The sequence below is a fragment of the Pituophis catenifer genome, unplaced genomic scaffold (assembly GCF_029215685.1).
Source record: "Pituophis catenifer annectens isolate HBS135680 unplaced genomic scaffold, rPitCat1.0.hap2 SCAF_2, whole genome shotgun sequence".
NCBI classification, from domain to species: Eukaryota; Metazoa; Chordata; class Lepidosauria; order Squamata; family Colubridae; genus Pituophis; species Pituophis catenifer.
In genome coordinates this window covers 177,471,791-177,591,604 of record NW_027256882.1, presented here as the reverse complement: position 1 = coordinate 177,591,604, position 119,814 = coordinate 177,471,791, and the positions used below count along the sequence as shown (strand labels likewise).

Below are 119,814 nucleotides of genomic sequence, written 5' to 3'. Positions count from 1 at the left end.
GAGCCTGTTGAATGAGATTGGCTTGGGTCATCCATTGAGCTAAAGTTTTTTCTCCCCTTATTCCAACACCATCCAAGGGCAGCCTCAAGGTGTATAAAATCTGTTAGGCTTGGTTGCCTTAAAAAGGTTATAGTTAGGTCTCCTTGGGATCTTGGCCAAAAGCTGATATTAGGGAAAGATGCTTAATGATTTTATAAGGAAAGAGAATGTGACAGCTTTTTGTTTGGACTTAGTTTTGGAAGCACAGCAAAATACATTGGAAAATCTCATTCAGAATGAAAAATAAACTAGAGTTATGATTGTGGTGACCTAGGGTCCTTAGGGTCTTGGATGAAAGCTGATGTTAGCAATAGATTCTTAATGGTATTATAAGGAGAGAGAATGTGACAGCATTTGGTTCTGATTTGTTTTTGGAGCATTACAGTACATTACATGGGAAAATCCCATTCACAATGAAAATTAAAGTAGGATTAGGGATGGGATTAGCGTTAGGTGTCCTTGGGGTCTGGCCTGAAAACTGATGTTAGGGATATATTTTAAGTGTCATTATAATAAAAGAAAATGTGACAGCTTTTCATTGGGATTTCTTTTTTAAGCACAGTAAATTACATGGGAAAATTTCATTCACAATGACAATAAAAATAGGGGTAGGGTTGGAGTTAGGGTTAGGGTTATATCTCCTTGGGGTCTGGCCAAAAACTGATGTTAGGGATAGATTCTTAGTGGTATTATAAGGAAAGAAAATGTGATAGCTTTTTGTTCAGACTTCTTTTTGCAGCATAGTATATTACATAGAAAAATCTCATTCAGAATGAAAAATAAACTAGGATTTGGGTTAAATTAAGTCTCCTTCGGGTCTTACCTGAAAATTGATGTTAGGGATAGATTCTTAATGGTATTATATGGAAAGAGAACATGATAGCTTTTCTTTCAAACTTCTTTTTGGAGCATAGTACATTACATGAAAATCATATTCACAATGAAAATTAAAATAGGATTAGGGTTGGGATTAGGGTTAAAGTTAAGTCTCCTTGGGGTCTGGGCTGAAACCTGATTTTAGGGATAGATTCCTAATGGTATTATAAGGAAAGAGAATGTGAAGTCTTTTCATTCAGACTACAATTTCAAGCACAGTAAATTACATGGGAAAATCCGATCCACAATGAAAATTAAAGTAGGATTAGGGTTAGCCTTAGGGTTGGGTTAAGGTTAGGATTAGGTCTCCTTGGGGTCTGGCCTGAAAACTGATGTTAGGAATAGATTCTTAGTGGTATTATAAAAAAAGAGACTATGACAGCTTTTCGTTTGGATTTCTTTTTTAAGTACAGTAAATTACATGGGAAAATCCCATTCATAATGACAATAAAAATAGGATTAGGGTTGGAGCTAGGGTTAGGTATCATTGGAGTCTGGCATGAAAACTGATGATAGGTATAGCAATAGCATTTAGACTTATATGCCACTTTACAGTGCTTTACAGTCCTCTCTAAGCAGTTTACAGAGTCAGCATATTGCCCGCAACAATCTGGCTCCTCATTTTACCCACCTCGGAAGGATGGAAGACCGAGTCAACCTTGAGCCTGGTGAGATTTGATCTGCCAAACTGCTGACAGCCAGTGACCAGCAGAAGTAGCTTGCAGTACTGCACTCTAACCACTGTGCCACCGCGGCTCTTATAAAGAAAGAAAATGTGACAGCTTTTCGTTCTGACTTCGTTTTAGAACAAAGTACATTATATGGAAAAATCCTACTCACAATGAAAATTAAAGTAGGATTAAGATTAGAGTTAGGTCTCCTTGGGGTCTTGCCTGAAAACTGATTTTAGGCATGGATTCTTAATGGTATTATATGGAAAGACAATGTGACGGCTTTTCGTTTGGACTTCTTTTTGGAGCACAGTAAATTACATGGGAAAAACCCATTCACAATGAAAATGGTATTATAATGGTATTATAAAGAAAGAGAATGTGATATCTTTATGATCGGATCTTGTTTGTGGAAGACTGTATATTACAAGGGAAAATCCCTTTCAAATTAAAATTAACCTACGTTTAGGGTTGGGATTGGGGTTAGAGTTAGGGTTAGGTCTCCTTGGGGTCTGAGCCAAAAACTGATGTTAGGGATAGATGCTTAGTGGAATTATAAGGAAAGAGAATGTGACAGGTTTTCATTCAGACTTCTTTTGGAAACACAGCAACGTACATGGAAAAATCTCATTGAGAATGAAAATTAAACAAAGGTTATGGTTGGGGTTAAGGTTAGGTCTCCTTGGGGTCTCGCCTGAAAACTGATGTTAGGTATGGATTCTTAGTGATATTATAGAATGTGACATCTTTTCATTCAGACTTCTTTTTTGGAGCTAGAGGCTAAAACATTGCAGAAATTGGGTATGTCTAGTCTAGTGAAAAGAAGGAGTAGGGGTGACAAGATAGCAGTGTTCCAATATTTGAGGGGCTGCCACAGAGAAGAGGGGGGTCAGCCTTTTTTCAAAACCACCAGAAGGCAAGACAAGAAACAAAGAATGGAGACTAATCAAAGAGAGAAATAACCTGGAACTAAGGAGATATTTCCTAACATTGAGAATATTTAACCAGTGGAATGACTTGCCTTCAGAAGTTGTGGGTGCTCCATCACTGGAGGTTTTTAAGAAGACTGGACAGCCATTTGGGTCTTCTGCTTGAGCTGGGAGGTTGTACTAGAAGGCCTCCAAGGTCCCTTCCAACTCTGTTATTTTATGTTCTGTGTTCTCCCTCCCCACAGAGGGGAAGCAAGTGACTGGTAGTGCCTGGGAACAGGTACCATAGAGGCAGTATTGGCAGTGGGGATGGTAAATTTCATGCTGTCATATTTTTCAGTCAGTTCAAGAATGGATAAAGAGCTTGCAACCAAGCAAGGAGGGAAGGTCATTTTAAAGGTCATTGCACACTAAAACAAAAACTTACAGACACTGAGTGATCTTGAAAATGTTACTGGTTTTTCATATAACATACCTCACAAGAGATACTTCCAGGCAGTCACCTTGTCTCTTTCATAGATTTGTATAGGAGGTCCAGGCAAAGATGTGTTCCATTGGTCAACTGCCTATCTCAATCCTTTTTTTTTAAATGGCAAAGAATCGATAAAATGAGAAAGCAGAGGAACAACAGCAGGATAAACTATTGTCCTCCCTGAAGAAGACAAGTGATGTGTTTGGAAAAAAAAGTTGAAAAAAGTTGGGGGGAAAACCCAGTTGTTTCCTATTTGCAAATTACTCAATCGGTAAAAAAATCAAGTAGACAAAGTCCTCAAATCTGCTAAATCTGACTTCAAAATAAAGGTGAACCAGATCTGATTATGTTTCTCTTATTAGGTTAAGCATTTTAGTGTTGCTATTTCCTCCTTGATCAATCACTTCGCTAAGAAAGAGACCAATTGCTTACAAATGTCTTCACCCAATATGCTAAGCAACTTGGTTTTCACAGCCCATTGTTTGGTTTAAATACATGCTGGATGGACCAAGTTAGTTCTGGTAGCTGCATTCTCATAATAGTCTAAATTTGCCTATGTTACAGTTTGTGGTTGTGACTTCTTGTGTCAAACTAGCCCCAAAGTCATAAAAATAACTACACATTAAACTGCAAAAAAAAAGTGGGGGAGGGAACTGCCTTTGTTTACCCATAGTGCTTAATCCAATTAAAAATTGAGTAATTTTATTTGCTACAACATGCTAATAGTAAAATAATAGTAGTTTGCATGGCTGTACCTCCCTTAACCACATTATAGTTTAGGGTTCTGTGTGAAGCAGAAAATGGACAAGCCAGCGACCCACAAAGCAGCCAATCCCACTGTGGTCTCACCTGTGCAGGAATCCTGTTATGTTTTTAAAGAGAACAGGGCAATAGGTGAAATGGAAATTGTCATTTCAACTAAGCCTTCCTTTCCATTTTATGTACTTTATATCTCTCCTTTCTATTTAGCTATGTGTTCAAAGGTAGGTTCAAAATGCAGCACACAAAATCATTAAAATAAATTAAAGTCAGTGTTAACAATGAAAGTCATGATGAAATCAGTGCCTTGACTGTTGTTTTAAACACAGATTGGAAGCTACATGCAATCCTTTGGGCACAGATGGGATAGCCTCTGATCACCCAAGCAACTTCAGAAGAGCCTCTCTGCTGGAACTTACCGTAATTGGAGCTATCAGTTCTGGGTTCTAAAAGATCAAATGGCCACAAGAGGACAGTAAAGATTTACTGTAGTCTCTAGGCTCAATCACTTGGCTGCCCTCTAGTGGTCATCCATATCCTTGCAGTAGTATCTGGTATTCTATTTTAACATACAGGCAGATTCATAATGGGAAAGGCATTTCCTTAGTTAAGTCCTAAGTATATCAAAAGCTTAAAAATTAATATTATCACTCTAATTTGTATTTGGAAAGCAAATGGTCACCCCACCAGGGCAGACCTTATAGTGCAAGTGTGACATGATATTTGTGTCTTACACTGGCTAGGTGTCCAGCTATTCATTTCACACCCTTGTAGCATTCTTTGTTGGAGCTGTTTATCAAGATGGGATGTTTGACAAGAATGCCATAATTGTGGAAATGTGCTCCTTGTTACAAGTACTGTTATTCTGTCCTGTCAACATCTCTTTAAAGTAGATCAAGCTACAAGGATAGCATTTTAAAAATAATTGAATAGTTGAACATAGTAATCTATGCTCCATTATCACTGTTTAAAAATAATTATAAGCTACAAGTGTTGGGAATGGTTAGGAGCTCCAAATTGTTCAATAAGCATTGCTAATAGTAAAAACAAGTTACAGCACACACCTGGTTTCTTACTTTATATACTATGTATTACATATGCACAACTATTATCATTTTAAAAGCTGTGGAAGCAAAGCAAACATCACAACAGGATAGAGAATTGAGCAAAACACTACAATTATTTGAAACATTATGATCCATGCTGGCAGTTCCAGCAACTAATTCTGAAGAAAATCCAAGTAAAATTGGAATATTATTTCCTGGAACCCAACCACTTCTTTTTAGTTTGTACCCTCCTCCAGTCATTCATTCATTCATTCATTCATTCATTCATTCATTCATTCATTCATTCATTGCCTCTCTTAAAAAGAAGTAGAAATTGAAAGCACATGGTAGTGCCCTCAAAAGCTCTGGTACATAAGAGGGCGAGCCTCCAACATTGCACTTCCTTGTTGAATAAAAGACACATTCATCTGCCTGCCAGCAGCCAATAGAGCTTAACTCATCTGGGCTATTTCTTGACCTGTATCAACAAAGAGCAGTTCCCCAATCCATGCCACACTCTGTCCTGAAGATCTGACATGCTGTATGAAAGTTGTTCCCTAGTTTCTCTGCTGCACTGCAACACAACAAACAGAAAGCTTTGGCAACATATTTAATTTTAGCAGCCAATTTTCATTAGGGAATAAGAATGTGAACTCATGTGCTCAGTAAATGGGGCTTTTTTTTTTGTGATGTGGGTTCTACATAGCAGCAATTGACATCTGCAGCTGGAGGTACATGATTTCCACACCAGCAACATTAAAACTGCAAATCTGCATTGCCTTGCTAAGCTCATTCTCAGGAGGCAAGCATTTCCAAGGGGAATGCTGTAAAATTTATTTTCCCTTAGTTGAGAGTCCACTTAGCTATCTGGTGTATTTGTAAAAGCTGCCACATTTGTAGATGCTTATGCAGAGCATGTGAGAGGCAAATGAACTTAAAAATGAAGGCAAATCTATGGACTTTTGAGGATGGATTCCAGTGTGAGTCCAAAAGCTCAGAAGACGAAACTTTTGGTCCCGATGACAGACCCAAATTGGATCCTGCAAATGAGTTTCCTTGCAGCAGGGGGCATATCCATGAAGGTGTGCATCAGATTTTCTGATGAAGCCGTTGCATTATATGATGCTTCACCAGTGGCCAACTCAAATCTCTCTCTGCAGTCAAACTTGTCCTGGTCCCTTTTTTGCCTCTACACTCCTACTACTTACAGGATATAACTCTTCCATACTCCAACCAATATTCTATTTCAACATCTGAAAAGAAATTCCCAGTTTTTGAGGGCACTGATATGGTATTGTTCAACACAACACAACACAAATCATTTGCAGGAGACATAGGCCCCCTCTCATTGAGACCAGGTATTTTGGCATGAAATAAATGCTTTCCAACCTATGCCAGCAGAAAATCTCCATATTCTGGACCATCCATTTCTGTTTCCCTCCTCATCACTCTAGGGAAGAGAGTAGCATGCTACAAAGAACCTAGCCATTGTATTTTGTAAATGTTAATTGTGTTCGAGGATCGTGCCCAATAACTCCATAGTCAGGTTCTTATTAAATCAATTGCTTTTTATTAATTATGCATCTTATCGTTACAGGTACAAGTCTGGAACTGAAGCAGGACCGCATGGCTGACCCTTAAGTACCCCCGGGGCATGGCTAAGGTAAGGAGGGGTTATTGGGCTAGGGTGGACCTTGGGGGCTGGCTTGTCCAGCCCCCCTGCTTCTAGCTCTGGATCAGAGGTAAGGCATTTATTCATGACAAAACCCCCTCTAAATGCCTGGCCGAGATATTTCTGTATGGTGTGTACCTGAGGTGTCCTTTTCAGGAGGAAAGCCTTAGATATTTCCATGGCAGCTTTATTGTCCTCGTGCATGATGATGGGGTAGTTTGGCTCGGCCCATATGTCAGCGAGCAGGTCATCAAACCAGACCAGGTTGTTGGCGGCTTTGGACAAGCAGATATATTCGGCCTCCGTGGTGGATGTGGCTACCAAGTCTTGCTTGCCTGTATACCAATGAACTGGGCTGTTGTTTAGAAAGAATATGTAACCCGAAGTGCTCCTTCTGCACTTTACGTCCCCAGCCCAGTCAGCGTCAGCATAGCACGTGAGTGTGGGTGTTGTGGTGTTCTCGGGCTCTAATGACAGGCAAGCCTCGGGAGTTTGCTTTAGATACCTTAATACCCTTTTGATGGCCTCCCAGTGGTACACAGTGGGCTTACCCACATGTCTTGACAGCAAGTTAACTGGCAGAGCGATGTCTGGCCTGGTCCAGTTTGCAATGTATAGTAGGGAGCCTATGGTGGATCTGTATAATGTGTTGTCTTTGAACGCCTCAGCCTCATTATACATGTCCTTCAAGAAATCTGGTTGCATTGGCGTTTCACACCCCTTGGCGCTTGTCATGTTGCATTTATGTATTAGTTCCAAAATTTTATCCTTCTGTGACAGTTGAAAACCCTTGCTTGTTTTCGTGATCTGCACCCCCAAGTATTTGTCTACCTTGCCCAATACTTTTAGTGTAAAATGTTTTCCCAGCTCATTGGCGAAGTTATTACATTTGCTGGCTTGATCACCGATATACAATATATCGTCTACGTATATAACATATTCGAGGGAGTTGTCTGACTTCTTGGTGAAGAAGCAGTTGTCGGCTGAAGTGGCTGAGAACCCCATGGATTTCAATGTTTTGGATAGGCACTCGTACCAACGTTTCCCTGATTGTTTGAGTCCATACAAGCTTCGGTTTAAAATCCAGGTTTCTCCCTTTTTGGTGCTTTGGCTGGGTGGCGCTCTCACGTATATCTCTTTGTCGAGCTCAGCGTGCAGGTAAGCGGTTTGCACGTCGAATTGGTGCACTTCTAACCCTAGCAGTGATGCGATTACAAGTGCACACTTCACGCTCTCGGCCCTGACTGTGGGGGAGTACGTTTCCGTGTAGTCATCAGGGTATTTCTGGGCGAACCCCTGTGCCACCAGCCTTGCTTTGTAGAGCGCTTTGTTTCCCTCTAGTGTTTTAACCTTGTAGACCCACCTAGTGCCTATGGTTGTCTTTCCTGTTGGGACTTTAGAGGGAGTGTATACATTTAGTTCCCTCAGGCTGTCCATTTCCCTTTCCATGGCTTGTTCCCATTTCTCTCTCTCCTCATCCGGTAACCCCAGTACGTCCTCATATGTGTTGGGGGTTAGTTGGTTAGTGTGTAGGGATAGTATGTAGTCCCCTAACCTTTCTGGCTTTTTGCCCCTGTTTGCCCTGACTGGTCTGTCAGGAGGTGTCTCTGTGTCATGCATGTACCTAGCTTCTCTCTCGGTGAGTGAGTCCACTTTGATGTGCGGGTGGTTTTCCTTCCATCCCTTCACTGGTATTTCCTGTCCCTTGGGTTTGTTCTTTCCCTGTTCAGTGCCCCTTCCTGCTTGGTGTTTTATTTCCCTTTGATCATCCCCTGGTCCATCCTTGTTAAGGGACACCTCGTTGAGGTGTATTTTGGACCAGTTAGCGTTTTCGTGAAAAACAGCTGTTCGTGATATTACGAAATTGTTGTTGTTGTCTATGAACCTGTATCCCTTCGTCCCCGGTTCATAGCCCATGAACCTCAGCCTCCTGGATACCCTGTCCCCCTTACGCCTGAGTTGCTTGGGGATGTGCACATCTGCTGTGACCCCGAATATGTGTAAGTGTGACACCTGTGGTTTCCTTTGGTACATTAATTCGTATGGAGTTTTATTCAGTACGCTGGACCATAGTCTATTTAGGGTATAATTCGAATAAATGAGTGCTTCGGACCAGAAATGCTGCCCTAGGCCGGCATCATCCAGCGCGCACCTCATCATGGTCTGTAGCGTTCCGTTTTTTCGTTCTGCCACGCCATTTTGAAAGGCGGAAAACGGAGAAGTCGTGTAATGGACCATCCCGCGTGCTTTTAGCCATCGCGAGAAGTCGCTTGATAAGAATTCAGACCCCCGGTCTGTCATTATTTGCCTGATTTTGGTGTTGTGCTGTGTCTCCACCCTCGCATAGAATTCCTTAAATTTTTGGAATACCTCATTTTTGTGTTTTAGGGTGTACACGAAGCCATAGCGGCTGAAGTCATCCACTATGGTCAGGAAGTACCTTTTCCTGTACTTGATGGAGGGCCTTAGTGGCCCCACTAGGTCCATATGTACAAGTTGAAAGATCGAATTAGTTGTGCGTACTGACTTCTTGGGTCTTGGTTTGGTTTTTAATTTGGAGCCCTTACAAATAGAACACTCGAGATAGTTCTCACAATCCTTTATTTTTATACCTTCAGAGCATTCCAACATTTTCTGCACTACCGGAAAACTAATGTGTCCTAGTTTTCTGTGTAATAGGTGGGCACAGTTGTCATGCATCGGTTTTCCTATCGCTGGTTTCTCCTTCCTGGGTGCCCCCTGTTCACTGGGTTCATCAGTGGTGTGTGTGTGCTTAACCCCCTCTACTTCCTTACTTGCGTTGTCTGTGCTATTGGGTCTAACCCCTCGGTGATTGTTTACTTCTGGCTGTTTGTCCTTGGTTGGGTGGAAGAATGGTAGTTCCCCACTGACTACTACTTTCCCTATCCTTTTACCCCCTCTGGTTACCTGTGCCTTTCCTTCTTTGAAAGTCACCTCTACATTGTTATCCTTGCTCAGTTTTAGGGTGGCAAGGATATTATATGGTATATTTGGCACTAGGAGTACTCCCTGTACCACACCTATTCCTGGCACGTATGCGTTACCTTTGCCTGTTACTTGTACGTTATTCTGGTTAGCCACTTTCACTACGAAGCTTTCTCCTGTAAAGGAGGTTAGTAGATTGCGGTCATGTGTGGTGTGGTTTGTGGCTCCTGAGTCCAGTAGCCATGTGCCTTCCTCCTTGTCTTGGCCTATGTGTCGTACTTGATCCCCTATGCCATACAGTGATCCAGTGTGGCTCTCCCTGGAACTGTCCCTGTGGTCTCTCCTGTCCCTAGGGCTAGGGGAATCCCTACGCCTGTGTCTGACCTCTGGTGAGCGTCCGCTAGTATGTCTTGCCCTTTGCTCTGGCCTATCTCTTCTATGTATCCTGTCTCCTGTATTTTTAGGACAGTCCCTTTTGTAATGGTTTCTTGACCCACATATATAACACTCTGTGTTGCTGTGACTCCTGCCCTGTGGCTCAACCTTTCTGCTGGGTCTCTGCTCCCTGCGGCTTAGGGAGCGGTCCTTTCTGATGCAATCCTCTGATATTAGTTTGCTTGTTAGTAAGTCCAGTGAGAGCCTCCCTGTCCCTAGGTTGTCTATCTGCGTAATGAAGGTGTCCCAACTGGGGTCTAGGGAATTTACTATGATACTTATCATGGTCCTCTCGCTTATGACCTCCCCCCTTTGTGTCAGCTGGGCCCTAGTATTATTTAGGGATAGTAAATGCTCGCTCATGGGTGTCCCTGCCTTGAGTTTGGTGGCATAAAATTCCCTGGACAGCCTGGTGGTGCTGGCAACGCTTTGGCAGTAAAACAATTTGTGCATTCTCTGTATTATTTCTAACGCAGTCAGGTGGTGGCTAATACTGGGGTAAATGCTGGGGGTAATGCTGGCAATGACAATACAGTAAGCTTTGTGATGGATGCAATCTAATTCAAAAGTCCAGGGTTTTTCTGGGGGGGTCTGTAACCATGGATAATAGGTCTTCCTTAAGCAGGGTGGCCTGGAGCTGTTGATTCCAGTCCAGGAAATTCTCCCCATCTAGCCTCAGTTTGGGAAAGTCACTGGGCAAAGTCCCTGAATTGTAAGTTAAATTACTCACATTATGTCGCTGTCCATGGTTTCTCACGTAAGGATACTCGCAATAAGGCAGAGGAACGACTGTGGCAAGTCTGAACTGACTTGTCTCTATGTGTCTGCGTCGGTGTAGCTCTATGTCCTGTTCCGTTTCTCTTACAGGGGCGTGCTGCGCATGCGTGAGGTTCATTTCTCCCCAGTCGTCGTGGAGTGAGGAGCTCGTCCATGCTGCTCCCGGGTGAAGGCCCCAATCTTCCGGATGGGCCTTCAGTTCCTCTCCGGTTGGCCTTGTCTGCTCGGGATCGTCGCGGATCGTCGCTTGGAGTCTCGGGAAGCGGTGAGGATCGCCGGTGGACGCTGGGAGTCCCGTTGGGGCCGCGAATGGTCCCGGGTGGCCCGGTCTCGTGCGGATGCCGCCTGTGGGTGTCGGGCCGAGCCCCCTGCCCGCCGATGGACGTCCCCTGCCTGCGGATGGCCTCGCGGTCCACGGATCTGGTCCCAGTCGTCGGTCCGGTGAGTAGTCCCATCACCCTTGGTGTCCCATTTTTGTGGGTAGGTTCTTTAGGGGCTCTGGGTGGCCCTGGGTCCACGCGATGGTGGCTGCCTTCCCAGGGTGGGCGTCGGTGCCGGCCCTCGTCGCGCTGGGGTCCCTTTTGCTTTTCGGCCTGGCACCGGGGTGTATGGTCGGTATTTTCACCTTGTCCCCTAGGGCCGCGGCGATTAGTTCGATGGCTTTATTGACCTCAGGCTCGGTAGGCGAGTCTGTGGGTTTGGGTTTTGAGCTTTTGTGTTTTTTGTAGTATTTTTGGTCGGTAGTTTTTGAGTAGGCCCCAATTCCCGCCATGGGATTTAAATCTCGGGAGTCTATTGGTGGATGGTCGGCCATCTTTGATGACGCCGTCTCCCAAGATGGCCACCGTGAAAAGGGCGCGAAGTCTCCTTCGGCCTTTGCGGTAGGTTTTTGGTGGGGGAAATCTTCCCTTACCGGGTCTCCTTCGCTGTAATCGGATTCGTCCTCATCTTCCTCACTCGCTGCTTCGCAGCCTTTGATCAGGCTTCGGAGTTCCGCGATGAGGTCGTTGTTGCTTTGCGACGAATCTATCAGCTCGAGGAGTTTTCCTTTTAGGTCGTGCATCTCTTCCTTTGAGGTTTCGTGTTTCGTCCACCCCTCGTTGCTCCTGGCCGGGGTGGATGGGTGGTGGAGTAGGCCGCTCGTCTCGGGTGCCTCTCCTTGCGTGGTTTCGGGTTGGGCAGGTCGTTCTGCCATCTTCTTGGTGAATGCTCTGGTATTCACCCTGTCTGTTGTGGTTCCTTGCATGCTGTGGAGTATCAGGATTGGGCTATCCAACCATCCTCTGCTACCATATTGTTAATTGTGTTCGAGGATCGTGCCCAATAACTCCATAGTCAGGTTCTTATTAAATCAATTGCTTTTTATTAATTATGCATTTTATCGTTACAGGTACAAGTCTGGAACTGAAGCAGGACCGCATGGCTGACCCTTAAGTACCCCCGGGGCGTGGCTAAGGTAAGGAGGGGTTATTGGGCTAGGGTGGACCTTGGGGGCTGGCTTGTCCAGCCCCCCTGCTTCTAGCTCTGGATCAGAGGCAAGGCATTTATTCATGACAGTAAACCACAATGGATGGCAAGCATCTTGGATGAACCCGATCCTTGTGGATTATTTCACAAATCATAGTTAAGGCCAACAACCACTTCATATGAATTTAGCCATTCCCCGGGAACAAGATATAAAAACAAGATCTTGACTCTGAAAGCTTCCTGTGAAATCCGTGGGGTTTTAATCAGCCAGCTTCTGCTTGCACTGGGCCTTCAGAAAGTTGCCAAGGATTTAACCAGCCCATCATTTTTTTTTTCTCTCCGGTTCTTCTTAGATGAACATTCAAATGCATCCAAACACGTCTCCATTTCTTCATCTTACCATTAGTATTCTTGTGGCTTTTAAGCCTAGCCAATACAGGCAATAGAAATGAAATGGAAATATAAGGCAGCCGAAGGGAGAACCTGCAAAACCACAACTTCAGTGCTGTTGTTTAAAGACTTCGCAGGTAGAAATCAGCTAGCTGTGAGTTAGCTTTTGCCCTTGTGTTATGATTGAAAAAGAAAGCTTAAAAAAACCAGATGGTAATTAAAATTGAAGCTTTTACTTTACATGTATATTGAAAGGATGGTTTTCATTGTTCAGTGATTGTTTTTTTTGTAAGTCATTAAAATTTCATAGTGATAAAGTCAGCTGAAAGTTTTAAATTAAGCAGGCAATAAAAAAAAGGAAATGTCACATACATTGAATCTATTTACTTAATTAATACCATATCTGAGCACCAAGGTTGGAAAGCTAAACCACCAACTTTGCAATCTTCAAACTTGCCTTGTGAATATGCAGCAGGGGAGAAAATCAGTGGTGGGTTGCTCCCGGTTCTGTCCGGTTCGCAAGAACCGGTAGTAAAAGAGATGGGAGGCACTGCCCACCCGCCCAGACATCATAATGGATGATGTGCGCATGCGCAGAAGCAAGCATGTGCGAGCCAAGCATGCGCTCCCATTGTGAACTGGTAGTAAAGGTAAATAGAACCCACCCCTGGAGAGAATACATTGCAGTAAGCCATAATTTGATTTATTTTCTTATAGTTTAGGGTACTACAGAACCCAACAATTTATGGCTTATAAACCATGGTTTATAGCAAAAATATGCAATGTTTTCTAGGCTTGAAAGCCATGCAAAGCCTGACATGTTAGGAAAGCATTTTTAAAAGGTAGTTCCTGTGACTATATTAAAAAAAAAAAACTAAAGCTGAATTTTTTTCTTTTAATTTACAGTTCATTAAAATGAGCAGGGTCCAGGTGTATCAAGCCAGGGAAAGAAGCTCCCTAGAAAGTACAGGAGCCAAAAGGCAAAAGGTGTTAACTTTTAGGGTGCCCAGAATTACCCTAAGTGGTTCTATTAATTGCTTAGAATAGGCACACATAACAAAGAAAAACAACTTTAGAGTATCATGTGTTATAAAAGAAATTGACTGCCCAGTTTGAAAGATTCCAAGACTAGTCTACAGTACCACTTAAGTAAGGAAAAAAGAACCAGTGTGATAGCATTTTATCATTTGATCTGGAAGAGAGGAGCATAAATTATCCTGTAAAGGGAGCTGCTTAAATCAATTACACTGCAATGAAACTCTTGGGAAAGTTCTAATCACCCATACATTTAGGGTAGGATTTTACAGGTTGATCACAGTGTGTGATTCCCAAACATGCTTTCTGCTTTACAATCATTATTTATGATAACCATAAATAATCATTATCTAACACACATATTTTCTGATAACTACTGATAGTCTGTGCAAGAGATGTTAATAACTTGTTCCCAGTCATGCCAGAATCAACCTCTCTCCCAAGAATGGAATTTAGACTCAGGAGGATTTTTTAATATTAGCCTTTTTGGTGTAACCATATCTTCTGGAGAATCATAAAACATCCAGGCCAGGGGTGAAATCCAGCAGGTTCTGACAGGTTCTGGTGAACCGGTAGTGGAAATTTTGAGTAGTTCGGAGAACCGGCAAATACCACCTCTGGCTGGCCTCAGAGTGCGGTGGGAATGGAGATTTTGCAATATCCTTCCCCCAGGAGCGGGGTGGGAATGGAGATTTTGCAGTATCCTTCCCCTGCCATGCCCACCAAGCCACACCACGCCCACCAAGCCACACCCACATAACCGGTAGTAAAAAAATTGGATTTCACCACTGATCCAGGCTGAAACATTTTTATTAGTCAAGTGATTGTAAGGCTGCTTCCAAACTAAAGATTTTACTGTAGAGCAGGGCTGTTAAACTCCCGGCTCATGGGCCGGATGCGTCATGCGCTGGCCACGCCCACGCCCAGTTCAGCAAAGGGGGAAAAAGTCCCAATATGTCAGTTTGACACTCCTGCTGTAGAGGTTTCAAGTCAAAGGAGCTTTATCTAATCTAATTTCTCTATTTATGTTTGTGTGAGAGGAATGAAAGAAAGCACAGAAGGAATTGACGTCATCTGTACCTCTTGTCAAATGCTGCATAACAAATGTCTAGCAAAAGTCCCTTCTACTCTCATCCTAAGGTCTGTGTTCTGAAGAACATTGCTGTCCTTTCCCCTTGCTCCAGTCTCTTCTTGAGAAGGGATGGTCCTAAAGTGAATCCCTCCATCTTTATTGAATTGTTTTGGTAGCAGGTGGATACAGAACTGCTGACCCACTCATTAAAAAGAGTGGAAAATTTGGGCTGCCAAGCTCCAACCCTCAGGTCAGGGAAGTGATGAGAGGGTCAAGCATAGACAGACCCAGAGAGAGAGAGAATGTGTGCAGTTCTCCTCTGTCAGAGCATCAGGAATGAGCAACATGTAAACATTTACAGTTCTTGATTGCAAGGCCAAAATTCAGGTTCCTGTCCCAGGAGGCTGCCTGGGTTCTGGGGAGGGAAGACAGAGTATCTAGTGTGGGAAGAATTGGTGATGGGAGGGGATAAAGCAGACCTTCAGTTTTGCAATATGTAATTGGTCAGCTCAACAGAAACCAATACTGTAAGGAAGTGAGCAGGAGAAGGCCCTGCCTTAAGATACCCAAAGATACCCTGTCTCTTAAAGGAAAGCCCTAGCCTGAATCTTCAAGAAGCTTTCATTGTCAGTCCATCTTTGGGAAAAATTGATACTAAAGAAATAATTGTGAAAAATTGAATGATTGAATGACTGTGCTTAAAGTAAGGGGTTTCAATAGATTAAAAAATTGTGATAGGTGAAGATAAGGAGGCGAGGGTGGATGGTAATATTGATTATATATTCTATAAAAGATATAGTTAAAAGGGGGAAAGTAGAATATTGGCAGAAATTGGAGTATATATATAGTAAATATGAAGAAAATAAGCTGTATGAATTTTGACTCGGTCAATACTCTATTCAGAAAATATGTATTTTATGTTTGTGTGTCTGAAAAAAATAAAAAAAAAACTTTAAAAAAAGAAGCAGCTTTCATTGTCAAAAGACACAATATATCTGATGTAAACAGACTGATTATATTAGGACCTCAGCTCAAAAAGGAGATAGCCATTTCTAGATGCAAAACAGCTGGCTTTTTTATTGCTGAAGAAGGGATTCTTTTGACATAACTGATAGAAACTCAGTAGATGACTTTCCTCAGCTGTTAATGCCTCAAGAGAGAAGGAAGGAGAAGAGGGAGAAAGAAGATAGGATTATGGGGCTTGGGGCAAATGTATCTCTTCAGCTGCATGTTCTGCATTCTGTATTGCTTTATCTGCATATCATGCATTTTCATATCCATCACTGATTTTCTGATTTTTGTGATTTGTTGCTTTGCAATGGGATATCTGTACTGTTTATTTCACTTAAGTTTTCTTGCAAAAAAAATCATATCCCTTGCATATGAGTGATGGGGGATAATTGGGATGGCATATTCCCAGATTTCTACATATTTTGTCCATTTACCTCAGTCTCTCTTACCTGTTCATACTTATCTTCCCTGCTTATTCCCCCAATCAAAACAGTTGCTGATTTCATCAACATGAAAACATGCTATCAGTTATCTTTGTAAATGAACATCTCCTTTTTAGAATACAGAATGATGAAATTTTTTAAAAAATATTTTAAATCAGCATTTTTCTATTTCTTAAGTGCTCAAAAATGAGCTATTCCAAAGGTGCTTTTCAAATGGCAACTGTACTTTCCTGGGTTTTTTTTTCCTTTTTCTTGAAAACATTTCACTTCTCATCCAAGAAGCTTCTTCAGTTCTTTCAGAGTAGTGGTCCAGATATTACCAGATGAATTCAGAGGTGGATATTCTCTTTGTGTCTTTTTTTTTTAAAAAAGTTTTCAGTCTCTAAGGATCACTGAGTCTGTGACTAATGACAATGGCAATGTCTTTATTTCTCTGTTCTTCTAAGAATCAAGTTGTAGAATAAAATAGAATATAATTTTTTATTGGCCAAGTGTGTCCACAAGGAATTTGTCTTGTGTACAAGAAGAGCTAGCTTATGCTGAGTTCTTCATTCCAGGCAAGTCACCCAGATTTCTCCATATAGCCACAGCCATCATTCTATTCCCTTTCAGCGTGAGCAGTATTATGTAATACAGAAAAAAGAGTAGTCAGCAAAGGCAGAAATCTAACTAAATCTAATTCACACCAACACTATTTACTATATTCCTCCACATGTGGCTAGCTTCTATCACATTCACATATTTATTCCTGTAACCGCTTCTGGTTTTCTTTTTTAGGATGTCAATAAATCTCTCTCTCCCCCCTCCTTCTCTCTTATTGTATTTTAAACTATCTGCAGCCAATATATAAGCTCCTAGGGAATCAGTTAAATTGTTCCTCTTTGGAAGTTTTACTTCTAAGCCTGCAACCCATTGAAAGAGTGTTCCGTAATCCTTCTGATATGAATGAGATTTCATAACTTTTCCAGATCAAAGAAATGAAATAGGTTTTCTGTTAAAGCAGGATCACTGGCTTTCTCCCACTCTAATTTTTTCCCTAAGAGTATTCTGACTAGGATAAAGTTAGTCTGCAGTTCTCAGTGTGTACAGCAAATAACAAAAATGCAAGATGATCTACATATATACCCATTATGCTATTCCCATTCAGATAAACAATATTATACAAAGGACAGAAAGAGGGTTAGAAATAGTACTCCAAAAAAATTAAAATGAAGAATTAAATTGAAACTAAATAATTAAATTAAAATTGAAGACATTAAAATGAAGAGCAGCTCTTGCCAAATCTAGGATATGTTAACAAAAGCCACTGTACAGTAGTTCTCTTTACTACCCATATCCTAGTTATAGCAATTGTTAATTCTCAAAGAACTGCTGAAAGAATTTTGTTTTCACAGCTTTCCAAAAGGATAGGTGCCAATTGAACTGGGTGGGGAAGGGGGCAGGATAGGCTGTTGCATAAAAAAGGGCAGCCATAGAATAACATTGTCTCCAAGACCCTAGCCCTCTTGTCCTATCCCATGTGGATGGGAGACAATGAACATCCTGACCCAGAATGAGTGTAGAGGATGGGTAGGTTCCATATTGAAGAGATGCTTCTAAAGGTTGCTGGAACCAAGCTAATGGAGGGTGTTATAAAACCAACACCTTGAATTGTATCTGAAGACTAACATAATCCAATATAATGTGCACTACACAGGTTATTGTGGTTGTAGTTGGCAATTGCTATTTCCACATTGCTTTCAAAGGCATCTCTACATAAAGCCTTTTGGAAGGAGGAGGAGGAGTGCCAAACTTCTCCCCATATGCTGTGTATCATGTCATCTGTTTCAATGACCTCACTGTCTTTAGGAAGAGGGCCTCTACATTCCCTGTAGGGGTTTTACTAGACATTCTGTTTCTGTGCTTATTGCTCATCAAGTTACAATTCTCATTAAAAAAATGTCTCCTGCAATAGTCCAAAATAGGATGAATGGTGGTTAAGTGTTCCAAAGAGATCATTTAATTCTTCTCATCCACAAATTATTTTCTCTTCTGTGTATTCCTGAGTTATGACAGAAGCTATAACGTCTTTCATATGAACACTGTGGTCTACTGGGGATTTGGGAAGAGTTAGGGTTAGGGCCAAAATTCTATAAAAACCTTCCCACCAAATTCTGAATTTGGTAGTACCTGCTAGATCAGGGGTGTCAAACTCAATTTCACTGAGGGCTGCATCAGGGTTGTGTTTGACCTTGGGGGGGGGCGGGGGAGGCATGGCCATGGGGGTGTGGCCAGCTTGACGACACTCATGTCAGGGGCGCTTGTACTGGCCCAAGCACTCTGCCAGCGAAAACGGGCTCCCGAGCTCCATTTTCATCTGCGACAGCCTCCTGCAACCCTCTGCCAGCAAAAATGGAGCTCGCGAAGGCCATCTGCGGCCTTCCCAAACTCTGTTTTTGCTGACAGAGACACCGTGGACCGGTGCTTTGCTGTTTCCAGGGCAGCCCCACAAGCCAGATCTAAGCACCCCGTGGGAGGGATCCAGCCCCCGGGCCTTGAGTTTGACACCCCTGTGCTAGAGTAACCTGATGCAAAGGAGATTGGAGCAGATAAAAATACTGTGCCATGATTGCTCACCTATCAGGTTTTCATTAGCCTCAATCAGTGCGGACAAGGCAAAAGTTTATGGGAATTGCAATCTAAGATGACTTGAGGTGGCCATGTCACTTTCACTTACTTCATTCTCTTTTTAATCTGTTCCTGAACTAGAGGACAATCCAATTTCCATGCCTTTGTGTACTTCTTTCTCATCACAAGGTTGTATATTATTGTTACACAGAGATATTTCTGCAAGGACAACTTGTCATGCAGAGCTGCCAGAATCATCTCTTTTTTGAGGAAACTAATAAGAGATGGGCATGTTATTGCAAACAAATGAAAACCAGGTTAGTCTAGTGGTTAAGGCATCAGGGTAGAAATCAGAAGACTGTGAATTCTAACCCTACCTTAGCCATGAAAGCCAGTTGGGTGACTTTGGACCAGTCATTCTCTCAGCCCACATGTGCCCTCAGCCCATTTCAGGGGTGAAATGCTCCCGGATTGGACCGGATCACCTGGTCCGGTAGCAATCTTGGCCGGCGATCTGATAGCAATGGCGGAGCAAAGCTCCACCCACCCACCGGATGTCATTACTTCCTGTGTTTTTTACCTTCTGTGCATGCACAGAAGGTTTTGCACATGCAATGAAGGTCTGTGTGTGCACGTGACGCGTGTAGCGCTTGCGCTTCTGAACCGGTAAGGAAGGTAAGTAGATTTCACCCCTGGCCCACTTGGTTGATCTGAAAAAGCAGATCCTGCATTTGTGGGAAACCACTAGGAAAGCAAGTGAATGCAAGCAATGATCACTTAATAATTACCAGTCTTTGTTTATTAATTAATTTAATTTGTTTGCCACCCATCTCACTAAGAATTTTAATTCTCATACACCCATTTTAAGCTAGAGTTAGAAGAATATAAGCAATGATAGTTTAGGGTGTTGCCATGATTGCTTTGAAGAAGAAATATGAACAACTGCATCTAGCCAGTATAAATAACAACTAGTTATTAAAATGCAAGAAAAGGCTTCTTTAGACACAGGATCACAGGAAAGTTCCACTGCCTGAGAAAATAAACTCAGGGCAACGCACTGCTAGCAGGAAACATTCCTAGCTTTGTGTGGAATGGACTAAACCTCAGTCAGTAAAATTCCAAAGATAATCATATGCCCTGTAATTAACTACATCTAAGTGTGTCTGTATAATTTTACATTCCATACTGATAATGGTTCATGGTCCATGAGTCCGATGGTCAATGAACTTTTTCATAGCATTGGAGGCCAATTTTTTTAAAATCTTCATTGCTTCGGATAGCCAGAGCCTGTGAAAAATATCAGGCTTCTGGAGATTTTGTCAGCCATTCAAAGTTGTCTAGAATAGATTCCACAAGAGGACTAGAACTCCACTTTATGAGATAGGGTTCATTAACAGAATCTTGCAAATCCAATTTTCTTCTTCTTGCTTGTTGCAATATTTTCAGGATCAGACTCAATAAAGATAATAAGAATTAGAGATTTAAATATATTTCTCTTTAATAATAATAGGCATTCTATATTCGCTGAATATTCAAGATAGAAGCAAAGAAAATGGTGAGGGTGGCTCCTTATATATACAAGGGGTGGAGCCAGGAATGGGAGTGGTAAATTATGAATACATTAAAATCCAAAGAATAAGTTAACCCCTGATGTCCCATATATACATTATTTACACAATAGAGAATAAGGCATTTACATCTGACAAATCCCCCTCTAAATGCCGGTTCGCTATACAACACCAATTGCATTCAGATTCAGGACAATATAATACATACAATTTAGAAGTTAAATATTTGTGCTGTTTAGAAGGTAAAGGCTTCGTTAATATGTCAGCTAATTGTTCAGAAGTATCACAATGTATTGCTTTGATGAATCCATCTTGAGATAATTGTCTCACGTGCTTAAATTTTATATCAATATGCCTGGACCTTTGTCCAATGGCATCGGATCTGGATATTTCAATGGCTGCTTTATTATCTTCATGCACAACAAAAGGTAATGCAGGTTTTTTTCCAAACATCTGAGATCAAGTCATTGAACCATACAAGGTTATTTGCAGCTTTGGATAAACAAACATATTCCGCTTCTGTGGTTGAAGTGGCTACCAGTTCTTGTTTACCAGTGTACCAGTAAACTGGACAATCATTCAATAGAAAAATATAACCAGAAGTACTCTTTCTGCATGATGTATCACCAGCCCAATCTGCATCCGCATAACAGGTAATTTTTGGTTCTTTGTCATTATTAGGTTCTAATACTAAACAAAAATCTAATGTACTTTTCAAATATCTTAGAATTCTTTTGACAGCTTCCCAATGATACATGGTTGGTTTGCTAACATATCTTGACAATAAATTGAGAGGTAATGCAATATCTGGTCTGGTCCAATTAGATATATAAAGGAGTGAGCCTATAACTGATCTGTAAAATGTATTATCTTTAAATTCAGGGGAAGACTCATCAGTGTTTCTAAGGAAATCAGTTTGCATAGGAGTGTCACAGGTTTTGGCATTGTTTAAATTACATTTGTTTAGAAGTTCAATGATCTTATCTTTCTGAGTAAGTTTGAATCCCCTTCTAGTTTTGTTAATTTGTACACCAAGGTATTTATTCACTTTACCTAGAGATTTCAACGAGAAATGTTCGTTTAACTTATTTACAAAGATTTCTCTGCTCTCTTTGTGTTTTCCTATATATAAAATATCATCCACATAAATTAATACAAATTCAATGTGATCATCACTCTTTTTTACAAAGAAACAGTTATCAGCAGTGGTAGCGTTGAAATCCATGGTCTTTAGTACTTTTACCAAGCAATCGTACCATCTCTTGCCAGATTGCTTTAATCCGTATAGACTCTTGTTTAATAACCAAATTTCATTCTTATTAGTGTATTGACTATGTGGTGCTCTTACATATATTTCCTTATCTAGTTTTGCGTGTAAATACGCAGTCTGTATGTCATATTGAAATACGTCCAGATTGAGTGCAGATGCTACTACTAGAGCTGTTTTAACACTCTCTGTCCTCACCGTGGGGGAGTATGTGTCAGTATAATCTTCTGGATATTTTTGTGCATAACCTTGTGCAACTAGTCTAGCCTTGTATAAAGTATTGCCTCCTTCTAGGTTCTTAATTTTATAAATCCACCTGGTACCTATAATTGTTTTATCCTTAGGTGCGATCGCAGGAGTGAATACATTTAATCCTTGCAAACTTTCCATCTCTTTTTTCATAGCTAGTTCCCATTTTTCTCTTTCTTCACGAGGGAGTTTTAATACTTCCTCATATGTATTAGGTGTTATTTGTTCTCCATTCATATGCATTATGTAATCTTTGTATTTACTTGGTATTTGATTTCTATTGTTTCTAATAGCTCTTTCAGGTTTGCTATGGTTGTCGTGCAAATATCTAGCTTCCTTTTTTGTTAATGTGTCTGTCTTTATTTTATGCTGACTATTTGTCCAAGTTTTGGTTTTGTTCTTATTTTTGTTAATGTTTTGATTTTCTATTGTCCCTTCCTCGCAAGATATCGCATCTTTGCATTTATTTGGAAATATTTCATTAAGGTGCAGTTTAGACCAATTGGCCTGCTCATGGAACACAGCTGTTCTGGAGACTATAAATTTGTTATTATTATCAATGAATCTGTACCCTTTGGTTCCAGTTTCATATCCCATAAATCTTAATCTTCTGGATACGTTTTCTCCCTTTCTCCTCAACTGCTTAGGTATGTGCACATCTGCAGTGACTCCAAATATGTGCATGTGTGCTAATTTAGGTTTCCTATTGTACATCACCTCATACGGTGTCTTATTCACAATACTGGACCAGGTTCTATTTTGAGTGTAATTTGAATAATGTAGGGCTTCTGACCAGAATTGTTTGCCTAAACCAGCATCCTCTAATGTGCATCTAATCATGGTTTGTAGTGTGGAATTCTTTCTCTCTGCAATCCCGTTTTGAAACGCAGAAAATGGATTGGACGTGAAATGTAGCATTCCCCTATCCTTTAACCATTGGGAGAATTCTTTAGACATGAATTCACATCCCCTATCTGTCATAATTTGTTTTATTCTGATATTATGTTGTGTTTCTATGCGTTTGTAGAATTCCTTAAATTTCTGAAAGGTTTCATCCTTGTGCTTTAATGTGTAAACAAAACCATAGCGACTATAATCATCCACTATTGTTAGAAAGTAACGTTTTCTATAGGTAATTGATGGAGTTAATGGACCAACTAAATCCATATGTACTAAGTCAAAAATATTGTTAGTTGATCTGTTAGATTTTTTTGGTCTGGGACTGGTTTTTAGTTTGGTGGATTTACATACTGAGCATTCCAAATAATTTTCACAATTTTTTATTTTGACACCTTCTGCGTGTTCAGTCATTTTTTGAACTACAGGAAAGCTTGCATGTCCTAACTTCCTATGTAAGATGTGAGCACACTCATCATGAATTGGTTTACCTATTTTTGGTTTCTTCTCATTGTGTGTATTTTTGTGATCATGAGGTATTATACATTCATCATTGTCACTGTTACTAACATTTTCATCATCTGCTTCAATACAATCTTCCATATTTGAATCAATGTTATGTAACCATCTTTCTTTTGTTATCAGATAGGGTAGACCTCCTTTTATCATCACAGTGCCTATATTTGTTTTGTCCTTCTCTAAAGTTGCTTTCCCCTTTGAGAAAACTATATTGATGTCAGAATCTCTGCTTAGTTTTATAGCACTTAGTATGTTATGAGGTATTTCTGGGATTAATAATACCCCCTCTATTTTACCTAAACCAGGCAAGGTCACATTTCCTCTGCCTAATACTTGAACCTTTTCTTGATTAGCTACCTTTATCACAAACTTATCTTCTGTAAATGAAGATAATATACTTTTGTTGTTAGTGGTGTGATTGGTTGCACCAGAATCAATAAGCCAATTATTGTTCTCATTTTGTTGTGTTTTGGTGCTTTCTTGTTTGTTTAGTCCATTTAGTGACCCAGATTTTCTCTCTTTTGAATTTTCTCTACCCCCTCTACTTTCTCTGTAATTTGGTGGGCTTCTATATTTGTGTCTATCTGTGGAAGACTGTCTATAATTGTATTTGCTCCTATATTCTGGTCTATGTCTCTCCCTTGAGACTTTGGGACAGTCTCTTCTACTGTGTTCCCTGGACCCACAATTGTGGCATCTAAAGGCTTCATTATATTTTTCTTGGAAAGCTACTTTCCTAAAAGATTTGTGTTCTGTTTGATTACTGGAACGATTTTTTCTTGAATTGTCTTCTGCTATCAATTTGTTAGATAGACTTTCTATGGTTAAATATCCTAAATTAATAGTATCTAAGTGTGACATAAAGCTATCCCATGATGGATCAAGTGAATTGATAATAACACTTTTCATTGTTTGATCTGAAATCACTTCCCCCCTCAATTGCAGCTCAGCTCTTATTTTGTTTAGAGATATCAAATGCTCACTTATAGAAACCCCTGGTTTCACTCTAGAAGAAAAGAAATCCTTAGACATTCTTGTAGTTGTAGCTACGCTATCGCTGTGAAATAGATTAAACATGCATTGAATTATTTCTGACACAGTTAGGTTTGATTTGATGCTATGATACATTGCAGGAGATACGCTAGATATTATTATGAAAAATGCTCTATGATGTAAACAATCTATTTTTAAAGTCCAAGGTCTTCTTGGAGGACTAGTTATAAAGAATAGTAAATTTTCTTTCATAAAGACAACCTGAAGCTGTTGATACCACTCTTGTAAATTAATGCCATCAATTCTAAGTTTTGGGAAGTCACTGGGTAAGTTCCCCACATTATTTTGTCCATTACTTACAACCTGAGGCAGTCCGTGGTCTCGCAAGTGCAGGAAATTACAGAACGGCATGGGGATGCTCGCAACGAGTCTGCGTGGTTCTCTGGCCAGTTCAAGTCTTTCGGGGCCGTCTACGTAGCTTTGCACATGCGCGTTGCTCATTTCTTCCTTGGCGTCGTCGTGGAAGGTTCTCTCCATTTCAGCTCTCTCGTTCCGCTCCTCTTCAGATGAGTCGGTCTCTGGTTCGGTTTTAGGGGTTCTGGTGGTGGCGACAGCTCTTCTCTTTTTTTCGTGTGCGTTGGCACTTGATCCGGTCTGCGGTGTAGGACGGAATCGGCATGGCTCTCTGGGCTCAGGTGTCGTCGCCTTCGAAGTCAGGATGGGAGCGTGCAGGTCTCGAGTTGTCGGTTTGATCTCTTGCTTCTTCGTTGGTGCCTTGGAAATTTTCAATCTTGGCCCAAAAGCAGCAAAAAGCGTTTTCATTGCTGACTTTACTTGAGACTTTGTTAAATCGTCTTCACTTTCTGATTCTGGTTCTTCTGAAGAGTTTGAGTCTTCTTTTTCACTTTCGTCGTCTGATAGCGTTTTTCGCGCCAGAAATTTTGAACTGAGCGTTTTGATTGGCTCTGCTTCACTCTCTTTTGAAGTTCGTTGAAACCAAGATGGCTGCCATTCAAAATTTCGCGCGGGATCACATCTTTTCTTTTTTACAACGACTTTCTCAGTATTCATTTCACTCACAGTTTTTTGATCTTTGGGTTTTTCTTTAACGACGTTTTTCTCTCTCGCTGCTCCGTTGTTCTTCAGCATTTCTTGGAGGTTCGCGATGAGGCTTTCATCGTTCTTCTGGCTTTTTAGTATCTTCAATATCTCTGACCTGAGTTCGTTATTTTCTATTTCGATTTCTTCCTGGTCATTATTTTCATTTATCAGTTCTTCTTCTTCAGTGGTGTATTCTTCGGATTCTCTCGAAATCGCGTTAGTGGATTCGTTGATCATCTCTTGTTCAGTTTCTATTTCCTTGCTGTAGGCCCTGGTGTTGGGCCTATCTTTCTTAGACATTTTTAATTATTTATTGAGTCAATTAACCATCCTCTGCTACCAGCTTGTTGCAATATTTTCAGGATCAGACTCAATAAAGATAATAAGAATTAGAGATTTAAATATATTTCTCTTTAATAATAATAGGCATTCTATATTCGCTGAATATTCAAGATAGAAGCAAAGAAAATGGTGAGGGTGGCTCCTTATATATACAAGGGGTGGAGCCAGGAATGGGAGTGGTAAATTATGAATACATTAAAATCCAAAGAATAAGTTAACCCCTGATGTCCCATATATACATTATTTACACAATAGAGAATAAGGCATTTACATCTGACATTCCTCTTCCTCTTATGCACCAGTGAGCCAGGGAGGAGTCAACCCGAGTCTTTTTCTAGTATTACTTCTTTCCAAGAACTCAAGGAAAGATTCTCCCCTTTTCATCTTTCTGATGGCTTCGGAACATTTCCTCAAAGCCATCTCCATGGATCTCTATATGAAGCAAGATTTGTGGCAATGGTGAAAACCAGGGGTGGGTTCTACTTACCTTTACTATCGGTTTGCAGTGGGGCCACACGCATGCTCTTCTGTGCAAGCGCAGAAGCTCCTGCGCATGCACAGAAGCGTTTTGATGATGTTGGGGTGGGTGGGCGGAGCCTCCCGCCGATTTTACTATCGGTTCTATAGAACCGGTGCGAACCGGGGGCAACCCACTACTGGCGAAAACAAACATTTTGTTGCCTGAAATGAAAAACAAAATAAAACACCAGATAGCACTTAATCTAAGAAACATGGGCCACTAGGATGGGTTTTTCCAATTTGGTGCTCTTCAAATGTATTGGATGTTATTCCTTTCCTGTTTTTCATAACATCTGAGAATGATGGAAGTTGATGTCTAAAGGGCCTTAACGTTGATCTAGAACATTCAGTTGTGAAATTCCATTGAGATATATTAGAACAAGAGAAAGAACAATAAACAGGAAGGAACTAGTTATCAATAAGTGATAGAAGAAATGTATTATTTCCCTTTAGCAGCAAAAAAAGAAAGAGGCGGAATTGGAATCTTCAAGATACTAAAAATAAAAACTTGTTCGACCTAGTGGCTGAATTATGTGATGACACTATCCATATAGAATAGAATAGAATAGAATTCTTTATTGGCCAAGTGTGATTGGACACACGAGGAATTGTATGCTCTTGGTGTACATAAAAGAAAAGATACATTCATCAAGAATCATAAGGTACAACACTTAATGATAGTCATAGGGAAACAGTCAATATAAATCTTAAGGATATCAACAACAAGGTTACAGTCATACAGTCATAAGTGGGAGGAGATGGGTGATAGGAGTGATGAGAAGATTAATAGTAATCCAGACTTAGTAACTAGTTTGACAGTGTTGTGGGAATTACTTGTTTAGCAGAGTGATGGCATTCGGGAAAAAACTGTTCTTGTGTCTAGTTGTTCTGGTGTGCAGTGCTCTATAATGTCGTTTTGAGAGTAGGAGTTGAAACAGTTTATGTCCAGGATGTGAGGGGTCTGTAAATATTTTCACAGCCCTCTTTTTGACTCGTGTAGTATACAGGTCCTCAATGGAAGGCAGGTTGGTAGCATTTTTTTTTCTGCAGTTCTAATTATCCTCTGAAGTCGGTGTCTGTCTTGTTGGGTTGCAGAGCCAAACCAGACAGTTATAGAGGTGCAGATGACAGACTCAATAATTCTTCTGTAGAACTGTATCAGCAGCTCCTTGGGCAGTTTAAACTTTCTGAGTTGGCGCATAAAGAACATTCTTTGTTGTGCTTTTTTGATGACGTTTTTGATGTTGGATGTCCATTTTAGGTCTTGAGATATGGTAGAACCTAGAAATTTGAAGGTCTCTACTGTTGATACTGTGTTGTCTAGTATTATAAGAGGTGGTAGTATGGGAGGGTTTCTCCTAAAGTCCACCACCATTTCTACAGTTTTGAGTGTGTTCAGTTCCAGATTGTTCTGGTCGTACCACGAGGCTAGTTGTCTGTATGTGTCGTCTTTCATTTAAAGTAACAGCATTACCATTGAAACTATTCATCCAAGTAATCGGTCATTTTAAAATCTCAAAGGCCTCCAAAAATCAAAATAAAAGCACCTGAAGAGTAGCGTCATAGTAGATTTGCCCAGGTTAAAAGTTTGTCCTAGACTAGAGGCCATTCACTAGCTTTGGTACATGTAATGGAATATGCCTAGCTTTGTTTCTATGTTAGACAGATTGTTTCCTTTTTTATTTTAGATAAGATGATTGAACAAGATGTTCATGGCAATTTTGACTCCATAGTAACAGTTATAACTATTGCAACGATAGAAATAAACAGGAGACAGGACACACAACTGGAACAATTGCACAACATAATAGTAAACATACGACTGAGAGCAGAAAGAGGTTTTGGAGGAAAAATATTTAAGTTTTGGGGAAGAAGTAGTTTTGGCATGTTTTAGACCTTTGGTGCAAATTGTTTAGCATTTTTGCATAAAGCAAATTCTTGGATAAAAATTATAAATTGCATAAATAACAAATTCACATAAAGCAAAGGAAAACCTGTAGATTTCCACACTAAAATCAATGTTCAGTATTCTGTGTTAAAGTCATAGCAACCCAGGCCGACAGACTGAGTTATTGGGAATTACCACTCTTTGAGATATCCTTTGCCAGGACTGAATGTGGTAATTTGGTTTATCCCATTGCCAGCAAAAACACAGTGAGAGGGGCCAGTTCCTGGACAGCGTAAGTTTAGCGAGGATCTGGAAAAATTATTCTATAAGTTCAGTTGTTCAGAGCTGGATTCTTCATCACTCAGTGCTATCTATCATACCAGTGTAGCCAAGCCTCCTGACTTTTCTGCAAAAAGGTTTTTGTCATGGTTTAAAATAAGCATAAGTGATTGATTCTCTCCCTGGGACATGTATGGGGAAAATATTAATGGCAGCTTCAGCAAACAATAAATCCTAAAGTACGTCTTCTAGTGTAAAATAAATGCCAATTTGTATTGTATAAATACTATCAAGAAAATAAATATGCTTTAAACTGAAATCCAAAAGGTGAGAGACAAAGGACCACACATTACTTCCTTGTCAGCATGAGACACTTTCAGCCCCTCTTCAACAGCAGCATCGCATCTTATTTTCCCGTTTTCTTTTTTCATATTCTTTCCAATGCAGTTCTAATAAAGACAAAAAGAAAAATGGCCACTTCCCTTTACCCAGAGATGGAAGTACTTGCATTCCAACACAATGGAACCTTTATGTTCATTGGTGAAAAGAATTGGTTTCAAAGTAGGAGCAGATCTGGAGAGAGCGAGAGAGAGAGCATCTCAGAGCTATTTACACTGGAGATTTTCCCACTGTACGTCTCTGTAAAGAGACATCCACACCATTTGTGGTCAGAGAGACATCTGAAATTTTAAGGAAATTTTATTTGTTAGTTTGCCAGAAAGTGCTTCCATTCACAAATGAGCTATTTACAAAACGCACCTTTCCCAGCATCGAACTAATGAGGCTAAAAGCCAAATAAATTGATAAAGGCCACAGATCAGGGCAGAGGTGGCTTCGCTCCTTCCAAAAACTGCTTTTTTAAAAACTGTAAATCTATGTTCCCAACAGCACCATCCTTAGACCAGAACTTATTAGTGGAGTCCAAAAATAATTTGTAATAGTGCAGAATCTGTCTAGCTCAAGGTTAAAATGTTTGGATACTGGTTTCCCAGAGCTGCAAGAAGAAAACCAAGCTCACGTATAACTTCAAGACCCCAGTATAATTTGGCCAAGAAATTATGCTCAAGTGAGGAATAAAGTCTGAGGTTCAAAATGAATTAACAGATTTGCCCCTACAAAACTGAACCGTGTCCATTTTTGGCAGAGGCTTAGAGGAACACCCCACATCTTCATGTCCTTGATGGAAAGCATAAGGTCTTACAATGAAGCTCATCCATCTCTTTCTTTGCCTTCATCTTGTCCAGATGGTTTTCTACTTCCTAGTCTAATCTACAGCTCTACTATTCCCTGGTAGTTTCCCATGCAAATGTTATTAAAGCCCGAGATTGCTTAACTTCCAAGCCCCAAATAAGATCAAAACCAGGATCTGTCAACCCCAAGATGCTTCCCAGTTAAAACACAACCAAATTAAAAATGAATAGGAGGGAAGGAAACCTAATGAATGCCAAAGGGAGTTGCTGTGGGCACATACTGGTTCCCACGAGAACGGCAGTGCTAAAGACTTGCTTCATTTTTTCCATGGAAATAAATCTGGACATTTAGAGAATGCAAGATTTAAGGTAGGGATTTACAAGAAAACTGGTGGGAGAAAATTTGGATGCTTCATTCCTAGCAGATCCACGTTAGGCAGAAATGAACTCTGATAGACTCGCTTCCTTGCTTACAAAGAAAAGACTGCAAAAATATATCAACTGATTGGAAGAACTCTTGAGGGTGTTTAAATGCAAACGAACGGTAAATGGAAGACATCTCTCAGGGGATCACCCACAATGGAGAATGTAAGTCCAATTTACCTTCCCAAATCGTCTGTTTAATGTTTCCATCAGAAATTGTTTCCGATAAAGATTGAAACAGAGCAAATTTTACCTGATATGTATGGTATATTCTGACCTTAGATGAATTTACCTGAGCATGATTTTTAGTTTCCCTTGTTGCCTTCTTTCCTTCTCTCTGACATCTGTGTTCTAGATGATGTGCTATTCATCTCCCAAATAGAATAGATGCCTAGGTGTACACAAACATATATTTACTTACCATTTGAGTCTTCAACTTACCATTAATTCAGCGGCCAGTTGGAGTTATAAAGGCATCATGTGGTGGTTATGACCCTCCTTTGAAATTCCCTGCCTGGACCGGCACTTCTTGCACACTTTGCTTTATGACCGCATCACATAACAATGGAAAGTCTGGTCACAATCACTGTTGTAAGTTAAGAAATACCGTATACTTCACCTGGTAGCTAAAGACCCAGTGGCTATATTTATACAACGTGCTCATTTGGTTAGTTATGTGAGAGAGTGAAAAAGTTGTGAAAACCCAGCCCATTTGCCTGCACCACAATTCAGAATATCATGTTAATGCAGAAAAAGGGTTAATTCGACAAACTATCTGGAGAGCAACAAGGGGAAGGGAACACACTCCATGCCTTTAATTCTTATTATAAACAGTTCTATGACTGCCTTAAGAGGAAGCTGGAAATCATATCCTGATGGTCTGCAGTGTGCAGCACAAAGAATTTAACACTTTTTCCTGGCGCTGGCAGGACGCATGATGTGAGAGACAGACGGGGTCTGCTGAGAGGTTGAAGTCTAGGATTAGGGGGTTCTTCTCATTGCTTCAGCGAAGGACGTGGGTTCACGCAACGAAAGAGCTGGTTATTGTTTTGGACACGGAGGTCAACAGCATGCAGGTAAGACAGTGGGACATTGAACAAATAGACTGAGAAGACAAGTTACACAGAAGTCCTTCTCCAGCAGTTTCAAAAAAACTGCCAATTCTCATCTATATATAGAACAAGGTTATTAATGTGGGTTATTTTTTTTTTATTCCTTTTGCCTTTTGGTTTGGAGAAGCTTTGTGTACAAGGAGCAGTGTGTCTATGCAGGAAATAATCTATTCTGTTTATAAATATTGTGTGGGGGTGTGCATAACTGTTTAATCTTCACAACAAAATGGAATTGAGTAACATGAAACCAATTAGTAGGAAATTAGCTTTCCATATCCAAACAATGCGGACATAGACTCAACTCTTGAAAGTGTCCTTGGTTGCACTTCCTTCCATACCATTGCTCGTATGGTGTTGCCTCGTGTCGCGTTAGTGGCAGATTTGTGATAGCGTTGCTTGCTTCTCCCCAGTCCTACATCCTACAGGCTCAATTCTCTGTTCAGAAGTAGGAATTCAAATGATAGTAAAATATTGAACCGATACCAACATTTCTACCTGAACCAGAGGTAGAGTCTGGTTAAGAAGTACAGACTGAGTTAACTTCTGGGTTAACTTCTGGGTTAAGAAGTACAGACTGAGAAACCATCTTTCAGGAAAGGTCAAAGGGGAGAGAGCCAGGAATCTGACCTTCTCAATGACAGACCCCTCACTAGGGAATTCGACTTACTCATCTATTCTAATTGCATATTGATAAAGTTATGTTGCTCTTTCTGGAAGAGCTCAAGACATTTTCTTCAGGGATTTGGGGCTGAAGATGCAAGTTAAATGGATGCAGCCAATCCAAGGAGGACTATTGTGTGGTTTAGACGCCAATACAATGGGTTTTATTTTGATGATTTGAATCTTTGTTTTATATGGTTTACATGTTTTTATTTTACCTAGAGATACCTAGATACCTAAGAAGAGGCAGGATATAAGTTATTGCAGTGGTTCTCAACTTGCGGTCTACAGACCCCTGGGGGGCCATGATGTCATCACAGGGGGTGTGTGAAGGCTTGAAGAAATGTTATGATTTAAATCTTGAGTTAAGTCTTTGGGGTCCATGATTATGGTCCATGGCCACAAAAGATATTTAAAGGGGGTACGTGGTGAAGAAAAGATTGAGAACCACTAAGTTATTGGACAGCAAAAAAATATATGGGATTGCTACAGTGGTGGAATCCAATTTTTTTTACTACCGGTTCTGTGGGCGTGGCTTGTTGGGTGTGGTATGGCTTGTTGGGCGTGGCAGGGCAAGAATACTGCAAAATCCCCATTCCCATCCCACTCCAGGGGAAGGACACTGCAAAATCCCCATTCCCACCCCACTCCTGGGAGAAGGATATTGCAAAATCTCCATTCCCACCCCACTCTGTGGCCAGCCAGAGGTGGCATTTGCCGGTTCCCCAAAATACTCAAAATTTCTGTTACCGGTTCTCCAGAACCTATCAAAACCTGCTGGATTTCACCCCTGGATTGCTAGAATTGAAAACAACTTGCTCATGCAATAATTAAATAAAGTAATTTTCCCCTGGGTAGCAATTCTGGGTCTGTTTAGAGTTTGGTCAGTTCATTTTATAAATATGTGAAAGAGACTATCTCATATGGATAATGGAAGGCAGATATACATAATAAATTATTATTATTATCTGTTCATAACAATGTGAAGTCACAGCTGCCAATTCTTTAGCTAATATTCATCAAATTCTTTCCAAGAACCTAAGATGTTGTAATGCATCAGCATAGTATCTGTGTAAAATCTAAGAGTATAATCTTTTGTAATTGATAGATGGAAATTTTGTCAATGTGCAAAGTAAAGGTAGTCCTCAACTTATGACCACAATTGAGGCCAAAATGTATGTTGCTAAGTGAGTTTTCCCCCCTTTTATGACTTTTCTTGTCACATTTGTTAGATGAATCACTACAGTTGTTAAATTAGTAACATGGTTGTTAAGTGAATCTGGTCTCCCTATTGACTTTGCTCATCAGAAAGGGGCAAAAGTTGATCACTTGATGCCAGGACACTGCAACCGTCATAAATATGAGTCAATTTCCAACTGTCTGAATTTTGATCACATGATCATGGGGATGCTGCAACAGTCATAAGTGTGAAAAATGGTCATAAATTACTTTTTTCAGTGCTGTGGTAACTTTGAATGGTCACTAAGTGAACTGTTGTAAGTAGAGGACTATCTGTATTATGGTTCATTGCAGAAATCAGATGTTCAGACTGTATTCGGCATTTTGATCCACCTATTGAGTCCTTTCCAAGGACCTGGGATAGGCAGATATTGATGTTTGATGGTGTTAAGGGTCTTGTCACAGGATGTAAGCTGTTCCAAGTACCCTCACTTGCCATTGACTGAGGGTGATTTTGTCAACGCGGATGGTGTTCAAGTGGTGCTCCAATTGTTTTGGGATTGGACCCCAGGCGCCTGTTACTATTGATACAATAATTTTATTTGCAGGTCTCGAGATGCCATAGGCAAGGGGGATGGGAAACCAATGAAGCAGCATGGCAGCAAAGACAGGAACACATTCCAGACATATCTCTCTCAAGGCTGTCTCCCAGGGTTACCAACAGCAGCCAGAAGGGAGTGATCTCCTGCAAAATTGCTCCATTGGGGAATGTGATTGATGACATACCCTGGGGGGAGGAGGGAAACAGGTTCATGATTGGGGCCGTAAATTACAGGGGTCAGAATTGGCTTCACCTGGAACGTGCTGACATGAAGCTCTTAATACATAACTGGATTTCTTTTGAAGCTTGGCTCGAGGCTCATGATTTAATTATACATACACACATACATCCCAAAGTTCAACCCAACAAATATTCTCTTCTATCAATTCAAATTTATTATAGCCCTAAAGCCAGATTAATGCAATTTTATTTACATTCCTCAGAAATAAATACAACTGTACTTAGTAATTATTTCTCTCAATTAAGTATATTTAGGACTGCATCCTTGCTTGATCTATGAGTGAAAAAAGGTGAGAGTTGAGACTATAATGTTTTGATTTCCAGCCTTGCTATGCTCTTCTTTAAGTTCCACGTTAAAGCTGCCTTTAATACATCACATAGTACATACTTAATGCTGTGCTTTTTTTGTGGATTTTGTTAAAGTCATAGATGTACCATACAGTGTATCGAAACAAGTATCTATTACATTTCGATTCTCAGATTTTATGTTCTCCATTCAAATTGAGGTTAGGAATTTGGAAACATGGAGGCAGCTGGTTCAGAAGCTCATGCCAAAGGCAGAAGAAAAGATTGTCTAGAGTAGAATTTCTTAAACTTTCTTCTCTCAGGACTCCTTCCCATTTTTAAAAATTATGGAAGACCCCAAAAGAGCTTTTGATTGTATGGCTTACGTTTATTGATATTTATCATATTAAAAGTTAAAATTCACACATTCACTACCACTAGTGTTTCTCACATTCGCTTGATGTGATTTTAATGTTTATTATTTTTCAATATAGACTGGCAAATAATTTTGATTTCTCAGACCTCTGAGAGGTCATGAGGACCCCCAGAGATCCTACGACCACATTTCAAGAAAAACTGCTTGATTAAAAAGATGATTAAATGCATCTTTAATGTATACATTATCTAATGTATAAGATAATGTTTTCATGCAAATACTATCAAATGAATGACAATTGATTATCGGGATTAGAGACGAGGTGTATTGGGGAAGGGCTGGAATTCGATGCTTTTGCTGCAATCTTGAAAGAGGAGGAAAAAAATCCTTCTCTGATATTTAATGGAAGAATATTGGTCAATGGCACCAATAGAGCAAGTTTCCTCTAAGCAAATACAGGTAGTCCTCAATTTACGATCACAATTGAGCAAAATACAAGACAGTTAACAGTAACAGAGTTGGAAGGAACCTTGGAGGTCATCTAGTCCAACCCCCATGCAAACCTATACTAGGGATTCGAATTGCCGACTTTTCTGATCGACAAGCTCAGCGTCTTAGCCACTGAGACACCTAGTTGCTAAGGGAGTTTTTTCTCATTTTTTTTGCCACAGTTGTTAAGTGAATCATGCAGTTGTTAAGTGAATCATGCAGTTGTTAAGTGAATCTGGCTTCCCACATTCACTTTGCTTGCCGGGAACCAGCTAGAAAAGTAACAAATGGTGATCATATGACCTCAGGACAATGCAACTGTCATAAAAACATGCCAGTTGCCAAATACTCGAACTTAGATCATGTGACCAAGGGGAGGCTACAATGGTAGTAAGTATGAAAAACATCATAAGTCACTTATGTGACTTATTGTAACTTCGAACAGTCACTTAATCAATGGTTGTAAGTCAAGGACTTTTCCTCAAGGCCACATGAGAAAGGTGTGTTAAAATTCTGTTTCAGACGTAAACTAAATAGTGATCAGTTCCTTCTCAACTGATGCTTTAAAAAGCTGAAGGTAAAATACACTGAATGCAAATACATATTTTTTGCTCTTACTGAGCAGTGTGTGGCTAATTAAATGTGGCTTAGAAAGCAAGTGCATCGGATTACATCTGAAACTGGCTTGTATCTGATCTCTTGCAAGGCATATCTTGGGAAAAAATGGAATGAATTGCTTGCAATGAAATTATTTTGGCAAATGGGAGATTCCCACTGGTCCTTATGTGTCAATAACTAGTAGCTCTCATAGCTAGGCTTGCAAAGACTTTACATTCTTTTAGTCTTTTATGTTCAAACTATATTTTTAATACCTACAAGGACTTCCTGAGTTTTGCAAGAATCTCATGTCCCTTTAATCTATTCAGACTTACTTCTGAGTAACTTTATGCAGTATCTGGCTGACAGAGATTGCAAGACGGTGTAATGATTTTCAGTCCTTTCTTAACCGACTTGTCTGAAATTAGTCATATTGGCTGGTTCCAACTCTCCCACTGCTAACAATAAATACCCACAGCTATTTTAATCTCTTCTTCTGCTCTTGAAAGCCAGCATGAGAAGAGGGACAGGGAGAAGGAGTGGGGGGTTAAAGAAGCTGTGATAAAATCCAGATGGAACTGCCCAAGAGGCCTGGGAGTGGACGCTCTGTTTACACAGGAACTAGAAGCCTCATCTGTCCAGGGTTTATCTCTTGCTCTCCTTCCCTCTCAAATCCCATTGCAATGTTAATCCAAATCTAAACTGGTTATTTGCCAATTGTGAAGTTTGTAAGATGGGAACACCCTTCAGAGTTTCTGTCTTGGTTGCTTCTCACTTACAGAAGAGAGATGTCTGAGAATTTGAGCCATCTCACGTGTGAGACTTATATCAGGTTTTTTTTTCAGTTGGCTCCAAATATTGACATGCAAAGTAGAGTTTTCTCCTCTCATGAGTTATGATAACGAAAAAACGCAAGGGAAGGCCCAATGCAAGTTTTGTATCATTTGTGTAAACAGGCGGCTTTATTGTGCATTCTTTGCTGCTAAGGCCTTATTGGGTTTGAACTGAAGCTGTTTGTCCTCTGCTTTGTAGGTCTTCTGAGAGGAGGACTTGTTTCCAATCCACCCTGCTGGTGGCTTTTGCCTCTTTTCCCATAAGTATGGAGCCTCGATCCTCAGTGTTGGTGCTGCTGTTACTGAGCCTGGCCAGGCCAATTCTCTCAGGTCCTGAACCAATCACTGGACCAAGATGTACCTACACCTTCATCTTGCCCCAGCAGAAGTTCACGGGAGCAGTGTGCTGGAGCAGCGTACGTCCTCCCCCTGAACCTCCAGGTCCCAACCGTAGTGAAGTGGAAGAGCTCCATGTCCAGCTGAGCCGGCAGCAGGCCCAAATGAATGAACTACGGCGACTGGTGGAGGTGGACGGAGCCATGGTGAGCGAGGTCAAGGCATTACGCAAGGAAAGCCGTAATGTCAATGCTCGGGTGACCCAGCTCTATACTCAGCTGCTTCATGAAATCCTTCAGCGACGAGAACGGCCAGTGCAGACCTCTCAGCTGGAATGGCGTGTAGCCAATGCTTCTGCTGAGGCTGCACGGGTGGCAGCCAGTTATCGTCAACTGGAGGGGAAGTACAATGCTTTGGCTGTCCTTGTCAACAATCAGAGTGCCCTCATCAGTCGCCTAGAGAGAGAGTGCCAGCAAGGAAGAGCGGGCAGGGAAGTGCCCCCACAGGTACTGGCCAGAGGGAACTGGGACCCAGGAACCAGAGAGAGGACAAGAGGGTAGGCAGGGTAGAAAGAAGCATCGTTTCAGGATTATGAGGATAATAGTAGCTGATTTTTTTTTAATTTGAAACTGGAATTTTCTAAAATCATACTTTCTCCATGGAAAATTAGCATAAAATTGCATCATTTCAGTTCTGATGTCAGCAAATTTCATCAGGGTTTAACAACATGTTTATTTTAACCTTGATCAAAAAATCAACTTTATATTCCTTCCTTTTAATTTAACAATCTTGAACTTTAGTCCCGTTACATAATGTTGTAAGACTTGAATCTTATTTGTTTCTTTCTTTCTTTCTTTGTTTATTCATTTATTTATTTATCTCTTTTCAGAAAACTTCTTCATAGCTTTAATAAGCTTCTTTTGTAAAACCAATATAGGAAAATTATCTAGGTTACTCTCTTGGTTTGTTATTTCTTTACCCCTTTTAATTATTAAGACATCAGCTGGTTTCTTTTGTATGTCCAATATAACAACTTTTTCTAAGTCATTAATGTAACATGTCATTTTAAAATGGACTTTCAAATCAGTCTCAATCATGTCAGATAATTTCTATAGCACTTTTTAAATACAGTCTATGTATAGAGGCAGACACTCTCAAAATTAATTCCTTTAATTGTGATCTTAGTTCTTTCTGGCTCCCTCTACTATATCATTTCTAAAGTTTTATTATTTTGTTTTTAAAAGAATTCAGATGAAAAGTATTTCCCCAGGAGACGGGTTTTTATCATTCAAAATCCTATTTCAAATCCATCTGGACCCTTAATCTGTTTGTAACTTTCCACAATCGGTTCTAATTACCCTTTTGCTGCTTTTGGGGGTTTAAGGACAGTTTAAGTCCTTAAATTTGTATTTAAAATGGTTTTGCTCAGAATTGAAGGAAACCCTCCTTGTGTTTTCAGACTTGACTATCGATAGATTTCTAATAGCTGAAAACCAATTAACAAGCAATTTCCAAAAGTGATTTGAAACGGAAATACTGTATGCAAAACCAGTGTCCTTTTAAAGACACCAACCTGCTTTGGACAAAGATGCCATTCCCTTGTCTCTCAGCGCTCTAAACCTGCCAAAGACCTCTGTCTTTCAATTTCTTTGTGAAAATCAATTGTCTGGAGTACTTGTGGGTGAAGAATCTAAAAATAAGATGCATTTAGATCAGGATTTCTTAATCTTGGCAACTTTAAGATTTGAGGAGTTCAACTTCCAACATGTTGGAGAATTCCAGGAATTGAAATCCACACATCTTAAAAGTTGGGAAAGGTTTCCCCAGATTGGGAAACACTGGATATGTTGTTTTAATAAAGAGTAATCAAGGCTAATCAACTTAATTTGCACTGGGCAGTGTTATGTTACTGAAGATTTGTGTGTCTGACAACAATTCCAAAGAAACTCATAAAGAGAGCTGTTGGATGACATCTGGAAATTTTTACTTGGCAATTTTGCTAGAGTCAAATCAACAAGATAGGAGATGGAGCATCCCAATTAAAACTGCAAGTATGTCATGTACAGATTTAGAAGGGTTGTAGTACAATGCACCAGCCACCATTCTTGTTAATTTTGACCCCAGACACCCATGGATACCATTGGACTCACTGAAGTTCTAAAAAGAAGGATGCTCAGAGGAGCTTTTTCTACTCAACTGATTTGAGGGATTGAAGAAGATAAATGGAAAGACATGTCAGAGCCAAGGCAGAGAATGGAGGCTGGCCAGCATATACTTTGCCCTTTCCTTATTTCCTGAGCAATTCAAAATAACTGTGTGGAGATTTCTGTTAAAATAACATTATTGCGTGCAAGCATACATGCAGTTAGAGAAAATTTAAGACGATGATACTCAATTCTCTCTGCAATTTAAAAACTGTGTGGCAGCATTACTGGAAGCAAACACTGAAACGGAGATAGCTAAATGTAAATTCTGCTTCCAGAGCTAGACTGGGGAAGACTAAACTAATTGGTGCCATTAGCCTTGATGTTTTTTTTAATAAATTACCCACATCCAAAAACCCCAAAGAAGTTGTTGCACTGTGTTATCCATCAATTCCTATGAACCCACAGGAAGCCTGTGTGACAGTAATCATAGGGTGAAAGCCGATATGATTTGCACCACCCACATTTGCAGCATTCCAAGTTAATCTGCTTTCAGACCACCAGAGTGGGATGAGCAAAAGACTTCCCCCTCCACACTTCAGATCTAGAATCTTGCTTTCATTTTAATCATCTACTTTCTTAAATATTGTTTAGAAACAAATGTACACAGCTATTCTATGGGGACATAATGCTCTTCAAATGCACTGCTGTATGGTTGAGACCTTTTGGTTTCTTCACAAACTAGCCTTCACCAATTTCATGCTTTCCAAATGTGTTGTGGAGAGCATCGGGCAAAGGAAGGATGGACTTCTACAGATGTATCCCCACCTTCCCCCACAAATCGAAAATATTTGAGTTGCTCTCTGTAACAGGTTGTGTTATAAGCAGCCAACAGCAAGTCTGCCTTATCCATGACTCATCCATTTTCTGGGGAAACATTTTCCCCAAAAAAACAGCATAGGAAGAGTTGTAGAGTTCAGATGAGATGGTCTAAATTGGATGTTGCTCCCTGAGGATATGATTGTTGGATGAGATTGCTCCTCCTCTTCACACAGCCACCTTTGGCACCAGTGGTACCTCACAACCCTGCAGTCACCTCCAATGAAAGCAGAGCCCACTTGGACACCATCAATGACATCCAGCGAGACCAGACAGCATCTGCCCAGCACTGGTCTGACAAGGCTCCCTCTCCACTGGATGACACTCCTCTGCTCCCTGCTGTTGGGCCCACCAAATCTACAGGTGAGGGAGCACACAACTGCCAAGAAACATAGCTAAAGTTGGGTTTAGCAGTCTGTTGCCATGATGAGAAGTGACCAGGTTCTAGGTCACCCAATTGGGGAGGTAAAGTTATTCCTAAAGAGGATAATGCAGTGTTCCTTTACTTCCTCTCCGCCCCCCAGTGAGAGAAATTTGAGTTAACATTTCTATATGACATTGGTATGATGATTTATGTTTCATTTTCTATAGGGTTCAGCTATGCAATTATTCCACCCATAATTTGAAGTAAATCAGTCCAGGAACAGTTTAATGCTACTTATCTGTGTGAAGTATAGATTAACATGTAACATATAGAATTCTTGGGATGTTCATACAGACAAAGCATGGACATCCCAAGTATTCTTTACCTTGTAAATAATTCGCCACTTTTCTCTGCACTACCTTATCCCCTGGCCCAAAATATAAACTGCAAGTGCTTCATGCTATTCCTAGTATACTTTGAGACTGCCAACTAAGGGATGTTCCATTCCGCAGATTTATTAGTTTGGTTTTGAAAGTTGAAGTAGAATTATAAACCACTATGAATAGCTTATTATAGTTTAGAAGAAGCATTCATACTCTCAATGCAGAGTATTGGCTTTATAGCCTCTCCCTGCCCAATACTGTTCACCCTTACTTATTCATGGGGCCTCCTGCTTCTTCCACAAAGCATCTGTTGACCAGAACCAAATAAAAATAAAAAAAGATTGCAGTCTACACTGAAACTACATCCCATCCTTTTCATCTTGGAGATCCAAGTCCTTGATCTGATGTTCTAGCTTGGCTGAGCATCAAACAGTATTTGCTAAGAGAAACCAGTGATTTGTTGGTAGGCTTTCAAAACTGACAAGGACCTAAATGCCAGAGCATGGCTTCTTAGTACATAGGAGGCCCTCAGTGCATGGGAGACATTCCCTCTGTCTGAGTCTTTCTATGGAAAATGTGGTTTATGATTAAAGGCATGCCTGCCACAAGGCAAAATATCAACAGTGGTTCCTTAGACCAAAATGTAGTGTTTTTCTAGAAGCCACAACAGCATCAGTCACTTTGGAATAAGCTTTATTTTGTTTTCTGTGCAGGGCCTTGGTCTGACTGTCAAGCAGCTCAACAGGATGGCCAACCCAGTGGCATCATCATGCTACAACCAGCTCATGCCCAGGGTATCATCCAGGTCTGGTGTGACCAGGAATATGATGGAGGTGGTTGGACGGTCATTCAGCGGCGACAGGATGGATCAGTCAATTTCTTTACCACTTGGCAGCATTACAAGGTTGGAGGATGTGGCTCCTGGTGCCCCTACAAAGAGAGGAGCTGTGAGGCGGAAGGATATCCATTGTGGGTATAGTTAGGTAGAAAGAATTGCAGGATGCACGCTTACTGGAAATTAGCATTAGAGAGCTGAAGTCACACAGCAGGCCTGATGATGAAGAGCCATACATGATGAAACTAGGAGCCAGGTTCATAAACTGAACTTCAGTAGATGGTTATAAGTAGCATTCACGAACCTCAAAGCAGAAGACTCAGGCATATGTATTTTGGGACCTGGTTATCATTATAGAAAAATGGTTATAAATTTATATTTATCTTCAATGAGAAGGAATTGGGTTATCCAAGCTAAGATTGTTTGTACTTTAGTTTTTGAGAAAGCCTTAATGAATGGATTCTTCCATAATGTTAAGCTATAAATCATGATACACAAAACACATTAAGTCAAAGATACACATTTTGCCTTAGTAGCATACCAAGGACATAGGGATGTTCTCTTAAGCATCCTCATGGCTCCAGAGGTACCAGATGATCTCTTTGCAACGGAAGGAGATGGGATTGAGCCCAGATGGCAGATTATTTTGGATATTGACCTGGCATTGTATGAGTGTATGTTCTGTGAATGAAATTCCTAATTTCCCACTACAGAAGGATTCCAGAGAGTCATCTGCCTTAATGCCACTTTGCTAATCATTTGCTTGCTGTGTTTTTCTTAGAATGGTTTTGGGAACCTGGAAGGGGAACACTGGCTGGGCCTGGAATCCATTCACTTGCTGACCCACCAGAGCTCATACATGTTGCGTATATTAATGGAAGACTGGAGTGGGCGACAGGCACAGGCTGAATACAATACCTTTGCTCTGGAGCCTGAGAGTGACTTCTATCGGCTACGGCTGGGAAAATATCAGGGCAGTGCTGGAGACTCTCTCTCCTGGCACAATGGCCGACAGTTCAGCACTCTTGATCATGACCATGATGCTTACTCAGGTAAGAGGGCATAATTGCTGGCAGAAACTACTGGAAGGACACATCAAAAACTGAGCAGGAAAGACTATTGATAAAAATAGTTTGGTGTAATGTTTAAGGAGGTGGACTAGAAGCCAGAAGGCTGTAAATTACAATCTTCCATTAGCCATGAAATCTGGCTTAGGCCAGTTATTCTTTCTCAACCCAACTCACCTCACAGGGTTATTGTTGTAGGGAAAATAGAAGAAAGGGCCCTTATGGATGCCACTATGAATTGTATAGAGAAGAGTTTATACTCATTGTATTTTAATCACTTTCTTTCTCCTTGGAGCTCAGATTGATGGGTGGGAGCCTTCTATTTGTTTCCTCATGAAAACTGAGAGGAAGGCTTCAGCTCAACATCAGCCAGTTGGGATGAGGCAGAAATCAGAACCTGCTGTCCTATGGGGCATCCCACTGGTTGCTTCCACATGATGGTAAAGCAGGAGAAAGCTGTTGTGATGGGACTTGGAGTAGAACTATGCCATCTAGAATCATCAATATAAATTTGTGGCCAAAATATGGAAGTCGCTTCACATTGATCGCTCAACTAAATCAACGTGTGCAGAATATAAGGATAGAGCAACATGACCAGTGTCCCGCTTTTGGCGGAACAGTCCCGATTTTTAACAATTTGTCCCGCGTCCCGCGGCATTTTAAAAAAGTCCCGATTTTTGGAAAGAATGCACGACAAGCTAGGGAATGGCGGGAGAACGGGAAGGGAATATACGGTTTTCGGCGGCCATGTGGCTATTTAGCCAGGATATGAATTTTATATTATTTTTGTTAATTTTATAATGTTAAACTTTAATAATAATAATAATTTAATTTATATATATATATATATGTGTGTGTGTGTGTGTGTGTGTGTGTGTGTGTGTGTGTGTGTGTGTAGTTAATATTTCGGGTTTCTTCCCGTGTAATTGTGGATATATCCCTAAAAGGGATATATATAATATATATTCTTTTAATTCATAGGTTCAAATGTATAATACTTTTTTAGTCAGGGTTTTTTTCCTATGTAGATCAAGTTGTTTACATGGCCATAGTGGGGTGATATTGAGATATCACTTTGACTCCAAAAAGACAGAAATAGTGCTATCCCAGTCTCCCATAAGTCTCAGAACAAACAACACAAGATGTCTGACAAAGCCTGAAAGTGGTGATTTGAGATATCACCCCACTATGGCCATGTAAACAACTTGATCTACATAGGAAAAAACCCTGACAAACCATTTTCTATACCAAATATATTTTACTGATAAAGAAATAAAGGGAGACTGGTATAGATCTATTTCAAGCCCCTTAGCTCTCACCAGCCAGCCCCAACCTTACTTTCTCTCTCCAAGTAAGGGTGGGGTTGGTTGGTGAGAGCTAAGGAGCTTGAAATAGATCTATACCAGTCTCTCTTTATTTCTTTATCAGTAAAATATATATTATATATATATGTCTTTGGTTATTCAGGTTTTCTCCCGTGTAAAATTGGAGGTGTCTTGGCAACGTTTCGACAAAGTCTCATTCGTCATCTTCAGGCTGGTGTTCTCGGCTTTGTGCTTCTAGGAGCAATGTGTGTGATCGCAGCTGTTTCTTCCTTTTAACCGCCAGTGGGCAGTTAAATATATATTATTATTATTATTATTATTATTTATTAGATTTCTATACCGCCCTACTCCCGAAGGACTCAGGGCGGTGCACAGCCAGACAATAAAAACACATACAATACAAAATTTAAAAAATAGAATAAAATCAAATTAAATAATTTTGGCCCCGACAAATTTAAAACCCCAAACTTTTAAAACCAATTTTCTTACTTCTTCGTAGGGTTTATGTGTGTTTTTCTTCTAGCCAGGTTTTCCCTACGTAGCCAAGGTTTTTTTGTAGCTCCAGCTCAGTAGAATAAACCCTACGAAGAAGTAAGAAAATTGATACTATGCCTTTACAGGGAGGAGATGGGTGTGGCCTACTGATGACAGCTAACGAGCTAGAAATGGATCTATTTAGGTCTCCCACCTAGCAGTGAGAGCTTGCTAGGTGTTAGAAAAGAAAAAAGCCCAGAACCGAGTAGATGAGATTCTACTGAGCTGGAGCTACAAAAAAACCTTGGCTACGTAGGGAAAACCTGGCTAGAAGAAAAACACACATAAACCCTACGAAGAAGTAAGAAAATTGATACTATGCCTTTACAGGGAGGAGATGGGTGTGGCCTACTGATGACAGCTAACGAGCTAGAAATGGATCTATTTAGGTCTCCCACCTAGCAGTGAGAGCTTGCTAGGTGTTAGAAAAGAAAAAAGCCCAGAACCGAGTAGATGAGATTCTACTGAGCTGGAGCTACAAAAAAACCTTGGCTACGTAGGGAAAACCTGGCTAGAAGAAAAACACACATAAACCCTACGAAGAAGTAAGAAAATTGATACTATGCCTTTACAGGGAGGAGATGGGTGTGGCCTACTGATGACAGCTAACGAGCTAGAAATGGATCTATTTAGGTCTCCCACCTAGCAGTGAGAGCTTGCTAGGTGTTAGAAAAGAAAAAAGCCCAGAACCGAGTAGATGAGATTCTACTGAGCTGGAGCTACAAAAAAACCTTGGCTACGTAGGGAAAACCTGGCTAGAAGAAAAACACACATAAACCCTACGAAGAAGTAAGAAAATTGATACTATGCCTTTACAGGGAGGAGATGGGTGTGGCCTACTGATGACAGCTAACGAGCTAGAAATGGATCTATTTAGGTCTCCCACCTAGCAGTGAGAGCTTGCTAGGTGTTAGAAAAGAAAAAAGCCCAGAACCGAGTAGATGAGATTCTACTGAGCTGGAGCTACAAAAAAACCTTGGCTACGTAGGGAAAACCTGGCTAGAAGAAAAACACACATAAACCCTACGAAGAAGTAAGAAAATTGATACTATGCCTTTACAGGGAGGAGATGGGTGTGGCCTACTGATGACAGCTAACGAGCTAGAAATGGATCTATTTAGGTCTCCCACCTAGCAGTGAGAGCTTGCTAGGTGTTAGAAAAGAAAAAAGCCCAGAACCGAGTAGATGAGATTCTACTGAGCTGGAGCTACAAAAAAACCTTGGCTACGTAGGGAAAACCTGGCTAGAAGAAAAACATATATATATATATATATATATATATATATATATATATATATATATATATATATATATATATATACATACATATACATATAAATAATTTAATAATAATAATAAAAAAAAAGAACACCCCCCCACCCCCCACCCTGTCAATGGTGTCCTGCTTTACCAATGTTAAAATCTGGTCACCTTAGAATAGAATATTGTGAAAGGTAATTGTTCTGTCTCTGAAGAGAATGGTTAAAGGGTTAACTTGTTTTTCCAAAATGACACATTTAGTGTATGTATTTCCATATCTTTAATTTAAAAAAGCCCAGATAGTTAAATGTACTAAGAGATTAAACTGGTCCCAAGACCATGATTATATTTATAGTCAATTTCAGCCAGTTTAAAAGATTTTGACCTATAGAAGCCGTATGTTGTCTTATGTACATCAAGGAGACTTGGAGGCTTCTATTCTCCTGCAAAATGCATTATCTAGTCAGATATGCTGCCTCAGCAGAAACTTTCATTTTTAGGAGACAAAACTATTTTTTTTTTATTTCTGGAAAATCAAAGATTTCCAGGTAGAAGACTCAAAAGGCCTTGTGCAGCTAATCTGTCTTTTCCTTTTGAAGACTTTTTGTTGTAATTTATCTCAATCATAATAGGGAAAAAGGAGAGGGAAAGAAATAGCAAGTCAGCACAAACTGGGTTTTCCACTTGCCTAGACAGAATTTTCTATTTGGGGCAGAATGGCTGCAAAATAAAATTGTTGTCTGTTTTATGATTTAGCAGCTGACGTGTACTCTGGCCCAAGGTATATCATATTAGCTTCAGTGAGGTCCATTGGTTTTATTTCTGTCTTTAAAGCACAGTGTTGGCTCTTATTTCCCATTTTGTTGAGGAGAAGGGAGAGCAAGAATCTAGAATGTGCAGTTCACAAGCTATTAAAGGAGAACTGAGGTGGGAAGCAAATTAATATTTCTACAGCAGTAGTAAAATTGCTTAATTCTGCCTCAGATTTCTAGAAGGGAGCCTGGACATTTAAAGGATTTCACTTTCAATCGATTATCTTTCTCTCTGTCTCATTTATCTTCCACCATTGCGAAATTGGTTCCAACTATTTCTCCCCCCCCACCTTCCAATAATTGGAAGTTATATTCATTCCAAATGCTGCTTGACACACAAGGTAAAACTGGAGAGAAACATACTGCACTGATAAAACATCATCTCATCTATCTACAGGTAGTCCTCATTTAGTGAACCCAATTGGGACTGCCATGTGGGTCATTAGGCAAAGCAGTTGCTAAGATAAAAATAATCACTTACTGTATTGTACAGTTTTGTATAGGATAACATACTGTATACTGACTGCATTGGTGAACATATGATAGAGATAGAGATAGAGATAGAGATAGCGATGACAGATAGAGATAGACTGGAGAGGGAGAGGGAAAGGATGACTTTTGCATTAGTGCGATAGCTGCAAATGGTTGCTGTCCAAGGCACATTCTAAGCCAAATTTATCTGATCAACTGATACTTTCTCTTTTTTTTTTTAAAAAAAAAGATCTTTATTAATTATTTACAAATAAAAAAACATATAATGTAATTTTCAAACAGATATAAGTTATATATAGGTACACAACACAACACATAAAGACAACTACAAAGAAGGACTAACCAGAGGTCATATTGAACCCCCAGATACTTATTCAAAGTTACATCCCGGTAAATCCTTTTGTTCAAATAGCGTTGAACTATTTGTTACTTACTTGGAATCAGACTAAAAGACGTGGGCAAACAAGACTGGCACTTATTCATCCATATTACAACAGCAGCGAGAATGGCACTTGCCCAGCATTGGAAAAATGTAAATACACCATCAGATCAACTTATAATAAATAAGATATTGCCGAATTGGACAAATTAACGTATATCCTAAGAGAGAAAAAAGAATCCATATATTACAGTAACTGGGAACGCTGGTATATATGGCTAAAGAAGAGGACAAACATAGAATAAATAACATAGTATTAAATATATACTTAGTTATAATGAGATAGTGTTTGGTATTTAAAACTGATACTTTCTCAATGCAGTATAACATTTATAACGTTTGGCATATAGTACTGAGCAAAGCTTGGATAATATGTATAGTATATAAATAGGTGCACAAACATGCAGCACTACATTAATTAAACTCCAAATTACAAGAGAGCAGCTCATAACTTTCCTGGAATATTTGTGAAAAATTCATAATCTATTTCCCAAAGTTGCCTGGAATGAATGTAAGAGAATTTCTTATGCACTCATACTAAAGATAAGCATGGCAGCCTTTGAAGGTCTTAAGAAATTGTGGGCACTCTTTTCCCTGCCAAGGAAGGGCAATATTTTCCCAGTAATTTTTTGGAGATTGCATTACATGTTAATATTAGATTGGGCTGAAGTCAGTGGAAGGTAGGGCCAAGAATCAGTGATGTCCTTCCTTCCTTCCTTCCTTCCTTCCTTCCTTCCTTCCTTCCTCCCTCCCTCCCTCCCTCCCTCCCTCCCTTCCTCCCTTTCTATAACATTTGCTGGATTTGCTTGATGTCTAAATGTGTTATCTGCAAAAGTCATTTCAATTAGGCCAAAGAACATCAGTTAAGCTCTATGTAACACAGTGGCTTCCAGGTTTTGTCCTACAGTATCAAAAGTTAATGGCATCTGAATTCATGGTTTGACATCTGATCTCCCCCCCCTGCCCCCTATTCTTTCTCCCTAGGGAACTGTGCCCATTACCAGAAAGGTGGTTGGTGGTACAATATGTGCGCCCATTCCAATCTCAATGGCATCTGGTACAAGGGCGGTCACTACCGAAGCCGCTATCAGGATGGAGTCTACTGGGCAGAGTTTCGTGGTGGTGCCTACTCCATCCGTAATGTGGTAATGATGATCCGGTCTACGCAAGGCAGCTAAGTTCCTTTCTTATCCACTGAAAAGATGACAAAGCAGACCAAAATCCAGATGGATGTACTTTACAAAAGAATTCACTGAACTCTGGATGCACACCATGCTTTTTTATTATCTGACCTCAGGAGAAACATCTTTAACTGTCTGTGCAATGCACTGATTGGCTGAGAGCCTTGTATGTCACAGATTCCCCCTCCCACTTGCTTCTCAGGCCATTTTGCAGCTTTCATAAAAAAGTATTGCTTTTATCTTTCATCAAAAGAAGAAAGTGCCAAAGATATCTCAAATAGTACTTTAAACCATTTTAAAAGTCCTTAAAGTCTGGCAAGAAAGAAAGAAAAAGTATATTGAGACACCATGTGGCAGAAAGCAATATTGTATAGTAGTAAAAGAATTACGTTTTAAAAATATTTTTGACTTTTTCCTGATATAGTTCTCGTCACCCACCTTTGAGTTGACAAAAAATGATACTAGTATCCAATTTGCTCTCCCTGTTGTTGTTAGCCCTGGTCCCTGCAATTGGCCCAGTTCTCCAAAGAAACAAATTAGATTTTATGCAACCTGAGGCTGTTCTTGGAAAGTGTTAAGATACAGGAAAAATATTTTCATCACCAGAACAAGAAAAGACAACTTAGATCTGTCTTATACACAAGGTAGAGTTGAGAAGGTAGGGCAAGAAAAAATATTGCCAGGACAAGTGGTGTCCAGTGCATTGTGCAAGGCGAAATTTACTCAAGTGGATTTCTCCAGTCTGGCTTCAACTGGGAGTCTTGCAATGGTAATGCTGTCATTTCCAACTTGCCTGCATGCTCCATATACTTTTGGACATTAAGGGCTGGTCTTCCTGCCCACTTTTTACAGATAGAAACTGGAAGTAAAACTGGCCTTCACTCAGCAATGAAGTGGAGGTTGCTTGGGTCACTGTCTTACTTCCTGGTGAATATATTATCATCCCAGGGTTTATTTTTGAAGGGGTGCTTTTATTAACTCTGCTGGATCTTTTAAGATTTGATGTGGCCAGGGGTGAAACTGGTTCGGAAGTGTGCACTCCTCACACACACGTCATGTGTGTGCGTAGACCCTCTGCGCATGCGCAGGTCAAAAACAGGTTATTTCCTTGTTAAAACCAGGAAGTAATGACAATCGGGTGGGTGGGTGGAGCCTCGCGTTCCCAAATCACACACCGCTACTGGTTCGGATGAACTGGTCCGAACTGGTAGCATTTCACCCCTGGATGTGGTTCATATACTATTTCCCTTGCCCGCTCAGATTAAAATTCTATTTCAAAGAAAATAAAGTCCTGAACATAAAAACATGCAAACACAAATCCTGCAAATGAAGACAAGATGAATTATGGATAACACTGACTTGTCCACTTGTTTTTCAAGCATCCTTTTAACCCCTCTTAGATCTTTATTCCATTAAGAGGTGCAATGGCTTAACAGCTTCACAAAGAAATATAGGTACAGTTCCTTCCATTCAGGCGGTCCAATCACAAAACTGTAGCAAAGCAGCAAAAAGAAGGGATTCTCAGGCAGATCTGTGTGTCACCCTACTATGAACTCCCCTCTGCAAGTCTTCATCTCAGCTCTCCCCTAATAAGAATGAGAGGCGAATGCATAAAACTATATTATACATACAATTGAGTCTAGATCAAGGTGTTTTATATTAGAACTTGGACATCTAGCATATAGTCTACTCTGAGGGAGTGAGGCTCCCTGGAGTCTCCTGCAGAGGTCCTACACATCCACTGATACTGCCATGTGAAAATGCCTGAGACAGAATCTGGGACATTTGTCTCTTCAAATTAACCCTTATGTTTCTTAAATAATTGCTGTTCCACTTAGTAATTGTAAGAGAATAGTTGTAGTCAAGATATTGTGAGCTTCTCAACATCCTCTCTCAGGTGGTATAGCAGGCAACTTCTGATTGATCTTAGATTAATATTAGGATATTTGTTGGTGAAATCAGACATCTTCATAGGAAAAATATTTTAATTTGCATTTTAATATACCAGGGCAACAAAAGATACATTGCAATTTGTTATGTGCATTCATCACTGATTTAAAAAAATCTGCACAGTAGGAGACATACTAACGTTTTCCATTTTAAAATCAGCAAGTATGCTCTCAATTGTAAGGCACTGTATATATTAGCTTCCCCCCCACCCCTCTGATACCTTTTAAAAAGGATAATTTTTCATGTCATCACGTGATGTATCGGGACTTTTTCCCCCTTTGCTAAACCGAGCATGGACGTGGCCGTCACATGACGCATCTGGCCCGCGGGCTGTGAGTTTGACAGTCCTGCTCTAATATATACAGAGAAAAATGTTTATATATGATATAACTAATACTTCATTAGCATTACTATTATTATGCCAGTACTTTGGAGGGTAGTTGCTTGCCCTTTTTAATTAAGAAAAATATTTGGTCTTTTGGTTTTATATTTCAAGAATTAAAATATATCACAATGAGAATTATTCTTTTCATCTATTGGCTTATTGCTTGCCACAGGAATCCTCCCATTCCATGATCTTTAATATTTTGGTTGCATAAAGTGCAGGTCTATGAGCTTCATGGTGATGACAAAGCTTCCCCAGTTCCTGTCATATCTTTTGTCATAGTGTCAGATTGGACTTGGAGTAAATTGCTTTTCATGATTAGAACAGACAGACACAGAGCTCAGGGGAACGTAAAGTAAGATTCCATACAAATGCCATTTCCCCTAATTTGCAACCTTCTGTCCATCTCTTGCAAGATGGTTGGCATCTCAAGCCTACAGATGGCTAATTGCTGCCCTCGCTATCGTTCTCCTCATCCTGTTCTATCAGATCCTCTAAGATGAGGTCATCGATGTCTGAACATGCCAAGCTGCCTTGGCTTATGCAAGTGGCTACTGTGGAACCAGTGCTATCGTGCACTTCGCTGGGACAGATGACTTTTGGCAAGTGATTCTTCATCCGGCTTCGTGGATGAACACAATGGGTTCCAGGAATATGAGGCTCTGCAGGAGAAGAGAAGATCAGATAATAATGGCTGACTGCTACCCCTGTGATGAAACTGGAGATCTATTTGTTGAAACCCGAACCCTAGCTTAACTTGCTTCCCTACCCCCTCCACTTCAACCTTTTCCAGATAGCAGTAACATCCTTTTCAAGTCCCGGTGCTGACTCAGATAGAGGGCACGGAATCCATAACCAGAACAATCCTGTGAGTCCAACAAAATTGCCTATCTGCTGTCATATTTTTGTATTTATCCCCAGAAAGTACTCCATACAGCCCTGCAGAAGGTGCTGTTTGTATTTTTTATAAGGTACTAAAACCAGCTAAATAAGGAAAAGTGAAAATCGCATTTTTACTGCCTTTTTGCTGACAATGACCAACATCAATTCTGTATAGCATCCCAGAAGACGCCACACATACTTCCTATTGAGCATGGCAGGGATCCTGAAGTTTCAGGGCACGGTCAATCTCACCTGATCGGTTGTAGCAATCTTCTGCAAAGCAAGAATGCTGCTGTCTGCCTCGGGGTCCTGGGGACTTTCGAGGTGGGAGGATACAGCTTGGGAGTACAGGTGTATGGCACTGGAAGCAAGGAGATGGTGTCCCCATCTGAGCTGATCCCCTGTATGGGGGAGGCAGAAGTAGGTCCTTTATTTATTTGGTTTATATAGCCACCTATCTGACATATGTGACTCTGGGCAGCTTACAATAAAACTTTATGGCCTGTTCATTCTATCTCCACTCCATGGCCTGGTTTTATTATAATTCATAGCACTGTGTTTTACATCTTTTCCTCAGGCCACTGAACTAAAGAGAAAATATAACTTTTAATGCTTCAAAGAGTGTTGTGAGACTGTACAGATTCTGCAACATGCAAATTTTTGCAAAATAAACAAACATCGCCCGGGACAAGGAAGACACAACCTAGCTTACAATACCAATGGACAGCATCACATCCATTGCTCCCTGTGTGATAAGAAATATTAGAACTATTAATAAAGGAGAATATTTGTAGCTCAGGATTGAAATGAGGGGTCCTTGGTACTCTCTGAGCTTGCTTGTTTTCTTGAAGACATTTCATGACCGTAACTAGATAATATCATCAGTGCTGGTGACTGGTAATTAGTGTCTTTATAATATCTTATGACAATTGACAAATATTTTGTTCTATTATTTTGTTTTTCAGCAGCTTACATGGTTACCTAACTCACAGAACTACCTGTTTTCCCCACAACCACTTTGGGAGCTGGGTTGGGCTGAGACAGAGTGACTGGCCCAAGATCATCCTGCTGGCTTTCAGGCCTAAGGAAGGCCTAGAATTCAGTCTTCTAATTTCTAGGCTAGCACTTTCACCAGACACTCTGATGATCATGATAATGCAAACGGATGCTTCTTAGGTATGGGAGTGTTCTATGTACAGACTGAAGATTCTAAAAAGCGCCATCCCAAGTTCTAGCTTGTTCAGTTAGAAACCACACAGAGCATCCTATTTCTGAGCGGCAAACTGGGATTTTTTAATTCTCCCCAAGGAAAGAAGGCTGCTTTTCCCAAAATTCAGACAGCTCTTCTATTTAAACCACCAAGGAAAGGTTTGAAGGCCTCCACATCTTGTCATTCAGGATATGTCAGCACACATCATCCTGAGATCTAGATATCAAATGGCCTAATAAAAGATGATCAACTAACATGCTGTCTATTTTTGGTTTGCTAGATTTAACAAATATGCGGCTTTCTAAGACTTGGGGATGGTAACTATACCAGGCCGTACAGGATTTGCTTCTCACCTGAAAGTATGGCCACACGATAAACATTTAAATTCTGCTGTGCCCCACATTTTATCGTATGGCACTGGATCATAGCGGGCCCCACATCGGCGGCAACGGGACACCTGTGAAAGATTCCAAACAAAGAACTGAACAAGCTTCCAACTCCAAAAAGAATCTCAATAATAGTAACCATAGCAGAAATTCTGTCAGAGTTGTGCATTGTTGCTGTGACCATTGTGCTAAGGTTGATTAAACCCAGCAATTTCTTTCCTGGAGTCCTACCACGTTGCAATCTGTTTCATTTGCAAGCTGCAACCAAGGTCCTGTAATGCCAACCCACTTCTCTTCTTGGTGCTTCTGTTTTGGCCTTATCAATGGGAATCATGGACGTTTTCAAGAACTCATAAATACAATCTGGGTTAGTACAAAATGTGGGCTGAGAAACGGGACAGAAAATTGGCAATCAGTCTTTTTAATGGGGAAAAAATTGTAAGAAAAATGTGTTGGAATGTATATTTCATCCAGTGCAGTGGTGCAGGAAGTAATGGGAAAAAGCTTGTTTCTTGAGGTTGCAAGTGCCAAATGTTGGGTTAGGAGTCAGTACCACACGACTGATGGGATCTATCCAGAAGCAGATGCAGCGTATATATTCAGTCAATGACCAGTAATAATATAGATCACATACAACACATCAGATCAAAACGAATAAGGTAAAATACCAACATGGCAGAAAGTCTCTATACTAAAATGCAACCTAAACTACTATAGTGATACAGAACAATAAACCATCAAATATAATCTAAAATAATAGTTTGTAAAGTAACTACACATTACTTCAAATGAAAGTATGTGAAGTGATTACTGTCAGAGTTTCTTGCAAAAATCAAATCCAGAAACACACACAGATAAACTGATTCAGCAGGATTCATTAACTTCTTTATATACACAATAATACATGAAGTAAGTTGAAGCAGTTTCAGTTTCATTTCAGCTCAGATCAGCAGACAGCTTGCACACACACTGCTTAGTTTCAATTTTTCTTTCTCTGCACAGAATCAGAAGCTGCAGACTAAGACACATCCTGGCTCCAGTCTGTCTCAGCTCTCAATTGGTTGACTTAGTCGCTATGTCTATTCATTGGCTGACCTTGTTACCATATCTTCCCACTCATGAATATTCTGACACTCCTCCCTTCATGACTGGAGTAGACATAAAATCAAATTACCTTAATATTCTTCAGATACCTGTAATTGAAGACCCACATTCACATTTCCCTTCAAATACCTGAGAACCCTTTTACTATGATACATCCTTTGCAATGAAACAAAGATCACCCACAAATGTTAATAGTTTACAATCTCCACCTTGTAACTTTCCAGTGTATGTGCAACCATCAGCCTTGCAACTCTTGAACCTAAGACCTTTCAATGCAGTATCTAGACAGATATTCAATTCCTGACTGACTGCTTCAGTCCATAAATGGCCTTGTTCAATTTATACACCATGTTAGGCCTTTTACTTTCATACCCTGGTGCTTGAACTATGTAAATTTCTTCCTCTAATTCTGCATTGAGGAATGCAGTGGTTATGTCAAAATGCCAAATTTTATGGCCATGTGCCACTGCCAATGCTAGTGCCAGCCTTATGCTTTCACTCTTTACAGTTAGCGCAAATACCTCATCATAGTGCACATTTTTCAACTGTGAAATACCTTGTGCCACTAACCTTACTTTATATTGGACATCATCATTGGGCAGTACTTTCTTCTTGTACACCCACTTGCATCTTACAGCTTTGCTGTATAGATGTGAACACTTTATGTTCATCCGTGGATTTCATTTCTTTGTCCATGGCTTCTTTCCACTTTACTTGTTCAATTCTAGGCAATGCCAACACTTCCTTATAGTTTCTTGGCTCATACCATACATTACACACTTTAACCTTACTAGCAGAAACATGTCAGGTGGAATCCCCTTGTTCCATTGCTCTGACCTGCATGGCATTGACTGCTCCTGTGCTTCAACCCTCTCTTGCTTCATATCTTTTTCAGCTTCTCCTCCCTGAACGCTGACACCATCACTAAGTGAGTTACTGTCACTAAGTGAATCATTCCAAAAATTTGCATAAATTCTGCTCCAATTTTGCTCTGCAAAGCTAGCAGACCGTGAAATCGCTATTCTTTTGCTCCCATCGTTAAAATGATAGCTTTTAGAGCCTGGCTCATAGCCCATAAACCTGAGCTTTGCAGCCTTTGGTTGTCCCTTTCTTCTAACTGCTTTTGGAATATGCACCCACGCATTGCTTCCAAAAACTCTTAAATGTGCCAGAGATGGCTTCCTCCCATATAGCATTGTAGGGAAACAATAATATAGAATATAAAATACTGATATACTAGATTTAGTAAAAGCTTGTTATTCTGTAATCATTAGGTTCCTGTAACATATATATTGTGCTTTTGTATCACATATATTATTCCTTTCTATTTGTATCTCCTGTTACAAACATATTGTCATTAGGCCTCTGAAATGTATCTGGTATTTGTCAAACGTATGTCCCTGCCATTTGACCTGCTCATATCAATCTCTTTCTGTGCCATCTAAAAACATGGTACGTATCTGTTGGAACTCCAGCCATCAACAAAGGGGTAATTTACATCTCAATCCTAATTTATGTCTGATCTGGGTAAAATCTGGTCTTCAGGAGCCAGGCGCTAAGTGGCCAATTAAGTAAACAAAGATAAGACTAATTGGAAGTTTAGATTCCTTTGCAGGGCAACAAAGAATACACAAACATAAATTAAGGGGCCAGAATTGGGGACCTAACTGGTGCTTTAAAGGTATAAAAAGTGGTTACATCTTCTCTGAAGATGTGAACCCTCCCATATACATATCTCTTTGTATGTGTTTGGAATGGTTTTACCCAGCCTTTTGTCTTTGATCAAAGATTAAATGTTGATTCTTATTCAAGCCTCCGTTTAAGTCTTTCTTTTTGGTTCACTGAGAGCTTAAGCGTATAGCCGGACCTTACATTTCTGGCGCCCAAGGAACGTGGGGCTTGAAGGCAAAGTTTTCCTTCAAGGTTGCCACATTTGGCCCCCCATACAGCCAACCCCCTTGTGGTTTGGCGGCCTTCACCAACGGCGGACGGAAGAAACCGGCGAGGACCAGAGACGACGTCAAGAGCGCTCCCGGCAAGTTTAAACCGGTGACTTCGACCTGGTCGGCCGTCGGCAGATTCTGTTTCCAGCCGGACCTGAACGCCCTAATTGAGGCTTGAATTGGGTATTGGGGAAGATTGTCCTCTGCTAGGTGAGTAGAGACTTTTTCTTTTGGGTGGGGAGGGGAGTGTTGCTTTGTGAGTGTGTGAATGAGACGAGGGAAATTCCTCAGAGGTTTGCCCTCGAAGCGACGTGCGGAGATCCAATCTGCGTTTCTGATTATCCGAGAGGAGATCAGCCAGAGACGATCGCTTTGAAAGGAGTGTGACTGTTGGAATAAGAATCTGTAGTGCAGGAGAGGGCTCTGACCAAACTTCGGACCCGCAGGGGAGGTCTGGGAAATCTCTTAGGGAAAAAGAGAGGGTTTGGTTAGGCTTCGCACCGACGGAAAGGTGTGAGAAATCTCCTCAGGAGACAGAGAAAGTCTAGTCAGGCTTTGAGCTGACAGAAAGGAATCCCCTGGAAAATGGGCAACCATGCTGGTAGTCCATTCGGAATGAGTAACTTTGTAAGAAAAACAAAGCCGTGTTCCCCTCTGGACTGCGTGTTAGCCCATTGGGACACAGTAAAGCCTATTGCAGAAAAAAAGATTGTTCTAAAAAAGAATAAACTGAAAGCCCTCTGCACATCCATCTGGCCAACCTACTTAATTGGTCCTAACGTAGGAACCTGGCCTCCAGAAGGCAGCCTTGATTTAGATTTTGTCAACAAATTTGCTGAATTTCTGGCTGCCATAGGACGAACTGAAGAGGAGCTTTACATTAGCTTCTTCTCCAATCTCCTTTGTCGCCCAGACATCCAGAAAGCATGTGGGCTCACTCCAACACCCTCTTCTAAAATTTGTCCCATTGTCACTTTTGCAAAAAAGAAAAAGCTATCCAAAGTGACTGAAGAAAAAGAGGAGTTTCCCCCACCATATTATGTTGCTCCCCCTTCACCTGATGTAAATGCTGTGCCTTTAATGGCTCAGGCACCTCAGGCAACAGCACAATCTGCTGTGCAGGATCAGGTGCGTCCAACTGCCCCTCAGATTAATCCACAAGCTCAGGTGCTCCCAACAACATCACAGCCATCCCAGGCTAATCCACAAAGTTCAACATCCCAAGCAGCCCAAGCTCTGTATCCAGATCTGACGGCTTTAAGTCCTCCTCACACTAGGACGGGACAGACTTACGCACCTGCTGACCAACCGGGTCCCTCAGTCCTAGCCCCCCTTCGACAAGTTCCTATGAAAGATGAATTGGTGTTTGTTCACACACCTTTTACTACCAATGATCTTTTCAATTGGAAAGCAGGACTTCCCTCTTACAGGGAATCCCCCCAAAGTTATGTTGAACTCGTTCAACGGGTGATGGCCACTCATAGACCTAATGTGCCTGATATTTTTACTCTCTTATCGGCACTCCTGTCTACTGAGGAAAAACAACAAGTTCTTAAAGCCACCACGGCACACTACAAAGCTGCTAGAGAACATGGCATTCAAACTAATAACGATGACCCAGCTTTATGGCCTGAACCCCTGATTCTTTTTAGCCCCAGCTATGAGGTTGATCCCAACACAGATCAGGGTGCCCTCATCCTCCAGAGAGCCAGGGATGCTATCCTTCAAGGACTGAGGCTCGGTGTTCCAAAAACGGTGAACTTTCACCGAGTTCATCAGATCCTTCAAAATCCAAAGGAATCCCCCACTGATTTTTTGAACCGTTTGAAAGATGGATTTCGGAGGTTTACTGACCTCGACCCTGATAGCCCAGCTAATGATGTTTTGCTGAAAATGACCTTTGTGGGACAAAGTGCTCCCGATATAAGAAGGAAATTGCAAAAACTAGAGACCCCTACTGCTAAGGACTTAGAGGCCCTCATTCAAACAGCTTTCACTGTCTATTCCCAAAGGGAGGAAGAGGAAGAAAAGAAAGAAGATAGGAAAATGAGAAAGCAAGCTGCTCTTTTAGCAGCGGCTTTGAGCCCCCAAAATAAAGGCAGGGGGAGACCCCTCCCGAAAAATCAATGTGCCCGGTGTCATCAAACTGGCCATTGGTGGAGAGAATGCCCCAACGAACCACAACGGCCCAATAGGGGACGTGGACAAATGAGGGGAAGGGGAGGATACAGACCTCATCCCCCGCAAGCCCCCCTCATGTCAGCTCAGGCTCCTGAGTTTTATCCAGAAACCTACTGAAGGGGCTCTGGAGGGTCAATTGCTTCCCCAGACCCTCTGATGGAGCTCAAAGTGGGGAACAAATCTTATTCCTTTTTGATTGATACAGGAGCTACCTTTAGCGTCCTGAACGATAAATCCATTCCTTGCCTCTCTTCTAAAACCACCCCCATTGTTGGAGCAACCGGGATAGAAGAGAATGCCCCGATCAGTCACCCAATGGAGGTTGAACCAACCAAGGGACCATCACTCCAGCATTCCTTTCTAATATTGCCACAATGTCCTATCAATCTTTTGGGGAGGGATCTGCTAGGAAAATTGGGGGCAGTTATACAATGCTCCCAGCAGGGAGTTTCCCTTGAAATTCCCCCAGAAAGAGCTTATCTTTGCTTCCTAGAGAAAGAAACAATCCTTAGAGGACCTGATTCAAATAAAATAAATCCCCAAGTTTGGTATCAAGGAATCCCTGGGTTTGCAAAATTTGCTACACCCCACATGGCTCAGCTCCTCCCAGGTGCCCAACCTATCTCTATTCGCCAATACCCTATCAAACAGGAAGCCCGGCCTGGCATTAAAGCACAGATTGAACTTTTTCTGAAAACTGGGCTCCCCTTAACGTTTATACGCCTCATTCAGTTCAAGCTCTCCTTGAACAGAAACTCCCAGCATGGGCCACCTCATGCCAGATTTCTAAGTATGCAAGCCAGATTTTAGAATCAGACTCTGTTCAGCTTCATAGATGTGAAAGGCTGAATCCAGCTACCCTTTTGCCTTGCCCCCCCGAGGATGGTCCACAGCATGACTGTTTAGCTGTCTTGGAATCCATGGTAGGCATTCGTGCAGATCTTAGGACTGAACCTTTTGACAATCCTGAGTCCCAACTCTGGACTGATGGCTCTTCTTTTGTAAAAAATGGGAAAAGATACACAGGACTGGCTGTAGTTTGCAGAGATGGCCCCCTCCTCCTACGACAACTCCCCTCTCACTGGTCCGCTCAAGCAGCCGAGCTTTTAGCCCTGATCGAGGCATGCCATCTGTCAGCTGGACTGCGCACTAATATCTATACTGACAGTCGTTATGCATTTTTGGCTGCACACACTCATGCTGCTCTATGGAAGGCTCGTGGCTTTACTGGTGCAGATGGGAAAAGTCTAAAGATGAAGCCCTTGCTAGAAAAACTTGTCACAGCTGTCAGACAGCCATCCCAGCTAGCTATCATTCATTGTCGAGGACACCAGACAGACCACAGTGAAATCTCTCGTGGGAACCGGGCTGCTGACTATTGGGCCCACCAAGCTGCTGAATCAGGCCCTGCTGTCAATCCCAGGAATCTCTCAGCTTTGCTTCCCTGTGACCCCACGCAACACCTTCCTGCCCTATATGATACTAGGGACCAGCTACACCCTGATGGCAAGTGGTGCGATGGGTGGTGGGTTGTTCAAAACAGAATCCAGCTCCCTCAACAAATGGTGTGGAAACTTGTTCAACGAGCTCATCGCATGTCTCACAGCGGTCCTCGCCCACTCCAGAAGTGGCTCACATCCCGCTATTGCAATCCAAACTTGCGTGGCCTTTGCAAGACTGTTGTTTCTCAATGTGACATCTGCCAAAGGAACAACCCCCGAGGGGGCAGTCCGCTTCCTCTCGGTCGTCTTCAAACTGCCCGATACCCAGGGGAGGCTTGGCAAGTAGACTTTACTGAACTCCCAAAAAGGGGAGCAAAATCTAACCTTCTTGTATTTGTGGATTTATTCACTGGATGGCCAGAAGCCATCCCTACTTCCACCCAAAAAGCCAGAGAGGTGGTGAATGCCTTAGCTGATCACATTATCCCAAGATTTGGGGTCCCTAAGGGTCTTGAGTCTGACAATGGCAGGCATTTCACCTCACAGGTTACTCAGGATGTCAGTAAGTTTTTAGGCATCCCTTGGCACCTCCACTCTGTTTACAGACCACAGGCTTCATCAAAAGTGGAACGTTTGAACAGAACCCTGAAAACACACTTGTCCAAATTATGCCAAGAAACCCAACTCCCCTGGCCTAAGGTACTACCACTAGCCTTAGCAAGAATTAGAGCCCTGCCTTCAGGGAAATTAGGATTGTCACCCTTTGAAATGATGTATGGGAGACCCTTTGTTGCTTCTGCCCTGCCAGATTCTAGTGAAGGGGAAAGAAATATCACCTCATATTTGCATAATCTGGCGCAGATTTTGTCCTCTATCTCTAAACAGGTCCAATCCGCTTTACCTCCAGCTGCTGACGTGCCACCATTGGCTGAACCGGGCCAGTGGGTAAGAATCAAAGAACTCTCTCCCACCTGCACTCAGCCCAAGTGGTCTACACCCCGTCAGGTTCTTCTGAGCACCCCCACGGCTGTGAAAGTGGATGGCGTCAAAGTGTGGGTCCACGCATCACGAGTCAAGCACGTCCCCGAGCCCCCTGAGCAGTGGCAAGTCCAACAGCTGGAAGGACTCAAGCTGAAACTTCACCGCTCCCCAGCATCGCCTGCTGACCTGTTCACTGATGAACTGGATAGACTGGACACCCATTGAATATATTTGGTTTGCTGTTTTTGTTGTCTTTGCTGTTTTTCTGCTCTGTTGCTGCTGGTTTCCCCGCACATTCTTTGGAAAAGGTGACAATGGCTCTGATCTTTATTTTGGTTCCACAACTTGTCTCAATGTTTTTGATCCTCGGGACTTTTATACCCGCAGCCAAACTCTTCCCCAACTGAACCTCACATGATCCTTAAAACCATCCCTACTAAATATGTACCTCTTTTACAGAATGATGGAAAGCATTCCATCGTTTAAATAAAAAGAGTGAAATGTAGGGAAACAATAATATAGAATATAAAATACTGATATACTAGATTTAGTAAAAGCTTGTTATTCTGTAATCATTAGGTTCCTGTAACATATATATTGTGCTTTTGTATCACATATATTATTCCTTTCTATTTGTATCTCCTGTTACAAACATATTGTCATTAGGCCTCTGAAATGTATCTGGTATTTGTCAAACGTATGTCCCTGCCATTTGACCTGCTCATATCAATCTCTTTCTGTGCCATCTAAAAACATGGTACGTATCTGTTGGAACTCCAGCCATCAACAAAGGGGTAATTTACATCTCAATCCTAATTTATGTCTGATCTGGGTAAAATCTGGTCTTCAGGAGCCAGGCGCTAAGTGGCCAATTAAGTAAACAAAGATAAGACTAATTGGAAGTTTAGATTCCTTTGCAGGGCAACAAAGAATACACAAACATAAATTAAGGGGCCAGAATTGGGGACCTAACTGGTGCTTTAAAGGTATAAAAAGTGGTTACATCTTCTCTGAAGATGTGAACCCTCCCATATACATATCTCTTTGTATGTGTTTGGAATGGTTTTACCCAGCCTTTTGTCTTTGATCAAAGATTAAATGTTGATTCTTATTCAAGCCTCCGTTTAAGTCTTTCTTTTTGGTTCACTGAGAGCTTAAGCGTATAGCCGGACCTTACAGCATTGAATATGGAGTATCATTAATGGATGAACTCCACAGCCTATTAATTAAATAATTAGCAGTCAACATGGCTTCACCCCAAAATGACCTGCTCAGACCAGAGTCCTCCAGCAGTGAGTCCTTCATGGTTTGTACGACTCCATTTCGCCTCTCAACAACACCATTCTCAGCTGCTGGGTACGGATTTGTGCATCTGTGTTTTATACCTAACTGTCCCAACCATCGTTGAAAACTTGTTGACATGAATTCTGAACCTCTGTCAGTCTGCAGCTGCCATACCTGTTCTTTATATCTCCTTTCTACAAAGCTTACCCATTGCTTAAATCTCTGTGGCCCCTCTACTTTACTCTTTAGTAAATAGCATAACCCAAACCTGCTGTAGTCATCTGACCAGCACATACTTTGCTCCTCCCAAACTGGCTTGCATTGGCCCAACCAAATCTGCATGCACCAGCTCTAGAGCTCTTGTTGTCTGCCTTGTGCTACACTTGCTTACTGGGAATGCTTTGGACTTTGATGATTTGCATACTGCACAGTCCAAATATGCCTTACATCCCTTTAAATTCAACCCTTCTGCAAATTGTTGCATTTGTTGCAAAACTCTGAAGCTAGCATGGCCAAGCTTCCTGTGCAAGAGATGAACACATGAATTGTGTTTTGGTACATTTCCAAATGTTTGTGCACATTTGTCCCTGCAACACATAAAAAGTATCTTCTTTTATGCCCTGTGCACATACATTTCCATTTCTCTTTATGAGACACCTTCCATGTACAAATGTGGTCTCAAATCCTTGCCTGTCTAAATTAGAAACACATAGCAAATTATGCTCCATTTCAGGCACACATAATATAGCATTAAACCTTGTTTCCAAACATGGAATTTGCACACTGCCTCTTCCAATGACTTTAGCCTTCTGGCCATTTGCCAAGGCTACTGCATTTCCAGCAGCTGAATCTAACCTGTAAAACAATTTAGAATTGTGAACAATTGTTTGACTTCCCCAACTGTCAATCAACCATTTGTCTCTGTTATTGCAACGGCTAACTTTTGCAACAGCAATCTGTTCATCTTGCAGTTTTCCTTGCAAACAGTTCCTGTCTTGCAAATAACGTTTTCTTTGCAAACAGCTTTTTCTTTGCAGTCTCTCTTTAAATGTGTAGTTTCACCACAAATGAAGCACATCCATTGTTGCTGTTTTTTCTGCTTGCAAAGTCTTCGCTGGGCTGTAATCTGATATCTTCTGCTGCTACTTATCTCTTTGCAGACATCTTGCCTGTTGCTAGGCTCCTTGGAGACAGCCAGTCTATGGAATTTTCCATTCTGCTCCTTGGGCCCCACCTCAGGGATTCCTCCTCGTTGCTTTTTCCATAATGGTGTTTGTTCTCCTCAGCAATCAAACAAGGTTTTAAAGCCTCCAAACTCAACTCCTACTCTGGTTTGCACTCAAACATTGCAGAAACAATGTCCCACGTTTCATCCAGGCTGTTTAACACTAGCAATACCTTCTGAGACTCAGGAAACTGCAATCCACCCTGTTCTAATTCCACAAACAAAGTTTGCATTTGTACAAAATGCTGTTCCACAGGTTCTCCTGGTTGCAAACTGGCTCTTTATAATTTTCTTGATAACTGAACAATATTGCATGCTGATACACTCACATGCATATTTCTTAATTTCAGACAGACCTCCTTTGCAGTCTTTTAATCAGTCACATTCAAAAACTGTTCATCTTCCAAACTCAAGATGAGATAAGCCATTGTTTTATCATGCTGCCTCTGCTCTGCAGCAGCAAACACCTGTGGTGGATTTACAACGATATCCCAGAGCTCCTTAGCCTTCAGGAAACATTCCATCTTTGCAGCCCAAACAATATAGTTCTTCTGTCCCAAACGAGGCAGAGAGCTCTCCTTAAATTCAACAGCAGCCATTCTGCAAGCTTTATCTGCCTTGTTCTCATCTTAATTACAATTCAGTCTTCTGGGTGCTCTGGGCCCATAACCTGTCAGAGTTTCTTGCAAAAATCAAATCCAGAAGCACACACAGATAAACTGATTCAGCAGGATTCATTAACTTCTTTATATACACAATAATACATGAAGTAAGTTTTCAATACCAACAGCAGATTCACAGTTTCATTTCAGCTCTGATCAGCAGACAACATGCACACACACTGCTTAGTTTCAGTTTCTCTTTCTCTGCACAGAATCAGAACCTGCAGACTAAGACACATCCTGGCTCCAGTCTGTCTCAGCTCCCAATTGGCTGATTTAGTTGCTATGCTTATTCATTGGCTGACCTTGTTACCATGTCTTCCCAGTCATGAATATTCTGACAATTACAAGTAGTCTTTGAGTTGCAACAGCAACTGGGACTGGGAACTGTGATCTGTGAGTGATCCAATTGTAAAGCACGTGACCACATCACTTAGAGTAGGCAATTCTAGCAGGCAAGGGTGCCATCATTAAATGAGGACCGTAATCTTACAAGTCATTGTAAATCTCCCTCATTTAGCATTGTCATAATTCCGAGGAGTTGCTGACCAAATAGTCATAATCCAAGGACTACCTGTATAAATCTGCATATTATGATCTCAATTTAGAAATAAGGCTTTTAAGTCATTATTTTCATAATTTTTATTACACCCATGAAAAATTTGGCAGCTGTGTAGATTATGGTGGGTTTCATGTCTCATAAAAGAAGGGAGGAAATGATCAAATTAGATGCAACAATAACAGACACAACTCAGATACTGAATCCCTACAGGAAAATGCAGCTTTGGAGTAAACCCTAGGATGGGTTCACCTCAACTAGTCCTTGGAATGACTATGAGATAAAGAATGAAAGACAGGAAAAGCTCACACACACATCCCCAAGTTAGTTATGCTACCGTTTTCCATCCTAAAGAAATTGTAGCAAGGGTGGATAATTCATGGTCCTCAGGCAACCCCCAACCACATTTTTCTAGGTCCTGGAAGTTCTCTGGAGGACACACTGCTGATCTTTGGTAGGAAATTGCTGATTTTCAGTATCAGTAAGGAAAGTCTCCTTGTAAATATTTCTGTTGCAAAAATTTGCTCCAATTCCTTTTAAAATGAGAACGACAGGTGAGCATACTAATCTCAATGCTTCATATGAATTTAGTGGAGGACTGTTTTATCACAAACTTACATGGTCTTTTTCTTTTCAATTTAGGCAAGAGTAGAAAACAGCAAGGAAGACAGTAAGGCCACGAGAACAGTATAGTCAGAAGTCAGCTTTCTTGGACCACCTTCCTTTGAGGGCTAAGCAATCATTATGTATCTTTTCTTTTATGTACACCGAGAGCATATGCACCAAGACAAATTCCTTGTGTGTCCAATCACACTTGGCCAATAAAGAATTCTATTCTATTTATCAGATAGGATCGTGCATTAAGGCCATCACACCGACCTGTTTTCTCTCTGGGACCTGACGCCACCACATCTGGTCACAGGGTTGGCAGGAAAACTGGCGAGTAGCTGGAGGGATGCGATTGTTTTGGGCATTATTGAACATCTGTAAGTTCTCCTTTGTCAAGGGCATCAGCTGTTTAGCAACCTCCTAAGGAAAACACAAAGGAAAGACATGGAAGTGATCCCAAGTGCTCTAAAATATTAAACATCCAAGTATTTTCTCCATAGATTAAATTAATGTGTCTCATCAACTAGGAAGGGGAAGGGAAGGGAAGGGAAGGGAAGGGAAGGGAAGGGAAGGGAAGGGAAGGGAAGGGAAGGGAAAGTTTTTGGATGTGGATATGGAAGTTCTGACTGATTCTGTGGAGAAATGTACTATGGATTAGTAAGGAAGAAAGCTATTTAAATAGAGCTTCCAACATATTTCTAAATATGTTTTATTTTGCAATTTGATGGAACATCAATAAATATTCCTTTATTTCACCATTAAATATCTAAAATATTTAATGTGTCATGAAGGGATAAAGAATTGGCTGTTCCAATTCTTAGGTAGCTTTCATGTTTTAATTCTTTCAGTGTTCTGATATTTGGCCAGGCATTGGAATTATTCTCCAGAGAGTAATGATCATACACAAATAGGAGCCTAGTAGGCCTAATTTCTGAGATCTATTGCCGAGGAAAGCACTAATGGGAACTAAACTCTCTCAGGTTGGGTTGGGGAATAATAGGGCTGATGTCAGAATTGCCACTCTGGTGAGCCAGCCATGCTTTGCCAGCTGCCAGTCTGCCATATATACTGGGAGGAGAGAGCTGCGGGGAAGTATAAGTGGTGGGGGAGAGAGCTGGCATATGCCATCCTGTGAGGGCTACCTGCCATTCCAAGGTCACACTATGGAATGCAGCACCATCCAGCCCGTTAAGCCAGGACTGTTACAAGAACAATTTGTTTTAATGTAATTGGCACTTAGAGATAACCAAGGGGGAAGGTAGGAACAAGAGAAAAGTCAACCAGATGCTTTGGGTGCGAAAATTCAGATCTGGCTTTGCTACATTGTAACCACTTGGCTTTAGTAAAGTGTATTTTCATTAATAATGGAGTCGAGAGTCTTGCTTTTCTAATTGACCAAGTTGGAACGGCTGACATTAAGTCAGATCTGTGACTATGTCCTTACCCGAGAAGGAGTCAGAAGTGTTGGAGGACATTGGGGCGAAGGAAGAACCTGAAACCCTGGCACCCCAGGCAGGGAGCCTGGTGTGGCCAGTTTGAGTTTGATGTCCAATTGAAGGTGGCAGGAGGGAGACCAATGCCCCTGCCCATGATACTGGAGCACTGGCAGGAGGGCTCACTGGGAGGGGCAATGCCCTGTTGGTTGTGGGAAGTCGGAAGGATGGAGGAACCAGAAGAACCCCTTCTGGGGTTCAACATTGTGTGAGGCACCCGGGGCCAAACTCGCCGGCCTCCAGATTGGGCTGAAACTGTTGAAAGAGGACCCCAGCTGCGACGTTTGACTAAGCACTCAACTATCTGTCAGGGAGATTCCAGGAGTTTGGGATATGCAACCAGCCCCTTCCTGGTGGAACAAGCCCTAGCTGCCAGCCTGTGGCAGTGCTACCAGATCCAGCAGCCCCAGTACTGGCTGTCCTGGCGGCACTGGCCATCCAATCAGCACCCTCTGCTGCACCATCCCCAACTGCTACTCTGCCCCATCCTCACCAGTCATCCTCCGGGTCGGGGACAAACACCAACCATCCCCCTTGGGGGTGAAGTATGATGGAAGCCTGAAACAACTGGGCTACTTTTTGGGCCAGGTCTGGCATTATATCTATCTATCAATCAATCAGAATAGAGCTGGAAGGGACCTTGGAGGTTTCTAGTCCAACCCCCCTCCCCCGTTCAAGCAGGAGACCCTATACTATTTCAGACAAGTGGCTGTCTAGTCTTTTCTTAAAAACCTCCAATGATGAAGCACCCACAACTTCTGAAGGCAAGCTGTTGCACTGGTTAACTGTCCTCACTATTAGGAAGTTTCTCCTTAATTTCAGGTTGCTTCTCTCCTTGATTAGTTTCCATCCATTGTTTTTTGTCCTGCCTTTTGTCCTACTTTGGAAAATAAATTGACCCCCTTCTCTTTGTGGCAGCCCCTCAAATACTGGAATACTGCTATCATGTCATCGCTATTCCTTCTTTTCTCTAGATTAGCCAAACCCAAATCCTGCAACCGTTCTTCACATGTTTTAGTCTCTAGGCCTTTAATCTTCTTAGTTGCTCTTCTTTGCATTTTTTCCAAAGTCTCAACATCTTTTTTGTAATGTGGTGACCAAAATTGGATGTAGTACTCCAGGTGTGGCTTTACTAAAGCTTTATAAAGCGGTACTAATACTTTACATGATTTTAATTCTATGTCTCTGTTTATATAAGCAAGAATCGTATTAGCTTTTTTGGCTGCTGGCCCACACTGCTGGCTAATATTTAAGTAATCGTGCACTAGGACTCCAAGGTCCCTCTCACAGTTGCTGTTTTTGAGCTACTTTTGCCCAATCTGTACTTGTACCTTTGGTTTTTCCTGCCTAAGTGTAAAACCTTGTGTCAACCCTGAAGCTGGCCTGACTGAAGCCATTTTGTCTGCTTCAGTGTTACCACACTGGAGCTGAGGGTCAGGGAGGGAGGATTTGAGATAGAGGGATTTTTGTAGCTGTCACCCAAATCAAGATAATCAGACAGAGAAAACGGCCCATCACTGCCTATATCCAGGAGTTCCGAAGCCTGGCACCAGTCAATCCTGATGGATTATTTCTGAGAGGAGCTGAACAGGGAATTATGCTATACTTGGGGAGTACTGAAAAATCTGTTCCATCATATTCTAGCATTTCTATTCTCACCTTAATTTTCTTATCATCCTTGCCCTTTGCGTCCTGCAAAAAAAAAAAAATTATATTAAAAGCTAGACATTTGTTAAACTTCATACATAGCAGTGTTAAATTGTAACTTTGGAAACAATTGATAAGGCTGCTCTATGGCTTCTACAGTGTAGACCCCTGGGTGTTCTTTCCCATTCCACTTTCTTTTTTTAATACATAGGCCACAGAGAGATGTAGTTACTTATTCTTTAATTTTCCAATAATGCCTGTGTATTCTATGGGCTTCAAAGGCACACCTGGAAATAATGATGCTGAGAGACTAATGATTTGCTTTTCGGTATCTTAGGTTTCCATTTCATTTCTTTTTCAAATTAAAAAAAAACTTAGAAGCAGGTGGAAAATGTTAAGTAAATTGCTTCTGAGCACAGGGCTTACATTGCACACCTATGTTTTAAGAGCTACTTATCAACAATTGATAAATTCTTCATGCCAAATGATTAAACTGCTAACCAGTCTATTAACTGTTAAAAGGGATTGACAAAGAAAGACATTTTAGATTTGCCTAAAAAAAATTAACTGAGATTTTTCTCTCCTTAAAACTTCAAACTGACAGTTCAGCTTCTCAGAGAACCTGATTTAAATAAAATAGAAAAAAAAATGTTACCAAAGTAAACTTCACAATTGTAGCTGCCCTGTTCTCCTCTCTTAATCACCTGTTTATTCTGCTCCTCTTCTTTCTTCAGTTTATTCACTACTTTCTAAAAACACAGAGAAAAGTTAAAGTGAAAAAGTAGACAGCAAAAATATAGACAACTATGAAATTACTACCATACAACAAAGAACAGTTTCCAAGTCACAAAAACATATTGTCAGGGAAATTAGAATGGCAAGTAATTGAATGAATAAACCAAACCTAGAATGTTACATCTGGAAACCACAATTGATAGACGGATAGAGTAGCGTAGATATAATGGCAGCATATGAAGCTAGTGAAGGTTTAACAGTAAAAGAATGGCTAACTAAATTGTAGGGATGTGCTTTGAAATCTAGAAGAACTTGATATTTAAAAAGTAAAGTAATGCTGTGTCAGAGTTTGTTGCAGCACACACCGACACAATTAAATGAACTTCAGCAGGATTCAAATTACATAAGAAACTTCTTTATAACATATGAGACATATACACTGCTCAAAAAAATAAAGGGAACACAAGCAGAAGACATCCGAGATCTGAATGAATGAAATAGCCTTATTAAATACTTTGTTCGTTACATACAGTAGTTTTGTGTTCCCTTTAGTTGTTTGAACAGTGTATAACCTACTGTATGTAAAGAACAAAGTATTTAATAAGGCTATTTCATTCATTCAGATCTCAGATGTCTTCTGCTTGTGTTCTCTTTATTTTTTTGAGCAGTATATAAAATACCAAGAGCAGTTCTCAGAAGCATAATCACAGAAGCACAGTTAACAGAAGGAAGGACAATAATAGGAGCACACAACTTGTATTTATACATATCAGTTAACCTAAGCCACGCCCAGGCTCCAAACTGTTTCAGCTCCCAAACAGCCCTCATTGACTGACTTAGTTGCTATGCCTATACATTGGCTGACCTTGTTACCATATCCTATCCCAGTCCTGAACTCTCATACACACTGACATGCTGTATAGAATTCATTTCTATTTCCACTTTTATATTACAGTTTTATGCATGGAATTGTGCTACATCCAAAATTCAGATTTTAGAATTTATATCTTGACATATTGTCTAGATATAATTTACAGTATTGTCTTAATACATTAACTATCACCTATAGCTTCTCTCTTACTCTTTGGTTTTAATGATTTGAACTATGTTAATCAGGTACCTGCAAAGTTTAATAGATAAATAGTTTGAATAGAAAATGGTATAAAATACCTTAAGTATTAAAAACTTTTAATGATGCATTAGCATATATTACCAGTATAGTCATACCATATTTCACATTGGTTGGTTATCAACTCATATTTATCCTTTAGTTTTCTATATGTATTACATATTTTTATATTCTTTTAAATTTGTGTACACGAATTTATATCATCATTATCCCTTAACTATTTTATAAATGCCCTGTTTCCCCCAAAATAAGACATCCCCTGATAATAAGCCAATCAGGCTTTTGAGCACATGGCAATAAGGCCAAGCGCTTATTTCAGGGTTCAAAAAATATAAGACAGGGTCTTATTTTCGGGGAAACACGGTATATATTATTTTTTTAAAAAAATTAAATGGTATATTCCAAAGAGAAAAAAAGATTTTGGGGAAGAGTTCTGGATAGGGCATGGGCAATTTAGGTGAAAGGCACACATGGGGTTCCCCCCGCCTTACATCTTTAGTCATGAATGGCTTCAGTTTACCCCAACTTCAAATCTGGGGTAAATATTTCCTTCCTATTGACTTCAGTGGAGAAGAGAAATAAAAACAAGAACTGCCTAATCACATCAGCACACCTAAGGAGAACAATCATAAGGGCTCTATGACCCTTATGGTTTCTAAAACAGTTGTTTTTACCCTATACTGAGAAAATAGCAGGAAGAGGGGAAAAAAGCATCTGGAATATCATATAGCATAATAATCTGTAGAATGACAGCTAGTTTCCCTTCTAAGGCTAAACTAGTTTGGTTCTTTGTATTCCCTTTCCCAATTTAGCGTCCATCATATCCCTTTCAATGTGGTCTTTCACTCCTCAGATTTTGCCTAAAGGAAACAGAGCATCTAAATTAAACAGATTATTATTACCAATGCTATCGGATCACCACTGAGCTTCTCTCCATCTTCTGGCTCTACACCTAAAAAACAACAATATATAGTTAGAGCAGTTTAGATTTAAAATAAACAGATAGCCAACTTGAAGATTTCTAGTTATGAAACTGGGAAATGCATACTTTATGGAAATCCATGTGGCAAAGACATGCAGCAGTTGACCGGGGATGAAGGCCAAGACAAAATAAGCAAGTTGGCATAATTTGAATTGATGTCTATCTTTAATGCTCATGGATTATCCTTTCTCAGCATTATCTCTGCAAATGTTATTATTTCTGTGGTTTTCCATACATTAGAGTCCTTTAAAATCAAGCAACTGCATTTTTATTGCAACATGGATAGGCAACCTTTAGGTGAGATTAAGAACTGGAGAGAATGTGGTCCTTCCTTCCTCTCTCTCATCTCATATATACAATACTTTCCATCTATTTCCCTCCTCAAAAAGGAGGAACGCTATGCCAACAGTTTTCAATAGTCACCAAGATTGCCTGTTCTGATTCCAGAGGAAGCCATAAATATAAATTTTAATATTGTAAGCTGCCCAGAGTTGCCTTGTGGTAAGATGGGCAGCTAATAAATTTTACAAATAATAATGTAAAGTAAAATAAAACAAAACAAAATAAATAGAAAAAATAAATGTCTACATGCACATATTTGCAAACCTGTAGGGTGCAATGAATACGTTAATAAAAGGATCCAAGAAACTCAAGGAAGCAAGGCAAGGCACATGTTGAATGGAAAATACACACTCCAATGGTTAGTCTGACTTGAGTAATGTGCATTTTAGATTGGTTAAGCAATTTTTTTTTTAGAAATAATTTTTAAACTTTTTCCCCCCAGGACTTATGACAAAGATAAGATACCTACACCTCCAGTCCCTATGAGGCAGGACAGGCTGCAGAAGCAAAAATATAAAAAATATGATTAATAATAAAAACTCTATGTCTGGTCATGCAAGCAGGAAGAATAAGGATATTTCAGAGTTATAATAGACTGAAAACATCAGAAAAATCTATAATACAGAAGATACTGTCTGAATCTTCAAACAGGCTATGGAAATCCCTGCGCTTCTTCCTTTTGCTTGTTCTCTTCTCCGTGGATGTATCCCTAACCACCATGAATGGCCCAAAATGTTTGAATGCGGACTCCCCTCCCCCACCCCCCCAGACTAATGTATCAGCATCAGTGCTAGATTCACCTTCTGTTTCTTTTATATCAAGGGTGATGTACTTGCAGACTAGATCATGATTGTTGTGGAACGTCCGCATCAGAATCACAGCATCCGTGATGCTCACTTTCCCATAGAATTTCTCCCGTAGTCGGCGGACACTTTTTTCTAGCTGTATTGAAAATATGAAAGCAATTAAAAATGTAAAATTTTCAGAGACCTGACATATTTTCTTTTAGGGCAGATTTCCTCTTAGTGCCAACCCAGACTTGTTGCTCAGTAGCTGGATTAATAAATACATTTATGCAATCATTTATTTAAAACAAGATGATGGATAAGTATGTAGGTGGGAGTAAGTTTAATTCTTTCCTCACTTGTGGTTTTGACTACTATTAACACAAATAATAGCTTTCCATCCAGATCAATAGCTACCTGGGGGAGAAGTATTTCTTTATGAAGATTGTAGCAGGGAAGGAAAGGGCTCACCCACATACAGTTGCACACATGTATGCGCACCCACACATACATGCAACTTCACCCCCCAAAAAACATTTAGCATAGCTAATATAATTTCTTCTTTGGCCTTTACTGAGCAACTGTCTAGAATTTTATTAGTACTTTTTAAACTGTTTGCAAATATTCACCAGAAAGTGCATCCTTTCCAATGTCTCAATTCATAAGTCATGCCAGAGTTCCCATTCCCCAACAGCAAGAACTGAGACCAGTGAGAAGATCAAGAAAGTTAGCAGGAAGACTTACATACATCTCAGGGATTCTTTTCTACCTTTGTAAGGTTAAATCATGGATTGTAGAGCAAACCACTACTTGCTGTGACATTTTCACTGAGCAGGCAACATGAACTTTGCAAAACTGGAAAGTTCATCCTTCTTGGCAAACATCTCATATGCATGATAAAAAAAAATCAAGTCAAAGCTGACTCTTATGAATACAACCATGTTATTTTTTTACAGCACTTTGGATATTTGTTATCCCTTTCTCTTGGGATTGTTTATTTCTCCTGGGATTGTAATTTGTTATCCCTTTCTCCTGGGATTGTTTATTTCAATTTTCCAGTTAAATCTACAGCCCTGGAATTAACTGGTGGCCCCCAATTATGTACAAACTGGGTTCAATCCTACTTAGTTTCTGGATCAGCCTAGGTTGTTCCATACATACACATATGTATAATTTTTATTAAATAAGTTTTTCCACAGAATAAAAATAATATAAAATTTTAAGATAAGACAACTAGAGATAAATAAGAGAAAAGTGAAAAATAAAAAAATTAAAGAATTACAGAGTTGGGAGGGACCTTGGAGGTCTTCTAATCCAAAACTCTGCTCAAGCAGGGGACCATACTGTTCTGGACAAATGGTTGTCCAATCTCTTAAAAACATCTAGTAATGGAACATCCACAACTTCTGAAGGCAAGCTGTTCCACTGATCAATTGTTCTCACTGACAGGATATTTCTCCTTAATTCTAGGTTGTATCTCTCTTTGATAAACTTCCATCTGTTACGCCTTGTCCTGCCCTCAGGTGCTTTGGAGAACAGAACACCCATCTTCTCTGTAATGGTCCCAAAAATATTGGAAGACTGCTACTATGTCACCTTAGACCTTCTCTTTGTTAAATTAGACATATCCAGTTTCCACAACCATTCATATGTTTTATCCCCCAGTCACCTTATCATCTTTGTTGCTCTTCTCTGCATTCTTTCTAGAATCTCAGTATTCTTTTTTGTATTACAGTGACTAAAACTGGATGCAGTATTCCAAGTATGATCTTACCAATGTAGTATAAAGCAGTACTAACACTTCATGTGATCTTAATGCAGCCTAGGACTGCATTGGCTTTCTCGTAGTTGCAACACACTGCTAGTTCAAACTTTAGTGGTTGTCTACTAGGATAGAGTTCCCCAACCTTTCTGACTTTGTGAACTGGGGTGGGGTAGAAGGGATGGTTCCTCCAAGGAGTGGGCAAGAATGAACAAGTAGCCTGATTCTGAACAGCTCAAATCCTGGTAGTGGGCCACAGCCCAGGGATTGGGGACCCCTGTATTAGGACCCCAGCTCCCTCTCACAGTTACTGTTGTTGAGCTAGGTACCATCTATTCTACACAATTAGATTTGGTTTTTCTTGCTTAAGTGTGGCCTTACTTTTCTCACCATTGAATTGCACTTCGTTGGATAGGGCCCAGTATTCAACTCTGTCAAGATCCTTCTGAATCTTGAATCTATCATTTAAGATGTTGGCTATTCTGGCCAGCTTGGTATCATCTGCAAATTTGATAAATTCTCATTCTATCCTCTTATTTACATCATTTATGGAGATGTTGAAAAGCACTGGGCCTAAGACAGAACCTTGAGGTGCCCCACTGTATGCTTCCCTCCCATGTAGATGTAGTTCCATTAAGGACTATACATTGAGTGCAGTTTTTCAGCCAGCTATGAATCCTTCTGGTGGATCGCACATTTTTCTAACTTAGCAAGAAGTAGGCTGTGGTTACTTTGTCAAATGCCTTAGTGAAGTTTAAGTAAATGATGTCTACAGCATTTTGTTGGTCCACTAATTTAGTCACTTTGTCAAAGAATATAATAATGTTTGTTTGGCATGATCTGTTTTTGACAAACCATGTTGGCTTTTAGTAGTATCTGTTCTGTCCCCCTTCCTCACACAGGCAGACGTAATACCAAGCACGCCTGCCAATATTTTATTAGGTAAACAGATTAGAATTCTTGGCAGACCAAGGTTTTGGCAGCAAACTACCGAATGCCTGCCAAGACCGTTTTCACTCCCATAAAGCAGAAGAGGATTTATCTTCAGTCCATTCCTGGGGCAACAAATTATCCACGAGACAAGAGTTTAGTCAATGTTCAGTCCAAAAATATCCAAGCTGAATTTCAGAGATCACGATGTGACTTTCAGGGTTTAACTTGTCCGTCACAAAGCCTGAAGAGCAATCCCATCCACTTTTATTCCTGGTGGGGAGTGGCTCCGTAACTCAGCTCAATCTCTGGCCTTCCCACGCCTCTTCTGTTGCTGCGCACGCTTCTCCCTCTGACGCTGCCTGGGATCAAGCCAGGATTCATCATCCTCGCTCCCTATCAATTGGTGCTCCGATATGCCTTCCTCCTGGCACAATCCAGGCTGTTCCTCCTGGCCTTTGGATAGAACCTGAGGCATTGCCAGAAAGGAGGGTCCTAGAGAGGGAGGACTTGTCAGTTCCTCCCCATCACCTTCTGAGTCCTCTTCCTCTGTTAGGACAGGCTCGGGAGTCGGGGTCACAACAGTATCTTTGCTTGTTACTATTTGTTTGTAGATCGATTACTTAATTATCTTTTCCAGGATCTTCCCAGGTATTGTTGTAGTTTCCTGAATCCATTTCCCTCCCTTTTTTTTGGTGATGGGAACCACATCAGCTCTTTTCTAGTCCTCTGGTAGTTCCCCCGTGCTCCAGAACTCTGAAACATATGATTCAGTGGTTTTGAGATCATGCCTCCCAGTTCCTTTATATAATCCTGTGATATAATCCATCTGGTCCTGGTGATTTGAACTCATCTAGAGTGGATAGGCGTTGTTTTACCACTTTCTTGCCTAATTTGACTGTATTTCTGATCTGTTTTTTACAATACTGCTCTTCAAAATAGTTCATTTTGAAACTATTAATTTTCCCTCTTGTGTAAAGACAGATGCAAAGAATGAATTAAGCAATTCTGCTTCCTGCCTGCTGGCTGTCACATCCTTGTTATCTTCTCCCATTAATGAACCAATTGTTTCCTTTTTTCTTGCTTTATACATGTTTTATATATGTTGAAAGAAACTTTTTATTATTTCATCTCTGTTAGTAAGTCCAGTATAGCTGATCTGCTAGTTCCCTCCTCTACATTTTGGGTGACAAAGTTGTCTACTGGGTTTGTCAGGAACCTGTTTGACCTACCACTTGGTGAAGAGTTTGTCTCCCAGTTGATGTCAGGATAGTTAAAATCCCCCATTACTGTTGTAGTGTGCTTCCTGCACATCTTAGTTAATTGATTAGAAAAGTCCATCTATTTGGCTGGGTGGTGTGTACTGTACACCTGTGGCAATGCCATTCCTTTTTCCTTTTATATTAACCCAAATGCATTCAAGAAGGTTTTCTTCCTTGTTTTTTTACATTTCTATAGAGGTGTAGTCATTTTTTACATACAATGCAACTCCGCCTTGTCTTTTGTTAGGTCAGTTTCTTTTGAACAATTTAAATCCTTCTAGAATTCCAGACATGGGTTTCATCCCCTCAAGTTTTGGTAATGGAAACGTCATGTTTGCTCTCATGTACTAGAACCTTAAGTTCACGTTTGTTCCTCATACTTTAAATAGTAGTGCATAGGCATCTGATGCCTTTTTGACTAACCCTGCATTTGCTTCCTACATTTCCTGTTTTGTATCCGAGTTCCCCTTCTTTGAATTACTGGTAGCTGCTAAAATTTGTCTCCCTTTCCCTCCAACTTTAGTTTAAAGCCCTTCAGATAAGGTGAGCCAGTTGATTTGCTTTTTGCTGTTTCTTTCAATTTTTTAAGTTCTTAAACTTATAATTATTATTATTTTTGTTCAGACTTGAAGTAAACTCACCCAATAACTTTTCACACTTATTGTTCTGAAGGTCTCTAATAGTTTTAGGATGGTTAATAATTTCTGAAAGTGATTAGAAAGTGGGGGTTACAAACCAGGGGTGGTATTCACTTACCTTTGCTATCGGTTTGCAAATGTGAGCACATATGAAGCCCATATCTTCCAAAAATTTAAATAAAAAAGTCCAGTTCGAATTGTCAAAGGCCTTTGTTACATCTTGAAAGATCAATGAACTTATTATGTTGTTCTAGGTCCGTGATGGCGAACCTATGGCATGTGTGCCACAAGTGGCACACAGAGCCATATTGGTGAGCACGCGAGCTCAGCTCCAGCCAGCTGATTTTCGGGCCTTCTGGGCCCACCGGAAGTCAGGAAACATGCTGTTTCCAGCCTCTGGAGGGCCTCCAGGGGTGTGGGGAAGACCTTTTTCACCCTCCCTAGGCTCCTAGAAAGGCTCTGGAGCCTGGAGAGAGTGAAAAATGGGCCTATCGGGCCCACAGTGCCATTGCGTGCCAAAAGCGGAGGGAGTGCAGAGGGGTCGTGCATGCATGCACGGGAGGGGGGCGCATAGAATTATAGGTATAAATACCTATAGGTATAAATTATAGGTATAAATACCTGTTATAAGTATTTCAAGCCAAGGTTATTCCTGAAAGGGTTGCAAGGGGCTGTAGGCTTGTGCACAAAATGCAACTTTACCATGTCTAAACTAGGCTTGCTAATCCTCTTTAAAGGTTATGTCTTCATGATATCTCCTTTGTGTCACCCAAGCCTGTCATGCCTAAATTGATTTTTAGCTTTTTCTGATGCAGAACAATAGCTGATGAGGTTGGTAATGACAGAGACAGGGGGGATCTACCCAGCTTCTAATGTTCTTTTAAGCTGCTGAGCTTCCCATGTTGACAAACTACGGGGAGGATGTGGGGTAAATTGTATGAAAGTTCTTCCAATAAACAACAGAGCTACTCCTGTTTCATCCTGCACCCTTCGTATACCCAGGATATTTTGGAACATAAGAGCACCACACACATATTCAGAAATTGCCCGGTGATAAATCACCAAGAGGGGACAGCTCCATGCCAATAACCTGTTTTTCATGCAAAGGAAAACTGGTAAAAACCTCCATCGCAGATAAAGGCCCCCACTCACCCAACTCTACATTAAGGAGAGCAATTGGAGGCTGTTCCATCCACCAATTTGTGATGTTCAGTGGGAAGGAGAAATGAAGTGGAGGAAGAATCCCCCAACTACTGCCCTTAAATAGGGCCAGCTAAAATGACAAGTGCAGATGCTGTCTTTGCCAGCATCCTTTTTTTGCTAACTTAAACACTAGAGGAAAGCCCATTAACCCAGTTGCCTGTTGATGCCCCCGATCCTCCCAGATTTTTCAAAGGTTTTTCTGAAGAAAATAGTTAGAGGAAACTTGACAGGAGTAAAAAGATAGATGCCAACAATAAACAGACCACTTAGCTTGTGACATTTATTGTGCCATTGTCCTCTGGCACTTCTGGTAAGAAGGAACAATATTTACAGATTGCATCAGCGTTAAATCAGGGATTATCTCTGTACCTTTGCCCCCTCCCTGATCAGAACAATTCACTCAAGATAAACACAAAACTAGCTGACGACTTCTAAATACAAATCCATCCACTGAGTTAAAAATCAGTGTTTGGTGTCTATGTACCTGCTAAGAATTGATTCCTCTTTTCTACAGAATATTGGTTGTGCTTGCGCCTGGTGTTTTTGAAGTTTCAATACTAATGAAACTATTGGCCGGAGGCCAAGTGGGAGCCTGTAATTTGCATGTTAAATTTAACTTTGCACAATTAGAAGTTTGGATACTGTTTGGCCTGTGCATTAGAAAAGAGCAAAGCTAGCCCACAGACCCAAAGGTGCTATTCCAAAAGCAACTGGACTTTCTTTGTTTTTCCTTAAAGACGCTTCACTTCTCATACAAGAACTAAAAAAGCTTCTTGAGATGAGAAGCAAAATGTCTTCAAGGGATAACAAAGAAAATCCCACTGCCTTTGGAAAAGCAGCTCTTGGACAACCATAACCTGGATGACTGAGAATCTCCAAAAACATCTAGCTCACAAACAGTAATCTAGAGCAGGTGTCTCCAACCTTGGCAACTTTAAGCCTGGTGGACTTCAACTTTGGGGAATTCTGGGACTTGAAGTCCGCCAGGCTTAAAGTTGCCAAGGTTGGAGACTCCTCATCTAGAGAGACCACAATATCACAATATTTAGACCGAAAATAATTATTTCTTTCAATCAGGCTGGTTTTAAATTTCACATATCAGATTAAAGCCAAAGCCAAACTACTTTACAATTTAGTGGAAGGTCCCCAAACTCTTCAGCCCTTTTCATGAAATTGCATATAGTTCATCAACCTCCAATCATTTATATGAAAATAATTTAATAAATACTACTAAATACTAATACTAATAAGTACTACAAATAACATCAGCTAGTCCCATTGATGCTTAGGGGTTTGGAAAAGCCTGGCTTAGCATAACAGGTGAATCTAGGCTCTGTCTCCATTCATATGAAATGCTAAGAATGTATATTTGGATGTTTGAATTTATAAAAATCAGTTCTTTGGATCAGTTCTTCTTTGGATGCATCTGCTAGAAAGAATGTTATTGTTGTATTTTATTAGTACAGTTAATTGTAGTTGTCCTTAATTATTCTTTACTTTTTTTAAGCCCATCATCACTTCAAACAATTATTAAGTGACCAGTTGTAATTCGAGGACTATCTGCACACCCAGCAATGCATTTTTCTTTTTACAGCTGAAACACCTGTTTAGCTAATATATATGCTCAAACTCCTGATTGCACTCCAAACATGTGTAATTTTACAGACATATAACCCAGTAATGGGTTGCTACCGGTTTGTCCCGGATCGGGCAAACTGGTAGTAGCAGTGGCAGGAGGCTCTGCCTACCCGCCTGGACATCTCTGTGCATGCGCAGAAGCTTCTATGCATGTGCAGAAGCATCGTGCACCCGCAAATGAACTAGTAGCGGCTGAAATTGAAACCCACTACTGATATAACCCAAGCTACACAGCAAGAAGCATAAAATAGAGAGGCAGCTGGTGATAGTGGTTGACACTCCAGGTAGAAACAGAAAGACCATGAGTTCTAGTCCTGCCTTAGGCACAAAGCCAGCTAGGTGACTTTGGGCTAGTTTTCTCTCTGAGTCCTATGAAGGAGGCAAGGGCAAACCACTTCTGAAGTTTTGTCAAGAAAACTAGAGAAACCTGTCCAGGCAATTGCCAGGAGTCAACATTGATTCAAAGGTACCACCACAAATTAAAAAAAAACCCTGAAGTTTACTGGCCTGTGTTTCCTAGGCACTACTGCTCAAAACAAGTTTATGACATGGAATTTATTCTGCAAGCAAGACTTTTCTTTATTTCAGTGCCACTATGATTGTGTGATCCTCTCCCTTCTTCACAGTAGCTTTTTCCTATGTTTAAAATCATTTTCAAGGCCAGGTGGCCATAGGATACAATCAGCTTTTGCATATTAAAAAAAAAGTTTATGTTTAACAGTACACTTCCTTCCAGGGGTGAAACCCAGCAGGTTCTGACAGGTTCTGGAGAACCAGTAGCGGAAATTTTGAGCAGTTCGGAGAACCGGCAAATACCACCTCTGGCTGGCCCCAGAGTGGGGTGGGAATGGAGATTTTGCAATATCCTTCCCCTGCCATGCCCACCAAGCCACACCATGCCCACATCACTGCTTCCTTCTCTAGGGAATGAGAGTGTGCAAGCATAATGCAGTTCTATTAATATGGGGCAAACACATTTTTCCCTCTGATAAACTCCAGGCCACTGACAGAGCAGATAAAGGGAAGAGGCCCAATTTGCTGAAAATTGGGAGCATCCAGGAAATATACAGGAGGATTCTAGATTGTCTCTTTCCTATATTCATTTAGCAAACCCATGGTTGGGAACTGAATGTTTACAAAGCATACAGCACTGCTCTTGATGGAACATATTTATATCCAGTAGTGTGCAAAACATTTTAAATGTAAACTGTTTTGTATTAAAACTTGCCATTTTGAGTCCCAAACAATTATTTCAAGTGTTAATACAGCTGTTTTGCATTAGACCCAGACGGTGTCAATCACTTTCCCAATGTGTCAAATGTGAAGCAGCCCTGATTTGAGATGAACACATTTTCAAAATGATTGAAGCAGACCTCTTAGATATGGATCAGAAAGGGACACTTTGAATTTCATGTTTTTCACAAACTTCTTTAATTAAAGCAATTGCTCCTGGCTGGAAAAATTCTCTCCAAGCCATGTTAAACATTTTAGAAAAATGAAGCCTGAGTTCAGAAATGATTAAATAAAAGTTATTGAGTAGCTATAGGAAAAGAGTGATATGTTTGGGTGTTCTGGAAAAAGAATTAAAATTTTATTTATTGATTTTTTTCATATCTTTTCAAACTGACTTTTAAGCCTGTCCTTTCTACCTTAAAAGATATCCATATATATTATTAAATTATTGCTATAAATTATAAAATTTTAATTTAATTCTATGCATATTCAGGCATCTATATTGGTAGAGTCAGAAATTCTGCAATAATTTCCAGTCTGTGGCTACAAATATTTTGGGTGGGAACTTGGACTATCTACTCACATATAAAATTCTATACTCTGTTATTTCCTGTCCTCACTCTGGCAGCAACAATAAAACTAGTAAAATCAGACTATTCCTCTGATGCAATTGTAGTTCTCTTTTCTGTTTGTCTTCTATTAAAATATTATATTTGGTCTTTTCTTTTCTTTGTCCTTGGTTGGGCAAACAGATTTCAAAGGATGATAGCTTGAGTAAATAAAACAAAAATTCTTTGTGTAAATCGTCTTGCACAGTGCAATGTACAATATTCACTACTTCCTGAGTGTCCTATTCCTATTGCTCTTTCTTTCTTTGTCCTGCTGCTCTTCTCTGATGGCTTCTCTTCTGCTTTAATATTTTACTATCTTTATCAATAATTTTTTCTTCAATACGGCCCAATATTGGAACTTTAGTGTGGGGCCCATGGAGCAGAAGGAAAGTTAGTTAAAGATAGGTAGAAATGGGGTAAGCAACCAACAAGGAAATTATAACAGGATAATAGGGTAATCAATTTCTCAGACAGATAAAGATGGTTTAACACTAAATATCAAATACTATAGATAGGACACAACAGGAGAGTTCTGGTTATCATTTTTTTTGGAAACAGGATACTCAATCATAAGGCCTGTTGATTTGATACTGATGACTTTTATTAAAATTGCCATCAAAATCACCTGTCCCTAGAACTGTAGCTGCAGAAATCCGAATGATCCACGGGTTCCCTCTTTATTGCCCCCTCGTGTTCCTCCGGGGATTTGCAGGTGAGTATTTTCTCGGTGAGAGTTACTGTATTACACAGAAATAGCCTTCCTCAGACATGTCATACTCTAAATCGGACAGGAAAACGATTTACACAAACCCCCCCCCCCGATCTGATGCTGATCAAAGATGAAGGGTGTTGCAATCTCCTGCCTACGGGGGGGACCACCGACTCGGAGGAAACTCCTTCGCAGGCATCGACCAAATACTGCAAATTCCTCCAGACCCTTTCTTTAAAATAATTTTGCCCTCTCGCTACCGTGAAGAGTAGCGCCTACCTCCACCTCATCCTGCCTCTCCCTCCGGTACATGGTGCTGAAGGCGAGGGCCAGTTCCTTCTCCAGCTTGAGGTCGGTGCTCCGTCCCACTTGGGCAACGGAGGGCGGCACAGGAAGCCCTCCAGGCCAAGTCCAGCCAGCTCAACCCAGACTGCCGCTGCTTTCAGTTTCAATCCGCTCAAAACAAGGGGTCCGCCCGGATGTTTAGTTTAACCGGACTTCCTTTTTCTTTCCGGCGAGAAAATTCGCCATAGCGACGGCTCGTCTAGAGACGCGGTTCGGAAAGTCACTTTTCATTCGGAAACCTCCCCTCCTCCCCAAAAAACAGTTTTGCCATTTATTTCCTTCCCATTTGCAATTTCATCTCAAGGCATGGGGGGATTGCTAGCGAACCGGCATTCAGCAGGTGCTCCGTCTCCACCTGGCTCTTCTGAAACTTTAGAAAGTTGGATTGGCGTTTGTCCCGTTGACCTGGGAGAGAGGATCTCCGTGCGTGTGAGTGTGTTTTGCCGTGCGAAGGTAACGATCGGTGTTTCGGTACAATCGCCTTTCTATGGCGATTTTCTGTGAACATAGTATACTTAGACTTCAGTAGGACATTTGAGAAAGTACAGGTAGCCTTTGGCTTGCAACCTCAATTGAGCCCAAAATTTCTGTGACTAAATCAGACATTGAGTTTTGCCCTATTTTACGACCTTTCTTGCCATGATTGTTCAGGGAATCACTGCAGTTGTTAAATTAGTAACACATTTTTAAGTGAATCTGGCTTCCCCATTGACTTTGCTGATCAGAAAGTACAAACATTGATCACATGACCCCAGGTCACTGTAACCGTCATAAATATAATTCAGTTGTCAAGCATCTGACTTTTGATCATGTGACCACAGTGATGCTGCAACAGTTGTGTGAAAAATGGTCATTGTCATTTATTTCAGTGCTGTTGTAACTTTGGAGGGTCACTAAATGAATTGTTGTAAGTCGAGGACTACCTGTACCAATGTTACCTCATTTTATGAAAATTCTCGTTAAGATTATAATTCTATGTAAATTTCAACCCTTTCTTCCACATACTCTCCTAGTGATTCAACTGTTTATTATATCCAAAAATGTTTTGCTCATTTTATCATACAATCTTTACTGTTTTGTCTTCTGTTTCCGTTTTCAATAAAGGTTTGTACAATTTACCAATAATATGATCATCATTTGTACAGAGCTCTACAGCAAATTCAGTTTTACCGCTTTCAAATTCATAAGCCTTCTCATTCAATTTAAATACTTTCATTAGCTCAGCATAGGGAAACCAATTCCATGTAAAACCTTCAAGCTCCAAGTTTGTTTGTTTTTTTTTGCTTTAATTTATATGCCGCCCTTCTCTGGAGACTCAGGGCAGCTTACAATGCATTAAGCAATAGCCTTCATACTTTTGTATATTTATACAAAGTCAGCTTATTGCCCCCACAGTTTGGGTCCTCACAATCTGCCCCCACAATCTGGGTCCTTTTTCAATTAAATTCTTCTTGAGAATTTTCAGCAAATCAGCATGGATAAACCATTTTTGTTTAACCATCATTTCTCTTTTAAAAAGGTGGACAACCAGAAAGGGATTTTAAGAGATAATTTTGCCTTAAACCTATTCCAAATTCTCAATATGGCGCATCTAATAAAATGATTTTTAAAATCTACATTCACTTTAACTTTGTCATACCACAAATAATCATGCTATCCCAATCTTAAATCATGATCTTCCAATTTCAATAACCTCCTATTTCACCCATTCTTTCATCTAAACTATGCAACAATCTGCAAAGTACAATATCGTATTTGGTAATTCTAACTCTCTCTTTCTTTAGCATCCTGCAGGACTGTGTATAGTATTTAATTCCTTGTTTCTTAATTCTCAGGATTTAATACCCAGAATCACTTTATCTCTTCTTGATTTTTTAAAAACCTCAATTTTCCCTTAATTATTTGCACTTTTTATATTGTACTAAATACTATTTATCTTTTTTTAAAAATAATATTAATAGTCCCTGAGTTCCAAAAGGTTGGTGACCCCTGTTTTAGACCATATACTTTACCAGAATTTGCATATTTAAATTTTTCCTCTTGCATTTCTCCATTTTTAGTAACTATTCTAACAAGGTAGCTAAATTCATCTCCATTCTCTGTACAACTCCCAATAATTCACTTCCTTTTGTCTGTCAAACTATCTTGCATTTTTGATGGATTAAGAGGGCCATAATCTGATCTAGAAGGATTTTTTATGTATAACAAACATTCCTTATATATTTCTCCATAAATATATTACATAACATATTTAATATATTCAAGGGGACATAATATATATTATTATATTGAATAATATATTCAAGGGGACATCAGTCATCCTTGTCTTACTCTCTGCTTATTGAAATTTGCATTCCATTTATTCCCATGCATACATTGCTTTTATCATAAATAGTTCTGTGGTTGGATAAGCAGCAGCTTAGCTCACAGAAAGAATGTGGGCAGGCCAAACCTCTCTGAAGGGACCTTCCCTAGTTTCAAGGGCTGAAAAAGTAATGGGGCAGAAATATACTTTCAGGCTTGCAAGATTCTGTTAATGTAAACCTTTGGGCTGTAAAGGGTTTGCAGGCTTGCAATCGTTCAGCCTTGCAAGTTTCTGTTAATATAAACCTTGCAATAAAGTTAGTGCTAGTATTTTGGGGTGTGCTTCTTGTATGGACCACCTTGTAAAGATTAGGTTATGCTTAGGGTTTGCGATATGCCAAAAAGAATCTTTAAATAGTGCAATCACAGCGTCGAGGTATGGTTTTGAACAAACTGATATTTGAATTTCATCTTTTTGAAATTGAAATTCAGAGACATTTTGGAGTCAGTAACCCATCATAATTCTGAAGGATTCTTGATCTAGTATAAACGTGATTAATAGTGACAAATATTTGACTGAAAATACTTTTTGGCTGTACGCTAATAGCCCTGCCTGGAACTCTTACAAGGTGACTATAATGAAACTTATGGATGTGGGATAATAGTTTGTCAATCCTGAAAAGCTATACAGGATACAGTCTGGTTAGTACATAGATGAGAAACCATCAGCAAAGCCTGTGGACCAGACTTCAAAATTACAATCGCATCTCAGAAAACTATAGTGGCAAGCTACTTCTGCCCCGTGCAAAGAAAACAAGACGAATTGTGTCATTAACATTCCTGTACAGGAGTAGAAATCTCCGTCTCACGTTCTTACTCCAAATGATATTCCACAAGTACCTATTACCCTTGGTAAATTCATATCGCGATAATTGCGCTCTAGATTAAGGGAGAGGGGGAAAAAAAAGGAAAAAAAATTAGTTCATTGTCTTGGAACACCCCCATTCACGCTGCCCCTGGTTACAGTTTAAACGTGAACCTCGGAAAGCGTCCTCCCTCGACGTCTCGCGAGATTTTTCCTCGGCTAGAGAACAACCCGCGGGCGGGTGAAGGCGGAATGCGTGCCAGCTCTTCCCCCGCCCTTAGGTTGGGGACAACCCCCGCCCTGCCCGAGTGTAGCTTGGCGAACGGTTTTTTTTTTTTTCTTTCCTGCCCCAGTTCTCGCGGAGAAAGAAGCTTCTGCTGTGGAGCCATCATGGCGGCGGTGGCTGGTTCTCCGTCTGCGACGCTCCCTTCGTTGGCGACAGCCACCGCTCCAAGCCCCGCCGCTCTGCCGCCCGGGCCGCCCGGTTATCGGCCGTTTGAGCCTGAGGCGCTGGGTCTGAGCCCGGGCTGGAGGCTCACTAGCTACGGGGAGCTGCGCGGATGAGGCTGCAAAGTCCCCCAGGAGACGCTGCTCAGACTCCTGGAGGGACTTAGCACTTCCCATGCTGGGTTGGCCGGGGCCGGGGATACGGGGGCTGCCGGGAGTCCTCCTCCCACCCTCGGTAAGGCTTGGCGGGGAAAGCGCCGAACGCGGCCTTTTAGGTGCTACCACGCGGGGAGGTTTCAAAACTGATGGGAGCGCTAGTAGTGAACGATGGAACGAGGGGTGGTACAGAAACTCGAAAAGCGGGTTAGGAGGGGGCGATCCTGTGCCGTGGGTGACGTCTGGGCTACAGATCGAATGGGTGCGCTGTTTAAAACTTTTTTTTTTATTTCACATAAACTCTGGAAGTGATTTTAAATAAACAGCATATACTCTCGATTTTAGTTTTTCCGCTCCCCACATAATCTTAACACGTGGGGAATATGCCACTTTCTGTTAAATAAAAATCTCCCTTGTTTTGAACTTTGTCCGAAGTCCTGGACACTTTGTGGACAATTCAGTCTTGCAGAAATGATTTGCCGTTGGACTTTGGAATTGTTTTTCACTTTAGCCCAGGGTGGATAAAAATCAATGATTTTTTAAAAAAAATCAAAAAAAAAACCAGATTTTTTTTATTTACATCGGATTTTTTTTTATTTACATCGGATTTTTTTGATTTTTATCGAATTTATTTTAATAAAAAACTTTTGAGGTAAAAATCTATCGTAAGATAGTTTTCTATTTAAGATACATAAATAATTTAGTTTATTCAGCATGAAATGGAGCTTAGTTATGTAGCATGAGGCTATATATTCTGCAACACTGGGACTATAGGTGAGTCAACAGTGGGTCAAAGGAGTAGCAGAGATGACAGTTGCTCTTTAAAAATTATGATTTAAATCAAGTTGATTTAAATCGAGCCTTTTTACTAGTGATTTAAATCATGATTTAAATTGTGATTTAAATCAACACGATTTAAATCAAATCCACCCTGCTTTAGCCTACTGGAGATAACAAAATTCACTCTTAACAGGGGGCATATGGCTCTCGACTGAAATGTTAACCCCTTTTGCTGCTTGTTCATTCTGTAATCTAGACACTGCCTCATCACATTCCCTATTTTATTGCATATGTACTGAGAATGAAGATACAGACTATCAACTTCCAAGTAATTGCTTGAATTGGAAATAATTCTAAACGTTCAAGAACGCTGTGATCCCTCTTCTCTACAGGCATTGGAATGGACTCCTGTGTGATTCCTTTGAGGCATGGGGGTCTATCCCTGGTGCAGACTACAGACTTTTTTTACCCCCTTGTAGAAGATCCTTATATGATGGTGAGTTGGCATGCTGGTGAGAAGATGGAGGAAGTATTGGTCAATTTAGAAAGGATTGAGCTATGTCATTGAAGTTAAGTTTCCTCCTCAGCTGATTATACTAGTTGCCTTGCCCTTCTTGCTCTGTTCTAGTCCTTTCATTATTCTGATTTAGGGCCGCATTGCTTGTGCTAATGTGCTGAGTGACCTTTATGCCCTGGGCATCACAGAATGTGACAACATGCTTATGCTGCTGAGTGTGAGCCAGAAAATGACTGAGGAGGTGAGAAACATTTTATTTCTTAAAATAATTTGAATATGGTTTTTTAATACGCTGATTGGATTCAATGCAACAACTAAAATTGTAATACGGTTCAGTGATTTTTGTCTTAAAATGTGCAAACCGGAAGTCTAGCCCCTTGAATGAATAAAGGAAACATTGAGTGTTAGCCTGTCCCCAATTTATTGTTTCTAGGGTTAGGGTAGCACTAAGTTATGTTCCTACACATTGAATTTTTTTGAATCAAAAGATGGAATTAAACAGTTTTTAAAACTCATTAATTACTTCCATCATTCACAATTCAGACAGTAATGTTTAATTTAATAATTAGGCATATTCTATAATTACAAGTAGTTTTGTTTCGTAATATACTAAGTCATCATTTGTTTAAATAAGCTTCAGTGAATAGACAATTTCATTCACCTACAGTAGCATAATTAACCAAAACTCTGTCTTAGTTGGTTTTTTTATTTACTATGACCTCGGCTGCTTAGTTCCCACAGGTTTTTAACAGCTTACATCTACCAACATAAGTTACAAATAGTAAAAAAAAAATTCCCATTATAATTTCAGTGCAGAAGATTCCATATTCAATCCTTGCACCCCACTTAATTGGATCCAGTAGCAGTTGATCCTTGTCTGATGGTTACAAATGATTCTTAAATCCTTTTTTTCATTTGTCTGTAGGAGCGGGAAAAAATAATGCCTCTGATAATCAAGGGTTTCCGGGATGCAGCAGAGGATGGTGGCACTTCAGTAACTGGTGGGCAGACTGTTTTGAATCCTTGGATTATTGTTGGCGGGGTTGCAACAGTTGTTTGTCAGCCCAATGAATTTATTATGTGAGTATTGAACTCTTATTAGCAAGTGGGAATTTGAAAAAGTAGGGTACAGCATTTCAGATATGTGTATAGATCAGGCCAACATGTTGCATAATTGCTATGAGAATGCTTGTTACTAACAGTCCAAAACTTTAGAAAAGTGATTAGTAAATTGAACTGTATCTTTTTATGTAGTTTAATAAATTTAAGTTACAGAATTATTTTAAAAGAAGAATTAGATAAAGTTGAATAGAATTCAAAGCAAGTAAATATTATGTTTGAAGCTAAACTATATTAATAGTTGTGCTGTTGTGTGGGACACCAAATCATGTACAAAATGAGACTCCAGTGAATCAATGCATGGACTTTATGTAGTAATACTGAAGTTAACAAGATTTATCAGAATGGGAAGTTCCTTCTGAATTATTTGTAATATCCATCCCCTCAAATTCCTGCAAATTTTTACTTGATACATGAATTAGAATTAGAGATGCAAAAAACAGCATGCTTATTTTCAGAATCCTCCAGTATTTCTTGGAAGTTTCATTTCTCCAATGGAATAAGGTAATGAGACGGTGTCATCCATTTCCAGAGATACTTATTCCAAAATGAAAGTGATTTGGAATATTCTGGACGTAAACAGAAATGCATTTTTTCCAAATCTCAGATCTAGGGAAAAGGCAGAATATTCTTCAAACAGACTACAGATAGTCTGCTTAATAACCACAACTGGAATCAGCAACTCCATTGCAAAGCTATGAAGTCACCAAGTGAAATATTATGTGACCTCACTGGACTTACAAGCTCACTTCAGCTTCCATCATTAACCAAGCCATCATATGACAGCGACTTGTGATTTCACTTCAATGTTCTCCATAGATTCTACTTGTTGGAAGGCAGTTATATGAAGCATGTAAATGGTAATCACATGACCATGGGCTATTGCAATGATTACAAATATGCTTCAGTTGCAAGTATCTGAATGACAGTCATGTGACCACAAAATATTGTGAGGTCATAAATGTTCAAAGTTCAAAATTCAAAGCCTTTATTGTCATTGTACATCATGTATACAACGAAATTGGTTTAGCTACTGGTGCTTTAGCTACTGGACTCTACTGGTGCAGTCCATACAAGACAACATGAATAATATAAAAGGATTGGTTGCAAACTGGGATTTTTTTTTTCAGCTGTCGTAATTTCAAACAGTTGTTAGACAAGACAGTTGGTAAGCGAGGACTACCTCTATACAATTTAGAATCAATATTCTAAATATTTTAAATCATCTTAAACTTTGAGAATGCTAATTCAGAGGGTTTATATCTTATATTGAGATTGTACTGGTGTAAAGTGCATTTGCCTAGTTATCACCCTGCCTCATCTGTTGAAGATGCTTTCAGATTTAATATGGAAGGTTCTAAAAATGGGTGTCATAAGGATCTTCAGCAGGCTGAGAGATGATTAGAATTCAAGTAGAAAAAGACTAGCAGTTATTCTGATGACACACAGCAAGCAAACAATGATAAGCCTATTATGTGATGTTGAAGGTGGCACAGATCATTTTGTCAACAGTATCTGGATTCATACATTGCATTAAACAAATCCATGCATGTTGATACAAATGGATCGGTTTATATACCATTCTAGGCCAAAACAGTTAAACCCAGTTTTCTCAGAGTCATCCAGGAATGTTTTACAAATTATTTGCACCTACCTGCAGTTTGGCTGACTAGAATATGTTACAGCTGATTTCTAATCTGTTGATACAGAAAGGTGATTAGGATACTTTTATTCTGTTTGTTGGATGACGTTTGGTTACTCCTAAAGAAATGAAGATGCTTGATCAATTCTGGGAATATCTTTTACAGGATTTTCTAAAGTTGGGGATTTTTAAAACACCAACTGTGGAGGCTAGTTACGAGAGCAATTTAAAATCCTATTTTTTTATTCCCAAAGCTAAATCTATAGAATGCTGTTGTGCATTCTTGTTATTACTGTGGGTATGGCCATGCTGAACAGAAATGCAAGTCCAGGGAGATGTGATGCCATGCCTTATATCCGTGTTACTTACTGAAGTTCCCAATCCCAATTATTGTCAATGAGGACTACTGTATTTTTTTTCTTTTGAACTTGTATTTTGATTCAGTGTAAAATATTAAGATTTGCAGGTTGTAGATTAAGACAGAAAATAATAAGACAAGACTTTAAAAAAAAAAAAAAGTTAGATTCTTATTTCTTTGATTCTAGGCCAGACAGTGCAGTTCCAGGAGATGTCCTTGTGCTTACCAAGCCTCTGGGGACTCAAGTGGCTGTAAATGCTCACCAGTGGTTAGATAATGTAAGTATTTATCCATGGGGAAATGGACATATCTGTGTTTATGTATACCAATAGAAAATTAACCCCACTCCCATACAGACAGAAAAGTGCAAAACACTTTCTGAGAATAGGCTCCAAATTGCAAGGCGACTTTAGAATACTGTATTCCCATCCAAAATCTATCAATTACAGGACATGAAAGTGGTAAATAGCAGGGAAAATTGTTTTTTTTTTTTTTTATCCCAACTAAATTTGTTTGTATCAAAGGACGAAGGAGTTTTGATTTGATGTCATGATGAACTGGCAGATATTTTTTCTTCTGCTAGGGAAGAGTGAAACCTTAGAGCCATTTCAAATGCTTGTGTTATTCTTCCAGCCGGAACGGTGGAATAAGATTAAGCTGGTGGTCTCCAAAGAAGATGTTGAATTGGCCTACCAGGAAGCCATGTTTAGTATGGCCATGCTGAACAGAACAGGTAGGGACCTAAATACTGATTTGGATCTTTACTCAGTTTGCAACACAAGGTTGCCTTGGCTCTCTACATATTTAAACATCTTACCTCTGTTCTTTAAAGGGGTGCATAAGAGTATGGTCAGACAACCTCTAGTACAAGAGCGGTTTTATTTTCAGATAGCATTCAAAAGTATCTCCCTACAAAAACCTACTTAGGGAAACAGTTAAAAACATGACATTAAAGTATTTCATGTATTATGGCAAGATATTTTGAGCATGATTGGTACTGACTTGTAAAACAACTAAACAAACTGTGAAATGATCGCAAGGTTTTCGCCACACGATTGGTAACATTTCTGGAATTGTAAAATTAGTTCATTGGCTTATAGAGGCAAAATTAAAATAATTGATTTGCAATTAGATTAATATGCTATCAGAGGTAGAATAGCTAGACATGTACAAAATTGTTTTTATTGGGAGCTTCCTAATATATAACAGCTATAAATTCACCTATTATGTGAATTGCTGTATCCTTCTGGGCAAATATTGCTGCCACCAACTTCAGATGCCTATTAAAAATCAGCACTAGATAATAAATGATTGATTCTTGCTGTTTTAGTTATAGGACAGATAGCAGTTAGATAAGAGCTATCTTATACAGGCTTAACTGCTATTTTGTTATCACTTATGCCACATTTGTTCCTTCTCTTCAGCTGCCAGTTTGATGCATACTTTCAATGCCCATGCTGCCACAGACATTACAGGATTTGGGATTCTGGGCCATGCACAGAACTTGGCCAAGCAGCAGCGTAGCGAGGTATCATTTGTGATTCATAATCTACCCATCATTGCCAAGATGGCTGCTATTAGCAAAGCATGTGGCAACCGGTCCAGGCTCCTCCAAGGGACTTCTCCAGAGACTTCTGGTAAGTTGGATAAACTAGGCAAGGAATAAGCAAAATGTAGACCTGGATTCTGTGGAACAGCTTTAAATGACTGGTAGATTAGCAACAATTGCAGATTCCCAAACATATAACAAAATTACTTCCATAGTCTTCCCACAACTGCTGAAATTAAAACAAAACAAAGCAGTGTTGGAGTAATTAGGTACGGTTTTTGTGTGGAAAAACTGAGCTTTGTGAAATCTTATGTCTTGTGTAGCATTAATTTAGTGGATTGTAAGAGTTTAGGTTAATCTGTGGTTATGGAGGGATGGGAAACTATCTTTTTTTTTTATGATTATAATTTGCTGTCTTTCTGTTACAAGGGGGGCTGCTGATTTGTCTACCCCGGGAGCAAGCTGCCCGCTTCTGTGCTGAAATAAAGTCACCTAAATATGGAGAAGGACACCAAGCCTGGATCATTGGCATTGTGGAGAAGGGCAACCAGACAGCTCGTATCATTGATAAACCTCGTATTATTGAAGTCACCCCACGGGGAGCCAGTGCTTCCCCTCAGGATAACAATTCTAGTGCTAGCCCTGAAGTTGCCTCATGAGAAGGGAAAATGATTTCTTCCCACTGTCAGCTCTGCAGTTGAAAAGGGCAATACTCTGAAGTCCTGGGTCAGTGTATAGTCTTAAATTTCTACAGCACAAATTGCCCAGAACTTACCTCTTTATTGGTTGATGGCTGATTCCTCCCTGCTATCTGAGATTATTAGTTTTGAAGTGATCTCCTGCAAGCAGGTAAATTGCTAGCATGGTGGATATGGAGAATATGGTAATTCAAATTATTTATTGGAATAATTCTGCCTATTGAGCTCTCCCAACTTTTGGTCAGACTGAGCAGCTGATCCAAAAGAAGGGTGGATGATTTAAAAAGCCATTTGGCTGAGTTTAGAGGTCTCTCTTCTCTTCATGAAGCATCTCCCTGAAAACCTTACAAGGTCTTGGAGGAGCGGAGGAATCCTAGAGGAGTAGAGCCAAGCTCAGCTTCATGGATTGTTGCTTTGGTTGTAAATTATGGGTGATTGAGTTAATAAAAAGTTGATTTCTAAAGGATGGAGTGATAACACATTATTGACCTAGAAGGGAGGTACCTGATGTAAGTAGGAAAATCACTGATTATCTTCATTGTTGCTTTAATTGACTTAAAGTGAAAGAGTTATACAATACTTTTTCAGCCTAAGGATTGGTTGCAAGAAAATTCATTTGGAAGCCCTTTTAGAAAGCAGAAGAAAACAACCCCTCTATCCCTTTTATTTTATAGATAAAATAATTACGTCATTATGACTTGAACTGTTTAAGGCATTTAAAATCTTACTGGGATATGGGACAAAGAGGAGCAGTAGTCTTTATAGGGAAGGAGAGATTTTTTTTTTTCATCACCCATGAAATGAGAGAATTTAATAGACGTGACTTATTATTCTGAGGGAATGACCTAATCCCTGGTATCCCTGATGCACACTGAATCAAAAGCACTTGAAAAGATTGTTTTACACAAACCTAGAATAGTGCAACCTTTTCCTCCGTGGCTATAATAGCCAGGCTTGGGACAAGGTCAGCAGTAGGCTCAGCCATTATTATAAGAGGAAGAAAGTTAATGACATATAGGGGAGCAGGAAGTAAGACAGTCCACACTTTTTGCTCCAGGATTGTCAGCTGAACTGCTGGTTCTGTTTAAAGCAATGCAAATGTACATCAGCCTGGAGTTTCCCCTTCTTCTTCACTGTCACTGGATACAATCCATGACATGGATCTGTAGGGTGTCCATGTCTGGAGCTTTATACTGGCATTTGGGACAATAGTGGATAGGCTGTTCTTCTAAAACATTTTGTCTTCGCCCTGTTACAAGCTGGGGATGGAATGGGGTGGTGCCCATCAAGAAAGCTGGAAAGGGAAGGAAGAGTAAGTTAGTAAATTGAGCATACTGTATAATTGCTCCTTCTCTAACAGTGATGGCAGTGTTTAGTGAATTATGAAAAGGAGCATTATCTGGTAAAAATACAAGAAAAACACAGATGTTAGTCCTACACTGAATTAATAGAGGCAGTGATTAAACAGTCCAAAGATATAATTGCTACAATATACCATGCTGTAATGACAGAGAAGTGTATTTTTTATCTATCCTTTCTATGAAAAGGTTTTCTGACAAAAAAAAAATCCACTGGACTATATTAAGCAGCTAGCAACAGTTAACATGCAATATATAAAGAAAACTACTTTTCAGAGAAGAAAACAATTTTAAAAGGTTCAGGAAATTACAGGCCATTGTACTTTCCACTAGGAAATAAAAAATGGATTGCTAAGTATACAGAAAATCCAGCGGATTCCAGCATTCAACATATTAATGTGATTTTTGATGCAAAATGATTTATTATCTGTATAGTAGAATGAAATTGTGCTAATAGAGTGTCTGGAACAACTTGTTCCCTGTTCAGGCTTACCAAGCTCTCCGAGTGTGTCTAAGTTTTATACTGAGTTTGGTAGTCAGCATAAGAGGACCTTGAGGAAATCCCATGAAAGGCTCCAACCAGTATAAATATAGACATAAAGAAAAGCTGATAGCCCATCTTAGGTAAATGATTAAGTAACAGCAAGCAAGAACTGGTCTAAATATTTAGTTAAGAAAAACAAATGGTTCCCCAATGTACCTACTTGGAGCACAAATATTACCTTATTATTGTTCTTGGGTTGACCTTAAGCTTGTAAGATGGATGTGACTATAATATTGCTACATGGCTGGCCATAAAACACCCAAAAGCAAACTGGCCAGGATGGATTTTTACCATCCTCTTTAATACCCCAGAATATTTTCTACAATCCAAGTTTACTTTTCTGTTTCTTTCAGGATAGCACTGCACACTTCCAAAGCTGCCCACAAAAACTGGGGCAGCAGACATGCAACAATTTTTTTCTCAAGATTGCCAGTGAGGCTCAAAGGTATTTGAAATAAAGATGATGTTTGGAGGCAAGTACTTCTCTTCAAAAGATAAAGTATTTAAATACTAAAGGAGGCAAGAGCCTACTGGGTGAACAGGAGCACGATACTGCTTGACCTAAATTTCTGAAATTAAAGTTAGCAGTAATCTAACAAGGTCTGTGGGGATATCAAATTAGAACATAACACATCCTTCACTTAACATAGAAAAGAGGGTTCTCTGGTGAACAAAGATGTGAAATTCTATATATGGAAGTGAATTATATCTCATTTCCCACATATGTCAAGCTCCAAAGTGCCAATGATGACAAAAATAATACCTCAATGAAAATACTATCTTATGGCAAAAATTGAAAGCAAATCACATGCTATAAATCAGGAAAAGAATTAAAAATGAAGCTACTAGTGTCTTGAGTACTGACAGTCATGTAAACAGTGCTATTGCAAGAAGATTGAAATCAGATTGCAAAGGAAAGAAAATAAATAGCAAGAAGTTTCAGTGCTGAAAACATTGCTGAAATTTAGCTGAAGAAGCTTCTATTTTCCATTTTATTTATTTTGCTTCCAATGAAGGCAAGGAGTTTCTCCAAGATAGCTACTATTTTCATGCAAGTGGCAAAAAAAAAAAATGAACTGCCTTAAGCAAAACTCTTGTTGCAAACCTAGTAGCAGCAAAAGATATGTCTGCAGTAAACCCCAGCCTGAATCTCTTCAGTTTTATATTTGCCATATGCCCTCAAATTACTGAAATAACACCCAATTTTTCAGGAAATTTAACTTGATTTCCTTACAAAGTATAATAATAGATTTGGACCTTTAAGTTGAAGAGAAAAAGTAGGGCAAATTCAAACTCAGAGATAAGATTAATTATTTCATATAACAGTAAAAAGATGAAATACACAGCTCAAATATACTGCCCAAAGGTTGGCTTTCTTTGATTCTTAAGAGCATCTATTTCCTACGTTCAAATGTCATTTTGCCTACATTGCGAAGTGAAAAACATACATCTTTGTTGAAAGAAACAAACATCTAAATCCTCCAGTCCCATCAGGTTGATTTTTCTGCAGGAATGGTCATATAATCCCTAAGTCCTTTCTTGCATATGTCTCCCAGGAGTAGGAGCAGCAGTTTGAGGCTGTATCACCTTCTGCTGCTCTAGCTGATCCTGCATTTGATTGGAAGAATTGTGGCCATGTGCTGCATCTTCATTGTCAACGTGCTTGCAAAGCACCTTTTTTTTTTTTGCCCTGTTTTATAATTATGCTAGCCTCTGAAATTAGTGGAGATTGTTGCAAAATAATCAAGTGCCAACACTTACTCGGCTGAGGAGGCGGACGCATTTCTGAATGGCGATTTCTCATCTCTTCCATCAGAGTCCTAGATAGATAAGAAAGAGCACCAGAATAGATTTCTCTAGGAAATGGTGGAGGAATAGTGAGCTGTATTCCCTCTGACTACAGACTCCAACAAAATATTACAGAAGTTAAACATGAGTTGGGGTAGAAAAATGGCTCTATTCCAGATGCGTAAGGGTTTCTTACTTTCCATCCTCTAACCTACTCACCGGCTGACTCCTTCAGAGTCGGCTTTCAGCTTCTCATTCTCCCTCTGCAACTGGGCAACCTGCTCCAGCAGGATCTCTCGTTGTTCGTGTAGCTTTTCACGTGCCTGGCGCTCTGCCAGGAAATCTGTCTTGTAGATATCGGCCTGAATGGAAAAGATAGGATTTGGTGGCACAGTGATTAGAACTCCCACTTGCCAGGAGTTTGATAGGCTCAAGTTGGTAAAATGAGAGTCCAGATTGTTTGGAGCAATATCCAGTAAAGCACTGTGGAGTGGCATGTAGGCCTAAATGCTATTGCTATTATTATGTATTTGGTTTTTATCCCACCTTTATTACTTTATAAATAACTCAAGGTGGCAAACATAATGTACCTTTCCTCCTATTTTACCCCCCCCACCAATCAACTGAGGTGGGTTGTGCTGAGAGAGAGTAATTGGTCCAAGGTCACCCAGTTGGCTTTCATGGCTAAGGCAGAATTAGAACTTGCAATTTCCTGGTTCCTAGGCCAGTACCTTAACTATTAGATCAAAGTGGCTCTCCCATTACTCATGCTGCACCACTCACAAATATATAAGCTTCCCAGTCTCTTTTCTAACAAAGTGACATCATACTCACCTGGGCCTTGAGCACAGGCACAGTCTCCATGACAGTTTTGTGTTGTTCAGCATCCTCCTTCAGCTTGTCAATGTGCTCTTGCTTGGCTACCAGAGCCTCCTCAGCCTGCTGCATTTGCTGAGACAGTTCAGCCAGCTGCAGATCCAAGCTCTGAGGAGGGGACAGTTATAATGTTGACACTCTGTGCAAAGAAATCTTTTTTCCCTAGGGCATGAGAAGATTGCCCCCTCCCATATTCTGGTTCCCACTCATCCCCAGCATCAAGATTTTCCATTACAATGCATCAAATGTCTCCCACCTTGCTTCGCTTCTCAGTTTCCAAGCTGGTTTTGATGTGGGCATCGTACTCCTGGAAGAGCTGGTGATAGGCCACCTGCACTTGAGCTAGTTTTCTCCTAAAATGAAGGAGATTATACAAATAATTGCCAAAGGACTCAGGTTGATCAGACTACTTCTGTCAGAAATGCCCTCACTTCCTTTGGCTCTGCCCAGATCACTTTCACACTCACTTTTCCTCTGTGGCACTCTGTCGTTCCACTCGCAAAGCACTCTCAAGGTTTTGCACCTGCAACCTCAACTGATCCACCTGTACACCGTGCTGTTTGTTGCGGATTTCAGCCTCTTTTTCAAGCTGCTGCAGTCGTTCACCAGCCCCACGGACCCTATAGAGATGGCACACACACACATGTCATCTAACACTGCCTAACCTGCCAAAATTCCAATGTAGGCAGAATTCCTATCAGACGTCTACCCCAGCAAGTACACACCATGACAATACTAGATCCAGCATTGTTTGATTCAGTAAATTTTCCACACAGCTTCCTGAGTCTTCACCTTCATGTTCAGGGCCATCATCCTCTTCTGTGGCTTCCCATGGGAAGTGTGTCACTTTGGAGGATGTGCATGCAACTGGGGGTGCCTCTGAGCTTTCCATCCCAGCAGCTTGCATCTCTGAAGAAGCAACCTGCCTACCTCTTCAGCAGTGCAAGTGAATAGAGTGAAAACAACGAAGAAACATCTCCAGCTCTTCACTGCTTTTTGTCATTATTTTTGCTGTGATCTGATAGATCACCTAGAAACTCACAGCAATACCCAGTTCACAGCTGAATTTAAAAAAAAAATCTTGTTCAATGACTGGAAAACTGGAAAGAAAGAGGTGCCTTGCCCTTCTGGCCAGGAAGAAATGGTGGTCTCTTCTGCTTTTCAAAGTGAGAGGTGGTTCTTCCAAAATCAACAAAAGGCCAATCTTTTTCACAATTGGTACAGAAAGTTACTGTAAGCAGATTTAGGGCAGGAGGGTTATCCCACAAGCTGTGCTAGTTTGAAGCCAGGTCTACTTAGAGAGGAAAAGCAGGGAGTCACCCTCCCTGTCCCACAGAGCAGCCTCAGCTCATTGTTCCATAATGTCTGCATCACTGCAGAGAAAGGGGCCTTTCCCAGCTGTCTGCCCACAACATCATATGCAAGCCTCCTGTATGCCTCTCACCTCTCCTCCAGCTCTTTGTTTTGGTCTGTACAAGTTTCGAGGCGGCTTTGGCTCTCCAGCAGCTCCCCCAGCAGAGATGTCACCTGGGCCTTTGCTAAAGTCTTATCCTCCCCAACTTGCTGTAATGAGAAGAGGGCCCAGGGTCAATACACTTACAGTGGGATAGAGAGGAGCCTCCTGTTTTACTCCTCCTACCCAGCTTGCAAAAGAGAGTCTGGGAACACATTCACCTCTAGTTGTTTGCTCAAGGTTTGTAGCTGCTGCTGGATCTCCTGCTCCCGGGCAGTCCAGCAGGCTAGCTCCTCCAAACTGGATGCCAGCTGTTGCCGAAGGGCTAAGCTTCTGGGGGTGGAACAAAACAAGGAGGATCACAGATTGAACCAATGAACTTCGCCAGTTTCCAAATAACAGGCTTTACAGAGTTGGAGTAGAAATAAGTAAAAATGCCAAATTTAGGAATAAAATAAAATGGAACAGGAAAAAAAAACAGTACTGTATTAAAATCTAAAAAGTTAAATACTTCATTATAAAGCTACTTTGCTAGACTATTAAAGAACATATTTGTTATAAAACAGCACAAAATGATATAAAATTTAGACAGAGCTGCCAAATTTCATGCTTTGTTTCTACTTGAATAAAAATTTGTCTTGTTTCACTATCGTTTCCTAATGATAAGCGCTATGAAACACAATTTGGAAACTTTAAAAACGATGCCACTGCCTGAAAGAAGAAATGAAACTCAGAATTTCTCTAGCATGCTCAGGAAATTGCTTTGAAGTGGAATTAAATATAGGTGACAAATTTCATCATAAAACTGGCATATAGTTTCAGTTGCTCCTGTATGACTGAGACAAAGCCTTATTCTAATGGGGACATGCTTATAGCCTCCTTCCAGTAAGGCTGAAGGCAGTAGTATTTTGCAGTAGTAAGAGTATGTAGATATTTAGATAGGGCAAAAGGTTTACTTGCTTCTTTGCAAATTAATATCGATTATTTGCTGTTTGATAACTGCTTTAGTAATTGCCTCTCTCCCACTCCCAATGTCAGGGCTGTAACACACAGGCAAATATTTTGTCATTTTTGCCTCTAACCTCTTCTACTTAGAGTAAATGTTATCTAATAGAACCAGTGGGACTAAACTTTCAGGGAAGAATATCAGTTTGCCAGTAGGTGATTTTACATATCCAAAATCCTGCTTCTACTGGCTTACAAACTGCCTATAATGAAAGGGTAACACTGGAATAATTACCTTGTAATTATTGTCCTGGTAATTGTCCTGGTAATGTTTGAGGAGAGCATTTCTAAGAAGTGTTTGTGATTCTCAACTGAGTATCAATAGGCATTTGGCTAACTTTATCTTCCTTTCTCATAAAAACACTGCATTTCCATCAGTTGTGTTAGCCATTCTGGAGAGGGTTACTTCTATTTGCTCTTTCCTCAACCATCCATTTGCAACATCTGAAAATTTTAGCCCTTGATCTGTCCTAACAGCATGCATGTTTAAATGGCTATTTCTTATAAAATACCAATGCATCATTATCTACTTACTCATCTTCAGCCTCCTTCAGCCTTTTTTGCAGCTGCTCAATTTGTTTCCCACCAGCACTGTGAAGGAGGACAGAGAACAATGATGATGATGATGATGATGATAAGAAGAGAAGGAAGAGAAGAATTGGAATTAGAATAAGGAGGAGGAGGGGGAGGAGGAGGATTGCATCTCCACTGGCCATTCCACATAATATTTAAATGTGTGGATATTGCAGGGTATTGTGTACATTAAAAACTGCAATGCTAGGGACTGTATGGATGGAGGATGCACAGCAACCTAAATTCTGAACTTCTAATTATTATCATCAGGTACATTTCTGCACATTCCTATGAAATATGAGCATTACTGAGGGAAAGGTCTTTTCCAGACCTGTTTTGGAACATCTCCAAGAGGAGGTTATCACTGTAATGTATTTTCACCATCATTATTTTTGTCCACCATTTTTAACTTTAGCTGTCTTTTTTTTTTGCAGATATATTTGTACATTTATTGTTATAAATTTACTGTTTGGGGCAATTTTAAAAATAATTCATTGTAAAGCACTCCATAACAGGGCGCAAGCCTTCATAATCAATAATACTGATAAGACAAATAAGTAAGTACTTTAGAATGAGTATCCAGGCTAGTCTGAAAAGGTCTCAAGATACTTACTTGTCCCCTGAGCTCTGCAGGGACTCTACTTCCAGGGACTGCTCCAATGAACAACTATTCTCCTAGGAAGATAAAAGAAGGGTACATTTGAGATCAACCTTACCAGCTCCAGTTGCCTTTCCTCATCTCTTTACGCCACTATCCTGAACTTCATGTAATCTTTTTTTCCCCATGTCCTCCCATGTCCCATTATACATCCAGTGTCTGTTGCTGCTGCTGCTGCCAAATCTCACTTCAATCTTTATTCTGAACTCCTCTACTGGGACAGTGACCTTGGCTGTTTGTTGCAGTATGGTGATCTTAGCCTCCAAGGCAAGTTTTTCCTTCTGTAAGACCTGGTTGGCATCTTGCAATGCCTTCCAGTCCTCTTCCAGCCTTTCCTTTTTCTGTTTTAGTAGCCCCGATGTCTGAAATACAAACAATGGGAAGAAGGAACATCTTTGTGATGAGAAATTGTATAAGCCATCCACAGCAGGTGAAATGATACAGCCTTAAATCTATCTACAGGATGAGACAAATGCAGAAATACTGCAAATCTCTAATTTCTATGTTATTTCTTTGCATCAATTACAAATTCTAGTTGCTCATCTAGGTCAGTGTTTGCTTATGTGAAATTTTCCAAAAGTGCTGAACTACATTTCCAATCCAATCATCTTCAATCAAGATTTGCTACCCTAGTTAAAGCTGTTGGAATTTGTACATCAACGTATCTGGAGGGCACTGAATTAGAGAACTAGTAGATCATGCACACGTACCACAGTAAGTACATCTTCCTCAGTAAGAGTCACAGTGTCTGACTCCTCTTGTATGCCAGAGAGGTCTTTTTCTGAGAGAAATGGTTGAGAAGCTGTCTGTGAAGAGAAACAAAAAAAATCTTGATGTATGTGATAGTTTTGAAATTGCTTCAATGTTTTTTCAGATGCCAACATACACCACACATTGTAAGGATGCCTATTTTTTAGCAAGATACTTAAACTGGAAAAAAGGAAAGGGGAACTAGAGGAAGATCCCAAACTCTTAACCCTTCTGTGTTCCCAACAGCACCCAGTTGCACCTTCAATCGCTCCAGATCCTGAAAAGCCTGCTGCAACTGTTTTTCCAACTCCATGCGTTCCAGGTACAATTTTTCCACCACAAGCCGAGCCTCCTGAAACTTGCTCATAATGAATTCTTTCTCCTCCTTTTTGGAAGCATGGAACTGCACAAATTCCTGGTACCGCTCTCGTAGCATGTGATTACTCTGTCGGATGGCTTCTACACACAGAACACAAAAAAAAGACGTTTACTGGATCAGTGTCCTACCTTCTTTATGTTCTTTATATTAGAGGACAATGATTGACTAAACAATAAATCCACCATCTCATCCAAATCCCTCTTTACTATGCAGGATGAACACATTCTTCTGTAATAAGAATCAAATTCTCAGTTTTAGTCATTTGATCTCACATCTCAGAAACCAAATTCCAAAAAGCTAGGAAAAAGACACATATATAACAATATCTAGTATTAGGCTATCAAAATCAGAAAGATTGACAGATTAGAATTTCATCAAAGATAACTCATCCATTCACGATGCTACTCTCTTTATCAGTCCTATTTCTCTTTCCTTTCAGATTAATTCATGTTACTAAATATTCAATTATTTTTTTTTTGTAAAAAGTTTTTATTTTTAAAAAATATAAACATAAAATACATCTTTTTTAGAACGAAGCATTGATCCGGTCATAAAATTGGTACAATCACAAATTCATCTTTAACAACAACTCATCTCCCCTAATCATCATCTTATAAAAATAATAAAAAAATAAAACAGAAAACCAGCTCACAATAACTCGCTCAAAACAATTACCTTTCTATTATTTCACCTCAAATCTTAATTTCCTAATAACACAATTTAATGTTTTACACAATTGTTTCCCTAAATTCTATCTATTTTATCATACCATTATCCAAAAACCCGTTGCTTGAATCTTTAAATCCTAACAAAATATCATTTCATTATCTTTTCTTTTTGTTTAGATGAATGTATCTTAAAAATATAAATCATACTATTATCATAAGCAATATCTTAACTATCACTCACAGCAAATCATCTTCATTACTGTTTATTTCAATGTAATCATCCTAATTTTACTAGTAATCACAACATAATCATCTTTGTTTATAACAGCACATCTACATCTTAATCCTCATCTTTTATTTTTAATCCCAACTCATTTTTATTTTTACTGTTAAACCCAGCATAATCATTTATTTTTACTGTTATTCCCAGCAAAATCATCCTTATTTTTACTGTTAAATCCAGTATAATCATTTTTGTTTTTGCTGTCAATCCCAACATAATCATTTGAGTTTTACTGTTGAACCCAGTATAATCATTTTTGTTTTTTGCTGTCAATCCCAGCATAATCATCTGAATTTTACTGTTAAACCCAGTATAATCATTTTTGTTTTTGCTGTCAATCCCAGCATAATCATCTAAATTTTAGTTAAACCAGTATAATCATTTTTAATCTCAGCATAAATTTCTTTAATTTTACTGTTATACCCAGTATAATCACCTTATTTTACTATCAATCCCAGTATAATCATCTTTACTTTTGCTGTCAATCCCAGCATCATCACCTTAGTTTATTGCTTGTCCCAGCATAATCACTTTTTTTTACCATCCATCTATATATTATTTATTCATATTTAGTCGCATTATCATTATCATCTTTGTAACAATTTGACATTGAGACTTAGTTCTTACACCAAACACATCCTTATATGAGTTAATAAATTTCTGTTAACATATTCTGTTCCTCTTATATTCTAGTTTTAAGTTTTTTATTTTGAAAACATTAAAAACAAGACACAAACACACAACATTTATATACATATCACTTTTCCCTACAGCTACTTTGAAGTGATCCTTTCTTACTATTTACATCTATTCACACACATTTTAACTTTATCTTATTCAACAATTTATTTTCCATCATTCTTTCGTCTAGATTGTACTTTGATCTTCAACATTTGTTCTCCCCTCTCTCATTTATTCCTCTTTCTCATTTTTCCTATTCTCCAACCATTCATACCACCTACAGCACCCTTTGTAATATTCTGTATCCTCTTTCTCCTTGATTTCTTTTGTTAATTAGTCCATCTCTGCACACTCTTTAAGATTTTCCTAATTAAATCTTCTTCTGATGGTAAGTTTTCCTTCTTCCAATTTTGCGCATAGACTATGCGGGCTGCTGTCAATATATGTAATATTAAATAATATATTTCCTTAGTATAGTTTTCTATGGAAACCCCTATTAGAAACTGCTCAGGTTCTCCCTTTATTGAATTCTGAATTATTTCCTCTATCCACTTTTTAACTTTCGCCCAGAATTTCTTTGCCACTGGGCAGGTCCACCAGAGATGATAATAAATTCCATAGTTATTCTTACATTTCCAACATTTCGGTGAATTACTAGGAAACATTTTTGCTATTCTAGTTGGTGGAAAGTGCCATCTATGAAACATTTTCATCTGGTTTTCCTTGTATGCCGCTGATATTGTCAATTTCATATTTGTTCTCCACATCTTTTCCCACTTCTCTAATTCTATTACATGATTGAAATTCCTTGCCCATTTAATCATAGTATCTTTCACTATTTCCTCTTCCATTTTATACTGTAATAAAAATTTATAAATTTTACTAATTAATTCCCTCCCATATATAATTTTATCCAGTTTATTTTGCTCCAATTGTACCCAATCTATTTTTGTATTTTCTAAGTATTTTGATCTTATTTGTAAGTACGTCCACCATTCAACTTCCCTATTCAAATCCTGTTCCAATTCTTGTTTTGTTTTTAATTTTCCCAAATCATTTAATATATCCCTGTATCTAATTATTTCAGTCCAGTTTACTAAATTTGGGTGCATTAATGTTTCATTGGGAGAGATCCAAAACGGTATTCTTATATAGTGTTGCTTTTTGATTTTATGCCAAATTAATAATAGTGAATTTCTAATTATATGCCTCCATGGGTTTTATACTTTTCACCCCATAGAAATGCATGCCATCTTGTCTGTAAATCGTGTCCTTCTATTGTTAAAATTCTTTTATTTCCCAGCTCCATCCATTTCTTTAACCATGTTAGGCATGCTGCTTGGTAATAAATCTCCCAATCCGGAAATGCTACTCCTTCTCTGTCCCTGGTATCTTGTAGTATAGCGTATATTCTAACTTCCCTCTTTTTTCAATTTTTTTTAATATATCTATAACAAATTCTTCATGTATTCATATTCATTTATTCATCTATAGAAACCTCCTTTTTATTATTACTTTCCATCTATACATTGCTTTTTCATTTTTAATCACATTATTTTCTTCTTTTTTCCCAGCTGTGTGTATCTTGTTCCTCGTTTCCTTGTCTGTTAGCATATATTTCATTTCAGTTTCAAAGTTCCCAATTTTAATTCTCCATATATCAATTTAGTTCTTTTTCTTACTTCTATTTCAAGCAAATTACATCAATTTTCTTTTGTTCCTGCGCCATTCAACATCTTTTGTTCCTGCGCCAATTAATACCAATTATAGGAGTTCCAATATATTTTCCCTTTCTTTTCACCAAAGTCGAGCGGCCTGCAGACAAAGAAAAAATACCTCCACCGCCAAGGTCCCACAGTTGTTATCTGTAATATTCACAATGTTCCCAAACAAAGAGCAAATTACAATGTTTCTTTTTGAACCAGAAGGTGTCTCTCTACAATCCATAATTTCCATCAGTCACGCAAGTAGCCATTTTATTTCAATTATTTAATGTTCCTGCTTGATTCTCTCCTTCTTCTGTGTTTTAAAAATAATAATTCTTTTTTCCTTTAACAGTCCAATTCAAATTTAAAACTTTGCACAATTTTTGAGCCAAGTCTCAATGTTTGTTTTTTGGATTTGTTCTATTCAAACATCAATTTTCTGTCGGGTCTTTTTCTTTTCTTTTAAAAATTGCATCCTAAAAACTTCTATGCCCCATAGTTCCACAGCCACTGTTTTAAGGCTAGAGGTCTTGCAAGTAAAAAAAAAACATTGCTCCAAACTTTGTTTCGAGCCTGGGTTGGTTGTCACTTACCCGGCTTCAAAGAGCATCGTTCCTTTCTGCTTTCCTCCTGAACATCACTTAGCCCGGTTTGTCCCAGCTTCAGGGCAGCCGCCATGGCTGCTGCCTCCCACCGCCGACTTACAGAGAGTTCCCTCTGACCTCCAAGGAACTTGCCTGTTCCTCTTGGACGTCCGAGGAGCCTCTCTTTCTACCCCGTCCCTGCAGGAACAGGGTAGAAAAACCCATCAGCGGCGGTTCGGCAGTCGGGGTTTTCGCTGGGCTCCTCAGAGCCCGCTATTCCCTGGCTGTCTCACCACGACGCCAAACCAGAAGTCCCTAAATATTCAATTATTATTACAGTGACTTTTTTTTATTATACCTACAAGCTATTGCTTTTAGGCTGTTACTGGTCAGACTCTTTCTCCACTAACAATTTCCATCAGTAAGTTTAGTTGCAAGAGAACCATTTTTCTCTGATTTGTCCCTGTAATTCAGCCATTCATTTCCATCTGAAGTTATGTAATTAAGTAGCACTTTTCTTTTGCAGATTATATACAATGACTGGCCTTGTTACTAGCTCTTGCCAATAGCCCAGACCAAAAGAAAGTCTATTCAAAACTTAAAGTGCTGGCAGGAAAGGGATGATTGCTCTGAATTTATTCTGTCTCTGATTAAAAAAAAAACACATCTACTCTTACATACAGAGTATAGAAAGGAAACAAGCAAAGGAGCAAGAAGCTTTCCAGCCATCAATAGAAAGTAACTACACAATTTATAAAGCTGTCCAATATAAATTCAGAGAGGTGGCAAATGAAGCTTTTGGAGCTTCTGATGTGAAAAAAAAGGAAAACTAGAATATTTGAAACCCAATCTTAGCTAAGTATTTGGTTTTCTTCCTAAATACAACAACTCACTAAATATAGGCAAAAGTAAAAACAGAAAAATCAGAATCTAATCAGTGGTTGGATATCTCAAGACTTCTAGAAGTTACAGAACTATAACCCCCCCCCCCATTCCTCATGATTAATCATGATGGCTGGAGCTGCAGAGAATTATAATTCATAAAGGAAGGCCAGAGATTCTAAACCATTCTAGTTATCTACCTTATCTGATACTTAAAATATTGCCTGATTCATTTATGGAAATGTCTATTATAAGAGACAGAGACTTAATATAAACTGAATGACAGGACTAAGAGAATATTGAATGAATTTTTTAATTAATTAATTAATTAATTAATTAAATTTTATACCGCCCTTCTCCTGAAGGACTCAGGGCGGTGTACAGCCACAATAAAGCAACATATCTCCACAAAATTTAAAAAACAGTTTAAAACATATTAAATAATTTGGCCCTTGTATTAAAATTTATCAACCTTGATATCATTTAAACGTGATAATGGTGGTCACTCCAACATGTCCTCACCTTTAAGGTCTCTGTTCTCAGCCAGGAAATATTGTACAACTTCATGTCCTGCCAGCTCAGCTGGCAACTGAAGGGTACCAGGTTTGCCCAGGGAGGAGTCATCTCCCATCATGCCATAGTCACCAGCTGGGCATCCACTTGGCTGCACCATGTTGCAGCTCCAATCCCCTTGGGCTATACTCATCCAGCCAGATCCTGGGAACAGAGGAAGCATACCATAAGCACCTTCATCAAAGTACACACATGACAATAACCACACAGAGGGGATATCCCTTTGTTTTAGTTTATGAAAATGAATAAATAACGAGATTTCACTTTCTTTCTCATTTACAGTATGCCTGGTCTATGCCGAGGTAGAGAGGCTTTTTTCACTGGTGTCAAGATCCATTAAACTGAATCTAGTGAAAAGGATATATAATTAAAGAACACTCTGCAAGGAATTTGTTTTGATTCCCAGTTCATAGTTCATTTTAAATATCACCCCCCCATTTCAACAGAATAATTTATATATGAATGGTGGGGGGTGGGGGTGGAATAGTACAGATTCTGCTTTTTCTTTCAAAAAATTAAGCCTCAAAATATTGCTAAACTACTTCAAACTCCCAGGGATCTAACAGCAGGTCCGGAACTACTATTTGTTTACTTCCAGGCAAGAGCTAACAGGTTAAATCATATGATTCATTGTGATGTGTGAAACCTGTTATGAAGATTGAAGGATAAAAGGAATGGGGTTTAGTAACCTACCCTAAACTCTTTAGAAAGGGAATGCATAAAAATGCAATAAATGCAATGAGCTCAGTGGGGAAGAGAAAGAAATAGACCTATCATTCACTACTAGACATGATAGTACACAAGTACCATAAAATAAAATCAGCAGCTATTCCCTCCTCCCACTTGCAAGTTTCCCAAAACCTTTGGCTAACAGCTGTTTAAAAAGACTTGCTCTAGACCAGTGACTTTTAAACTGTTTGTCCCAATTACCCTTTTTTCATACCTCCAAAAACATTATTTCCCTTTTTAAAAAACAGGCTCTGTTACTTTACAGAAATGCCCCAGCAGTGACGGTTCCAAACTAGATCCTTGATTCACAAGCAAGCAGTTACAAATTGCTCTAACATCCCCAGGATATGCCCAAGTTACCCCCTTGGGTAATTACCTCCATTCTAGGAACTTTTTTTTCAACTTTGGCAACTTTTAAGATGTGCAGATTTCATGCCGGCTGGTGTTTTTTGGGCGTCTACCGTACTGGCGCACTCTCCCATTCTAGCACTCAATTGTTTGACTACAATTCCCAGCATGATCTGAGTTTGGGGGTTAAGATGATGGAAATCATATTCTAATGCATCTGGGGAGCTAAAGGTTCTCCAAACGCCTAGTGCCCCGGGCCGCACGAGGGAGCCCGTATGGCTCTCAGACCAAGCTGGCGTAGAAGGGCCCAATTGATGGGCCCCCTTGCCAAACGCAACCCCTCCTGCAAAGCGCAGCCCGCGTCCAAAGAGGGATAAAAGGAAAAGTCCCACCTCTACTTCGAACTCCAGATTCCTAAGGGTTTCTTCCTTCCTGGTATGTTGTTTTCTTGTTTACCGGAAGTGACATCTTAGAAAGAGAAAGCGGATCGGGAAAACGAAAGAGGCCGGCCTCGAGTCTAGGAAGGGCCCGGAAGCAACGTCAATAAAGGCGGCGGCCTTAGGTACAGCAAACAGTGTGTGTGCGCGTGTGGGTCTATCTTAAAGCGCTAATGTGCAGAAGAATGCTTGACTCTGAGTCTTAGAACTTCCGGCGGCCGGACGGGCGGAAGATCGCGGCGAGGGAGGAAGAAGTGAATGCTTTTTTCTGTACCTGACTTAACACGCACCCACCGCACGATTTTTGCATCGGAGCTGCCCTAACAGTTGCTCCCCATTAGTCCTTCTCCTTTCGTGGAAGAAATAGCGATGAGTTCTTTTTTTGTGTGTGTATATAACTTTTTATTATTTTTTTATAAAAATAAACAGACATTTAGTACATCCTGTGACATCTCGGTGTTATCTTCGGTCCTTCTTCCAAAAAAGGAACTTTCTTCTATCTTGATCTTTATACAAACCATTTTAATATCTCCTTACTAAAACAAAATTCTGCCTATCAAATTTTTAAATATAAAGCTTTTATCTTTTATATCTCTTTTCCAACCAATAATAGAAAGTTCCATGTTCTATAATAGTCTTATCTCTTCCCTATCTTTAATCCTTAAAGTCAATCTATTCATTTCTGCACAGTCCATAATTTTTTTTTATCACCTCATCTTCCAAAGGTATTTTCTCTGCTTTCCAATTTTGAGCATAAACAATTCTTGCAGCTGTTATTACATGTATAATCAAATAAGTATGTTCCTTACTAGTCTTTTCTGGAAGAATACCCAATAGGAACAGCTCTGGTTTAAATTCAATACGTAACTGTATCATCTCTTCCAACCATGTTTTAATTTTATTCCAATAATTTTTTGCTTCTGGACATGTGCACCACATATGATAATAAAATCCTGGTAGCCAATGACTGTTTTGTCTTGCAGTATGGGGACAACGTTACAAGGGGATGAAATAAAAATACAACAGTTGTAGCAATACTGGACTTGACAGGTGAAAGAACTATACTATGTGGTTGCTGTAAGTCTCTCCGTGTTATTGTATCCCACTAATAGTTTGAAAAGGGCATCAAATCTCCAAAAAACATACATTATCACTCAACAGGGAATGACCAAAAAGGTTTCAAAAATAGCCAAGAATTCCTGTCATTAACTCCTTTTCTCCTAAAACTTTCAGTCTATCATTTTTAAATGAAAATTTATGGTGGATGATAATTATAATTGTGTTCTGGTTTTATTAATTGCAGCTAAAATGATCTGCATTTTCTTTTGGCTATTGAATGTATTTAATCTGAATTAAAGAATTGTGGGGAAAAAAATCAGGAAAAAATATTTCACCCAAATGGGTAACTTTTAAATTGTTCATGATTTATTAACAGGTTGCAAGCAGAATTATCATGCATTTTTCAGCTCCATCAGCCTGTAGAATTATATATACTTGAGCATCTGCCTCCTTGGAAGATAGAAATAATTTTGCATACATTTCAGTTATATGATTCAATTTTAAGCACATTTTAATCACAAGTAGCTCCTGCTGTGTGTACTTGTTCCATCACAAGTTTACTTCACAAGATTGCTTCAGTTTACTCAAAAACAAAAGTCATTTTTGGATGGAATTTATTTTCAATCAGGTTGTTTAGGATTTAAATGTAAACATATAGATAATTTATTTAAATTTATATTCTTAGTGGATATCATTTGAATCCAATCCTTCTTAGCACTATTCTCAGGCCACAAATTGTTTATACACAACACATTTAAACCAAAATTAAACATCATATCTGAAATGTGTCGTGTCATCTCAACTGTTGTGGTGATGAACTGAGCCTTGTAGTTTAGCACATCATGTAAACCTAATAAATTATTGTTTTATTCTGTCAATTATATTAGCACTAAAACTGGAATAATGTTCCCTAGATAGACAGACCACCCTGCCCCAACTGACTTGAGTAAAAAAGAAGATACAAATGGAAAAGATAGCATGCTGCCTAGCAGACAGTTAGCCTTTAGCATCAGTTTTAAGAAAATAATCTGGACTCTTACAGAATGTCAGGCCCAAAACCAAGAATGAAACATAGCAATTCTTCCTGAGTTTTTATTGTTTCACACCTATAGACAAAACCTTGCCAGGGTGGGGAACCTACTATATGAATGCATCTGCAATATATACTATGAATGATTAGAGGAGAGCTGTCTTTCATATAATATATGGGCTAAGTGCCTTTTATTTCTCTGAAATGCACCCCCTTCCTTCTGTGGATCCATGTCACTAAATTCCATCACAGAGAGCTAATAAAGTGTAGAAGTGATGGTACTAGACTTGGACAGCTTTAAGTATTTTCATCCATCAAAGTTCACAGGGTGCCTATAGGCTAGTCACTCAGTTCATTCTACCCTGCAGTTAAGGGGGTAACACAAGTCAAAAAAGGGCAGCATTTTGATTGCATTGTCATGTCCACCTTCTTGACTTACTATTTTGTATCATGGATGCCCCTGCTGACAAGGAAGTGGTGGAGAAAATTTGGAGGAGACAATGGCTAGATATCCTACCATAAGCTCCTAAAGAAAAGGTGAGGTTTATGTTTAACAAATGCATAAAAATTGACATTATTATAAAGTAAAGGTTAGCTGAATAGATTGCATTAATCAAGGATCATCCTGAGCAAGATAGAAGTTGAAAGAAAGAATATATCATCTGTTTGACATCATAAATGGAAGTTTTGTGACATAGCCATCATTGCAGCCACTCTGGAACAGTCCCTGCAAGTGCAATATGCTTTCAAATTTATAGATGTAACATCTGTTCCCAAAATGTTGTCTCCAACAGCTGAAATCCTAAACAGGAAATTCATTCTGCAGAAATGAATCAAGTAAGGATTTAAAACAATGTCTAGCAGCTGTGAGGCTAGAGATTTACCCTGGTTGTTCTCCAACTATTGGTTGACTGTACATAGGTGCTAGTGCCTTTTCACTTTTCTCTGCTTATTTTTTTAAAATTGAAACGATTATCAAAGTATCATCTTAGCCTCCACATTTCTTCCAATTATACGGTGTAATGTTAGTCCTGGTTTAATGTTACCACCTTATTCTACTGCACCAAAAGGAGTTGGAAGTCACTGCTTTTCTTTTTCTTTTCTCCTTTACCCTACACTTTTCTCTCTTACTTTTCCTACCTAATTTTTCCCATTATTTTCATTTTTCTTTGTATCTATGGAGATTCTCAGTCATCCAGGTCACGGTTGTTCCAAAGGTGTTTTTTCAAGAGGCAACTGGACTTTCTTGTTTTTCTTTGAAGATGGTTTGCTTGAAGAAGCAAAACGTCTTCAAAGAAAAAACAAAGTCCGATTTTTTTTGTACTTTTATGTTTTGATCAAACTAGTAAAATACTAATATATATATATATATATAAATACACACACGCACACATACATACACACTGTGTAATGTTGTGCCCAACACTTCTCAATGTGCAGGGAAATCCATAATAATGTGTATCCATCTTCAGGATGACATTTTGAACTTTCTGATCTCGTTTATTTTTATTTATTTTTATTTTATTTTTAAAATTATTTTGCTGTTCATCTCCCCTGTAAAATGGCACTGGGTGGCCATTATTATATAGTTATATAATGTTAATATATGCCCTTACCTGGCAGAATACATATGCTTTGCACCTGTTGGATAGTTACCTTAAATACAGAAAGAGAAGATGTTACATCGCTTCCACTGGCAGTTTTAGGATGAACAGATCTGGGCTACAAAAATCTGGAGTACTTCTAAATAACCCCAAAGAGGTATAGAAAATTTTTAACTCTCTGCTCCTATCTAGTGGTTGTCCAGAGGTTTGCAGTTCAGAACTGGGAGACTTAGGCAGTATACAAGTTCAATCTGTAGCCTGGCCAAAGGACGCTGCATTCCATTGGAGACAGGCACTGTCTGGCCTTGAAGACAATGGGCTAAACCTTTGATAAGAACAAGGAGCCCTTTTAGGCTTCCTGGAATGTAACTGGTAGGAGGAATAAATGGTTATCCTAAGATAACAGAAAAGCCTTTTCTGCCATGGCTCCCTCCCTCTGGAACATCATGCCACCCTGCACCCATGTCAAGCTCTTTTAGCCTTTCAAAAGAGCCTGAAGACATCGCTTAGCCAACTGGTCTGGTGGTCCAATGGGGGTGTGGCATTCTGGAGGTGGCTAATGGATAACACCCCACATTCTCCCTACGCACTTTGCTCCTTCCTCTCCATCTTGGTCAATTTAATTTTAACTAAATTTTAAAGTTAATACTTCTATTTAATATTTTAATGTTTTATATGGCATTTTTATTGAATGACTTGTCATTTATTGAATGACTGTAAGTCACCTAGAGTTGCCTTTGGTGAGATGGGTGACATATATGTTTAATTATGGTAATTAATAAAAATAATAAAATTTGTAATACCTTTATGGGCTTTATAGAATTTATTTACAAGGCAAGCCATTCCCTTGATCTGGTGTTTGTCTTGAAATGACACCTTTGCTACCTATCATCTAGGGAGAATTGTGCTGTTGTAACATGTTCCCATCTGCAGAGGTCGGGACCAGATTAAATTTATCACCTCTAAAGGCTGATGAGTCATGCTGGAGTCAAATGTGTTCTAGGATATGGTTTCTCAAACTTGGCTATCAAATCAGTGACCTGATTGAAGAGCAGAATACTAAAGTCTCCTGGGTTAGTAATAGAACCTTAAGCTATCAAGCTATGTAAGGAGCAATTAATGGTGACACCTAAGAACAGGAAGCTTTAGAGGCCAAGTTCAGAGGCAAATCTGATAAACAATTGAGACATTATCCTAAAATCTTGTGTGATCCCATCTGTGGAGAAATTCAAGGAGTTTTTTCAAGTTCTTGGACAGTTTTTAGAGGCTCCAGTCAGTATCCAAGTTCCAACTGAACTTCGTTATGAATAAGTTGAGCAGCTTCTTTGTGGACAAGATAACCTGCGTTTGTGCTGTGTTTGTTGTCATTTTGAACAACGTTACATCCAGTACAACCACAACCTTAACAGAAATGGTCTGAGTCAGTTCCATAGCTTGCCATTTGATAAAGTAGGTAAGATTCTTGGAGATGTTTACATTCAAGATACAGTATATATGTTTACAAGTACCAGTTCAGTCTAGTGGTTAAGGAACCAGTCTAGAAACCAGGTGAGTTCTAGTCCCACTTTAGGCATGAAAATCAGTTGGGTGATTTTTAGGCCAGTCGCTCACTCTCAACCCAAACCTCACAGGGTTGTTGTTGTGGAGAAAATAAGAGGAGGAAGGAATATTAGGTATGTTTGCCACCTTGAATTATTTATAAAAATAATAATAAAGTGGGATATAAATAAATGTTTAGGTAAATATTTGAATGTCGGATCCTTCCCCAGCTTGGCTTAGAAAACCCATTAAAGACTCTTAATAATATGTCCTGATCTACAGTATCAAAGGTTGCCATGGAATCCAGGAGTATTAAAGGCCCAGACCAATTTATTATTCTTTCTTGCAGGTGGAATTTCCTACTACCTTATAGGGGTTATCGGTGAAGTCTATGATCAAGAAATCCATCTTTCAACAACTGTGGGCTAGTGTTCACATTTACCTAAGCTGATAGAAAAGATAGTGGCATTCCAATTCCGGTAGCTCTCAGCTTAAACAAATTATCTTGATCCTTTTCAGCCTATGTGTAAACTGGAAGTTAGCATGAAGATTTCTTCTGTCATCCTAAAGGAGGCTCTTCGCTGGGAGGTAGATAAGTGTGACCTTGTGGAGCTGTTGGTAGCTTTTTATATTACTGACTACAGTGTCTTCTTGAAATACACAGTTAAGGGAGAGGGAGCTATGAGGGATTGCTTTTGGTTTTTCTGTTCCTATTTCTATAGGGATGTTTTAAAAAAGTGATACTGGGAGAATTCTGCATGCCACTGTTGTCCCCCTCACAACTGTACTGGACCAAAAAGACTCTATCTTGTCTCTCATGTTGTAGCTTAGGACTAGAATTTCCATTTGAAGTCATTGTGGTTGCAAGTCATCACCTGACTGGACCCAATTTTGCAATAATTTTTACAATGGTCATAAGTCAACTCACACAGTTATAATAGTGCAAATGCAAATTGTGATCACACATCATTGCAAAACACTGCAACGGGTCATAAATGCAAGATAGTTGTCAAGTACCCAAATTGTGGAATTTGTGGGGGCAGGATGGTCATGAGTTCAAATTTAGGTCATAACTGATTTTTTCAGAGGCCATTACAATAAAGTCTAAAAAGAAAAAAAAAAGATGGCAAGCATGATGAAGTGAGGGATCTCGCTCTCCCTTGTCTTGGGTAAGAAGCCTGGAAAAGCACAGCCACCTGGATTTCAGGGACAGGGGAATCTTAGACAGATGGTAGGTGCTACTACAGAGAAGGCACCCTTCTGGGGTTCCAATAGATGATCTTGTTTAATTGCCACCTTGCAGTATATTGGAATACTAATAAGCACACTGGAGCCTGAAATCAACAAATTACATCCACAGGATATAATTCCAAAGGACATGGTCCTTTGCAAAACCCTTGAAATTAGATGCAGTCAAACACTTCTTCCTTTAGGCACCAAAAAGTTAAAACTACATTCCAGAAATAGAAGTGAAGGTTGTGCAACAAATTACACTGAAAGAGAAATTGAGAAAAGACCTTCAGCAGTTTCCTGTTCTATTGTTCTACTTAGATATGAGGAAGGTTGCTTTACAAGATTTCTCAGAGTTCACAATATGGTTCCTTCTAAAATCTGAACTTACCTGCAGAATTTGTTCTCTCTTTTCCAGGAGAAATACATTTGCACCCCAAAACATTTTTGCCAGTTATTCACCTACCTTTCTACACAGTTTGAGCTATATACAGCACTAAAAAAAAAGCAAAAAACCTATGGTCAGATGTAATCACTATTTTACTCATTTTTTGCAGAAATACTATGAGACAATAATGATATCCACATAAAAAGGAGGTTTATTTCTGAGGGAGAAGAAAATAATTAAGAATGAATAATGTACAAAATAAATTCAATCCTAACTGTTTAGGCATTTAGGATTAATCTTCCTTTTGGGCACATAATTAAGGGACTATTCATTTCCTTCCTTTTGTAATCTTATTAAAGTTAAAATAAATTGACCTGAATAAACATTTTCTGTTCTATTGCCCTGAATAAAAGGAAGAACAAGATTGTACTTCATCAAATAACTGCACGTACCTCTGTTATCATCAGAAGGCAGAAGAACTTCAGAAAAGTGAAGTGATGCAGTGGCAATATGTCTTGAAACAGGAATTATAATCAGTTTCATGGATTATACTGTACTATGGGAAGCCTGTTGATCTAATGTCTAAGGCACCAGGCTAGAAATCAGGAGACCGTGAATTCTACTCGTCTGAGGTATGAAAGCTGGTTGGATGACTTTCGGTCAGTCACTCTCTTTCAGCCCAACCCACCTCACAGGGTTGTTGTGAGGAAAATTAGGAGGAGGAAAGAGCATTAGTTACGTTTGCTCGCTGCCTGAGTTATCTATTAAAATAATAAAAAGGGGATATAAATAAATAAAATAAAATAGAATGGGATATTTTTAACCAAATTACCTTATATAAGACACAATGACTGGGTTTACATGTTGTGCTAGACCAGGGGCCCTCAAACTCTTCAGCTCAGCAACCCCTTCATGAAGTTTCAGGTTGCTTATTGATCCCCAAACATTTATTATAAGGAAATAGTGTAATAACTACTACTTTAACTTATAGTACTATGAATAATAATCATAACCTATAATCCCATCAAACCCTGGGGTCAATACTGACCACTTTGGGGAACTCTGTGCTGGATCACAAAACATGATTCTAAACTAAACCATGCTATCTGGGTTCACAAGCTAGGATAAGTACTGGGCAAACACTGTACTAGGCAGATGTGAAAGTAGCTTGATATTTAATCATCCGCAGATATAGTAAAATTTCCCAGTTGTTAATAGGGCAGTTATTAAGTGAGTCATGCAGGATTTTATCACCTCTTTAGCCACGAGTGTTGAGTGAATCACTGCAATTAATTGAATCCTATTGTTGTTAAGCAAATCCAGCTTCCCCCATTGGCTCTTTGGAAATCAATTGGGAAGGTCACAAATTGCAATCACCTGACTGTGATTGTTGTAAATGCATGCCAAGCAACCAATTTTTGATCAAGTGATGGAGTGGAAGCTGTAACAATCACAAATGTGAGGAGCAATTGTCACTTTCTTCACTGCCACTATAACTTTTACATTTGCTAAATGAATGACATAATATACTTAGACTTCAGCAAGGCATTCGACAAAGTAGACCACAACCTACTTCTTGGTAAGCTAAAAAAAAGTGGGGTAGATAGCATCAGATGGATTTGTAAGTGGCTGACAAACCGTGCTCAATGAATAGTCCTTAATGGTACTATATCTACATGGAGGGAAGTCAGCAATTGGGTACCACAAGGTTCCATCTTAGGCCCAGTACTCTTCAATATCCTCATAAATGACTTAGATGAGGGAACAGAAGGAGAACTTACCAAATTTGCGGATACTACTAAACTGGCAGGAATAGCCAACACCTTAGAATACTGATGGTTAACCTTTTCCGGACCGAGTGCTCAAAGCACGCATGCGCACCCGAACCCCCAAAATGCAATGCACGCGTGGGTCCTGCACATGCGCCCTGCCTCCGTGTATGCACACGCAGCCCCCCTGCATGCCCCCACCGCCACACATGCAAGTGCAGCCCCCGCATGCCCCCCATGCATGCACATGCACCCCCTGCATGTCCCCTGCCCCGCGCATGCACACCCAGCCCCCCCACATGCACCACACACCCCTTGCATGCACGGCAGAGACTCCAAGACCAGCTGGCCAGTGGAGCTGAACTGGGGCGACGGCTTGTGTGCCCACAGAGAGGGCACTGCGTGCCACCTCTGGCACGCGTGCCATAGGTTGGCCATCATGGCCCTAGAAGATAGGTTCAAGATCCAGATGGATCTTCACAGACTTGAACACTGAGCCCTAACTAACAAAATGAAATTCAATGTAGAGAAAAGTAAAGTCTTACACTTAGGCAAGAAAAACCCAAAGTACACATATAGACTAGGTGAAACCACGCTTAATAGCCGTAACTGTGAGAGAGTTCTTGGAGTCTTAGTGGACAATCAGCTAAATATGAACCAGCAGTATGCAGCGGCAGCCAAAAAAGCCAATGCAATCCTAAATTGCATTAAGAGAGGAATACAATCAAGATCAAATGAAGTACTAATACCACTCTATAAAGCCTTAGTAAGACCACACCTAGAATACTGCATCCAGTTTCATTCAGTAAAAATGCATGAAACCACACTATAAAAAAGATGTTGAGACTAGAAAAAGTGCAGAGAAGAGCAACCAAAATGATTAGGGGACTGGAGGCTAAAACATACGATGAACGGTTGCAGGAACTGGGCATGGCTAGTCTAGTAAAGAGAAGGACCAGGGGAGACATGATAACAGTGTTCTAATATTTGAGGGGCTGCCACAGAGAGGAGGGGCCAGGCTAATTTCCAATGCACCTGAAGGCCAGACAAGGAATAATGGATGGAAACTGAACAAGGAAAAATTCAACCTGGAAATAAGGAGAAATTTTCTGACAGTGAGAGCAATCAACCAATGGAATAGCTTGCCTTCAGAAGTTGTGGGAGCTTCATCACTGGAAGCTTTCAAGAGACTGGACTGCCATCTATCAGAAATGGTGTAGGTAGGGTCTCCTGCTTGGGTGGGGAGTTGGACTAGATGACCTACAAGATCCCTTCCAACTCTGTTAATGGTTGTAAGTCAAGGACTACTTCTACTGAGTAATTGTAGCTCACACTAGTTTCCTACAAAAATGAACCTCTAGAATTTCTGTTAAATGCTTTCATGGAGGGAATTTCCAATGGGAGAGCAAGCAGTCCACTCCAGTCTTTCCTAAGGGGAGAGCACATACTAGCTTGATCCTCCCTAAAGGGAGACAAAGGTGCTTTTTCAAAAAGGCAACTGGACTTTCTTTTTCCTTGAAGGTGTTTGGCTTCTCATCCAAGAAGCTGCTTCAATTCTGACTGAAGACATCAGGACTGAAAAAGCTTCTTGGATGAGAAACGAGACATCTTCAAAGGAAAATCAACTTGAGTTGCCTTTTGGAAAAGCACCTTTGTGAGACACCCATGACCTCGATGACTGAGAATCTCCATAGACACTAAAGGGAGACACATACCATAGTAGCTTTTCATTAGTCCACTTTTTCGGTGGCAGACTTTCTTCTAAAAATACAGCCAAGTGATTTATTGCAACAAACCCAAGACTTGGACCACTGAAAGAATAATCTATTTTGGGTTGGAATCCCTAACCTCCTTTACGGTCAGGTACATATGATCTCATTGCACAAGCGGATGCTTTTTATGCGTCTCCTCTAGGTGCACTTTCTCAAATGAA

General features: G+C 39.8%; 4 protein-coding genes across 10 annotated transcripts; 2 read left to right on the top strand and 2 right to left on the bottom strand.

Annotated features, from left to right (window-relative positions):
• The first annotated feature begins 30,758 nt into the window (after positions 1–30,758).
• On the top strand, positions 30,759–48,688 carry ANGPTL6 (angiopoietin like 6). The gene is made up of 6 exons (XM_070938191.1): positions 30,759–30,958; positions 36,454–37,096; positions 39,790–39,976; positions 41,074–41,264; positions 41,977–42,247; positions 48,109–48,688. Exons 2-6 carry the CDS (start codon positions 36,521–36,523, stop codon positions 48,300–48,302), a joined length of 1,419 nt encoding a protein of 472 aa, XP_070794292.1. The 5' UTR covers positions 30,759–30,958; positions 36,454–36,520; the 3' UTR covers positions 48,303–48,688.
• On the bottom strand, positions 48,183–82,647 carry SHFL (shiftless antiviral inhibitor of ribosomal frameshifting). 3 transcript variants are annotated; one of them, XR_011600050.1, is made up of 10 exons: positions 82,487–82,647; positions 72,237–72,378; positions 71,015–71,064; positions 68,953–68,997; positions 68,261–68,293; positions 65,379–65,528; positions 53,086–53,189; positions 51,775–51,923; positions 50,476–51,302; positions 48,183–48,318 (listed from the first exon to the last, which is right to left on the bottom strand). XR_011600050.1 is itself a non-coding variant. In XM_070938192.1 (9 exons), the coding sequence occupies exons 1-9, from the start codon at positions 82,517–82,519 to the stop codon at positions 51,085–51,087; spliced, it is 924 nt and encodes a 307-aa protein (XP_070794293.1). In that variant the 5' UTR covers positions 82,520–82,647; the 3' UTR covers positions 50,286–51,084. The 3 variants fall into 3 exon arrangements, 1 of the variants encoding a protein (XP_070794293.1); XR_011600049.1 differs by lacking the exon at positions 48,183–48,318 and adding an exon at positions 49,775–49,891; XM_070938192.1 differs by lacking the exon at positions 48,183–48,318 and having other exon boundaries at positions 50,286–51,302.
• Positions 82,648–82,990: 343 nt separating this feature from the next.
• On the top strand, positions 82,991–93,450 carry LOC139312953 (selenide, water dikinase 2). 2 transcript variants are annotated; one of them, XM_070938188.1, is made up of 8 exons: positions 82,991–83,005; positions 87,497–87,600; positions 87,755–87,862; positions 88,547–88,701; positions 90,928–91,018; positions 91,374–91,473; positions 92,165–92,377; positions 92,719–93,450. In XM_070938188.1, the coding sequence occupies exons 2-8, from the start codon at positions 87,505–87,507 to the stop codon at positions 92,946–92,948; spliced, it is 993 nt and encodes a 330-aa protein (XP_070794289.1). In that variant the 5' UTR covers positions 82,991–83,005; positions 87,497–87,504; the 3' UTR covers positions 92,949–93,450. The 2 variants fall into 2 exon arrangements, with proteins under 2 accessions (XP_070794289.1, XP_070794290.1); XM_070938189.1 differs by lacking the exon at positions 82,991–83,005 and adding an exon at positions 86,042–86,403.
• Positions 93,451–93,516: 66 nt separating this feature from the next.
• Positions 93,517–109,295, bottom strand: IKBKG (inhibitor of nuclear factor kappa B kinase regulatory subunit gamma). 4 transcript variants are annotated; one of them, XM_070938184.1, is made up of 15 exons: positions 109,218–109,295; positions 107,698–107,892; positions 102,252–102,451; positions 101,953–102,048; positions 101,431–101,604; positions 101,198–101,259; positions 100,546–100,602; positions 99,228–99,339; positions 98,998–99,116; positions 98,021–98,173; positions 97,810–97,906; positions 97,512–97,661; positions 96,897–97,039; positions 96,651–96,709; positions 93,517–94,281 (listed from the first exon to the last, which is right to left on the bottom strand). In XM_070938184.1, the coding sequence occupies exons 2-15, from the start codon at positions 107,879–107,881 to the stop codon at positions 94,124–94,126; spliced, it is 1,764 nt and encodes a 587-aa protein (XP_070794285.1). In that variant the 5' UTR covers positions 107,882–107,892; positions 109,218–109,295; the 3' UTR covers positions 93,517–94,123. The 4 variants fall into 4 exon arrangements, with proteins under 4 accessions (XP_070794285.1, XP_070794286.1, XP_070794287.1 ...); XM_070938185.1 differs by having other exon boundaries at positions 101,470–101,604; XM_070938186.1 differs by lacking the exon at positions 101,431–101,604.
• Positions 109,296–119,814: the final 10,519 nt, after the last annotated feature.

Coding starts and splice junctions, on each gene's coding strand:
- ANGPTL6 (XM_070938191.1), top strand. CDS start 36,521: ATGGAGCCTCGATCCTCAGTGTTGGTGCTGCTGTTACTGAGCCTGGCC. Junction 37,097..39,789: donor GCAGGGAAGTGCCCCCACAG/GTACTGGCCAGA, acceptor CTCTTCACACAG/CCACCTTTGGCACCAGTGGT. Junction 41,265..41,976: donor CCACTTGGCAGCATTACAAG/GTTGGAGGATGT, acceptor TGTTTTTCTTAG/AATGGTTTTGGGAACCTGGA.
- SHFL (XM_070938192.1), bottom strand. CDS start 82,519: ATGTACCGGAGGGAGAGGCAGGATGAGGTGGAG. Junction 68,998..71,014: donor GTGGTGATCCGATAGCATTG/GTAATAATAATC, acceptor CTGTGTTTTTAG/AAAGTAGTGAATAAACTGAA. Junction 65,529..68,260: donor AGGATGATAAGAAAATTAAG/GTGAGAATAGAA, acceptor TGTTTTCCTTAG/GAGGTTGCTAAACAGCTGAT.
- LOC139312953 (XM_070938188.1), top strand. CDS start 87,505: ATGGACTCCTGTGTGATTCCTTTGAGGCATGGGGGTCTATCCCTGGTG. Junction 87,601..87,754: donor TAGAAGATCCTTATATGATG/GTGAGTTGGCAT, acceptor ATTCTGATTTAG/GGCCGCATTGCTTGTGCTAA. Junction 88,702..90,927: donor CAGCCCAATGAATTTATTAT/GTGAGTATTGAA, acceptor CTTTGATTCTAG/GCCAGACAGTGCAGTTCCAG.
- IKBKG (XM_070938184.1), bottom strand. CDS start 107,881: ATGAGTATAGCCCAAGGGGATTGGAGCTGCAACATGGTGCAGCCAAGT. Junction 102,452..107,697: donor TGAGAACAGAGACCTTAAAG/GTGAGGACATGT, acceptor TTCTGTGTGTAG/AAGCCATCCGACAGAGTAAT. Junction 97,662..97,809: donor AAACTGAGAAGCGAAGCAAG/GTGGGAGACATT, acceptor TCCCCTCCTCAG/AGCTTGGATCTGCAGCTGGC.